The sequence below is a fragment of the Vulpes lagopus genome, chromosome 11, assembly GCF_018345385.1.
Source record: "Vulpes lagopus strain Blue_001 chromosome 11, ASM1834538v1, whole genome shotgun sequence".
Classification (NCBI taxonomy): domain Eukaryota; kingdom Metazoa; phylum Chordata; class Mammalia; order Carnivora; family Canidae; genus Vulpes; species Vulpes lagopus.
In genome coordinates, this window is record NC_054834.1 from 33484350 (window position 1) to 33628528 (window position 144179).

Below are 144179 nucleotides of genomic sequence, written 5' to 3' on the forward strand. Positions count from 1 at the left end.
CCACCACCCCTAGTTCGTTTCCCCGAGTTAGGAGTCTTTATGTTCTGTCTCCCTTCCTGATATTTCCCAACATTTCTTCTCCCTTCCTTTATATTCCCTTTCACTATTATTTATATTCCCCAAATGAATGAGAACATACACTGTTTGTCCTTCTCCGATTGACTTATTTCACTCAGCATCATACCCTCCAGTTCCATCCACGTTGAAGCAAATGGTGGGTATTTGTCGTTTCTAATTGCTGAGTAATATTCCATTGTATACATAAACCACATTTTCTTTATCCATTCATCTTTCGATGGACACCGAGGCTCCTTCCACAGTTTGGCTATTGTGGCCATTGCTGATAGAAACATCCGGGTGCAGGTGTCCCAACATTTCATTGCATCTGAATCTTTGGGGTAAATCCCCAACAGTGCAATTGCTGGGTCGTAGGGCAGGTCTATTTTTAACTCTTTGAGGAACCTCCACACAGTTTTCCAGAGTGGCTGCACCAGTTCACATTCCCACCAACAGTGTAAGAGGGTTCCCTTTTCTCCGCATCCTCTCCAACATTTGTTGTTTCCTGCCTTGTTAATTTTCCCCATTCTCACTGGTGTGAGGTGGTATCTCATTGTGGTTTTGATTTGTATTTCCCTGATGGCAAGTGATGCAGAGCATTTTCTCATGTGCATGTTGGCCATGTCCATGTCTTCCTCTGTGAGATTTCTCTTCATGTCTTTTGCCCATTTCATGATTGGATTGTTTGTTTCTTTGGTGTTGAGTTTAGTAAGTTCTTTATAGATTTTGGAAACTAGCCCTTTATCTGATATGTCGTTTGCAAATATCTTCTCCCATTCTGTAGGTTGTCTTTTAATTTTTTTGACTGTATCCTTTGCTGTGCAAAAGCTTCTCTGTGAACATCTTAATGAACATTAAGATCATAGTGACTCATAGTTTTAATAACCCGTCAGTTACATATCAATTCATATTAAAATAATTCATCCTGGGATTTTTTTTGTGTGTGGTTGAAAGAATAATCTCCCCTATCGATGATGTCCATGTCTTAATTCCTAAAATCTGTGACAAAACCTCACGAGGCAAAAAGGACATTGTACATGTAATTAAGAACCTTGAGATGGGGAGATTATTCTGGGTTATCTAGGTGGGCCTAATGTAACCACAGGGGTCCTACCTAGTAAGAGAGAAGCAGGAGAGTCAGAGTCAGGTATAGATATGTGTCAGTGGAAACAGAGGTCACACAGAAATGGAACACATAGACTGCTGGCTTTGAACATGGAGGAAGAGACGAAGAACCAAGGAGGGCAGGTAGCCTCTAAAAGTTCAAAAAGATGAAGAAACTGCTTCTCCCCTAGAGCCTCCACAATGAACCAGCCCTGCTAACACCTTGACTTTAGCACTGTGACACTGACTTTTGACTCCTGAGCTTCAAAACCAAAAAATAATAGATTTTTGTGGTCTTAAACTACTAAATTTGTGATAGTTTATTATAGCAGCAGTGGGAAGCAAATACATTGAGAACCTGTAACAAATAAGAAAGCAAACTTAGTGTTGCTACACAAAAATCAACAAAATGTAGTCCCTGCTTTCAGTGTTCTTTTTTTTTAAAGATTTTATTTATTTATTCATGAGAGAGACAGAGAGATTGAGAGGCAGAGACACAGGCAGAGGGAGAAAGAGGCTCCATGCAGGGAGCCCAATGTGGGACTCAATCCCCGGTCTCCAGGACCACGCCCTGGGCTGAAGGGAGCGCTAAACCACTGAGGCACCCAGGCTGCCCCTGCTTTCAGTGTTCTTGATAATAGTATTTCATTCGGTGATTGGTATGGGCCTATCCTCAAGCCTCAAGAAATACACTACAGAACTCGAAATCAAAAGACAGAAGCAAATAAAATGCTCAAGAAGAGCAATTCTGACTTGAGTATAGAATTTAAATTCTTAGATACAAAGTCTGGATAGGAGTGGGTTAACAAAAGATTATTATCAACTTATATGAATGCTATGTTAAGAAACAGAAATGGAACATGAATTCAAAACATACTTAGCCAAAATAATGCTACAGCTACAAGAATCCCTCCATATTGACATATCTGGCTGTTAAGGACCAAGAAACTCATTTTGGTCCAAAGGCCTTAAAATATTTTGATCACCCAGAGTGAAAATACAGATCACACCATTTAGCTTCTGTGTTCAAACTCTAAAACTTAAACTCAAAATAACTCTAAAGTACAAACCCTTTACCCACTATTTTTTCATAGTCTTTTGTCTATACTTCAGTTTTGCTAGCTCTGATATTAGAATGCTTATTCATCATTGTCTCTCCCTTAGCTAACACAGTAGCTGGTATATGGTAGATACAGTGTATTAATAATGGCATTTTTGCTTATTAAGTAACAGAAACTAAAGTCAAATTTGATTAAGCAGTAAATGGAATTGGGATAATGGACCTGGGAAGACTTTGGACATGTCTTCTGGGAACTAAACCATGTAGTCAAGACTTTATCTCACTCTACTACCTGCTGCTTCTTCCTTTTATATGTTGGGTTTTTTTCCATAGACAGGCACTATGTTGCAGAAGAAATGGCTATACATAACCTTAGATTCATATCCTCCCAGTAGAAAGTGGACTTCTCTTTGTTAATTCAGGGTAGGAATCTGGCCCTGCTTGAGTCCTAGTCTTATCCTTGATTGGCCACCATGATTGGCCCAGTCTGGATTATTGCCCATAGTGTGGCTGGGTCTGGGGTGGGGCAGAGATATAACCCTGCTACATACCGCTAAACCCAGGTACCTCTGATGAGAGGAGTTTCCCAAAAAAAGGTAATAGAGGTACTCAACAGACAAAAATAGTAAATATTGGTTAAGCTCAGTAAATTTTTAAATCTCAAATCAATGCTTGAAGAGAGTAAGCCCACATATGTACAGAAACTATATATGGTGACCATGGTAGAGACCAAATATCATTGTATGTTTGCACTTGACAGTTAATCTCAAAAAGGCTTTACTCGGGATAGTACCCTTGAAAGGAGCTTTCCTTGTGGAAAAATGTCTATTGAGACAAAGGGTTGCAGAAGGGGAGGTGTGGGGGGGGGGGATAGGGTAACTGGGTGATGGGAGCTAAGGAGGACACTTGATGGGATGAGCACTGGGTGTTATACTATATGTTGGCAAATTGAATTCAATAAAAAAATTTAAAAATAAAATAAAAAAAATTAAAAAATGCCTGTTGAGAACACTCCAACAACACCCTTTGTTAGCTAACACCACCGAAGCTCATGCTTTCCTCCAGACAGCTAACAGAACATAGCTCTGACTTGGAACATCATGACTAAAGTCTCTCAGGTTGATTTCCTGGTCTCCAACAAGCATCCCTTTCTGGGTTAGAAATTCTGTGGGTGGAGAGGTCACTAAGGTCTGACCAAGCAATTTCAGTCTAAGCCAAATGCCTCTGAATATTTAATTCCAGCTCTCAGGGAAGAAGAGCATCTATAATGCAGAAATGCTAGGGTTCAGATGCTGAATTTGGTTCAGATGCTCAGCCACCTCTGAATAGATCTTCCAGATGAGGGTGTATGGTCACAGAGTTCACAGAGGTGTTAAATACAAAAGCACTCCTAAAAAATTATTTGGAATGCAGGTTTCAAAATTATACTTATTTGAAAATTGAGGGAAGCCAAAAAAGAGAGACACTAGAGACACCTTCTTGTGGAAGATACACGAACGTTGTTTGTTTCTGCAGGGATAAAATCCTAGAAGCAATGCCCTTGCCTAGAGGCAGCCTGCCTACAGGTTCAGTAGGGTCCCCCTGTGGCCTCCCATGATCACCACAAGAATAAAAGACACTCAAAGAAGAGACATCTTTCCTGACTCCCTGTCCTTCCCAGCAGCAATCAAAAGTTTCTATGGTCAGAGAATTTAGAGGTAACGCATATTTTCACAAAAGGTTCTCAGAAGTCAGACATTTTCTTTTTTTTTAATTAATTAATTTATTTTTATTTATTTATTTATTTATTTATTTATTTTTAGTCAGACATTTTCTAAAACTCATTTGCTCATGATGATAGATTTGATCATCTTGAAAGGAATTTTTCAGACCATCATAAAAAAGATAGCTTAGGGAGCTATCTTTAAATACCTTTATTCTATCCATGAAGACTGACAGAGAGGACAAGGAATAAAGATTGTCACTGAAAAATCCACTAGACTTCATTTTGTCTATTTGTTTTCCACCAAGTAAAACATGGATCGCCGCCTTCATTCAAGGACATCATAGGCCATTATGGTCAAGAACTCAGCTTTGGTGTGCGTGCAATACATGAGATTCCAAATCCCAATTCTGACACCCACTCACTCTGACACCTTGGACCAGTTATACCAACTTTATGAGCCTCTGTTGCTTCATTTGTAAAGTGGGATTAATAAACCCCCTTCACAATTTTGGGGATGTTATACTAAATAATACACACGAAGTACTTAGCACAATGTGTAGTATAGAATGGAACAACCAACGTAGGTTATCATTAATTATTGATTTAATCAAACACTGCTAAGAGTTCCCCACAAAAAGGATGCAGAGAATTTTAGTTAGTTCAACAGCTTGCTCATTTGGTAGAAATTTGTGCTCAGGATTGTGATTTTATCCAACATGCATATCATAGTCACAGTGCTGATAAGACTACTCTTCAATCACACCACAGAAATAAATGTATGTTATCGGACACTATTACATAGAAGGTGTGGAGTCTAACCAAGGTTTGCATGACTTCCAAAGGCTCTGCCTCTGTAACAAATTGGAGAACAACCAAGGTAGGAAACTAATGGATAGACACTCTGCTTCTAAAGCAGGTAGAGACTTGAGTAGAAAAAGCCTAGTGTGAGACATTTGAAGTACTTTTAGGAGGCCACACTACAAAATCTTTGTCCTGTGAAAGATCCCAGCAAGGAGAGGAGGCTAGAACTCTTCCCCACTGATGGTTATTTTAATTACTGAGTAACTCTTGTCAGTAGCCACCAGTATCAGGGAATGAAAGTGTGTTTTCCTTCAATAACTAACTCAGATCTCCCATGGAATAAGACTGGCAGGTAGGCAGGAAGGAAGAAAACTGGAAGAAGAGGTGGAGGATGGGAGGAGAAGGCCATGGATCTTTAGCAGTAGGACAAAGACTTGTTTTTTGACTGTTGGCAATAGGGTTATAGGACCCCATTCATACCTTCTCAGCTAATCTCCACTGTGATCAACAACATAGCACAGACTGTGTCTGTCAAAAATTTTTTTTAAACCATAGTGGAGATAAAATTGAGTCTCATAGGTATGGTGCTATATCTTCTTGATTAAATATGATGGTAAATACTAGCTGTACCACAACTGGTGATGTCCAACACTCTCCTAGCATGTTTCCAGGGAGACGTGGTCTTCTGATCTTTTCTAACATGGGAAAGCCACCCGCTCCCATGCCAGGTGCCCCAACTTTGTGCCTCTCCTTGACTTACTGTCACCAAAGATTCTCTTTTCCTTACTCTAAGACCCATGCCAGTTTATCAGCAGTCAACCCAAGTCTTTGTCTCTTGTGAGTAGACTAATGGAGTTCAGGGAGAGAAAGAGAGGGCAACCCTCTAGCCATTCCTTCCATCCTCTTACTTATAATGTCCCCACCCAGCACTCCTATCTTGAGGTATAGTAATCATATTTTGAAAGACAATAAAGCTACAGTAGTCTAGACAGTATGGTATGCCATAAAGATAGATATATATTTCAATGACACAAAAATAAACCTTTAATTTATAGTCAATTGATATTTTTATAAAGGGACCAAGGCAATTTAATGAGGTAAGAATAGGCTATTCAATCCAATGCTGGAATAATTGAATATCCACATGTAAGAAAAAGAACTTAATTCTTTACTTCAAACCATACAAAAATTAAACTCAAATGTATCATAGTCCTAGATAAAAGAGCTCAAATTATAAAACTTCTAGAAGAAAACATAGGAGAGACTCTCTGTGATCTTATACTAGGCAAAAAAAAATTCTTAGATATGACACCAACACTGTGGGCCGTTAGAGAAAAAAAATGATAATTTGGTGAAGTCAAAATAATAAATAAGTTAATAAATAAATAATTTTGACTTCATCGAAATTTTAAAGTTTCATTCTTCAAAATAACCATTAAGACAATGAGAAAAAAATCATGGAATGAAAGAGAATATTTGCAAACCATATTCTCACAGAGGACTTGTGTCCAGACTTTATAAATAAAATTTGCCATTTTGGGGATCCCTGGGTTGCTTAGTGGTTTGGCGCCTTTCTTCGGCCCAGGGCCTGATCCTGGAGACCTGGGATCGAGTCCCACGTCAGGCTTCCTGCATGGAGCCTGCTTTTCCCTCTGCCTGTGTCTCTGCCTCTCTCTGTGTGTGTCTCTCATGAATAAATGAATAAAATCTTTAAAAAAGAAACTTTAAAAAATTTGCCATTTAATAAAATACTAATTTTTAAATGCTAAAATAATTGGATAGATATTTTATCAAAGAATATATATATGAATAGTGTAAAGCTGTTCAAAATCATTAGTCATCAGGGCACCACAAATAAAATAAGATACCACTTTATACTTACTATACTTGACTGTATCAAAAAAAAAAAAAGAATGATAGTACCAAATGTGACAATTATGTGTAGAAATAGAATATTTGAAAATTTTTAAAAATTAAATATATACTTATATACGAGTCAACAATTCCTCTCCTAGATATCTACTCAGGAGAAATGAAACCACATGTCCACACAAAGTTTTCTATGAGAGAATATTTGTAATAAACAAAGCTGGAAACAACCCAAACATTTGGCAAATGTAGCATATGCCTATTTACTGGGCTCAGTAGTTCCCCCCTAAATTCATGTCCATCCGGAACCAGTAAATATGAGCTTATTTGGAAGTAGGGTCTTCGCAGATGATCAGGTAAAAAGAAGTCACCCTTTTTATATAGCGTGGGCCCTAATCCAATGATGGATATAAAAAGAGAGAAATTTTGAGGCCAATACAGAGAGAAGAGGGCCATGGAAAGAGATTGGCATTATGCTGCCACAAACCAAGGAATGCCTAGTATTGCCGGCACCATCTGCAGCCAGGAAGGAAAGGAAGGATCCTTCCTTTAAGCCTTCAGAGATCGCATGGTCCTAATCAACATCTTGATTTCAGACTTCTACCCTGCAGAACATGAAATAATAAATTTCTTTTTTTAATTTTTTATTTTTTTTGAAATAATAAATTTCTATTGTTTAAACCACATGTGATTTGTTATATCAGCCCTAGGGAAGGAATATAACCTATAGTGAGACTATTCAGCAGTAAAAAGGAGTGAATGAGTGATACAAGGAACAATAGAAATGAACCTCAAGAACATTATGGTAAGTGAAAAAACCTGGATAAAAAGAAGGCTACATATTGTACATATATTACATGAAGTTTCTGCAAAAGATAACACCCGAGAGACAGAAAGATCAGAAGTTGCCTGGGACTGGGAGTGGGATTGATGGCAGGCATGGAATTTTCTCAGTGATATAGTTGGTTCTGAATTGCAATTGTAGCAGCAGTTACAAAACTGTAAAAAAATGTATTCAGAATTATCAAATTGTACATTGTCAGCGGGTCAATTTTATGTGATATAAATTACACCTCAATAAAACTGTAAAAAGCGACCTAGGGAATATTTGATCCTTCTATACTTTCTTTAATAACTACTATAATACAGAATATACTATTCCTTGATATTTGGGTAAAACTTTTTTTTTTTTCAGATTTCATCTTTTAATGTCGGCTGGTTTTTTTTTAATAAATTTATTTTTTATTGGTGTTCAATTTGCCAACATACAGAATAACACCCAGTGCTCATCCCATCAAGTGCCCCCCTCAGTGCCCGCCACCCAGTCACCCCACCCCATTTCCCATTAGTTCATTTCCCAGAGTTAGGAGTCTTCATGTTCTGTCTCCCTTTCTGATATTTCCTACCCATTTCTTCTCCCTTCCCCTCTATTCCATTTCACTATTATTTATATTCGATATTTGGGTAAAACTTACTCTTCACTGAAACCTGAGGTTTTTTTGGTTTTTTGTTTATTACTGTCAGTCTTGGATAACTGTTTGAGATCCATATCAATTTATTATTTATTTGGTCTATGCAAGTATTCTCCTGTGGCAATTTTAGCATTTTATATGTTTCTAGGAATCTATTTGACTCATCTAGGATCATAAATGTCTCTGTTTCAAATCTCAGTTTTATCTATGGTTATATCACTTTTTCTGTATATATCTTGTTTATCTGCTTCTTTTCATTAATCTGATCAGAGGTCTATCTTGTTAATCTTTTCAAAGAATCAGTGTTTGGTTTTGTTAATCTTCACTATTGTTCTGTTCTTGATTTTCTTGATTTCTGCTTTTATCCTTATCGTTTCCATCCTTCTTGTTTTTTGGGGTTTGCCCCCAGCTATTTCTTCAAATTCATGAGCTGAAAATTTAGCACATTTACTTTTAATCTTTGTCTTTTCACATTATTTTTAAAGCTATAAATTTTTCTGCTTAGTTGCATTCACAAATTTTGATATATAATGTTTTCATTTTTAACACATGTATTGTTTTTGAAATATTTAGCTTTCAGATACATGAAATGTGTTTTTGCTATTGTTTTGGTAATTATGTTTCATTTTATTATATATAAAATTCAAAGAACTTATGGTCAGGGAACTCAGGCTATGAAACTGATTTATAGTTTATTTTTATAAATGTCCCATGTGTGCTTATAAGTAATATGTATTCTCTAATGATTGTAGAAATTCATACATATGTATTTCTATATTTTATGATGAGCTTATTTATTGTATTATGTTGTTCAGGTCTTTGATCTTGCTGCTACTCTGTGTGTGTGTGTATATATATATGTGTGCACGTGTATATGTGTGTGTTCACACATACACAGATGCTTAATCTATGAGCTTTTGAGAGGTGTGTAAAAATCTTTAGCCACACCTGATGATTTATCCATTTATTCCTAAAATTCTGCTTGTTGGTGTTTGATATTATTTACAGCTGTGTTATTAGGTCCATAATAGATCAAAATACCTATACCTTTTTGTCCTATTGCTCCATTTACAATCTCTGACATCCTTTTTGGTCCTTTTTGTTTTATTTTGTCAGTTATTAAGATATCTATTCCAGATTTCTTTCAATTCCTACTTTCCAGATGTATTTTTTGATTTTTTTCGCTTTTTGTGACTTTTACCTTACTGTTGTATCTTTTAAAAATCCAACCAAAGAGTGTCAATAGGGGATGCCTATTGACTGCCTGCCTTCAGCCCAGGGCCTGATCCTGGAGACCCAGGATCAAGTCCCACGTTGGGCTCCCTGCATGGAACCTGCTTTTCCCTCTGCCTGTGTCTCTGCCTCTCTTTGTCTCTTATGAATAAATAAAATCTTAAAAAAAAAAAAAGAGTTTTTTTACCCTTTCACATTTAATATAATTATTGGGGGTTTTTTGTTTACTTATATTTTCCATGTCCTGCATTTTTAGCCTTTCATTCTTCTTCCCCCTTTCTACTGCATAGATCGTTTATTTTTCCTCTGGTTTAAAAACTGTACATTCTATTTTTGTTCTTATGTGATAGTTCTTCACCTATTTTGGCCAGATACAAATGTTTAATTTATTTTTGCTTTTCTCTTGTACAAATGGCAACTCTGCAGAATGGAATAATTACCCAACAGCACAGGGACTGTTTGATCAGAAGATGTTTGTGACGAGGATACAGCTGTGAAGCACAGACTGGCTGGAAGTTGGGCTGCAAATTATTCACCTTCATTTATTTCTTAAACTCACAATATCTAGAAGTGATACTGAAAATATATAGCACCTGGTAATTGCCCTGATACCAACCAATCAGAATAATCATTGGCTAGTGTCATTAGGGGTGGTGTGCTAGAAAAACAGTATTTAATTGTGTGCCCCCAAAATCCTATGCTGTTGTCCCAATCCCTAGTACCTCAGAATGTGACTGTATTTGGAGATAGGGCCTTTGAAGAGATAAGTTAAGGTACAATGAGGTCGTTGAAGTGGTCTCTCATCCAATCTGTATGCCATCCCCTATAAAAGGACATTAGGACACAGACACAATTGCACAGAGGGAAAACCACATGAGGACACAGGGAGAGGATGGCGATCTACAAGCCTAGGACAAAGGTCTCAAAAGAAACCAAACCTGTGGAGACTTTGCTCTAGGACTTTCAGCCTCCAGAACTACAAAGAAATGAATTTCTTATTTATTTTTTTTCATTCATTCATTCATCCATGAGAGACACAGAGAGACAGAGAGGCAGAGACACAGGCAGAGGGAGAAGCATGCTCCATGCAGGGAGCCCGACGTGGGACTCCATCCTGGGTCTCCAGGATCATGCCCTGGGCTGAAGGCGGCGCTAAACCGCTGAGCCACCCGGGCTGCCCCAAAGAAATGAATTTCTATTGCATCAGCTACCTGGTCTGCTTTGTTACAGCAGCCCTAGGAAATGAATAAAATTAGCCTATCAAGATTTTTATCTTTTCCCTAAGTAGAAAAGGGGTCCGGCAAGTTCACATGGCCCCTCAGTGTCCTGCTATCCACACCTCACATCACGTTAATGCTGTCTAGGATCCCATAATATTTTATCATTCTTACTTTCAACATATCTCTTGCACAATCTCCTGAATGTATATCTCTTCTGAAATGAATGCTTTTCCAAGAAAATACTCTCAATGTGTACTTTTCTCTGTACTTATTGTTCTCAGATATTATCATAATATGTGTTGGTGTGGGTTTTCTTCTTATGCTATGTTTGGCAATCTATTAGCCCTTTCAAACTGAGTTCTTCCTTCTTCTTTATGTATAAGTAATTTATCACCATTATTTCTTCAGAGTATTTCCTTCCATATATCTTCTCTCTTCTTCTGGGTGTCTTGCTAGATTGTGACACTTGTATTCAATCTGTCATACCTCTTAGCTTTTTTTTATTTATGTGTTTGTTTTCTATTTTTTATGCATTCATGCTGACTTTTAGAAGAATTTCTCAATTTACTTTTCCATTTCAGTAATTCATTTTGCAGCTGCATTATCTCCTCTCTATGCCATATATTTTTCTTCATTTAAATTCATACTTGAGGGCAACCCAGGTGGCTCAGTGGTTTAGCTCCGCCTTCAGCCCAGAGCGTGATCCTAGGGACCTGGGATTGAGTCCCATGTCAGGCTCCCTGCATGGAGCCTGCTTCTCCCTCTGCCTGTGTCTCTGCCTGTGTGTGTTTGTGTGTGTGTGTGTGTGTGTGTGTGTGTGTGTGTCTCATGAATAAATAAATAAAAATAAAATCTTGTAAATAAATAAATAAATAAATTCATACTTGATATTTATTTCCACTTTGTTTTATTGTTATTTTGTCTTATGTAGCTAATATGTTTATTGTCCTGCACGCTTAAGTATTTTCATCACATTTACTTTAAATTCTTAGTGTATCTGTCACAACATATCTATATTAGAAGATCTATGTAATCTTCAGAAGTCTAGTTATTTTGGCCTGGGAGCTCCTTCTATCATGAGGATACCAGCTACTCTGTCAAGTGTAGATGAGCGAAAGACAAATGTGCCTCATTGTAGAAAGCCCGGGTACTACGGCCACTGTGAATAACTGATTTGTAGCCAACTCAGCAGACAACTCTACTGGTCTGGGCTCTACATTAAGTCTCAGGGGTAAGACTGAGGTTTTTAGGAAAGAGGTAGGCTCCCTAAATTGTAATCCATGAACCCTGGTGGACCTGCACTGGGGGAGTAAGGGCAGCCGGTCAGTCAGCATCCGTCTTCATGATCTATTCCCCCAGCAATGCTTTCTACTCTCAGGCCACTCTCCAGAGTCATCTCTGCAATGAAGGTGAAAGACAGAGGAAAAAGAGCAGATTTGAGGACCTTCCCTAATCACCTCAGGACACCTCTGTCTACAACTGACCTGCACCAGTGCAAATGGTCTTCTGTTCCCTCGGGATTCTCAAAATATGTTTGTTGGTTGCTTTTATTCTTTTGTGTTATTATTTTCTGGCATTCGTGTTTCTCTTTTGTTTAATAATATTATTTTCTCCAGGATTAATTGGGAAGAGAGAACGATCTTGGCAGGAACCAGAAACTTTCCTATAGAGGTTAGACAGAGAATGACCATCATTTATAAATGCAATAGAAATTATTTGTTCAGCTATAATAAGATTGATAAATTATTAAGTTGAGTGATGATTATTCTCCAAACTCCTCCCCCCACCACACACAGATCCCAAATGTCATTACTAGTATCTCTTTCTTTCTATTTAAAAAATCAATCCCTAAAACGTTCATGTCGGCCGTGTCATTCATTCACTGCCTCCTTGTCAGGAGCTCCACTGGCCACATGCCTGAAAGGATTTTGACAGGTTCTAAAATGTTAGGTATGTTTATGAGCATTAGTTCCAATCAGTTACTGGCATAAATTTGTCCATATTGTTTCTGATATGGCAATAATTTTCCTCTCGGATCCCTTTCAAATGGTCATTTCCTCTGGGTTCAGTCTCAAGCTCCCACAGTATTGGCCATATTCACTTAAACAAAAATGGTTCCCTCGATTTATACCCCATTAACTGAATTCCTTCACAGACACATTTTTTTCTAAGTTAGTTTAAGGATGTTGTATAGAGGAAATGGCACTACACCGCAGGGTCAGGTTCTAATTTGTGCTGTTCTAGAAACTAGATGTGTGACTATAACAAAATCACTTCATCATTCTCAGGTTTTGCACCTACAAAATGGGGTTAAAATTGGAAAATGTGGGTATAAATCATTACAAATGTTCCAAATTCTAAAATCCTGTGATTCGGTTTCAGGTTATCCAGACTCAACGTAAGCTCACAGATATTTCTCTAGACCTAGCTAAGTTGCTTTCTGGACTTCTTCATGCGTCCTTTGTCCCCTCATATATGAATCTCACACATTAAAAAGCAATGGAGATGAAACATCCCCATTCATAATTTACTTTCAGCAGAATAAAATTGTATGCTTAAAAAACTAGTCAAAGACTTATCCACCCCAAAAATACATATTAAATTCAAATTTAGAGGTTTTATTATCATAATTAAGCAGTCCACTGACTCTAACTTATAAGCAGAATCCACCTTGAAAACTTCATTATGGCTAAGCATTACCTCAGCATTACCCGTTTTCTCTGGCCAGTTAAAAAATATTAGGAAATATATATATATATATCTTAATGTCTTCAGTTAGCCTTGACCACGGAATCAGAAATCAGAGGAACCTGCTTGCCTGGCACTGCTCTTGGAAATGCACTGAATTATTCTGAAGTTTCTTAAAGGAGGTTTGGGTTCTGTGTAAATGCAGGCAAAAGATGACATTGGTTCTTATTTTAGTAACGATGGTTCCTGGTTCCAGTAAGTATCCCTGAGCCAAACTACTACACAGAGTTCAGTATGCCAGGCTCTTAGCACAAAGCAACTATTATTGCAAGTAATATATTTTTTCAGGGACATAATGCTTGTAGCTTCTGGAAGCTGTATAAAGAATTTCCCAAGCTCTCATGAATGACTAGATCTGTGAGAGCACTGGTCCAGTACTTCCATCAAAGTTAAACAGGAAAATCTCAGCCAAGCAATCCCAAAGCACACTCAGTTTCTCTCTGGAGTCCCCCTCTCCCGAGTGGTTCTTCCGACCAACTCTTTGAATTCCAACACCAATGATGTTTTGATGCTTTGGAGTCACAATTTTTGTGTTATCCTCTCTGACTACCAGCTTAACAAAAAATGAATAACTTTCTTGTGACTTTAACAGATTAAATGTGCATCATGTCTATATTACTTGGACTCCCATTCTGATTACCTTTAACTTACAAACTCCAGGATTTCCTTATCTTTGCTTAAGCATATCTTCCCCAAATATGGCTATATATGACTATATCATATTACATACACACTTTTCAGTGTAAGCCAGAAGTTGACAAACATTTTCTACAAAATGCCAGATAGTAAATATTTCTGGTTTTCTGAGTTGTAACATCTCTGTTACGACTATTCGACTCTGCCATTGCAGCTCTGAAGAGCCATAGACAATACATAAATGAATGAGTTGTGCTATGATAAAACTTGATTTAGAAAAGAGTCACACACACACACAAAAAAAAGCAAAAAAGATTCAGCCCATGGTCTATAGTTTGCTGATCCTCCGTCTAGGCAGCCTTTCCGTAAAACAACCAGGTCAAGTGATTTTGTGCTTCATCTAAAAATGGGTTGAGGGCAGCCTGGGTGGCTCAGCGGTTTAGCATCGCCTTCAGCCCAGGGAGTGATCCTGGAGACCCGGGATCGAGTCCCATGTCAGGCTCCCTGCATGGAGCCTGCTTCTCCCCCTCTGCCTATCTCTGCCTCTGCCTCTCTCTCTCTCTCTGTGTCTATCATGAATAAATAAATGTTTTAAAAAAATAAAAATAAAAATAAATAAAAATGGGTTGAGTGTTTATTTAGCAAAGTATTAAACTCTCTCTAAAGAGAGAGAATATTTTGTATTTTTATTCCAACACAAACAAGCAAGCAGAGATGTGTTCTGGGTTTATAATAATAAATTTAGAATTTAAAATAACAAAAGTATTATTTTCTCGTTATGATTGAAACTGAAATATTGGTTTTGCTAAAATGCATTAATTTCCATCATTTATGTAAGGCTTTATAATTTATAAAGTCTTCTGACTTACTTTATTGAATCTAATCATCAAAAGAACACTATGAGGGGCACCTGGGTGACTCAGTCTGTTGAGCTTCCTACTCTGATTGTGGTTCAGGTCACCATCTCAGGGTCGTGAGATGGAGCCCCACATTGGGCTCTGCGCTCGCCAGGAAGTCTGCTTGAGATTCTCTCTTCCTCTCTCTCTGTCCCTCTCCACACTCACATGAGCTCTCTCTCTCTAAAATAAATAAATAAATAAAATCTTTTTTTTTTTTTAAAGAACACTACGAAATAAGTGTTACATTTTTTTTCACCTTCCTTTGTAGCTGAGAAAACTCAATTTTGTGATTTCCTTAGAAAGCGTTGGAACCAGTATTTGAACCCAGGCCTGACACTGAAACCATACAAATCTCACTGTTCTAAAACTATGTAATGGCAAAAATAGCAATCTTGCTTTAAATAATAAGCCTAAGGACATGTTCCATGAGCTCTGAATCCACCAGGCGAGAATGCTATTTAGTTAACACGTCTCCATCTTACTTACAAGCCAACAAACAAAATGAAAGATCAACATAAAGATGCAAATCAACATATGCTTTTGTGTATGACAATATTCACTACACAAAACACGCCCCCTGGTTTTCATCTGATAACACGATCACTAATTCAAAATAAGGTTAATCAAAATAATCTGTTTTAGCAAAACTTTCCTGGTTCCTGGTGATGACCAGTTCTTCTTTCTGAATATTAAAATATCAGAATAAAAATATCCTGGTAATTTTTGAATTTTTAGCTAGAACAAAATCCAGACACATGTTGTCCATAGTTTCTGTGGTATAGGTTTATATGTCAAAACTTCAGGCACTCCTCCATGTCTTCAGAGGAAGTTGATAACTACAGAAATGATTCTGTTACCACACCTTTCAGTTTCTTGAAGGTGAGTGGTGTCTAGGCCTGAGACAGGAATGCATTGTGAGCTGCCTAAATGATCTCTTAAAGGCTTCTCCCCAAATGTGTGTCAGTTTAATCATAAGCAAGCCCTTGCCCAATTCTCTTGAAGAAAAAAACAAAAAATGAAAGAGAAAATTTCAAATGGTTCTGGTTTCTCTGCTTTGTGAACTTTTGGGCCATCATCCCAGGCAGAAATGCCATCCTTTTATGATTCTTCTTACTGTAAAGATAATCGTTTTCATTTTTTTCTGTGGTTTCAGAATTTTTTAAAAATCTCAACTCATTTTCCACCCTTGCCTCCCAGATGTCATTTTTTTACTGGCTGTGCAATTTCTATTTATTAGCCCAAAGATTTGTACTTCTGTCCCTTTCTTTCCAAAATATGCTTTATCAATCTAAGAATAAATGAGAAAAGGTGGTGAGGGTTTTTTTTTCCCTCACTAATCACTATGCTTTCCATTAAAAAAATATATCAAGTAAAGTTGTTTTTTAGGTCCCTGCTTGTGTAATTCCATAACACAATGGTAGCACATTTCAGCAGAAAAGGCGTATAAGACCCTCTGCCCCTCAAGTGCTGCACACCGTACAGAAGCCTCTTAACCTCTGGGAGTCTCACCATCTTATTTGGGTCATCCCAAAATCAGATCTGAGACAAGGATTTTGGTGCAAGCCGCTTATTTGAGGTGGTGGCCATGTAGTGATCTCAGGGAGCACTAGGAGCCAGTGGAGATGGGAGACAGAAACAGGAGGAGTGTTAGTGAGTGGTTTACTGCTCTGGGCAGCTGGGGCCCAGTCCACCCTCCCATCTACCCCGATTTCTCTGTAAGCTGTTAGAACTCAGCTCAGAACTCTTCCACAGAAATACAAGTCAAAACCACAATGAGATACCACCTCACACCAGTGAGAATGGCAAAAATTAACAAGACAGGAAACAACAGGGACGCCTGGGTGGCTCTGCGGTTGAGCATCTGCCTTCGGCCCAGGGCATGATCCTGGAGTCCTGGGATCGAGTTTCACATCGGGCTCCCTGCATGGAGCCTGCTTCTCCCTCTGCCTGTGTCTCTGCCTCTCTCTCTCTCTCTCTCTCACACACACACACACCCTCTCGAATAAATAAATATAAAATCTTAAAAAAAAAAAAAGACAAGAAACAATACATGTTGGCGAGGATGTGGAGAAAGGGGAACCCTCTTACACTGTTGGTTGGAATGCAAACTGGTGCAGCCACTCTGGAAAACAGTGTGGAGGTTCCCCAAAGAGTTAAAAATAGATCTGCCCTATGACCCAGCAATTGCACTGCTGGGGATTTACCTAAGTTACAGATGCAGTGAAGTGCCAGGACACCTGCACCCTGATGTTTCTAGCAGCAATGTCCACAATAGACAAACTGTGGAAGGAGCCTCGGTGTCCATCGAAAGATGAATGGATAAAGAAGATGTGGTCTATATAGACAATGGAATATTACTCAGCCATTAGAAACGACAAATACCCACCATTTGCTTCAACGTGGATAGAACTGGAGGGTATTATGCTGAGTGAAGTAAGTCAGTCGGAGAAGGACAATCATCATATGGTTTCACTCATACAGGGAATATAAAAAATAGTGAAAGGGATTATATGGGAAAGGAGAGAAAATGAATGGGAAATATCAGAAAGGGTGACAAAACATGAGAGACTCCAAACTCTGGGAAACACACAAAGGGCTGCCAAAGGGGAGGGGGTGGGGGATGGGATAACTTGGTGACAGGCACTCAGGAGGGTACTTGATGGGATGAGCACTGGATGTTATACTCTATGTTGCCAAATTGAACTTCAATAAAAGCGAATTTAAAAAAAAGGACTTTCCCACAAAGGGGGGAAAACTAGGCTATTTACCTACCTACCCCGGTCCCTTATAAATTGGCTGTTGCCCCTGAAATATTTGCCCCAAAGGTCAAAGACACCCTCACACACAGAGGTCCAGGAAGCTGATCAAGAAGAGAACTGGCTGCACCTGACTTCCCACATAAGAAAAGCTCATATGGGGATGCCTGGGTAACTCAGTCAGTTTAGCATCTGCCTTCAGCTCAGGTCACGATCCTAGGGTCCTGGGATTGAGTCCCGTATGATGCCTGCTTTCTGCTCCATGAGGAGCCTGCTTCTCCCTCTCCTCTCTGCTCATGCTCTCTCTTGCTATCTGTCTCTTTCTCTCAAATAAATAAAATATTTTAAAAATAAAAGAACACATTAAAAAAAAAGAATGTAAGGCACAGTTACTCACAGTAATGTAAGGGGTCACATCAACAAAACAAACAAATGCATAAGTAAAAATTCTTCCTATTTATCAACTAGATAGATGATAGCAGAATTTTTTAAAAAATCAATTAGTAATATTAATAAAAATAAATAGAGGATAGGAATTAAAGGGTGCATTTATCATGATGAAAAAAATAAAATGATGCAGTTTGGTGAAAAAAAAATGAAATAAAGGGCGAAGAATTCTTCACCATCATTTTCCCTCCTAATATATACAAAAAGCAGAGACAAGTCTCTTCATCTTGAACTTACTTTCTCAGAGGCCTACAGTTATGAGTCCTCAGTAATTTCTGGAAGGGGTCTGTGCAGGGATGATCTTGTGCCAAGCTGTGCAAAGGATTGTCCTGAAAGGCAGTAGTGCAGTTTGCGTGGGTCCAGAAAACCAGGAGACCTTTTTGGATGGGGCTGTGGTAGAGACCGACAGGTAGGCAGTTATATCCACTATGGGAACTGCTACCATGATGGAGGGGCATGAAGGGCTGTAGGAGTGCACAGGAGGGGCACATGTGCCAACTTTCCTGTGGCGTATCAGGGAAGGCTTCCCAGAGGAGAAGATGTCTATGTAAGGTCCTGAGCGAGGAACAGGAATGACTGATGCTGAGACTTAATAGTGAAGGAGGAGAAGGGATTTTCAGGTCTAGAAACAGCAACAAGTAAAAGGCCCAGAACTAGGAGAGAGCATGGCTCCTTAGGGGAATTGCAAATAAAGAGTGGACTGTAATTTGGGTAGAGGGGAGGGAAGGCACGAGAGAGCTCTGCTTATCTCATATGGTGCCTTGTACATGGCAAGCACTCAGTTGTCCTGGTTTCAGGAAAAGAGTATACTTCTTAACAAGAAAAAAAAATCAGATGGTAAAATAAGTGAAGGACACAGGTATGAGTGCTTCCTGACCCTGGTGCGGCCTAGTGGGGAAGAGGGTATCCATGTGATTGGTTTCTCGGGGAGCCACTTAATTACATCAAGGAGGGAGCAGCACAGAAATTAAGGCCACCAAGGCACATCCAGGGACAAAGTCAACAATGAAAGAAGGTTTTACAAGCCGATTGGGAGCTTCCCCATTTGTGTACACTCTGTGTGTGCATTGCCTTACTCAGAGGAGCTGGTAAAGGAAAATTAAATTAGTCCACCACCTCCTTGGTCACCTGAGAGCTGAATGTAGGAAAAGCCTGACCTACCTTGGCTTCTGGTCAAGGTACTTTATTCACCAGAAGAGGGTCATAATGATGCCTCTTATAAAGCAAAGACCCAGGAGAAAGGTAGAAAGCACAAACCCAGTGTATTTACTAAGCAAAATGTTTTCATTAACTTTGTTTATATTACTGACTTGTTCTAAAATTATTCCCGTTCTAGCAGAAAGCAGTCACTTTGGGGTTTTTCTCCGAATAGTGTTGGCCCATTTACTTTTCACTCTGTACATTTATTTCCTTTCATTTATTGGATTTCTTAAACATGCCCATTGCCCACAGACCTCTGGGCACAGGTTCAAAACTAAATGCTACAATTACATGAAATGCTATGGCCAAAGAATATAATTTCATACAAGAGAAGGGTGAGTGGGTAGGGAGTAGAAGGAGTTTATCAGGGAGGCCAGTGCCAAACCAGAAAGGTCCGTCTTGTATCACACCCTGGAGGCACCAGGCACAGGGAGTTGTTTGCTGGACTCAGTAAATTAGCGAGACTCTTAAAAGTCTGAGGTTGGACTTAATTTTAGATGCCAGCAGTTTAAAAGGAATATAAAGCTGGTCAAAAGATCATCCTCTCCACTAGCCTGTGGTTATCTATCTATGCTCAGGAAAGCTAAAATGAGTCCTGGAGAGAAAGTCACTGAACCCATCACATACAGATAGGGCTGATAGAAGCAAAATGGACCAGGAGTGGTTACAATAACATCATTTATCCAGTGCTTACTACACACAAACACCATGTTCTAACAGATACAGATGTGTAAGCATCAATATCTTCATCTAATTCATACATGAACATTTTGAGGGGTATTTTACCAATGAGAGAATTGAGGCATAGAGAGTTCAAGTAACGTGCCCAAAATCACACAGCAGGTAGGAGAGGGAGCCAGGAATAAAGTCAGTCTGACATCAGGGATGGCTGTGCTGACTGAGTTATAGGGACCAAGGATGATATCTACATCCAAGTGAAGGACTTCATCACTCAGATGGCACATTTATGGGGCAAGGGCACCCCAAAACATCATCAAAATGGATTCAAGGGAAGCCCAGGTGGCTCAGCGGTTTAGTGCCGCCTGCAGCCCAGGGCGTGATCCTGGAGACCCTGGATCGAGTCCCACATCAGGCTCTCTGCATGGAGCCTGCTTCTCCCTCTGCCTGTCTCTGCCTCTCTCTCTCTCTCTTCTCTCTCTCTCTCTCTCTCTGTGTGTGTGTGTGTGTGTGTCATGAATAAATAAATAAAATATTTTTAAAAAATGGATTCAAGAGTGGAGGAAGCTGTTTCTCCAATCTACTCTTTCTTTCTTCTTTGTGAGTAGAAAACAAAAACAAGTCTTACAGGCCTGTCTTCCTTTTATTTTCCCTTTTTTGCTTCTCCCGTTTGGTCCACATGTCTCTTTATATCTCAAGGGCCAACAAAATGGCCAAGAAAGTAGGAGAAATCCTAAAATAGGAATGGGAGAAGGAAAAAAAAATGTTAAGGTTGCTCTATTCCTACCTACGACCCTAATCCTTGGTCTTGACTCCTTTGGCCCAAATGTTTGTATATAATGTAGATATTGATGTTTTAAATGGGCTGTGGTTAACTTAGTTCAAGCAGACACATAATTGTTATAAGTGAAGTAGTCCCAGGCTAGGGTTTTCTGCCTCCAAGGTAGCAGCCAACTGGCCATGAGATGCTTGAGCAACCCACTTTATGTTTCCAAACCAAGTTTTATATGGAATATAGTTAAGATAAGGTAAGGAGGTATAACTTCATTCTGTCCCTTAGAGATGTGGAGTATTATTTCACCAAGGGTTTAAATAAATAACATGGAAACTTTCAGTGTTAGCCCTAACATTTAAAGAGCTTAGAAGTCATCCCTCCCCCCCCCCCCCAAAAAAAAGAAGTCATCACTCCCATCTTTACAAGAAAAAAAGATCAAGAACTTGAAAACCAAGAACTCTTCTTGGAGCCATCAAAGAACTAAGGTTGCAAGAAAAACCACCATCCAACATCAAACGCTACCCAAACTTGGCAGTGACAGGTGAATACAGAGAATAACAACCAAGATCTGCTTACTAAGAGTAATTTTACTAGAGCCAAAAACTGGTAGGAACCATGGTAATTTTGAAAAATTGCTGGAGGCTAGTGTAGACGTTCATGTCAGTGAGAAAATCCTAGGAACTGAAGTCTAAGAGAACAACCTTCATTTTTGAGCTTTACCTATACAAAACCTATCAGAGTCTCCTGGTGAAGAGCTAAGGAATATGTGCCCTGGCTCTGGCTTGGGGAGGTAAAAGGGACAATTTTGAAATACACCTAGAACATTCTACATAACAAAGTCTTCCTCTTCAGGGAAAAAGAATATATCAGAGCATTATCCCCCTTAAGCAGAAGAAGTAGAAGGCTTTTACCTGACTTCAACTCTTCTAATCTTTCTGCTTACCTAAACAGACATGGAGGGAGGAGCTAAGAAACCCTGGCGGAGGAAACAGCTCAAGGTCACAGGCTCAGAAAGAAATTTTAGATTTAATCATAATATTATAGAATGCTTCCCTTTCCCTTCATCTTATCAGCACATCTGTCTGTAGATATTAATAGACTCTAACATTTATATGGAAAGGCAAAGAAATAGGAAAATACTGAAAAAAAAATTATAAACCCACAGTAATGAGGACAGCATAATATGAACAAAACAATAGATACAGAGATCAGTGGAACTGGACAGAGACCCCAGAAATACATTTACGCAAATACAGCCAATTGAAATTCAATGGAAAAGGAATCATCTTTTCAACGAATGGACATTCATATGCAAAAAAAAATAATCTAGATACAGATCTTACACTTTTCATAGAAATTAACTCAAAATGGATCAAAAAACCTAAGTGTAAAATTTAAATTGCAAAAATTCCTAGCAGGTAATGAAAAGACAAGCCACAGACTTGGATAAAATATATATGATACAAACACCTGATAATGAACTTGTATCTAAAATACACACATACACAAAATCTCGTAAAACTAAAAAAAAAAAATAATAAGTACACAAAAAGTCCAATTTAAAAAATGGCAAATGGGGGCACCTGGGTGGCTCAGGGGTTAAGCATCTCCCTTTGGCTCAGGTGGTGATCCCGGGGCCCTGGGATTGAGTCCCACATAGGGCTCCCCACGCGGAGCCTGCTCCTCCCTCTGTCTGTGTCTCTGCCTCTCTTTCTGTGTCTCTCATGAATAAATGAATAAAATCTTTTTTAAAAAAATAGCAAATGATCTAATATATTACTAAAGGAGATGTACAGATGGCAAAAAAAATGCTCAATATCATTTGTCAATAGAGACTTGCAAATTAAAACAATGGGCTCTCACTATGCATATTAAAATGGCTAAAACCTTTTTTTTAATTTTCTAGTAAGACTAAATTTATTCAATACTAAGTAAAAGTTTTGATTATAAGTATCCAACAGTATAAAAGGTACAAAACAGATTTGTAGATTTCTAATATATTAATACAAAGTGCATGATTACATACAGTACATCCTACAGGAAAATGGCTAAAACCTAAAACACTTTACCAATCGCTGGCAGGATGGGGAGCAACAGGCATTCTCATTCATTGCTAGGAGGATCCAGCCACGTTGAAAGACAGTCTGGTAGTTTCTTATAAAACTAAACATAAAAAAAAACCCAGAAATTAAACAGTCATCCCATGATCCAGCAGTCAAGTTTTGAGGTGTTCAATAGTTGATTTGCAAAATTATATAATGTTTATAGCAGCTTTATTCATAATCACCCTAGATCAGAAGGAACCAAGATGTCCTTCAAGAGATAAGTGGATGAACAAACTGCAGTAAATCCATAACATGGAATGTTATTCTATAATAAAAAGAAATGTACTATCAAGCTCTGAAAAGACATGTACAAATCTTACTTTTTTATTGCTAAGGGGATGAAGCCAATCTGAAAAGGCTACATGGTATATGATTCTAAGTATATAACATTTTGGAAAAGGCAAGATTACATACAGTAAAAATTGCAGTGATCGCCAGGGTGTTGGGGGCTGGGGGAGACTTGAATAAGCGAAACTCAGGGCTTTTTCATGGCAGTGGAACAATTCTATGCAATGCTGTGCTGGTGGATTCACAACATCATTTGCCAAAACCCACAGAACTTACAGCACTAAGAGAAAACCTTAATGTAGGTGAATGTTTTAAAAATCATTTAGGAGGATGGGATGACTGGTGACTGGCATTGAGGGGGGCACTTGAAGGGATGAGCATTGGGTGTTATGCTATATGTTGGCAAATCCATCTCCAATAAAAACATATACAAAAAAATCATTTAGGAGATCAGAGATCCCAGAAAAGAAAGCAGACTGCGATAAGAAAATTAAATTATATTACAAATGTATGACATAACCTCACTGTAGGGAAGACGGGCAATGCTGCTGACCTAAGCAATTTTGGAAATGATTTGCGTCCTCAAGACTAGAGACAAAAGGAACGGCACATAAATCACCAAACTCTACTAAATTAAGTTGTCTTCCATAGGGGTATGAATCAACAAATCTGATACTCCTATTCATATAGCCTGGAACTGAACAATTAGGAAAATAGATGGGAGATGGGGAGGACCAAGTGTCTCACTGCTTTGCAGATAAGTAAGGGGAGATGCTAGAATGATCCATATGGTAATGATTAGCATTAGAAACATCAGTATGATCTCATGGGTAGCTTAATATAGATTCAGAGAGTTATATAGAGAAATATTTATGGATATGTGTCTATACATGGGTTAGTATTCACACACATGAATTTCCTGACTCTGTTAGCTGAGAGAGCCAAGAAACAAAGATGCTCTGATCGCAAGGAATACACCCAGCACTCGATCTTGCTTTCTAATACTATTCTGCAATAAAGGGAGCCCTTTTATCCCTTAAAGAAATGGTTGGTTCTGGGACTGGAGCAGGAAATGTACAACATGATCCTGAAGCATGTTATAGTGCCCAAAGGTAAAGAAGTGCTCAAAAAATATATATATATATGTGATAGGGGCTACACCAGAGGAATGTAGGAACCAAATGAGAGACTTCTAATAGCCAAAGCTGCAATAATTTAGCAACAAAATAAACAATCATGGGCTATACAGCCTAAAGTAGAAAATAGATCTCTATGAGTCCATGCTGATATAAATAAATGATCGAGTAGATAAGTGAATGAAGAAGAGACAAATCTCCCATGAAGAATTCCAAACAATTTACGTACATACTCCATCCTCAAGGAGGGAGAGCATAAATTCTCAGTCCCTAGCTATGGGTTAGGCATGGTGACTTCCTTCCAAAGGATACAGTATGGAAACACGGGGGGATAAAGAATAACTTTACAATGGAGAAACCCAACAAACACCACCTCAGCCAGATAATCAAAGTCAGTATCAACACTGCTAAACCCCTCTAATCATGAGGGAAAATATTAGACAATTTCTAATAAAGGGACATTTTGGAAAAAAAAAAAAAAAAAACACCTGACAACTCCTCAAAACTGTTGAGGTCATCAAAAACAAGAAAAGTCTGTGAAACTGTCCCTGCCAGGAGAAGCCTAAGGAGACATGACAACGAAGCATGATGTGGTATTCCAAAGGATATTCGAGAACAGAAAAAGGATATTGGTTAGAAACAAGGAAAATCTGAATAAACTATGGGTTTTAGTTAATAGTAATCTATCAGTATTCAATCATTCATTGTAACAAATAAACCATACTGATGTAAGATTCCATAATAAAGGAAATTGGGTGTAGGGTATAACAGTAGGTCTCTGTACTATTTCTATAACTTTTCTGTAAATCTTAAACTATTCTTAAAAAAAAGTATATTTTTAAAAAGACAGCAACATGGGGACACCTAGGTGGCTCAATCAAATGAACAACTGACTCTTGATTTCAGTCATGACCTCAGGGTTGTGAAGTGAGCCCCATGTAAGGCTCCACACTCAGCAAAAGAATCTGCTGAGATTCTCTCTCTCTCTCTCTGCCCCTCTCCCTGCACACACACTCTCTGTCTATAAATTACTAAATAAATTAATTTTTAAAAATAAAGATTTCTCTTCACTCTTTAAAAAATAAATGAAAAACAAAAACAAAAATTAAAAAAAATGAAAATAAGAAGACAGCAACATGATTAAATGAATAATATAATGGGTGGGTTTGTCCTGGGATGTACTGAAATTACTTGTCTGTGGGAATCAAATTCTGCAGATTAATTAATCCCCTGACTCTGGTTGACTTTAGACCTTTAGACTCAGTCTAAAACTGTACTTAAAAAAGAAAAAAAAGTAAGTCAAGGGAGGTCATTATGTGAGTATGTGATCATACTCATTATGTGTATGATCCGAATAATGAGGAAAAAGGTCTGAACTTGGATTATCCTGAATATCCACAGCCACTGAATTCTTCCCCCAAAGCCTTGGCTTGCTTTGCTTTCGATCCTCTTCTGAATATGTGGTGATACGGCCTAACCACCCCGAGCCACTCCCAGCGAGCTAACAGGACAGTAGTACCTCTGGCTTGAGCTGGTCTCCATTCACACACTCCTCCGCACCCACACGGTGGCCACCTCGGACTCTGAGAGCAATGCTTCCCTGTGAAGAGGAAAAGGAATTTAACAGGACCAGTGCCACTGACTTCATTAGCCTTAGGCCCTAATGAGCTCCCGGAGCCAGACTTTCCATTAGCAACCACTTTGACAGACCGTCCAGGACAACTTGGGGTTTACAATGGCAAAAGTCAGGTTCACCTCTTAATCCTCTGCTCCTTTCAAATGGGTGTTCCATCCCAGGGATGTTCCTCCTAAATGACAGACACACTACCGTTTCCAAGCCACACTCGCCCATGGAGAAAATGATGACACAGACTTGCTGCCACATGCAGAGTCTGAGACACCATTGTTTGGTAACAGGGTGTGAGGTGCCCCGAGGCAAAGTGATCTGAGATTTCCTGTGCTAACCATGCGGGCTCATTTTTTCCAGTTACTTTCTACTAAGGCCAAAAAACATTACCAGAGTTCCCCCAGGGTCTCTAATTGCCCTGGCGGCTTTGATAATTGCCCTGGGCTCTTTCCCCTGAAGAGTAAACAATGATGTGTCCTTTTAGTTTTCCCACATCCCTTGGTCCCAACCCTCCTCCCTATCGGTGTGTGCCCAAGGAGACCAAGACCTTGATCGTTGGCATAATAGTTCCTTTTCCACAGTGTCAAGTGTTTTGGGGTGTTTGCTTTCATCATCTAATTTTCCTCCAATTATATCCCCTCTACTCAAGAGAGCAAAGAATTCACATTGGTTTAGATTCACAGAGGAATATAAAAGACCTAATTAATGCATCTCAGGCAACTGATTATACCATCCGTAGATCTCTAAAAGCCTTAAAACCTCTCCCCCTGCCTTATAACCCTAGTCGCCCCTTGTCAACTACCATCTACTCTCGGAAATGTGGCTTTCTCCCACTGCATCGTCCCTCTCAATGCCTTCCATATTTGATGGACAACTCCTAGATGTGGGGAGGGGGTTCTTCAGCATTGCCTCATTGTCATCTTGTTGGATTAGTTGACAAGGGTTGTTAACTGTACCCCTGATAAAAAGTACAGTTAACTTCCTACCTGGCCAAAGATACTTTGCCCTGTTAAACTCTTTTACGACTTGAACAGGCTCCAGGTGTGGAGGCAAAAGTATAATGAATTTGGGCATCTAAAGAAGCTGGAACAGAAAAGAGAAAGAAGGAGTTCTGGTGAGCAAAACAGGAAGCACTCAAGTAGAAATGCCACTTCCCAGGGGCGCCTGGGTGGCTCTGTTGGTGAAACACCCGACTTCTTCAATTTAGTTCACATCTTGATCTCAGAGTCTTGAGTTCCAGCCCCATATTGGGCTCCACACTGAGTAGAGCCAAAAAAAAAAAAGTCATATCCTGTAGAGTCTCCACTGCCTCCTCCCTGGAGGGTATTTTTTGTTTTGTTTTGTATTTTTATTCATGAGAATAAAGAATGGAGAAAGGCAGAGGCATAGGCAGAGGGAGAAGCAGGCTCCCTATGGGGAGCCTGATGCGGGACTCGATCCCAGGACCCCATGTTCACAACCTGAGCCAAAGGCAGACGCTCAACCACCGAGCCACCCAGGTGCCCCTCCCTGGAGGGTGTTGGAAGCAGCTCTGGGGAGTGACAATGTGCACAATGAGTGATGACTATTCAATGGCCCTGGAGACAGACCACAATTTGCATGCCCACTCTGCCATTTGTGGGCGGTGCTATTCAAGACAAATAATGAACTTTTCTCGACCTAAGCTTTCTCACCTGCAAAACTGTAAGAATAACAACCCTCTTGGGTTTTTGGAGATGATTAAAGATTGTAATATGAGTAAAGTGCCAGACAAATGGTTAAATGCTTAATATATGTTAACCGTGACTTTTTCCCAAGCTTCACTGAGATATAATCAACATATAATATTGTGTAAGTTTACGGTAACTGTGACTTTCTTAGAACAGGGTACAGATGGTTTCAGTGTCCTTGATTGGTTAGTAGATTGATTAATTGACCAACTTTATCACCACAAAAAAAGTTTAATGTTCCCAAATTCATATCCCGTTAAAAATCTAACTTTTGGGGGACACCTGGGGGGCCCAGTCAGTTAAGCAGCTGCCTTCGGCTCAGGTCATGAGCCCCAGGTCCTGGGATCGAGCCCTATGTCAGGATCCCTGCTCAGCAGGGAGTCTGCTTCTCCTTCTGCATCTTCCACTGCTCCCCCTGCTTGTGGCTCTCTCTATGTCAAATAAATAAATAAAATCTTTACAAATAAATCAATAAAAATAAAAATCTGTTTTCTTATCAAGCTTTTTCTTTTGTAGCTTTGTACCAGTCTGCTGAAGCTGCCATAACAAAATACCATAGGCTGGGTGGTTTGAACGTTTATTTGTCCAGTTCTGGAGACTAGAAATCCATGATCAAAGTGCCAGCAAGAGCTCTCTTCCTGGCCTCAGACGACTGCCTTTACACTATGTCCTCACATGGCCTTTTCCTCAGTGTATGTGCAGGGTGGGTGGGGGAGAGGGGGGAGAGAGGGAGAGCTCTCTGGTGTCTCTTCTTTTTTTTTTTTTTTAAGATTTATTTATTTATTTGAAAGAGAGAGAGCATGAACAGGGGGAGAGGCAGAAGGAGAGGGAGAAACAGGCTCCCCACCAAGCAAGGATCCCAACATGGGCCTCGATCCCAGGAGCCCAAGATCATGACCTGAGCTGAAGGCAGATGCTTCACACACTGACCCACCCAGGCATCCCTCTGGTGTCTCTTCTTATAAGGACACTAATTCTGGCAAAATACAGCCCTACCTTTAGTTCATCTTAATTACTTCTTTAGAGGACTCATCTTTAAATATAGCCTCACTGGGAGTTAAGTCTTCAAATATGTATTTTCGGGACAAATATTTAATCCATAACTGGTTTTCTGTAATTTCTTGCTCTCAAAAGAAAAGGAAATGTTATTTAAATGATGGCATATATGTCCCTTGGCAATGCAAGAGTTTCTACATTTGCACACGATTTTATGGAAGTAGGAAAAATTAGATGCCTTTGACTCTCCTTATCGAACAAACTTTTGAAATACCTACTCTTGTGGACTGACTGCAGCAACAGCTCCAATTTGTTCACCCTTCCTACATCCTCATCCTTTGGCAGTGGCTTCTCACTGACTCTGGGCTCCGCCATGTGATTTCCTTTGGCCCTTGTACCGGTGCATTAGCAGAGTTGTAAAAAAGCTTTGAAGCTTACATTGAAGCTTACCTGCTTGCCTCTCTTAAAACCCAGCTGCTACAGGAACAAGTCCAGGTCACCCTGCCAGGTAAGGGACAGCCCAAGGGAGAGCTGAGGTTCCCAGGCCAACAACCAGTCTGTGTCCAGCTATTCTAACAATTGACTGCAGAAGCTTGAATGAACCCCAGTTGAGAACAGCCAAGTCTGGCACAGATAAATAGTGCTACCAAAATAGCCCAGTGTAAATTGCTGACCCACAGATCATGAGCTGAATAATTTTTTATTGTTTTAAGATGCTAAGTTTTGAGTTGGTTTGTTACTCAGCAATGGCAAACTGATACATCTACAAAGTACTCAGGACCAGGCTATACTTTTTAGGAAATACAGAAGAAGCATAAAATACAATTTTAGGTGAGAAGAGGCATTCTTTTTTTTATTGGAGTTCAATTTGCCAACATATAGCATAACACTCAGTGCTCATCCCATCAAGTGCCCCCCTCAATGAAGAAGAGGCATTCTATATATAGTATATATCCTGCAGCTTTCATAAGAAGGAAAATTTCACTTTTAGTTGGATGCAACTTGATAGTATTAATAGCAAAGTGTGAGTAAGTAAGATAAACACTGAAAATTATTATCTTCATGTGATTCCCGCATTTTGCATCTCATTTAGAATGAAAAGCAATGAGCTTTATGAGAGTGGATAGCGCAGGAAAAAGATAACAGGAATATTTATTTTGCAGCCAAGAAAATTCTCTCGCACTGGTTCACTTCATGTTTTGGGAAACAAGTCAGATCACTTTTTCTTTCATCCAAATTAGTTTGCCCATTCCTTGAAATTACATATGATGACATAATCCAAGTCCAACTTGGCAAAATAAAGAATCTTCAGCTCAAGTCTGGTTTCTCTTCAATTTTCATTTCCCCGGGGTCCCATTCATATTTCTTACAGACACTTTCCCTTGTGACCCAATCTAATTTGATTCCCTACCACATCTCCTCTACCAAGAGCATCTAAATCTGTTTTGCAGAGATCCTATAAATAATGGTTGGACAATTTTAAAAGATAATATTCAGAAAAGAAGCCTGGAAAACGGGATGGAAAAAGAAAAGGCTCTTTTCAGGACAGCGTCTACAGTTGTACCTGGATCTTACCCGCCAATCTGAGTGATCTCTTTTCCCAAGTGAATTAACAGAACTGACCTACTATTTTGGCTTTATACAGAAACAGCCACAATCAGGTAAAAGAGGAAGGAAAAACTGACCAGTCAGAATGAAGTTCTGGGGAAGAAAGAGGCCTCTGGAGAGGGCTGGTATTTGATGAAAAAGCAAAATGACAAGACTAAGGATAGTCATCTGCCATTTTATAAAGTTAGAGAAGGAGCCGGTGTTTGTCTCCATGGTGAGATCTGACATCTGAAAATGGCCACTCTTTCACATTATATAGAGAATTCCTAAACCTCTCCCTCTGTCTTCTGGCCCCATGGCTCCCTCCCCTCCCTCCCCATGGGCCTTGCTGCCTACCAAGCTCTCTTCACTCTAGCCTTTAACTAATAACACATTAGAGTTGCTTGTGAGGGCTGCCACAGCAAAGTGCCACAGACTGGGGGACTTGAGCAACAGAAATTCATTTCCTCACAGTTCTGGAGGCTACAAGTCCAAGATCAAGGTGTCAACAGTGTCGGTTTCCTCTGAGGGCCACACTTCTTGCTTATAGATGGTCTTCTCCTCCTTGCGTCTTTACATGGTCTTCCATCTGTGTGTATCTTTGTCCTAATAGTCTCTTCTTATAAGGATACCAGTCATACTAAACAAGTGTCCACCCTAATGATCTCATTTTACCTTTTTAGAGATCCTATCTCCAAAGACAGTTGCATTCTGAGATATTTGAGGTTGGGACCTCAATTTATGAATTGGGTGAGGGAGGGGACATAATTTAGTCCATAATACACCTTTACCTCAGAAGCCCTTTACCTCGAGACCCACTTATCTTTTCTCTTACTTCCTTAAATCAATTTCATCAGTTCCATAATTGTACAGGGGGATGAAAACACTTCCAGGTTTTATATATATATATATATATATATATATATATATATATATATATATATAATCAATTGGTTTCAAGGTGCATCTCAATTTTAGAAATGTGAAATGCAAAAATATAAAATAAAATAAAAAAATAGAAGTGTGAAATGCGAGAGAAAACTCAAAAGAAATATGGTTACAGATGACTTGGAAAACTAAAATATTCCTGCAATACTCAAAGAATTGAATCTCAAATGGTCAGAATTAAATGGCAATCGTTGTAGCCCATTTAAAAAGGGAGAGGGAGATGGTATCTATTACCTTCTACAGTTAGTTACATCTTCTAAATATTCTTAACATCACTGAAGAGATTCTCAGGGTCGGTTGGACCTAGAGAGTGAGGAAGGGAGCAAAGGAGCTGCTCCTGCTCACCCAGAGTTCCTTCATTAAGAAACAGAACACTGTACATTGACCACTATTAGACACGGGGTTATTTTTTTTCCAGAACATTCTTTTTGGATTCCAACAGTGTTCTAGTTCTAGTTTAATTACATAAAGTAGGCAGCCAATAAATGCTGACTGACTGATTTGATATAATCACCTCAGGGGTAGCAACACAGGAGCAATATTAATGCCAAGTAGCCTCCATCTTTATTTATGAGTATGAGGATGTGTAGATGTGTTCCCCCTTGATCCTACAGGGACTTCTAAATGAGAGGAAGAGTTCCCTGTAAGGACAGCCACTTCCCAAGGGTAAATGTGAAGCCAAAATTCCAGTCTCTCTCAAGTATTTCTCTTGCTACTACAACACTTCACCCTCAAGTGAATAACATCAGTGTTCAAATTGAACATGAAACATGGAACAAATAGACACTGAACACTAACTGCTTCTCTTGACTGATTTCCCCAAGATGGACAGCCTCCACCTTGCACTGCCATCTCTCTCGAGGCTTTCACTTGCCTCCCAAATTCTGCCACCAGGTCCACCCACCCAGCGTGCTTCCTTCAAGAACATTGCTAATGACCAAAGACAGGTAAAGATCAAAATCAATGTCTTTTCTCCACTCAGGGTATTTCTTTGTTTCTGCAGTTTCTCAAATAACCCTTTTTGGAGATCATCTGAAAAGGGTGTCATTCTTATTTTGATGTTTCTAACCACATAACCCATGCTGGGACTGCCCTGTAATTGTTTTGCTTTGGTGAACTGATCAAAAGTCCCCTGGCTAATTATATCATCTGGGAAGCAGGGAGAGGCCGTGGAAGAAAAGTGAGTGCCATTCATACTAATTTGGCTCCAGCTACGAGGTCGCCACTGTGCAAACAGCCTAATTCTTTGGATGTTGACCAAAAAGAAACAAGAGGGAGAACCAGCACAAGCAAGACAAACAGGCTGCTATTCCTGGACCCATAAAAATATACCTTTGGAAGTGGCCTAGGGAGGGAAAAATATTTTTTAATTCCCACCACGGCATTTATCAGTCTCGTGTCTTCCTGAATAAACAGTGCTCAGTTGGAGCTGAATGATACACGAAGTTTTCCAGCTAAATGGCTTTTTTGTCTGTTATCAAGATTGGATAGATCCAATCTATCCATATGGATTGTTGTCCAGGCGCTTGCTCCTTTGGGTTTATGGCAAAGGTATAAATTGTGCCCATATCATCCCTTCATTTTTAGGAGAAGGGGGCACAAGGACTATCATGAGGCATCTAAGTAAGTGCTGGGAAACTTCTTGGCCTGAGTAGTCTTTCTCAGGAGTCAGCTTTGTCCACCAGTGCCTCTATTCATGTGGGATATAATGTTATTTCATTTTCCTCTGGTCGTCTTACATCCCTGGAGAGAGCTTGACTCATGATATAATTATATGCTTGGCCGGTTCCCACTGAGAGTCGCTCCAGACTGCCACCAGCCTGCCCCCCGCTGATCTTGCACACCAGTGCCAAAGAGCACAGAACTCGGCCAGAACCAGAGTGACACTTTCTGCAGAACGGTTAACGATTAGGTTCTCGGAGAGCAGTTCGCAAGGACTATCCTGTTTCCTCCAGGGGAACGGTGAGCCCTGGAGGTTAGTGACTCACTACAGAACCAGCCTGATTTGTGGTCTCTGGGGCTGGTCAGCACAGCCTGTTCGGTCCTCTTTGGTGGTTCAGAAAATGGCTCCTGGAGGACAGATTTTCAAATGTTTGGGAATTTAGACTTTATTTCAAAGAAAATATGAATACTGCCATTCAAGTCACAGCATGGACTGGAGGAAGGCTGCTTTGGGAATGATCGTGACAGCCCCCTCAAACCCAATGGTTTGTTAGTGCCTTTACTTCCACCACCTGTCCTGGATAGAGGTTAATCCGGGCCATGGAATCCCAGCTCTAAGGGGACACAGGGAAATCATTTCTAGCTGCTTGACTTCACATGAGTCAATGGTCTTCGTACTTTTCGCAATTACTTCCAGAGCTGGAAGCTTCTTAACCAACGCATTTGAGAGTCACAGCAGAATTTTCTCTCCTAGCCCTGGATGTCTTCCTCTACTCTTATACCCCAGACAAAATCAGACTGTTTCAATCCGATCTAGTTTTTCTGGGTCCCAAGGCTTTAGTCAAATCTTGTGCCTTTCTTGACCTATAACCCAACATATATGTTCCTTGTTTTTTTAATCATAGCACCCAGTTCTTCCTTCATAGCTTTTACCATTATTTGCAATTATATATGTATTTGTGCACTTACTTGTTTAAAGTCGGTCTCCTTCCACTAGGTTGCAATTCCATGAGCAAACACGTATCTATTTGTCTGTTTCTTAATTTCACTATTACTATACCCAGAGTTTCACATAGAACCTGACACAAAGTTAGCCTTTAATATGCATTAGTTATGATTAACATTATTAGCATCACAATTATTAACTGAATGGATAAGCTTTTTAGCATCTACTTAGCTAAATTTTTCATGCTTTTGAAGACAGTCCCCATTCTCTTGACACTGATTTTTTCTAATTTTTCTCTTAGACTTATTTCCACATGTATCATAAAGGATCCTAGATCCTTTCTAAAGGGAAAACTGTTAGGAAAAGTAGTCCACATATTTTTCTGACATTTTAATGTTGTGTTTTCCTCTTGTCTGTGGGATCATGGGGTTAACCCAAATTGCAGAAGATCTCAGAAGCTTCACACTCATAGTTCAGTTGCATTAAGAGCATCCAAAAACTGTGTCAAATAGAAGTGTTTTCTACCCGGTTATCCTCTTTACCCCAATGATCCTGCTGAATTGGTTGGAAAGCATTCCACTGGATAATCTTGTATTGCTACTTCTTGAAACTAGGTCCTGAGGCTCAATAAGAAAAGGAGGCAAATGGTCAGAAATAAGGGTAACATCAGACCAATGCTACTCCTCCTGGAGAGTCACTGGGGAGAGCCTGTTAGTCAAATGCAGTGTGATCACACACCCTCCACACCTCAGTAGCCCTATGCTAATTCACATTTCCTATAATATGCTTTGCACCAAGACCCCTGAGGGAAAAGGTCCTATTATGGTTTCATTCTAACTGGTTTCCCGAAGCACAGCTCTTAAGACAACATAGCAATCACCTTACCTGCCTGTTTCTGTGTAGCAATTGTAAAAAACTCTGTCCTTGGGATCAGGATACCTGGGCTCTCATCTCAGTTCTGCCACTTATCAACCGTGTATGTTTAAAAAAAGATTTCCCTTTTCTGAGACTCAGATACTATAACTGTAAAGTGAGGATACTACTCATAGGGTTGTTGTGGTCATTTTAAAAAATAATAACTATGCTAATAATAACAACAATAATCATGCAATTGCAATGCAATTAAAAAAAAGACCTTGACCTTTTAAAAAGCTTTTGATTTAGTCAAGGGCACACAACAGAAAGATTATGTGATGCATGGTAATAGAAAGAGATGTGCACTGAGCATCAAATTAATAACCTGAAAACAAATGCCTCCAATATCCCAGATGGCAATTCTTCCTAAGGGTGGGGCTAAGGTAGACATTTTCTGGGAAGAGATAACATCACTTTTATTTTAATTAAACTTTCCTGTGTAACGATCCATTCCAAAATTTAGCAGCTTAAGAAAAATGATTTGTTATTTTTCATGACCTTGTGGGTTGATCATGATGTCCTTCTGGGAATCTCTAGGCTCAGTCCCAATGTTGCATCAGCTGGAGGGTCTGCTGCACTAGCAGTTGCTAAGGGCTGCTGACCCAGAGTCTCAGTTCTGTCCTACATGGCCTCAATCTTCCACTAGGCCACTCGGCTGTCCTTGCATGGAGATCTCAGATAGCATCCCAAGAGAGCAAAAGTGTAAGCTCCAAGTCTCTTATAGGCTCAAGCTGCAAAATTCACACAATACCATTTCCCCTGCAGAGGTCTAGTCCAGATTTAAGGATTAGGAGCAGAAGACACATTGCAAAGAAGCATAAATACTGAGATAAGAATTGGTGACCATCAAAAGTTCTCCCAGAGCTTAGTTTTATAATTATCTGTATTTATGTAAATTTGTCTTGTCTCTATACTGACAATCTCTTCAGAGCAGGTAATATGTCTTATTAAGTGTTAACTGCTTGTCCTGGACAGAGCAAGGTCTCAGTAAGGATTAACTAATAAATAAAGGAAGACACAAATTATGAGCAGGTATGATATTATGTGTATGCATACTAATAGTGTGATAAGAAAAGTAGTTTTGCTGCTTTCCACTTCTGGCATGAGAGAATAACAGACTAGATTAATCTTTCCAACTTAAATAATCAAATAAGAGGAAAGATACAGGAAACAATCATTTTCAGGCAATAGGCAGAACAGGAGAGTGATCCCTGGAAATGGGAAAACAAATGAGGCGAGAGCTACAGGTGCTCCACATTAGGGTCTGTAAAGAGTTTCCAGCGTGTCCTTCAGGAAGGAAAAAGCCAAATAGAGCCTGGGGCATGGGGGTGCCCTCAGTTGAGAAGACAGAAGTCACAGTTAGAAGAGTCCAAAGTGGCTAGAATTCAAGGAGAACATCAAAGGAAAAGAGAAAACTGCCTAGAGAATGGGAGCTCTGTCTATCTTAGATTGTCCTTGAATATTTGACTGAAAATTAATTGGCAAAACTTTATGAAAACTATCAAGGCCAGAGAAAAAAGGTAGAAAAAGCAGGCAGGACTCAAACAAGACTAGAGCTCACAAAAGACCAGATAGTGGTCTGCTTGATGCAGAGTGGAAAGACTTCACTGTGGAATATACTGCGCTCTCCTAAAATTCATATGCTGAAGCCCTAACCCTAGTATCTCAGACTGCATTTGACCTAGGGTTTTTAAAGATGAGACCAAGTTAAAATGAGGCCTGTAGGATGGGCCCTAAGTCTAATATGATATCTGTCCTTGTAAGAAGAGAACATGTGGACACAAATTAAAACACCAGGGATGTGCATACATGGAGGAAAGACCATGTGAGGACACAAGAAGGTGGCCATCTACAAGACAAAGAAAGAACTCAGAGAAAACCAACCCTGCTGACACTGTGATCTTGGACTTCTAGCCTCTGGAGCTATACGACAATAAATATTTATTGTTTAACCCACTCAGTGTATGGTATTTTATTATGGCAGCCTTAGCAATCAAATGCAGACCTCATAACATATGAGGCATTGAACTTAGATCCTCAAAAGAGTATTGACTCAGAAGTTGATCCAACTTAGCTATCGACTGAAGTCTGCTTTGGATCCATCTGACAAAGCTTCAAAGCAAGCCACAAACTATTTTTCCAAGTAACTTGAGTACATCCCAGTTCAAAACTAAAAAAATATTTAGAGGGATACAAAAGAAAAAGAGAAGGAAAGAGAAGAAATCTCGCACCTAACAATGTAAAAGCCCACAAGTCTGACATGCCATCAAAAAATTACCAAGCATGCGAAGAATCAGGAAATGAATTTATAACAAGGAATAAAATCAATCAATAAAAAAACACATCTAGAAATGAAGAATGCAGATAATGGAATCACTAGATAAAAATAGTTATTATAAATATAGCCCATGTGTTTCAGATGATAGAGAAAATCAGGAGCATAATAAAGATAGTTATGGGAGATAATTATGAAAATTGTGGGATATAAGAGTGCCTGGGTGTCTCAGTCAGTTAAGCATCTGCTTTCAGCTCAGGTCATGAACTTAGGGTCCTGGGATCGAGCCCCACATCAGGCTCCCTGCTCAGTGGAGAGCCTGCTAGCCTGCTTTTCCCTCCCCCTCTGCCCCTCCTCCCCATGTGTGTGCTCTCTCTCTCTCTCAAATAAATAAAGGTTTTTTTTTTTAAAAAAAAAAACTATATTGTGAGCTATAGTTATGAAAGGATAGTTACAAAAGATATTAAAAAGATCCAAATTAAAGTTCTCAAATGAAAAATGCAATGTACAAAATGAAAAATGTACCACATGAGGTTGCCCGCAGTTGGTACACTGCAGACAAAAGTGCACAAACTATCAGGGGGCCATAGGACAACATGAAGCAACCTAATACACGTATAATCAGAGTCCCAGGAAAAGGAGAAAAACAAAGGAATAAAGAAGGCGCCTGGGTGGTTCAGTTAGTGAAGCTTATGCCTTTGGCTCAGGTCATGATCTCAAGGTCCTGGAATCGAGTCCCACATCAGTCTACATGCTCAACAGAAGCATCTGCTTCTTCCCCTCTCTCTGCCCCTCTGCCCTGCTTGTTTTCTCACTCTCTCTCTTTTACTCTCTACCAAATAAACATAAGTAAAATTTTTTTTTCAAAAATAAAGGAAGAAAAAATATTTGAAGAAATAATGACTAAACCTTTTCAAACTATGATGAAATTATAAACACACAGACCCAAGAAATTCAGAAAATCCTAAGAAAAATGAAGACAATTATACCAGTACATGCCATAATCATATTATTTAACACTTAGTAATAAAGAGAAAAATCTTTGTAAAAACCATAGAAAAAAAGGACATATTACCTACAAAGGAAAAGATATCTCATTGTGGTTTTGGTTTGTATTTCCCTGATGGCAAGTGATGCGGAACATTTTCTCATGTGCTTGTTGGCCATGTCTATGTCTTCCTCTGTGAAATTTCTGTTCACATCTTTTGTCCATTTAATGATTGGATTGTTTGTTTCTTTGCTGTTGAGTTTAATAAGTTCTTTATAGATCTTGGATACTAGCCCTTTATCTGATATGTCATTTGCAAATATCTTCTCTCATTCTGGAGGTTGTCTTGTAGTTTTGTGGACTGTTTCTTTTGCTGTGCAGAAGCTTTTTATCTTGATTAAGTCCCAATAATTCATTTTTGCTGTTGTTTCTCTTGCCTTCATAGATGTATCTTGCAAGAAGTTGCTGTGGCCAAGTTCAAAAAGGGTGTTGCCTATGTTCTCCTCTAGGATTTTGATGAATTCTTGTCTCACATTTAGATCTTTCATCCATTATAAGTTTATCTTTGTGTCTGGTGTAAGAGAATGGTCTAGTTTCATTCTTCTGGATGTGGATGTCCAATTTTCCCAGCACCATTTATTGAAGACACTGTCCTTTTTCCAGTGGATAGTCTTTCCTGCCTTGTCGAAGATTAGTTGACCATAGAGTTGAGGGCCCATTTCTGGATTCTCTATTCTGGTCTCATTCATTTGGGGAATATAAAAAATAGCAAAAGGGAATAAAGGGGAAAGGAGAGAAAATGAGTGGGAAATATCAGTGAGGGTAACAGAACAGGAGAGACTCCTAACTCTGGGAAATGAACAAGGGGTAGTGGAAAGGGAGGTAGGGGGAGGGTTGGGGTGACTGGGTGATGGGCACTGAGCAGGGGGACCTGATAGGATGAGCACTAGGTGTTATGCTATATGTTGGCAAATCAAACTCCAATAAAAAAATATATACAAAAAAAAAAAGAAAAAGAAAAAGATAATACTTACAGACTTCTTGTCAGAAACAGTGTAATCCAAAAGTGAAACAATAGCTTTAAAGTCCTGGGAAGTGGAGTTGGGAGGGGCTCTAACAATCTAAAATTCTATACTCAGACAAAATGCCTTTCAAAAATGGGCACAAAATAAAGATTTTCTTAGGCATACAAAATCTATAAGGATGCATCACCTGAATACTGTATTATAGGAAATGTGAAGCAAAGTCCCTCAGGCAGAAATAGGATGGCAGCTAGAAATTTGAATCAATTTAAAGGAATAAAAAGTGACAAATGCAAAATATATGGTTCAGTATAATTATTTATCATTATTTTAAATCTCTTTTTTAATTGGTAATTTAAAGCAAAAATCATTTTCAAATGTCATGTTGAGCTTACAGCATATGTAGAAGTAAAATATATGATAATAATTCTAAGATAGAAAAGGAAAAAATGGAAATATAGTCTTGTAAAATTCCTATACTTGATGTAAAAATGGCATAATACTACTTGTCATAAGCTAAAGATAGACATTATAAACCATAAAGCAATCACTAGCAATACTTAAAAGAGGCGTAACTAATAGTCCAATAAAAAAGATAAAATGAGGGCACTTGGGTGGCTCAGGGGTTGAGCATATGCCTTGGGCTCAGGTCATGATCCCAGGGTCCTGGGATAGAGCCCTGCATCAGGCTCCCTGCTCAGCAGGGAGTCAGCTTCTCCCCCTGCCTCTCTCTGTGTGTCTCTCATGAATAAATAAATAAAATCTTAAAAAAACAAAAAGACAAAATGGAGGGGCACCTGGTTGGCTCAGTTGGTTAAGCATCTGACTTCAGCTCAGTTCCTGATCTCAGGGTCCTGGGATCAAGTCCTGCATAAAAAGGGGGGGCAGGGTTCCCGACTCAGCAGGGAGTCTGCTAGTCTCTCCTCCTCTGCCTTTCTCCCCACACATGCTTTTTCTCACACATAAATAAGTAAAATCTTTGTAAAAAAATTTTTAAAGATAAAATGGAATCATAAAAAAACATGCAACTAACCCAAAATAAAACAGAAAAGAGGAGAAGCATATGGGACAGACAGAAAATAGACAGCAATCATATCAATAATCACATTAAATGTAAATGAACTAAACATAACAAGGAAAGGTAGAGGTTACCAGATTGGAAAACAAACACAAAACTAAAAAGAAAGAAAATCAGTTGCTAACTACATGAAATAAAATTTAAATATAAAAATATAAATAGTTTGAAAGTAAAAGGATAGAGAAAGACATATCATTCTAGTATTAAAGAAAACAGAAGTGACTATCTCAATATCAGACAAAGTAGATTGCTGATAAGTAATATGACAGGAGAAAAAGAGAGCTGTTTCATAATAAGAAAGCAGTTATTTTATCAGGAGTACATATCTGAAATGTTTATGCAGCTAGTAATAGAGATTGATAATATATGAAGCAAAAACTCAGAGAACTGAAAGGAGAAATAGGTAAATCCACAAATATAGTCAGATATTTCAACACCTCTTTCAATAAATGATGGAACAAGTACATGCACAAAAAGAAAAATTAGTAAGGATTTAGAAGACAACATTATCAGACAACTTTACTGAATTGGCACTTATAGAACACTCTACTTAGCAACAGCAAAATATGCTTTCCAAGAGCACCCAGAATATTTACCAAGGCCAACCATATTCTAAGCCATAAGTCAAGTCTCAACATATTTAAAAATATGTTAATCACACAAGGAATGTTCTCTGACTATAACAAAATTAGATTAAATAAGGGTAACAAAAAGACCTTTGCAAGTTTCCCCATATTCAGAAACTAAACAATGCACTTTTAAATAACCCACGGGTCAAAGAAGGAATCAATAGAAAATTAGGAAATCTTTTCAGTGGAACAAAAATGAAAACAAGACATATCAAAATTTGTAGGGGTAAGGCTAGAATAACAAAATGTGTAGTGCTAAGTGCTTGTATTAGAAAAGAAGAAAAGTCTTAAATCAACTCTCCTAATGTCCACTTTCAGAAACAAGGAAAAGAACAGCTAATGCAAATTAATAACAATAATAATAAAAGAGCAGATATCAATGAAACAGAAAATAGAAAAATAGCATAAAAATTTATTAAATCAAAAGTAACTTCTTTGAAGTGATAAGCAAATTTGATAAACATCCAGAGGAAAAAAGTGAGGAAATATAAACCAATATTAGAAATTAGACAGGGGACATCACTATAGGTCCTGCAAAATAATAAGAGAATATTCACTGGCAAATACTAGCAAACAAGAAAATAATTTTAGGCAGTAAATTCTTCCGAAATTCATGACTAGATACAACATAATCACAATCAAATTCCCAGTAGGTCATTATATACAAATTGATACAAATTGATTCTGGAATTCATATGGAATTTCCAAGGATGTAGAATAATACCCTGGTTATTCTTCAGACCACATAAATCTTTCACCTCTTAACTAAAGTTTTGAAACAAAAAGAACAAAATTGGAATATTTTTTAACTACTTGATTTTAAGACTAAGTATAAATCTATAGTAATCAAGCTAGTACGGTATTTTATCGACAAACAGATCAAAAAGAGAGTTCAACATAGGTATAGATGGTCTACTATAACATAATTATAAAAATTAACTCAAAGAAGTTATAGAACTAGATATAAAAGTCCAAACTATAAAACTTCCAGAAAACAAAGGAGAAAATCACAGTGACCTTGGATTTGGCAAAGACTTTTTAAATAAGCATAAAAGACATCATCTATAATAATAGATACCTAAAATATGTAATATATATTTATAATTTATAACCTATATGTTGGGCTCCTTACAAATAAAAAACTATTGTTTTTCAAAAGACACTATAAGAAAATATAAAGCAAACCACAGACTAGGAGACAAGTTCTGTAAACCTTATATCCAAAAGGACTGGGATCTATATAAAGAACTCTTTCAACTCAATATTAAAAATACAAACAACCCTGTTCTTTAAATGGGAAAAAGATTTGAGAGATACAACATTAAGGAAGATACATGAATGGCCAATAAAAAGCTGAAAATGCAAATTAAAATCAAAGTGAGAAACAACTACACAACCACTAAAATGACTCTAAGAATTTTTAAACTCACAATACCAAGTGTTAGCAAGTAGAAGAACTGAAACTTTCATATCCTGCTGATGGGAATTCAGGAAAGTAAAATCGTATAATCACCTTGGAAAACATTTTGGCAGTTCCTTAAATAGTTAAACATTCATTACCCAGGCATTCTACTCCTAGACATTTTTCTAAGAGAAACAGAAACATACCCACACAAAAACTTGTACATGAACGTTCACAGTACTTTTATTTGTAATAGCCCAAACCAGAAACAACTGAAATGTCTATCAACAGTTGAATGGATAAATACATTGTGGTATAGCCATACAATAGAATTCTACTCAGCAATAAAAAGGGACTAACTCTTGATATACACAACAATCTGAATGGATAAAGCTCAAAATAATGTCGAGCTGAATAAAGCCAATCACAGGAGTGCATGCTCTACGATTCCATTTATATAAAACTCTAGAATGCCAACTACTCTATATTGACAGCACTCTGAGAGTGATGGAGATGTTCATTATCTCAGTTATGGTGACAGTTTCAGGGACAGTGAGTATTCTTATGTCAAACTTGTCAAATTATACATTCACATATGTGTAATTTATTATACACCAGTCATACTTAAACATTTAAAAATTAATAATAATATTAATGCCTAATATGGGCACCTGGCTGGCTTAGTTGGTAGACCATGTGACTCTTGATCTCAGGGTCATGGTTTCAAGCTCCACATTGGGCATAGAGCTTACTTTAAAAAAATTTAATTTCATTTAAAAAATGTATTAATGCCTAATAATTAAAGGGAGCCTACTATGAGCTAGTCAGCAATTGTCAATCTTTTTCATCTCAGGACCCTTTTATGTTCTTTTTTTTTCCCCCTTTTATGTTCTTAGAAGTTATTCAGAAAAGAAAAAAAAAAAGTTATTCAGAATCCCCAGAGCTTTTGCTTATGTTAGTTTTACTTAGCAATGTTTACTTTATTAGAAATTAAAACAGAAATTTTTAAAAGCATTTAAACAACAATATAAAAATGATAATAAACTCATTTCTATGGAAGTGGATAACAGTATCCACCACACAGAGTTGTGATAAGGATTAAAATTTAGCAGAGTGCCTAGGACACAGGAAAGCTCAATAGATGGTAGATATCTATATGCAATTCTGTGGAATAAATTATTAAGAAATGAAATATTTTAGGGGGGCACTTGATGGGATGAGCACTGGGTGTTATGCTATATGTTGGCAAATCAAACTCCAATAAAAAAAATACAAAAAAATAAAAGAAATGAAATATTTTACTTTCAGTATAATTAAAAGTGCTGCTAGTGACAATGATAGCTGTCTGTCTCTGTGTGACTGAAGACTTAATAAAGAACAAAAATCCTATTATACACAGAAATTTAGAAATAGCCTTACAGAGTGGTCATAAACCTCCTCCCAAAAAACTTACCATATGTTCTTAGGTTTCTATGAACATAGTACATAATTTTTTTCAAAGGCATTATAAATCAATTGGAAATTAACTGTTTAACCAACAGATAATACAGAAATACAGAAAAAGAAATACCAATAAGGCAGGGAAATAAACATGAAAACTGAACTCAAATCAACACACTAAAATAAGTCCTGAATGTTTATAAGTGAAAACACAAAAATTATATGAAGAAGAGAATCCTAAACTTAAAAACAGTGGGAAAACTTGCAAAGAAAAATAATTAAAATTCACAAAAAAATTAATTTTTTTAAAAAAAAAATAAAATTTTACCCAAAAAAGGGGAAATTTTTCTAGGTAAAAGCTCATAAGATAAACAAATGTGGAGAAAGTATTTCCACAAACACATATCCTATATATCTTAAGTATGAAATAAACTTAAGTATATTTTTTAATTTGATTTTTAAAAATAAATAAATAAATAAATTTGATTTTTAAGTAATCTCTGTACCCAGTGTGGGGCTCGAACTCATAACCCCAACATCAGGAGTCACACACCCTACTGACTAAGCCAGCCAGGCGCCCTTTAAGTAAATATTTTTAAAACTAAGAACTTCATAGATAAATGAACCAAAATATGAATACACATTTACAAATGAGGGAAAAAAGAAAAGCTCAGCCTCAATCCCAAGCACAAATGGGTGTACAAATGTCAAACAAAGAGATACAATTTTTCTTGTTGAAACAGAATTTTTTATGTTCTGAGCATTTTCTAAGGTGATAACATTGACTATAAAGGTACAGTAAGGATTCTCAATTCAAACCAATTTAACAAAAAAGAAAACACGAAGTGGAAAAGATAGGGAGGTGGGAGGGAAGGAATTGATGTGTTGGCTCATCTAAGTTAAAAACAGAGGAGTAGCATCTGCTGGGTCATAGTCACAGATGGACCCCACCTAGTAGTCAGAATTTAGCTCTCCCTTCCTTCATCATCCCTCAGTCCATTTCCACTGTGGACATGTTCCCAGAAAGATAGTCTTTACATGTTAGAAAATAGGAATAACAATGCTTCCAGCATATCTGGTTCTCTTCATATAGCTCTACATATAGCTCTCAAATCTGAATGAAAAAAGAGAACTCCCCTAATTATTAAAAAAAAAAAAACTGATAGCTCAGCCTGGATACCATTCTGACCCACTATGACCTGCTATCTTATTGTTTCTATTTGGAGAAGCCAGGGAGGAAGTACTCTGACTGTCCCTAATGATGGAGATGGCAATGTATGATGGCAACCCCAGGTGCATCACAGGGTATAAGGGAGAGCAAGTTCTCAAAAAGAAGGGATACTAGAAAAATAACTTAGAACACACTCTTCCCAAAAGTAGAAGAGTGAATTGATCCAAAATCCTGGAAAGTAACCTGAAAATCTGTATCAAGAAATTTAAAATGTTCCTGTCCTTTTATCTAGAACAAGGCTGATTCTCCTTGAAAACATGGATTATATATATAAGTATGTATTTTTTAATGTTTTTGAATTACAGAACTGAGAACATTAATATAAAAGAGGAAAGCAAAAAATAAAATAAAATAAAATAAATAAATAAAATAAAAGAGGAAAGCAATAAATGATGAATAAAAGAACAAGTAAATAATTTTTCTTCTTGGATTCTATCTTAAGGAAATCAGTCAAAACTGATACATGGATTTTAAGACAAAAGCATCTATTGTACCCAAAATGACAAACGATAACGGACCCATTACGTAAACTAATATAGTAATACTAGTAGCCATTAAAAATACTGTTTACAATTTTACTAACATGGGGAGTGCTTATTACACATATTAAATATAAAATACAGAATAAATGTATATATTACATGTATACATATGAATATATAAATACTTACATATTTAAGTATTTATATATATGAGTATATAAGTATATACATTTTATAAATATATAAATATTTGTATGAATATATAAACATAATATATATTCATACATTAGAGGAAAATACACAAAAATATTTATACTGGTCATTTCTCCATGTATGGATTTCTTTAATATTTATGTCTCTTATTTTATTTTCAATTTTTTAAAGCTAGTATGTGCTGTTTTTAAAACCAGAAGCACAACAAAAAAACTCATTGAGAAATAGTTGACAAAACAGCAGCTCTTCATAACATCATGATTTGAGGTTCACCATACAGAGAGGCGGGTGTCCAGACCTCGCTGGAGATGAACCAGGTGGGGCATTATTTTCAGAATAGCCTCCAGGGACAAAGGGGTTCTAGGCAATGGAACAAAGTAGAAGCGATGTTACTGAAGGCTGCACGAGGTGTGCTCTACAGTGGAGAGTCCAAACTTTAGAAGAATTGAAGCTATAATGCAATAAACAATAAAACAAGTCAAATCTAAAAGTCCAAGAATGAAAACAAAGACAACGAAATCTGGTAGCCTCTGTGGTGGAGGAAGTTATCACTTCTTAAAGAAGCCAATCTCTGTTACAGTGGCAATGCCCCCAAAAACTCAACAGAATGTTCCACATTTCCAAAGTTTGGGGAATATACAGGAAGGCTAGTAGTGGTGGTGATGGTGTGCGTTGCTTGTCCAAAGGAAAGAAGAGATTTATTCTCTCGTGACTTAAAAGAAAGACAAAGGTGTGCTTGCTGGGTTTTTGTGTGTCTCTAACCTACACTTGTACTGATTTTCTTTTAAAATGAAGCACACCGAGGGCTTAGATCCAGAAGATAAAGGACACTAAAAGATCATATGAGACTTGAAGCACAAATGACAGAACTGCTTCCAAGATCCAAGTGACAAATTTCAACTCAGAGCTGATCAAAGGGAACCTCTCCACCCTCACTGCACCTGCACACACAGACCACAGTATGGTCTGGGCTGAGAGAGCACAGACTCTTGCACAAGCTGGTCTCTAACCAGAACCTCCTATGCTCTCCTCTACCCCTAGTGAATTTCTCCTCAAACTCCACACTCAGCTCTATCGTCCCATCCCAGATCTTCCTGAACAGGTTAGATGTACAGTGATGTGCTGTGCCACGGATTTTACCTAACCCTAACCCTGACCCTGACCCTGACCCTAACCCTGACCCTAACCCTGACCCTGACATTGACCCTGACCCTGATCCAGATCTTCCTGAACAGGTTAGATGTACAGCGATGTGCTGTGCCACAGATTTTACCTTCACAGAATTTGCCTCGTTTACAATTTACATGTCTTTAGGATGACTTGATTAATGTGACTATCCTCCGCAGATCAAAATTCCATGGATTCCTGGTGCCTCATACAGTGCCTAAAATACAGAAAACTTGCAGGAACAACAACAAAAGAATTTTCAATGAGTGAGTGAAGGTAAAGGAGAACCACTGAGCTTTCCCTGCTGCACAGGAATGTGGTTGCTTCCTGGCAGGTCCCCAGAGCAGGGATGGTGCCAGACTGCCAACCTCAAGTAGCTGGCAGGCCACAATTGACAAAGCACTCCAACGGAAAGGAGGGGATCGAACGGTATAGGCATCCTAGACTCCAAAACAAAATGACCAAGTCACAAAAAGTGCATCCATATAGCAAGTCACCCCCTCTGCAGTATCGGAGTACACAGGACCCCAGATCTCTGCAGCCAAGCCTCTCATTCCTGTAATCACATGAATCTTGCCCTAGTGGGAGATGGAAATGGACTTAACCATTGAGTGAACTCGGCTGGCTTCTCATCATTCTCAGTCCTCTTCCCCTTTCTACCCAGTGTCCTCATGTTTTTTCTGTTCTTTCACAAAACCCTCAGTTCTAGGGCATCTCATTCTGTCAGATTAAAGAAGGAAATGTCTCAGGATGCTTGTACTGTAGGGCAGGAGGCTCCAAGGACAAACCCCAAAAGTCTCCTGTGTAGCAGATCCAGGAGTACTTGCCAATTAGCTCTGCATCTGCTTATCCCACCACAGCTGACCCCCTGGCACATAGGTGTTCGTGTGGGTTTCTATAGGGACTGTCCCTGGACTCTTACCTTCTTGGTTTGGGTTCTTGAAAGAGAAGGAAGAGAGACAGAAAAAGAAAGAGAAGGAAGATAAGAAGAAACTAGTAAAATTGGCCAAACTGTGTTTTGCCTTTGGTAACCTCTAAGTGAGTTCCTAAGGGCAGGAAATGGTAGTGATGATGGTGATTGTGGTGATGGTGATGGTGATGGTGATGGTGATGGTGATGGTGATGGTGGTGATGGTGATGGTGATGATGATGATGATACAAAGAGGAACAGGAGGACAAGGGGCAGGAGGCATAAAATAACAGGTGTCCATCTACAGGTAGCACCCCACCACTGCGCTATCTCAGTCTGCTTACCAGGTACTGCAGGCAAAGCCTCAGTCAAACCCTGAGTGAGTGGAATTATCGTGACAAATCCCCGATGAAAGTCTTGAAACTGTCCTGCTTGGAAAAACTACTGCAGAGACTGCTGCTCTGTCACTCCTGGACTGGATCCAGATCGTTCTGACTTTGGGGTCACTCATGCTCTCCTGCAGCCCAGAATACACCCTCACCTAGAGGAGACCCTGCTTAAGGATGACTTCTAGATTGTTCCTCTATAACTGGCAGCTGAGCTTTTGGAGAATCGCCTATAAGGATCAATCCATTGTGACAAGCATCTGAGTTTCTACTACTCAGAAATAGGTTAAAAGTGAAGCCACCATTGTTGGTAACTGCAGTGCTTTTACTCTAAGTTAAGCCCACATCTAGCCTTTATAGCCCTACTCTTTGGAGACAAAAAATTCACCTGGTTGACACAGCCTAACTAGCTTAACTAGTACTTTCTTTTTGCATTGTCTCTGATGTCTAAAATCCTACAGACAATCGACAGGCATTGAAAGAAATATGGGAAAAGCCCACAGAGGCAATGGGACCAATGCCTTAACTCAAGTCCATTCCTGACCTCCAAACTTACTCCCTTGGAAGGAAACAGCTTTTCAGAATACAGAAAATTGGCTATTTACCCTCCAAATTTATTTTGTTTTTATTGACTTGACTATGGAAGCCAAAAAAAAAAAAAAAAAAGGAGGAGGTGGCAGCAGGCAACCACCAAAAAAGCTTCACTCTGTGGATCTATATTGCACCAATTTTAGGTCCCCAGCCTAATGTGCCAGTATCAATGGAGAAAAACGGCCATAAAAGGAAAAACGAAAACATATTAAAACAAAAAAAATCTCTTTGCAAGCAATCTCTTTACTTAGTAGAAAGCCACAACTTTATGACTGTTTCAGCAGAGACAGGAGTGTATTTTTTAATTCTCTCATTCCTTTGGGGCATTAAAGACACACTATAAATCAGTGGGCTGTCAATCAGTCATGAAAAGCTTAAGAAATGATGACATAAATGACAAGAATATGATCTATGGCCGTGTTTTTAAACCATAGACTAATTTTTAATTCTCCCAACTTCACATAACAAAAAGCGCTTTCTGAAAAACAAGGGAAGAGTTAACATCTTAGCGAGGAGGAGAGGGAACACTTGGTGTTGGTTTCCAACTCCCAATCTCGTCCAAGCTGAATATTGCATACAAATCTGTATTTGTGAGACACCCTCATCTACCAGTTAATCAAAGCCCTGGAAATTCAAGGAAACCTGTGTTTATGGAAATCTGGCATTTCTGTAAAGTTTTGAATGAGGGCTAAATAGAGCAGTTCATCTCATTTTGAAACTAATGATCCCTGCCAAGTGGTTTTCCAAAGCTGGGTCTTCTGGCTCAGTCAGCATTTAGGAATTCATTTATGAGTTGGGTTAGTCGGAGACTCTGGAATTCAAATTTATGTCTGCGACTCACTAGTTTGCTCCTGATAGGTCTCCGAAAAGAGATTGTAATCAATTTACCAAACCCAGACTTCAGGAAATTTTCATATCCCAAAAAGAAGTTCTGGTTTGGAGCTTTGTCCACTTTCTGAATCAGCCCCTCCCCTACACCCCATGCTAAGAGCTGAGTCCTGCCGGGAGCAGGAGCGTGCTTAATTGTCTATGGCGCTTTCCCCATAGCTCATCCCTCCTTTCAGGCAGTCTCACTGGGTGCTGGAATCACCTCCCTTAATAGACTTGCCAGTGGTTTATAAAACAGTAGAATATATATGTGGTTTGTCACCTTGGACAGTTTCTGTGTTATCCGTCTGCTTCTTGATGGAAGTAGCAAAAGCTCTGATAATTATTCATCTAATTTCTTTCAAAGATTTATCTGTCCAGAAATGTTCCAGGAAATTAGAATATGGATACGAATCCGGTGTGCATGTGTGTGTGTGTGTGTGTGTGTGTGTGTGTGTGTGCATGTGTTTCCCTCAGTCTTACAAGCCCACACTTTACTCTCCTCTCACAAGGCAAGGAGCGAGCATTGAGCGGCCTTTCAATGTAACCATAAATTTACTACTTAAAAAAAATTTCTTTTGAAGAAGTCATCAAATAAATTAGCAAAGCTGGAAATGTGCCTCTAGTTTGTGTTGGCTTTGGGTTTTAGGGAGTTACTTAATAAACAAAAGTCAATGAATTCAAACAGTAACAAAGTAATTTCAATGATTAATCAAGTGTTAAAACTAGTTTAACCTCTCCTGTTTTACAAACTCTATATCACCCTGACTAAACTAATAGAGGAATAAGACACCCATCTGGAAATCTCATCTGAAATATTAGATTGGGAATCTAAAATTCAGCCAAATAGTGTGGCTTGTAGGGATATCCTGTCGGATAATAAATTGCATTAATCTTACTTAAATTTTCCATCTAAATCATGTCCTGAGGCCATATTACTCTGAGGAAACTATGCCTTACTTTGAATGCATTGTGCTACTGAAAACGATATTAAAAGAAGGGGGGAAAAGAACTTAGGGTTTTTTTTTTTTTCTTCTTTTTCTGACTGGTTTTTCCAACATTAAAAAATTCATGTGAAACCCTCTGACTCTTCTGGAAGAACCAAGGCCGGCTCGAGCTGGCACTAGCCCTTTACAGGCACCAGTAAGAAACAGTGTTAGTCACAGGGCACTTTCAGGAACTTTTCTCTGATTTATCTGTTTTTTCCCATCTGTGAGCTCTGAGCCTTGGTGGCTTATAGCAAACGGGGGATGGGGGGGGGGACACATCCTTTTCTTAGCTTCTTTTTGACTTTCACATATAGAGAACCGCAACCAGGGTCTTTGTCAGAGATTCTACTGTGGCCTCTTATTCCTTTTATTTTTTAAATAGAAAACATCTAAATCTGATTAAATTTTTAAACTATTAAAAAAATAAAAGTTGCCAGGAGGAGGAGGAAAATCTCATTGTGGCTTTCCTAGTCCCACTGGCACTAAAGGCCCCTCTCAGCTCTGTACCCCCATCTGCTATCTACCATGGACTGTACATGTTAAGTGAACTAAAAGGTGTTAGAATAATGTTTACTCAAAGTTAAACCCACAAACAAGCCCTCAGAAATGCTGAGTCATCTCTGCTGGTTCAGAGAGTCCGCTCTATCAGCGTTTGGAGCCAGAGCCCCACCATTCCTCCACATTCTAGAAAACAGCTGAGCAGAGAAAGGGACAGGGAGCCGCTGCAGGAACGATGCCACCCATCTCACCCAGCCCTCCAGGACCCTTGGCCTCCATCTCCAGAGTGGTCCTAACAGCTGGCTTCAGGCCTGGCCTCCCTTTCATCACCTGCAGGTGAGGAAGCAGAGCCTGAGAGACTCACTCACCTGGCTGCCATGCCTCCCTGGCCTCCCAGGGATGGATGGAGCCAGAACCAGAGCGGAGCTGACAATCCAACTGCTGGTGGGGAGAAGGAAGTACATTCACCCCGAGTCCTCTCGAGAAGAGATGCCGCAAGGCCCCTCACCTCAGCCTGCACACCTGAGGGGAGTCGGAAGCAGCACCACGGACTCAGCTATCAAAGCCAGAAGTCTCACCATCCCCCTGACTCCTTCCTCTCCCTATTTCTCCACATCCTAACAGTCCCAGCACCCTTAGAATTAAAAAAAAAAAAAAAGAAAAATGCTTCCAGGAGCCATTAGTCCTTTCCCTTCTCACTGCTGTGCCCCGGCCAAGTCCACAGGCCCCCTCACCTAAGAGTCTCTGAACCTCAGAGCATCGCCCTGCCGCCCTCCTTCCTCCCACTGCTGCCAGAATGGTTGTTCTAAAGCCCCTCGTGCAAGTGGCCCCCTCAGACCCCCTCCATGGGCTTTCCTTACCCTCAGGATAAGCTCCCATGATGGAAATGCAGCTCCTACCCTGGTCCCAGTTGTGTCCCTCACCACCCACCCATCTCCACTCAGACCTGAGGAACCAGTGGCTCAAACTTAGGAAGCAGCCTCAGCAAAAATCATGTGGCTTCATGTCTCCTCATGGCCTGTCTTCCAACTATTCCCTCTACCTGTCAGAACCCTTCCTGCTCCCTCTGCACTCCCCATTACACACAGACTTCCTGATTAGAATGAATCTTATGCCTCTAACAGGCACCTGTGCTCCCCCCCATTGTTTCCCTCCTTCCCCGTCTCAAGGTCAAACGGGCTCCCATACCTCTGTGCTTCCAAACTTCCAAACTGGGCGCACCTCTGGCCTGGTGCTAAGCACAGCATCTTGAAATAATCCATTTACAGCTTGTCTCTGACTGAACTAAGATCCTTCAGAGCAGGACCACTTCTCAGTCCCCTGTGTCCCCCAACAACCCTGGGCTCTGCAAACGCACAACAAATGTTGGTTGAAGTGAGTCCTGAGTCTGCTTCTGTTTTAGTGTCTTAACCTAAAAGGCTTTGGTGATTCAGACAAAGTGTAATTACATTTTCTTCCTGAGGGAATTTTAGCTGGCCTGCTTATCTAATGGTTTCATTTCCCTTCCATCTCCCACAACTCATTGCTCCTTCCTCCTTTACTTCCCATATGACCCTACCCAAGCAAACTAGAATGTTCTCTCTACTCCTTTTTGTTGACCATAACTTCTAGTCCTTCTGTTTGTGAGCTCAGGGCACATCTGCCTCGAATCGCTCTCTGCTAACCTTCCCTATCTCCTCGTCCCACCCCCATTCAGCCCAACTATTCGACCATCCTTGAGCTTCAGCTCTGTCTGGTTATATGCTTGCTTCTGGGCTCCGGCCATGTGAAGTCTCGAGTACCTTCTTCAGTGGCTTGCTCTGTCATCTCAGATGTGTGCTTTGTGAAGGCAGAGATGCAGGTCAGCTGGGTGTCCTCAAGAAGCACACCCTGGAGGCATCGACTTGCCGCACAAGCGACTAGAGCTGACTCCAGAAAACACTGCACTGTTTTTAATCCCTGAAAATTCCTGGGTCTAGCGTGGCAAAGCTGTGTTAGATGTGAACGGCTTAAAGTAGAAATATTACAGACCACCAACATAGAAGAAACCATCTGCTCAGCTATCACACAGTCCTGCCAGTAGAGGATTACTCAGAGCCTACTGTCCATTACTCTGTTTCAACAAGCTACTCTCATAACATTCTTTGAGGTTAGATGCTCCCACTGAAATGAATAATGGCATAGTTTATGGTAAAGGGTGAACTGAAAAAGAGTGGTGTCATTATTGCTGTAAGTACCCACAAAAGATGTTTATTATCATACACGGACACGGCCACAAACACACAACTCATTGCTAATAAACTCATTTATTTCCACATAAAGTTGCACAATGTTGTGCAATCCAGCAGAGGGCTGAGAAATGTCAGCAATTCAGACTGAGACTATTTGTCAACAAAACCAATCCATTTCACCAGCTTCAGCAAACCATTGCTGCAAGAATCACCTTTTTTTTTTCCATAGAAGCAAATGGTTACACACAACCTTAAATAGAATGGACAGATGCTCACAACCACACAGACAAAGCAAACATTACAAGTTGAGGTGAGACTCAAGGGAAACTCAGAGGTTGTGAGGTAGAGAAAGAAGACACCATTTTGTTGCCTGACATGGCCGGGCCATCATTTTGTCTGTTACCCAAAAAAAAACAAACCAAAGAAAAATCAAGAAGAAAAAAGAAGAGGAGAGTCTTCATTTATTACAAAACTTTTTTTTTTTTTTTAGCAAATCCTAAGATTTTTTTTTAAATGTCCTACACATGTTTATTGTGAGGACTTACTATATACCAGACACCGTGCTAGGTACTTGGCACATAAAAATAAATAAAGCTGAGCTCAAAGACTAATGAGAGAAAGAAACACAGACACAGATGATGATAATACAAAATGACTGGTTATGATAGAGATAGGTCATTGGGAATTGCAAGCTTACAGGAGAGGCATTTCTAGTTTGCCTCTGGTAGACTTTTTACTCAAGCCACAGCCTGTCTGCCTAATTTGTTTTTCCTACAATAGTCCTTGTAGGTCTTGAAAGTAAATACCTGAAACTATTTGAGGGCAAAAAAATACATATGAAAAGCAAATAATTGTTGCCATGACTCAAAGAGAAACAAGGTCATTCAGAGGAAAGAGACCATGAAATAAAGCCAGAGAAATTTGGGAAATGAGAACACCCCAGGGGCTGTCATTTCACTTGTGGTAATGAGAATTCAAGAATCAATATAAAGTGAGCTGTGTCAAACTTGACTGGAATGAGTTCTGTGACAAGAAATAGAAGCAGCCTCTCAACTCGATTCTCTCCCCTCCCCACCACTGTATTTCTCCTTTCCAAATCATTCGTGCCCCTTATGATCACCTACTGGTCTTAGAGCTACTCATGAGGAAAATTTTGCATTCTCTAGCCTTCCAGGGTTCAAACGTAGCCAGGGAGATTACATCAAAAGGTATAAGAATCAATGTGACATGGAGGTGAGGGCCCCGGAAGCTGAGAACCTGGAAAGACCATGGCTAACTAAAGCTGTCTGGTAAAAGGAGGAGTTGGATATTTAGGGGGAAGGAATAGCAGGAACAAAAAGACTCAGAGCCCAAAATTAGCAAAGTTGAAACAAATTTTAAAAGTTGCAATTAAACTCACTAAAAGCAGAGTTCTTCTTGGGGACAAAGTGAAAATTGCAGCTGCTGAGTCAGAAGGGGGCAGACGAAGAAGAGTCCAGAAAGCCAGGCATGGGCTTTGGGAGGAGAGATCCTCTCTTTCCCCACTTCGAGCAATAACCAGTCTACAGAACTGGCCAGACCAGCTGAGGAGGTGATCAAATCCCACACTCATATGTTTGAAATCTGGGTTTTGATCAGATCCAGCATTTCCCCCAATAAGCCTAAGTAAAAACATGTATTCCTATGAAATATTTTCCTATAAACGGGAAAGATCTCCAAGACCCAAGAACAGACTCTTCAAGGTGCAAATCTGATTTTCACAATGTTTCTACTCCTTTCAGACATTTAAAAAACTGTGTCTGAAGACCTTGTGAGCCACGTAGTTTTAGATACTCTGTCACTGGGCATAACTTCTCTCTTCCCAGACTATGCAGCACACTCTTGAACACTCTGCATTGTGTGGCACTGGTGCCTTATTCAGAATGGTGCAGTACTGGAACCATGTGGAGAGAATGGAGAAAGCTAGTTTCTTTTCTGTTCCCAGCTCTGCCACTAACTGGCCTCAGGGCGTAGAAAAATCTCCATCTCTCTGAATCAGGCTCCTTCTCTGCAAGTTGAAAGGGTTAAGCTGTGATCATCCTGTCTCTTCCAGAACTAAAATTCCATCATAAAACGGTGCCATGGAAGATTGAACTAAATCTTCCTGGCCCGGAATTCTATTGCAGAGGTTACATTTTCATAAATCCTGCTATCAACATGTTTACTTGTCAAGTGTTTCATGGACATAAAATGAGAGCTCAGACTGTGCCCTCAACAAATTTAGTCATTTAAGCTTCCCAGATGTTTAGATTCCAAATAAACAGTAGTAGGTAGTTTGAAAATGACAGCAGAAAGTCATCACTCGAGGGGAAGAAGCTAAGCTTCCTAAACCACAAGCTGGGGAGAGGGAGCACTCTTGAGAGGCCTTGGGCAAGGCGGCTCCAGCCCAGACAGCACAGTGCGAGTCTGGGGAGCTCTGTGTGCATAGCCCACGGTGATCAGGGCTAGACGCCCCCTAAAGGAGGTAGATAAGCTCAAGATATACGATCTGCTTTCCTGCCAAGAGCAATTTGCTTGCAGGTCTCCTACTTAACAAAATTCGAAGGCATTCTTTTCAGTATTAAAAAGTTTGGGTCTTTGTAAATGAGCTATCTCTGCAGTGGGGGAAAAAAATTGAACAATTTGATCTTTAAAAGGACTAGGTAAATAGGGAGTGTGTTTTATAGGTTTCCCAATTGAAGTAGATGAAATCAGTATTTGGATTCTGGTCTGGGCACATCCCTATGAGAGGAATTTTTGTCTTTATAGGGATCACAACAATCTAAACATTTTAAATATATACACATTTTAATATTCTAGAAGGCATTGAGAACCCTACTCTTCCTTGGTTCTCACAACAACCGTACGATGTAAGCCAGGAAAGTATCACTCCCATGTTAGAGATGAGGGAAGCAGATGAAAAATCTCAAGATTTTGTTAAGATTTGGTTGCTCTAGACTTCACAGCCAGTAAACATAAATGAGTGAGCCTTGACCTAAGTTGAATTTGTTGACACCCTTCCACACTATTCTGTGCTTCTACACCTCCACTTCTGGTTCTCCTTTTGTATTGACTTTATAAGGTAAATAGTTTTACTGTTATTTATATTAAAGTGATGTTGCTAGGACAATTCCTTCTAAATGAATACATAAGCTTAACATACCCATAACCAAAATGCTAACATAAAGTTCTTTTCAAATGTAGGTTTTTTTTTTTCATTTTTTTATTTGAATTCAGTTTAATTAACATAGAGTGTATTATTAGTTTCAGAGGTAGAGTTTAGTGATTCATCAGTTGCATATAACACCTGGCATTCATCGGGTGCCTCCTGAATGCCCATCACCCAGTTGCCCCATCCCCCCACCCACCTCCCTTCCTGTGACCCTCAGTTTGTTTCCTAGAGTTAAGAGTCTCTTATGGTTTGTCTCCCTCTATAATTTTATCTTACTTTACTTTTCCATTATTTCCCATATGTTCATCTCTTTTGTTTCTTAAATTCCACATATGAGTGAACTCATCTGATAGTTGTCTTTCTGACTTATTTTGCTTAGCATAATACCCTCTAGTTCCATCCATGTCCTTGCAAATGGCAAAATTTCACTCTTGCCATTTTTTGATGGCTGAGTAGTATTCATACACACACACACACACACACACACACACACACACACACACCATATCTTCTTTATCCATTCATCTGTCAACAGTCATCTGGGCTCTTTCCATAGTTTGGCTATTGTGGACATTGCTGCTATAAACATTGGGGTACATGGGCCCTTTGAATCATTATGTTTCTATCCTTTGGATAAATACCTAGTAGTGGGTATTTAGTAGTATTTATGGTATTATGGTATTTATGACCCAGTAGTGGCTGGGTCATAGAGTAGCTCTATTTTTAACTTTTTGAGGAATCACCATACTGTTTTCTAGGCCAGCTATACCAGTTTGCAAATACAGTTTTTAAAAATCTATTTTAAAGTAATTTGACAAAATAAACAGGTTAAGCCACTTAGTTTTAAAATGGAAGTAATAATAAGGGAAAAGTAGTAGAAGTTATTAAAATATTATGTCTATAAGAATTAAATAAGAATGGTACTGACACAAGACTAGACAAAAAGATGGAAGAAAACCAATGTTTCACAAACAGACTTTGCTATAAATTAATGTTAAATCTATAAAAAACAAATTAGTGAAGAATGAAAGTGGTTCTACAATTGATGTTAGGATGATTGGTCAAATATTAATTCCTAAATTATAGGGATGCTTGTATGTGTCAGTGGTTGAGCATCTGCTTTCAGTTCTGAGTGTGGTCCTGGGGTCCAGGGATCGAGTCCTGCTATTGGGCTCCTTGCTGAAGGCTGCTTCTCCTCCCTCTGCCTATGTTTCAGCCTCTCTCTGTGTCTCTCATGAATAAATCAATAAAATATTTTTTAAAATCCCTAAATTATATTTATACACTGAAATCAATATGAAACAATTAAAACTTAAATATTAAGAAAACTAAAAATCACAAAATCGAAAGAAAACCTTGATAAATATTTATCCAATGTGAATGGAGAAAAACTTGCTAAGTTTAAATTCAGTGGGAGAAATTAGAAAAGGGAAGTATAAATAAAATATTAACACTTTAGGGGCACTGGTGTGGCTCAGTTGGTTAAGAGTCTGCCTTTCACTCAGGTCATGATCCCAGGATCTTGGGATCAAGTCCCATATTGGACTCCCTGTTCAGCAAGGAGTCTGCTTCTGCCTCTCCCTTTGCTCCTGCTCTCTCTCTCTCTTTCTCTCTTTCTCTAATAAGGAAATAAAATCTTTTATATATACATATAATATATATGGATTATGTATATAAAATATAAATATGGATTATATATAAATATATATATACATATGGAGTCATAATCCATATAAATATGGATTATATATAAATATATAAATATATATATGGAGTCATATATATATATATATATATATATATATATATATATATATGGGACTCCTGGTCAGCAGTTTAGCACCGCGTTCAGCCCAGGGTGTGATACTGGAGACCCGGGATCAAGTCCTGCATCAGGCTCCCTGCAGGGAGTCTGCTTCTCCCTCTGCCTATGACTCTGCCTCTCTCTGTGTGTGTCTCTCATGAATAAATAAATAAAATCTTTTTAAAATAATAAAAATTAATATTAATTAATACTAATTAATTATTAACATTAATAATAAATTAAATTAAATATATATAAACACTGAATTTCCAAACATCAGAAGAACATGCTAAGCAACATAAAAAAAGCAAACTGGGGAAAATATTTGCATCAAATATGAGACACAACATCATATACTCTCACTAGATACAGAGCCCAATCAAAGCAATAGCAAGTGCAACAGATAAGCAAAGGATATGAGCAGATAACTCATAGAAAAGGAAATACAAATGAGCAATAAACACACCCAAAATGTTCAACCTCACTAGGACTCTCAAAGCAAATTAAGACAATAAGACATTTTGTCTATCAAATGAGTAAAGTTTTAGAAATTATAGTTACTGATGCTGAGAGGTAGCACCTAAGATACCACACAAGGTAAGCCAGGACCATCTCACTGCATAGCAATCTGACTTTATGTCTCCAAAGTCCTTCAACTGTTCCTATCATTGACCAGGAATCTCACTTAATAAGATAATCAGACACATAACCAAAGATTTCTAGATAAGGACGTCTCCTTGATAATTAAAAAAAACAATTGAAAAACAACTCGAATGTCCAAAATTGTAGAATGTTTAGGAATATAATCGTTTATACAGAATATGAACTATTATGTACCTATTGAAAGAGTAACAAAGAGTTTTTTATTATCCAAGGAAATATTTTTAACATGTTATTTACTAAAAAAATTCAAGAAACAAAATCTATATATAATAGGAGTTCAACAACTTGCTTAAATGTCTAAAAATATACAGAAAGGAACTATATACACATACACAGATACATGTTATAGAAATGCTGTTGACCTGTCATCCATAGGGCTTTTTACTCTTGATTTTTTTTCCAGGAGTGCACATGGCTTATACTAATCCATCAATTCCCTGTTACTCATTTCCCTTATGACATTACAAGATGGCTGGCCTGCCCGTAAAGGTAAGCTGTAGCCACGAAACAGAACAGAGTATTGAACCCCAAACCTGTAACTTTAGTAGACTACTCTGACCGATTGATGTGAAGAAGGTACATACAGTGATGGAATCACACCCATTTCTTTTTTTTCTTACTCATGTCTTTTTTTTAATAGTTTTTGTTTTTTGTTAAAGATGTTATTTATTTATGAGAGAGAGAGAGAGAGAGAGAGAATGAGAGAGAGGCAGAGACACAGGCAGAGGGAGAAGCAGGCTCCATGCAGGGAGCCTGAGGTGGGATTCGATCCTGGGTCTCCAGGATCACGCCCTGGGCCGAAGGCAGGCGCTTAACCGCTGAGCCACCCAGGGATCCCCTTCTTACTCATTTCAATACCATAACAGTTCAATGAACTACCACAAAAGCATACTCTACTCAATGGTTTGTGTCTAATGGATGAAAATTCATAATTTCATTTCCATCTTATTTCCAAATAGCCAATCATATGGTTGAAAATTATGAGCGAATTACCTTTCTGTGCTGCCTCTAATTATGATCTGTGCTGATCATGGAAATGGAGACAGTGCACAGAACTAAATAAAAATATCCAGTTTTTTTATTACTCTAGTTGGTTAGAGTTTATCACCTGAATAAAAAAATAAGTCAAATAATTTCGCTTTTTCTGGAAAGTTAGCTGAATTGTTCCATTTTCATCTGGTATTGATATTATATATATGTATTTCTAAGTTATGTGACACATAAAGTCAGATAGGGTCAGAGGCGGGCTTGAGCTGGCTCAGACTAGCTTGGCAGAGCCAATTCTGCTCCCCTCTCTCCAACTCTGTGTTCAGTAACATTACATTGAAAGCAGGAAATCAGCCACGGGGGAAGGCACACACCCAGATATCACTAAACGCCAAAAATCAAGGCTTTTTGTTCCAAAGAGGAGACTTACCAACACACCATTGCATAGTAGGCACTTAAAAATATGTATTATTTGAGCAAATGAGCTAATTAATAAACCAAACATGTTTCTTTCTTGTCATTAATAATAGATCCCTTGGGGAAAGGTAAACATCAGAGAAAGGCTATTCCACTTACTAGAACTTTCAAGACAAGCTGCTCTAAATAAAAAATTGAGTTCTCTGAGGCAATATTCAGGAACTATTAGAATCTAACTTCTTAATTTTTCATCTAACTTAGTGGACAAAACCATGTCCCTTTTGAATTTAAGCATCCAGGAAAGGAAGCCTAAAAGGTTTATGGATCCAAACCAATGACTTATATAATGGAAAAAATACACCACCTCTCTCCTTATATATCTGTGATTGTATAATACTTTCTCTCCATGGAGACTAAGCAAGAACCACAAATATTTATCACCTTTTCAAGGTTCTTAAGAGTCCTAAAATTTGATCTCAGAGAATGTTAGACTAACATAAACTTTTTTTTGCAAAAAAAAATAAATCTCTGCCACATGATAGTTACTCAGTTTCCAAATGATTTGATGGCTAATCCCAGGGCAGTATCTAACTAGTTTCCACCCCTGCAGTGTGATGATGCTTTGGCAGTCATAAGTGCACAGCAGGCTATAGTTTAGTACAATTAATTATAAACCAAGCATTACCAATCATTATCTAATAATCTGTTACTAAAATTTTCTGTTACCTCCGAAATAATATGAAAATTTGAAGTGATCGTATCAAGTGATTCCATAATATTTCTAGGCAGCAAAATAAAAGTTGAATAAGAAGTTCAAGCATTTTTAAAGGTTGATTATCACAATGAGACAGTAGACATAAAATAAATGAACCATACCATGGTCTCGATACCAGTGCAGCTGGCTGGACCCAGCTTCCTCAGGGTTCTGCAGGTGCCTCCTAGAATGCAGGGTGTGGTGGTGTGCACTTCAAAAACAGTAGAAGTGTAAGTCATTTAGTTCTTTGGGTCTCAGATTCTACAAACTCAGAATCACTGACCTCTCCCCAACATACAACAATAATTTTTCTCAATAAATTGAACACTTCCAATGTGCCCAATAAGATCCTAAGCATTTATCGTATACTAATTTCCATGGTGGTCATACAAGGTAAATACTATTGGCTTAATTTTTATATGAAAATAACTAAAGTTCAGGAAAGTTAAATAATCTGCACCAGGTCATATAACCGAAAATTGTTGAAGCTATGGTTCCTTTCAAGTACTGCTTGATTCTAAAGTTGAGACAACACAGCCTCTAATTTAAAAGGTCATTTTAAAGAATGAATAAAACCAAAACTAGGCATGCACTTTTAAAATTATGAATTGCTCCATATTGGTTCTCAACAATAAAGCAACCCTTGTTAATCATATAGAAAAAGATACTTGTTATATAACTAAAATAGACATCCAGTTGTTTTCTCTACTTGACTCAATCAGCTTGTTACTAGTTAATTTATTACTTGAATAAAAAATAAGTCACAGAATCTTAGCTTTCTCTGATCTCAAACACAAAAATGTGATCAACTTTATTGACAATTGCAGTGGCAGATAAGGTCTGTTTGTTTTTAATAAGCATTTATGAAATGTTCACTGAATCTGAGTGATTTCTGAATTATTCTAACTTCCCACTAGAACATTCAGCTCCAGTCAAATGGATTTGCAAGCAGAAGGATTAATAATTTGGGTCCATGTGGCTCACATTTCTTTTTCTTTTTTAAGATCCTATTTATTTAGGGATGCCTGGGTGGCTTAGTGGTTGAGCACCTGCCTTCAGCCCAGGGCATGATCCTGGAGCCCCAAGATTGAGTCCCACATCGGGCTCCCTGCACGGACCCTGCTTCTCTCTCTGCCTATGTCTCTGCTTCTGTGTGTGTGTGTGTCTCATGAATAAATAAAGTCTAAAAAGATTTTATTTATTTTTTCATGAGACACACAGAGAGGCAGAGACATAGGCAGAGGGAGAAACAGGCTCGCTGAAGGGAGTCTTATCCGGGACTCCATCCCACAACTCTGGGATCACGCCCTGAGCTGGAGCAGACACTCAACCCGCTGAGCCACCCAGGCATCTCCATGTGGTTCACATTTCCCAGTACACTCATGAGTTTAATTTTTTGTTTAATTATGACATCTTAGTATTGAAACTCCTTCTTCTCCTAAAAGCCTATATGTTAGAGATTTTACTTTTAGATATCTTAAAAAGAGCAAGACAAAAGCTATAATTAACTGAGCACCTTCTTGTTAAGAATACATGATGGGGAAAGGACAGTCTCTTCAATAACTTTATGTGAATCTCCACATTCAGAAGAATAAAATTGGGCCCTTACCTCACACCATATGCAAAAATCTAATCAAAATGTACTAATGACTTAAATGTAAGGCTTGAAACTGTAAAACTACTGAAGAAAACGTGAGGAAAAAAGTGGCTTGACATTGTGCTGGGCAAGGATTTTTTGGATATGACCCCCAAAACACAAGCAATAAAAGTCAAAATAGACAAATAGGTTGCATCCAACTAAAAAGTTCCTGCACAGCACAGAATACAATCAACAGAGGGAAGAGATAACCTACAAAATGGAGAAAATCTTTTTAAGTCACGTATCTAAGAGGTTAATATCCAAAATACATAAGGAACTCAGACAACTCAATAGCAAAAACAATAACCCAAATGCAAAATGGACAAGGGACCCGAATAAACATGCCTCAAAAGAGGATACACAAATGACCAACAAGTACATGAAAAGGTGGTCAACATCAGTAATTATCAAGGGAATGCAAATTGAAACCACAATGAAATATTACCTCATACCTGTTAAAATGGCTATTATCAAAAAGACAAGAGATAAGTATTAGGGAGGATGTGGAGAAAAGAGAGATTTTATACATGGCTGGTGGGAATGTAAATTGGTATAGTCATTATGGAAAACAGTGTGGCGTTTCCTCAAAAAAAATTTTTTTTAATTTTTATTTATTTATGATAATCACAGAGAGAGAGAGAGAGAGAGAGAAGCAGAGACACAGGCAGAGGGAGAAGCAGTCTCAAAGCACCGGAAGCCCGACGTGGGATTCGATCCCGGATCTCCAGGATCACGCCCTGGGCCAAAGGCAGGCGCTAAACCGCTGTGCCACCCAGGGATCCCCTCCCCAAAAAATTTTTAAAAAATAAGGACTACCATATGATCTAGCAATCTCACTTCTGGGTATGTATCCAAAGAATATAAAACCAAGATCTCAAAGACATATCTGCACCTCCATTTCATTGCAGCATTATTCATGACTATCAAGATATGGAAACAAGCTAAGAGTCTATTGACTGATGAATAAAGAAAATGTCACACACACACACACACACACACACACACACACACACACTAGAATACTATTCAATCTTAAAAAAAGAAGGAAATCCTACCCATTTCTGACATGGGTGAATCTGAAGGACATTATGCTAAGTGAAAAAAACCAGACACAGAAAAGCAAATATTGCATGATTTCATTCGTATGAAGAATATAAAAAAGTTGAACTCACAGAAGCAGAGAGAAGAATGGTGGTTGCCAGGGGGTAAGAGTCAAGGGAAGTGGAGAAATGTTGATCAAAGAGCCCAATGTTTTGGTTATGCAACTGAATAAATTCCGAAGATCTAATATATACCATGGTGACCACAGTTAATAATACTGTATGGCGTACCCAAAATTTACTGAGAATAAATCTTGATTATTCTCACACAAAAAAGTAACTACATGAGTTGATGGCTATGTTAATTAGCTGGATTGTGGTGATCACTTCACGATGTGCACGTGTATCATAGCATCACACTGTACACCTCAAATATGTACATTTTTACTTGTCAATTGTACCTTAATAAGTCTGGAAAAAAATAATTGAGCATCTGCTATATGCCATTCACTATGGTATGAATTTAACATATATTTTGATTAATCCTATAACAACCCTGCAAGATCAAAATTATTAAATGGTAATTATTGAGAAGTGCTGAAAATTGAAGCATTCTAGTATGTCAAAACAACAGAGCTGGGAACTACAGGTGTACTAAAAACTGTGACTAATTAGCTGAAATGAAAGAAACAGCTGAAAAAGTATTATGACCATAGAACAAATTTCTTATTTCACTGCCACCATGTTCCAACTCCCAGCTGACTACAAACACGCAAGTTTTCTCCATCCCTTACCCCCTGCCCCTAATGTGCTGAATTTGGGTGCATTTTATCTGACTGCTTGTCATGTATACCACAAAAAAAAAAACAACAAACCCTCCATGAGGCTTACATTTATTTGAAGAATTGGGTAAATTGTGAATACATGTGCTCTTAAGGAGGTTATAATTCCCCCCTTGAAATAACTGTAAAGAAATCCTTATATACTGGGGATCTCTGGGTGGCTCAGCGGTTTGGCGCCTGCCTTTGGCCCAGGGTGTGATCCTGGAGTCCCGGGATCGAGTCCCACATCGAGCTCCCGGCATGGAGCCTGCTTCTCTGCCTAAGCTTCTGCCTCTCTCTCCCTCTCTCTCTCTCTCCCTCTCTCTCTCTATGTCTATCATGAATAAATAAAATCTTTAAAAAAATAAATAAATCCTTATATACCAAAATCAAGGCTTTAAAACCCAAGGCTGAAGACTGAAGTCCAATGATTTGGAAAACAAAGCATATTTCTCAAACAGTTCCTAAAATTGTCTCTTTGGTTGGCTCTCCCTTGCTCAGTGGTTCCTGGGGTTGCTTATTTAGTAGAGTGACCAAACACAAGTGTATCTCCTCAGCCCATCATGTCTTTCTTTGCCGAGAGGGGGGGGTAGTTTTATTTTATTTTTTTTAATTTTTTTTGGGGGGGGTAGTTTTACATCACTTCGGGCAACATCAAGCTGCCCAGCCCTAAGTGAACTGTAGAACCTTCATTGTGTTGATGGCAACAAAAACAGAAAGATTGCAACTGAGTTTGAAGTTGCATATAGAGTTTAATGTGTCTGCAGTGGAAAAAAGTTGTGCTTTAACTTGCAAAACAAGAAAATGTCATATAGCAATATTAGAGGAAATAATAAAGATGGGCTGTGCCTAGGCATCAAATTTGTATACAAAATTATAGCTCACTAAAACCAACAGAGGGTAACATCTACTCACTCTCTCTCCTTTAACTGCAATAGTTTCATAGCTTCAATCACTTTTAATGCAATTGCAGCCCTAATAAATGTCACATCCCAAAGTTTGGAAGCCTAAAAGCTATGCTAAGTCCCAGCAGTTAAAATAACAGCATATATCCACAACTCAATCACTCAAAATCCAAGTGACCTTATAAATCAGTCCAATTCTACTCTCTCAAGTCAATGATATCACATGTTACACTTGTCTAATAAATCACTTGGTCAAATTTCATCTCCACGTGCACCGTATTATTTAGTGCTCATACATTCTGATTTCTGTGTTTAAGGCAATTCATTAATTAGACATTGTCATATCTACACAATCAGGGTTATACCTGCCATCCTCATTTTTCAAATAAAGAAAAGAAAGAGCTAAGACTTATTCTCAGTAATGCATTAGACAGAAGATGATTTGCATCCTGTGTGTTGTGCCCTGTGCTTGGATTTGCTATTATGCTGAAGATCTTCGATTCCTATGCAGATTTTCTGAGGTTTTTCTTTTTTAAATATTTTTCATGCTGAAGAAGAAATCATAATAACCAGTAGGACAGGGAGTTTCATGAAGGGAATGGTAAATGGTGCAAATACAGTGAAGAGATCAATGCCTAAAAACTGAAACATTCTCATTAGATTTGGGAGGCTGGAAGTCATTGGTGGTTTGGATAAAAGTCAGGGAGGTAGATAGAACAAATGCCAGCAGCTAGAACAGTGATGGAGATGAAAAGAATGACAGTGAATATAGATGACTGTCTCTAGAAGTGCAGCTGGAAGAGAAAAAACTGAAGGATTTGTGTTCATCAGCACCTTGATTATACTAGTCTTCCAACTCAAAAATGAGTCTTTTTTGATATTTCATCTCCCTCCCCCACTACATTGCAATTGTCAACTTGCTGAGATTTTTTCCAAATTACTTCCTATAAAATTAACAAACTTCTCTCCATTTCCACTACTACATCATCATCCAGACCTGAATGCGAGGAGAGCTTCCTAACTTTTTGAGCCAGCGTTCCAAATGCTCTGCAATCCGTAACCTTGTTACTTCATCAGATTTATCTTGAGGGGCCCATCTGAGTCTTCTGCTCCAGCCAAGCTCTCCACCAAAATTGCCCTACATTTATTTACCCACATCCTTGCCTTTGTTTTTTTTTTTTCCCCAATCACCACCTGTCAAATGTTTCATCATCCTTCAAGATCCATTTCAAGCATCATCTTCCCTGTGAAGCTGCCCTGCCCTCCACAGCCAGAGATTAACTTTCCAGTCTCTGGCTCCTTAGACCAACATGTCACTCATCATTCATCTTAAGGCTTCTTAAGTTCCTTCATAACAGGGGCTATATCTTGTACTTAGCTCTTATAAACACCTGAACGTGAGCAGTACTCTTTGTAGTATATAAAAAGTTACTACCTCAGGTTTTTAAAATGGTGTTTCTTGTTTGCACCTACATGACAGAAATAGGTAAAAATGTGGCTTGTATTTTTTTGGCCAACAGTTGTCCATCTTACACACGGCTCCTGATTACGATGATACGATGTCTCAGAGAAAAAACAACCACCTTCCCAAGACTCCGAAGAGAACAGACTCCTGTAAACAAACTGTTTTCATCACTTGAAAGCACACTAATAACAAATGGAGTTTAAAAAAAAAACAGTCGGGGGTGAAGGGCAGTTGTCATTTGAAGCAATATTATCAGGTCTCAGTTAATGTTTTGGTTAATAAAACATTATGCAGGAAATTGTGTGTATAGTTCTTAACAGACGTAATATATTTGTGTTGCTTAAATTAATTTTCTCAAGTTCACTCAATTCCATCAGATTCTATTGTTTGCATACCATGTGTCCCGCACTATATTTGATGCCACCTTTCTTCTACTTTTAAAAAAATTTCCAAGGAATGCTAATGCACCCTTAAAATGTGGGCTGCAAAACCTAGTATTATGAGGCTTAGCTTCAGGTTAGGGGTCCCTGCACTGAGACTTGACTCCCCTAACAGATGATCATTTCAGTTCTACTGTGCTTCCCTCTCCCCTTCTGCTTGCTGGGATGTGGAGAAAAGAGACAAAATAATTCAAATGGTAAACATAAATCAAGTAGCCACTACAAATAAGAATCAGTATACAAATACTGTATTTGGAAGCAATCTGCAATAATCGCAGTAAGTATGTGTCCAAGAGATCAACAAAAACAAGAACATTTCTTCTCCCTTCCCTTCTATTCCCTTTCACTATTATTTATATTCCCCAAATGAATGAGAACATATAATGTGGATAGGAAATATCAGAAAAGGAGACAGAACATGAGAGATTCCTAACTCTGGGAAACGAACTAGGGGTGGTGGAAGGGGAGGAGGGCGGGGGTGGGGGTGAATGGGTGATGGGCACTGAGGGGGGCACTTGACGGGATAAGCACTGGGTGTTATTCTGTATGTTGGCAAATTGAACACCAATAAAAAATAAATTTATTATTAAAAAAAAAACAAGAACATTTTGCAATGGTATATTGAAAGAGAGAGAAATGGAATGAACATAAAATTAACAAAGGAGTTCTTGATCTTTGAAGCCTACTATTTAGTTAGGCAAAAATATACACATATGTATATGTTTGTCTATAATATTCTTTAATATATAAATTAAAGAACCTGAAAATAACTTCAAGACCATAAGCTGTTCTTTGTTATCTCTCATAAAACAATGACTGGCCTCCAAAACCAAGCTAATAACCTGAGAAGCTTTAAAAATATATATAGATTCCTTTTAGAAGTCAAGCCAGTGGCTACCTTTTTCGCTGTTAACTTTCTATTTCTTGATCTGGGTGTTGGCTGCAAAGGAATATTCATGATGCAAAATACTCAGGTTGTCACGATGTGGGCACATTTCTATGTGTACATTATACTTCCATAAAATGTGTTTTAAATGTGGCTTCCTTAGTCCCATCAATAGAAGGCAGCTATGAATCTGCTTTTAAATATCTCCCCAGATGATTCTAATGATCAGACACTCTTGGATCGCCTTCCCCACCAAGGCCCTGGCAAAATGATGCATGGACAACAACTTTGTTTGGGTGAATAAGTGATGAAGGTGTTTAGCAGAGGTGGAGGAAAGTGCGGCCTGATAAGAGCAACGTCTTGGAGTCTTAGTGCATTAGTCAAAGATGCAAGTTGAAACTGGGGAAGATTGGAGCCAGAGAGACAAGAAACTAAGCTGTTTTTATAATGCAGGTGTGAGATGACAAGGGCTGAAATTAAGCTAGTGACTGTGGAAAAGAGGAAAGAAGGGCTGGTCAGAGAGACACTGCGGGCACATAATAAATTCCAGAGGATATATTGGCAGATGCCAAAAGACAAGGTTTCCCAGAATTAAATCCCAATGCTCATAAACTCTGGTATGTTCCGTGTGTGTGTGTGTATATGTGTGTGTGTTCTGTGTTCCTGAAGCTTCACCCCAAAGGATCAAAGCCTAATTACCACATAAATAAACATACACCCACATAAACACAAAACTGTCTCTGTTAATTGAGAAGTGTTGAAGATGATCCTGTAACTTAGTGACTTTCATACTTCTTAGGTAGAGTCCAAAATACAAGCCATCTAATTCTGGAATTTTTATTCCAAAATGAGATAAGATACCCTATTTCAATCAGGAGTTCTTTATTTTTTTAAGATTTTATTTATTTATTCATGAGAGACACAGACAGAGAGAGGCAGAGACATAGGCAGAGGGAGAAGCAATCTCCATGCAGGGAGCCCGATGTGGTACTTGATCCTGGGATTCTGGGATCATGCCCTGAGTGGAAGGCAGACGCTCAACCCCTGAGCCACCCAGGCATCCCTCAATCAGGAGTTCTTAAAATCAAAGGAAGTGAGACTTCATATGTTCTTTTATGGAAAACTGATGTAGAGAGACACTATGAAATCTTCCCCACGCACCTCATTCCTGACACACAGATTATATCGCCTAGCATTCTGGAGGCCTCTTCTGAGAAGTTGGAACACTGTGTCTAGGCATCCAGTGGTTAGGGAAGTGAACAGACATCTCAGAAGAGGATGAGACCACTAGACATATTTCCACCAGGAAGCCAAGCCAAGCTTTCCAATAAGACCTCCAGAGGCAGGCCTCTGGCTGGATATTCACCCACTATGCCACCTACAATAGCCCTAAAAGGCTTCTTCCCATAAAGGAGTGTATTCATTGGCTCTCAGTCATGTTTGTTGAAGGAATATAGTGCTGCTCAAGTAATGGAAATGATTCCATAGTCAATTCAATAAACACAAAGATATAAGAATAGATCAGAATCCACCTTAGGAGAAATTGTTTTAGAAAGCAAATGGAATCGGGGAAGGCTTGATGAACAATGAGAAGGGGAATCCAACTGCATCTTTTTCTGAACTTTGATGAGAAATAACCTTTACTGTTACCATCATGAAAATTTAAAGGTAGAAATTGTTACTCTCTCTCTCATCCTTTTACAAACCATACTAGCAATATTTATGAGCCAAATCTTCCAAACAAAACATTTTGTTCTTAAAGCTGACGCTTATAGGTATGGATGCTTTATAGAAAAAAACAATTATGGTAAACTACTTGACCCAGCAATGACCAATATTATAGAAACATTATTATGTTGAATAAAATTATGTTAACTAAAAATCAAATGCTACTATGAGGAAGGGGGCAGTAAATATTTAATATTTCTATTTAATAACATAAATAATGCACATCTGAAAGCGAATCAGTTTGGCTTATCCATCAAGCATAGGACCTACCTATAAGTAAGCCATTTCCATCTCTTACTCACTTGAAGCTCTAAACATGGAAAGTGTTTGAAACCACAACACGCAAGGATAAGGGGAGATGTACAAGACAGATCAGAAAAAGCCTACCACAGTCTCTGCTTGCTACTGCAGAATGACTGAACAACCATGGCATTTGGCAGGGTACACTAGCTCCAGGACAGGCTTGGCCAGGTAGCAAGGTAGCATAGACAGTCCAGGTGTTGCTTGTTTGCATCCTCTGGAGTTGTGCTCCGTTGGTCTGTTGGCAGTGGGAGTGCCCCAAACAGTGAGAACAGAGAAAAGAAAGGACACAAGGGGCATGTTTTGCCAAGGATCCCCTGCACCCTGCCTCCACTGATGGCCATGGGACAGAACCAAACTAACCATACCATAGGGAATGGAATCCAGTGCTGCCATGTCATTAGCCTTTGGGATCTTTCTTATGATCTCTGGAACACATGGACAGATACAGCCCTACCCAAACTCCCCTGAGAAAGGGAAGCTACCCAACTTTTCTACTAGACTTTAGAGGAGGAGAAGAAGGAGGGAAAGTGTACCACAGCCTCCATCACTAGTATAGAGGAGGCTGCAGAAATGAAGTGATGAAACCTCCCCTGGCTCCCAAAATACCACCCCGCACCATCTAGACACTGAAGATCAGGAAAGTGGTACTTGCATATTAAAAATCTGTGCAAAAAGAACTGCACCTTCAGGAAGGGATAACTGACCTATCCTTGAGTGGCATGATGGTTCATTTCATGTACCAACCTGGCTAGACTATAGTGCCCAGGTGCTTAGCCAAATTATCAGTCTAGGTGTTGACATACGGGTACATTTTAGATCTGATTAACATTAAATCAGTAAACTTTGAGTAAAGCAGATTACCCTCCATAATGTGGGTGAGCCTCATCCAACAATTCAAGGCAATTAAGGGTACATCTGAAGAGATATTTCCTCCAGATTGCCTTCAGACTCAAGACTGAGACATCAGCTCTTCTCTGGGCCTCCACCTGCCAGCCTGCTCTGCACATTTTGGATTTGCCAGCCCCAACAATCACATGAGCCAATTCTTCCAAAGAAATTTCTCTGTCCCTCTCTGTCTCTGTCTCTGTCTCTGTCTCTCTCTGTCTCTGTCTCTCTCTACATATATGTATATACACAATATTTTATTTTATACAAATATATATTTTGTTTATTACTATTTATATACACATACATTTTGTAAATATATAATTAACATTATTTAGGTATGTATTTATGTAAATGAAGAATTTAAATATAAACATACATCCCATAGGATGTACATATACATGCATGTCCCATTGGTTCTATTTCTTTGAAGAACCCTGGCTAATATACCTGGCATTGTATTAACATCAGCCTCTGAAGGTGACATGTGACCTCCTGACATCGGTATAATCCTATATACCAAATCCTGGGAAGAAAATTTATTGTAAAAAAAAAAAAGAAAAGAAAAGAAAAAAGAAAATTTATTATACAAATTCCAAAGGCCCTGATGTTTATCATCAAAACCCAAGAACACTGAATTTAGAAAGGAGAAAAAAAGCAGAGCCCAAGGCAACCTGAATATTATTACGTCTGTGATTCCTCAGAGGTCAGCATTGCTACCAGAGCAGGTCCAGTTTCACAAGATTTACCTCAGTGTGACCGAGAATTCATTTCAGAAATCTCTCCTTCCAGGAAAGTGAGTTTTTTTGTATACTTTTTCACCCACAAGAATGTTAACTGAGCTTGTTTTTCCTCTAGCCTCAAATTTTTCTTTCTTTCTTCCATTGCTCACCTTTTAAAAAGATACTTTCTTTAGTACAACCATAAAAAATGAGAGAAAATAAAAGCTGTAGGCCACTCATGGGCATTTGAGAGGAACACTGAGATCTCAGTCCTATCCATGTCCATCAATTTTCCCTCTACAAATCTCCTTTTACCACCAATAATTCTCATCTGTTCTTCCTTTGAGAACCAATCCCAGACTATCATGGGGAATTTACCCAGTGTCATCAGCCCATGGCATTCTATTCCTTCTCAATGAATTAGAAACAGCTCCTTTTTGCACTAGTACTGCATGTATAACTACTTATTTTTAAATTGGGTTGGTTTTAAAGTTGGTTGATTATTAAAACTTTAAAATAATTAATAATTTTTCACTGGAAAATACATAAAAATGCAAAGAAGTAAATAAAACTTATCATAAGAATGCCACTTTTTACAATGATACCAAACATAGGAGTACCTGGCTGGCTCAGTTGGTTAAGCATCCGGCTCAGGTCATGATCTCAGGGTTGTGAGATGGAACCCTGCATCGGGCTCTGTGCTGGGCAAGGAACATGCTTAAGATTCTTACTCTCTGCCTCTCCCTCTGCCCTTCCTCCCATGTCTCTCTCTAAAAAAATAAATAAATAAAATTAAATAAAAATGATACCAGACATAAAAAGGCTCCTTCAGGAAACATCTTTGTTAGTTATTTAGAGTATATGCTTCATTTTCTACACTACTCATAACTTTATGTTAGGGGTTTATCATAATCCTACCTCTCAACTCAACTGTATGGCCTTTGAGGGAGGAGATGATGTCGTGTACACCACTATGCCCCACATCATTTTACAGTGACCTAAATAGTTAGTAGCTGCTCAAATAACAACAAAACAAGATACCTCAAGTTGAATGAAAGCAATCAGTGTTTTTTGTTTACTTATTTCTCTCTCATTTTAGATCTAATCTTTCACTATTTAGACTTAAGTTCATGGGCAGATTATTGCAGATAAACAAGCTGTGTTGTAAATCAAACAATCCTTTCTCACAAACAACAGGCTTCCATTATTGGCCCAGCTATCAGCCAAGTCTCCAACTCAGAAGAGATTTCCCCGTTGCCATGGGGATCACTACTGATATGTTATTCTTCATGGAGCTCTCAAGTGAAATGAAGCCAAAGTATATGTCAAAATAATGTCCACATTCTCTTCCTGCCCCATGTCTGAGCAGCCTCCTCCTAGCCCTTTGGAGCTGCTGGCTGTCTTCCCCTTGACAGAGCAGAGATCCCATCCTCCCCAGGGAGCTTCTCGCCAAGCCCTGAATGTGTGGGATAGCTCCAGAAGGCATAATGAGAAGCTAGAGGGCCCAGGGCAAATGTCAAGGCAAACACAATTTGAAAGATATTAAGTGAGACCAATGGAGAGTTTCCCAAGAAGCTTAATATGGCCAAATCATAAAGCAGTCACCAGATGGTTATAATTACTATCCAGCCTTGTTCTCCTCATACCCCCTTCCTGAAGGGAAAAGAAGAGGGACAGTTATCAATCTGCAAGGTCTGCTGTGGGGTTATGCAGGGAAAGATGAGGCCTGCCTGGGCCCAGCCGTGACAAGTTAGTCCAAACATGACCAAATGGTATTAAGAGCCTAAACAGAAACTGTACAGCATGAGTTTCTCCCAGACTCAAATCAAAGTCCAACTAATTTGGGGGAAAGTAGGTAGCCACTTCCATACTGTGCATTTGAGGGGAGCACTAAGCAAGAACTTGCCACCAAATACCTCTTTTAGTCTCCCGTAATGGTTCTCGACATCATGCTGGTAGAAAATTTTTCCCTGTACTCCTGGGGCTTCCAGGTCCTAAAAAGTCCCCTGCTGTCATGTTCCCATCACACTAAGGCCCTCTTTTTCATAGCACCCTCTGCACCATCAAAAGCCTTGGAAATAGCAAGTTGTGAAGAGAAGGTAAGGGAAGAGGGGGATATATGGCTAATGAGGGTGGGCAGGGGTGCTACAGAGAGGAGGGAGGGATGGAGGAGGAATCAAACAGCCTTACAATGCAGTCAAGGGCTGACTCGGGAAGTAGACTTTGCTGGCTTAACTCTCGAGGCATTACTACAACAAAAACATACGAGGTAGCTATTATTGAGGCCAGGAACTATGTCTCATTTCTTATTCACATTTTTCTCCAATCAGGATGTGTAGATGAATGAGTACTGTTAAGTACAATATGATTCCAAACAGTACAGAAATAGATCTTATGGAAATTCAGTTCTTGTGTTCCCATTCCAAATCTAGCCTTGCTCAATGAAGCGAAGAAGAATTATCCTTCCTTTTGACCAGCTCCTTTGGTGTTGCATTATCTGGTAACCCTGTATCTGAGCTCTATCTCCCTCTGTCCATCTAGATGTCGGCTCTTTGACACAAGGCTGCCTCAGATTGGCCTTTAGGCACCAGCCCCCAGTGCACCACTGACTTTCAGTATGTGTTTGTAGAATGAATGTGGCCTACAACCACCTTCCAGAGTTCTTGAGTCTGGACCAACAACTCCACAGTCAACCCCATGGTGGGGAGAGCCACCAGATCTTTGGGCAAGTTCCTGTTTGCACCAACAGTTCTGTGATGGAGTCACGGTTGACACGGGGCTCTCATGATCTGAAAGGCTTCTGCCCTTTGGAAGTCCATGAACTCCAAAGGCTTAGTGACTTCACAGTGGCTTCAGCTATGGAATAAAGAGATGGAGAAGCCAGGAGCCGCTTCTGCTCATGCCTTCCACTGCCATGCAGCTTCCACCTCCTCTGGTTCCCAGCAGCACAAGCTCCCTGGCTCCTTCGAGAAAATCCTGTGGCTTCTCCATAGACAGCTGAGGGTGAGGACGTTTGAGGAAATACTCGATCCACAAATGAGTTCTTAGATTCTTATCCAAAATATTCTGTCCAATTTTCCAAGCATATCACAGATACTGGTCTCAGATATCAGTTTTTGGTTTCAGATGTGGTCAGAGGTTAACATGGGGCCAGAAACTCCATAAGTCAGCACTTCTGGCTACTTTACCAAGTGTATGTTCCCTCTGAAGAAAAAAGCAATATGGCCTAATGAAAAGGGCACAGGCTCTGTAGCCCATGAGGATCTAGTTTTGTTTCTAGCTCTTGTATGTACAAGTTGCGTGGCCTTGGGCAAGTTTTATGATTTCTCAATCTCAGTTTCTTCATCTGTAAAATGTGAACAGTGATAAGATTATCTACTTAATCTGCGTAGATTAGAGATCATATATGTAAAGCATCTCACACTTATTAGACATTTATACATCATTTAATCTAAGACACTGTCTATCATAAGATGCACTTTTATATATGTATCCAAAAGAAAGAAAAAAATACTGCCAGTTAAACTATGTCACATTACTTTATCACCACTTAGAATTTCCATTTCATATGCATTGAAAGAGCTCCTCAGACTTATTTGACATGGATTTTTTAATCATATAAAACCTGTGTGCACACATGAAAAGAAAAATATATGCAAAAGAGAATGTTAAGGTATTCTCCTTTTTTAAAGATTTTATTTAGTTATTGAAGAGGGAGACGGAGAGAGAGTGGGAGTGAGTGGGACAGGAGCAGAGGGAGAGAGACAAGCAGACCCCACATTGAGCATGGAGCCTGATGCAAGACTTGATCCTGTTAGGTCGAGACCCTGAGATCATGACCTAAGAGTCAGATATTTAACAGAGCCACCCAGGCATCCTGAAAATATTAAGGTATTCTTAAATTTTATTCACATCAATTCTTAAACCCCAGTTTTCAGAGATTTTAAAACACGAAAATAATGTATTTTATAATTGGTGCCATAAAGAGCTACTTAATGGGTATACAATAAAGCCTAGCCATTGCTTTGCAGTCCCCAGCTCCACAACTCACCATGGAGCCTTTGGTAAAGTACTGATGGTCTCTAGGCACTGGGTTGTTGGAGGACTGCATAAAATAATAGCCAGACTTCGCACAGGGTATGGACAGAGTAGAACTTAACAAATATTCCCTTTTTTTTTTTTTACCAAAACCAACAATATAGTCAGAAACAGCAGTAAAAACAAAAAATAAAGCCATAATAATTGCTGTCTGTATGAGCAACTTCACCCACATTATCTCATTTAATATCCCCTACAGCCCCACCAGAATGGGGAAAGCAACCAACTCTCCCCTTCTACAGATGAAAAAATGGAGGCACAGAGAGATCAGGCCATTTGTCAAAGGTCACAAAGCTAACTAGTACCTGAGCCAGGACTCAGGCCCTGTTCTCTTTTACTCTATTTCCATCACGCTTAGATGCTATACTATTTGCACAAAATATTCTCACATGTTTAAGAACAAAAACATCTCTCTGACTTTTGAACACTTGCAGTATGTGTAGGATACAGTCTGGCCAACTTGGATCCATATTTCTATTTAGCCCCCCTATTTAAAGGAGGAATGAGAGGACCAAGTAATTTTCCCCAGGTCACAAGGCCAACAAATATGAAAGTAGACTGTAGAGTACCAGAGGGTGTGCTTTCAGCCACTCAGCTGCGCTGTCTCTTCCACATACAAGAAAATTTGTACCTACTTTTCAGAGTGGTCAGAATTTGGAGTAATTTAGGTAAAGCACCTCGCCTAATGCCAGCATATAAGAGGCACACAATAAATAGCACCCATAGTCACTGTAGTCAACAATAGTAATATTTGAATAGCCCTGAAGACGTTCACATAGTCCTGACCCAGACGAGACCTGCTGGGGGACAGGAAGGCCAACCAATCCTCCCTGAGAGGACAACACCTTCTTCCATGTTCCCTAGTTGCATCATCTCCTTCCTAACTGTAGAAACAGACTGGAAGCTACACACAGAATAAAAATAGCCAAAAGATGCCATTAGCATTGAGGGACTAATTAATTTTGTATTTCCACCCAGAATTAATTTTTATTTTCAGCAAAAGTCTTCTGCTGAGAGCAGAGTATTAGTGTTACTCACAGTGAGTACACTGGCAAATTCAGCTTTCCTACAGGAAATGCAAGCCTTATGACAAAGTTCTTGTGAAATCCAAACAAGGTTTCTCACTCATGACTGCTGTTGGCTCATAACCAAGGGAAGACCATCAGCTCAACAATCTTCAGAACTGAAATGTAAACAGAAGGGCAATCTGCAAATTTGCTACTGCTTCCTCTTTACGATGGCCTAAACCTAGATTCCAAGAAAACAAAAACAAAAGCAAAAAGAACTTGGTACCTGAGGTCCCAAAGTAGTAAACGTCTCATTGTCCCCTTGGCCTAAAAATCCTTACCAGTAGAATTCTTACTCAAAATGTCCCAAATGTAAATACTAATTAAAACCAGTTGTATTTGATGGGATGAGCACTGGGTGTTAAACTATATGTTGGTAAATCAAACTCCAATTAAAAAATATACAAAAAGATTAATTAATTAATTAATTAATTAAAATATGTTTTGATGTTTTAGAACAGAGCCTCTTTACCTGTAGGATCTACAGATCCATTCTAAGAATCTGAAATTTTATCCCAAGTTTTCTGGGTACTTGTATAAGTTTTCCCGGAAGAAGGCCTCAAAGCTTTCACCACTTTTTTGAATGAGATCTATACCCCCAAAACCATAGAGAATGATTGATGGGCAAGTCAAGCTGACACAGAAAAACTGTTCACAATCCATCATTAAATAATAACAAAAAAAATATTTACAGTGTTTTTATGTGGCATGCTACTCTCATCCAAACAATATGTGTCTTGAAAAATTTATAGAAAAATATTTGAGGGATCCCTGGGTGGTGCAGTGGTTTGGCGCCTGCCTTTGGCCCAGGGCGCGATCCTGGAGACCCGGGATCAAGTCCCACATCGGGATCCCAGTGCATGGAGCCTTCTTCTCCCTCTGCCTGTGTCTCTGCCTCTCTCTCTCTCTCTCTGTGTGTGTGTGTGTGTGTGTGTGTGACTATCATAAATAAATAAATTTTAAAAAAATAAAAAAAATATTTGAAATATACACCAAAAATACCAAAAATACACCAAAATATTAACACTGGTCATCTGTGTCAGGTTTATGAATAATTTTTTTTATTTTGTTCTTTATGCTTTCGTATGTTTGCTTTTTTTTCTACAGTGAACATGTTAGTTTTAGAATCTGCAAAAGTCTGATGAATGTTATTTTCAAACTGATTTCAGAATCTTTATATCGTAGTCCATATCTTCCTCTGCACCTTGATTTCCCAAGTGACTCATGATTCTCTGTTCATGCTGTGTGACCTGGATAACAAGAATCTATACTCCAGTCTAGGAATGCCATCCACGGTCAGACAGCCATTTCTGAGTTGTAAAATCTGGAGGCACAAATGTTAGGCCAGTTCAGACATGCACACCAGAGGCCACTACTTTTATAAGAAAAGAGGACTGGGCAGCTTTGAAAAGAAGAGGAAGGAAACAGAAGAAAAGCTGTGTAATTGAGAGAGAGTTCAAGCTGTTTGTTAAGTTTGCGAGCAAGCCCTGCATTTCAGAAAGGTGGCTGTGGCTTGTAGGATTTTTCAAACTCTTCAGGTCTGCAGTCAAAACCAGAAAATAAGGTTTATATCAAATGCCCTATTAGTGGGGTTTTTTTTTTGGTTTTTTTGTTAATTAAAGTATAGTTGACATACAACTATACATTAGTTTCAGGTGTACAACGTGGAATGACAACTATGTCATTTGTGTGTTCCTACAACACATGCACAACATAGTTTGAGAATAAAACAAATCCTAGTTCTCCATGGTTTGGGGGTTTCAGATCTCATTTCTATACATTAGGGAATGTTCGCCACAGTAAGTGTAGTTACGGTGTATCCCTGTACAAAATTGCTGCGATGCTTTTGACTATATTCCCTATGCTGAATTAATATTTTGTGTTTGTGGCAAAACTGAGGAGCTCATCCAAATGCTAGAAAGCAAATGCATTACTCAAGGAGAATCTGGTAAACTATCCAGAGCTTGGCTTCCTATTGGCAGTCCTGTCTGTGTGCCGGATTTGGAAAGTGTGAGCCTTAGGGAATTGGGGATGCAGAAAGCATCCACGCTAAGTTTGCCAGATTTAGCAAATAAAATTCAGGATGCCGAGTTAAATGTAAATTTCAGCTATACAACAAAATTTTTCTTACTACAAATATGTCCCAAGTGCTACTTACACTAACAATTATTTATTGTGTAGATGAAATCCAAACTTAACTGGAGCATCCTGCATTTTACCTGGCAATCCTATTCCACGGACAAGGAAGGGCCAATCCATAGGCATATTTTCTCGCCCTAAACAGACAGTGTGCGTATTGCAGGGAGACAGGGTAGAGATGCAGGAAGTCTGGGGTAAAGGAGCCAGAGAAGGCTCCTGGAAATACAATGAAGCAAGGAGTTATATAAAGCCTCTCTTGCTCCCATGTAAGAAAATTAGATCTTTCTAATGTTGTTCTTCTGGTGGTTAAACCAATATTACCCAAAAAGCAGAAGGTAGAGAAACCCAGGAAAGTCCCAGGGTGCACAGTATGCAAGCAGACAGCAAAAGGAACGTGCTAATGGCAAAGGGTAAACCTCAGAAGTGCTGCAGTTGGGGTTGAAGTAAGTGTTGGTTGATTATGCTTAGCTTTTCCTACAGCCAAGATTTCAACACTTCATCTGAATAACTTGCACCTTGCAAAATTGTTTTCCAGAAAAAGCCCACTGAAAAATAAAATAATACATTTTGAAAAAAAAAACACAATGGAAAAGAGACACGTGTTGATGCCTAGGTCTATATGACACCAAATGAATGAAAAATGGAAAAATACCATCCTTCCAGATGTTTCATCTAGGTAATAATAGGGAACATGTTTGCTTTCCACACACGAACGTTTGGCGTGTAAATGCAGACCGTGACGAAGATACTGAAAAGCATTGATTAGAAAATCAGAAAATTGTCCTTTTCACATCATTCACAGATGGCCATGGAAATGTTTTTTGTCAATTTATTTTCAGCCTGTCTTAAAAACAGAATTAGCTATGAAATAACTAGAGCTGAAATCTGCCGAAGCAAATGAAAACATTGAAATGACTTCTCAGTCTTCTGTTTTGCATGGAGTACAGCCCCCGCCTTTGTTCTCTGAGCATCTGATTGAGGAAGTCCTTGTCTCCCAGAAGCAAAGGGTTCAAATCCCACTGAAGCCAGCCTGTCTTCTTTCTCCATACTGTAGCCTACCAGAGAGTTAGAGTCTAAGAGAAGGTAGTGACTACAGTTTGATGGGGCGGGGGAAAGCTGAACCACCATACATGACATGAAATAAAGAGTTTATTAAAGGCACTAGACCAGACATAATTTGTGGGAGCTAGTGAAGAAGTATATTGGAGGCTTCTGCATCTGCAAGTGGCCTGAAGTCACTATAGGTCAGCAGAGCCAGCAATGGGACTATGAGCTGAATACAAAGCAGGGAGATGAGGGACAACCTAGAACCCATGTCTCACTCCCATGATCTCCAACCTTGACACTATAGATGACCTGTAGATGAAGCCAGTGCCCTTTGCCACAAAACTGCATAAGGCTCCCAGCCCAGGATTCCAAGAACCTATGGGAGAGCCTTTTCTGGGACCTGGAGAAGCTCTGGAACCAGATATTGCCCCATACCCACAAGGTAAAACAGTAGATCGGGGATGGCACAGGTGAGATGCAGAGGTGCCCAGCACCCTCATGCCCTAATCATAAGGCCTGCCACTTCTCCTCCACCTTCCAAGTCTCCTGAAAATTTCTCTTGTGGCAGCCCCTGCCTGGAACCACACAGGGAAGGGGATTCTGGGGCACACGGCCCCCCATACAACATAAAACCTTCACATGGTACCAAGTGTGATTCCCTGTCCTACCAGTATCTGGTTGGGTGAATTTGACAGAATGTGTAATCTTATTAAACCTCTGTTTCTTATTCTATATGGATGATATTGTTTAAGTCATTCAAAAAGAAAATGTACCAAGTGCTCAGTATATACAAATGAACCCAGGTTTCTGCCTTCATCCTGTTTATACTCTTTGGATAACAATATCTTCACTGAAATGTTGTTTGGATTTTTTTATATAAGTTTATTTTTTATTGTGTTCAATTTGCCAACATACGGAATAACACCCAGTGCTCACCCCGTCAAGTGCCCCCCTCAGTGCCCGTCACCCATTCACCCCCACCTCCCGCCCTCCTCCCCTTCCACCACCCCTAGTTCGTTTCCCAGAGTTAGGAGTCTTCATGTTCTGTCTCCCTTTCTGATATTTCCTACCCATTTCTTCTCCCTTCCCTTCTATTCCCTTTCACTATTATTTATATTCCCCAAATGAATGAGACCATATAATGTTTGTCCTTCTCCGATTGACTTCTTTCACTCAGCATAATACCCTCCAGTTCCATCCATGTTGAAGCAAATGGTGGGTATTTGTCATTTCTAATGGCTGAGTAATATTCCATTGTATACATAGACCACAGCTTCTTTATCCATTCATCTTGTTTGGATTTATTTATTTATTTTTTATTTTTAAAGATTTTATTTATTTATTTATTCTTTTTTTTTTAATTAATTTTTATTGGTGTTCAATTTACCAACATACAGAACAACACCCAGTGCTCATCCCATCAAGTGTCCACCTCAGTGCCCGTCACCCATTCCCCTCCAACACCCGCCCTCCTCCCCTTCCACCACCCCTAGTTCGTTTCCCCGAGTTAGGAGTCTTTATGTTCTGTCTCCCTTCCTGATATTTCCCAACATTTCTTTTCCCTTCCTTTATATTCCAGTGAGAATGGAGAAAATTAACAAGGCAGGAAACAACAAATGTTGGAGAGGATGCGGAGAAAAGGGAACCCTCTTACACTGTTGGTGGGAATGTGAACTGGTGCAGCCACTCTGGAAAACTGTGTGGAGGTTCCTCAAAGAGTTAAAAATAGACCTGCCCTACGACCCAGCAATTGCACTGTTGGGGATTTACCCCAAAGATTCAGATGCAATGAAACGTCGGGACACCTGCACCCCGATGTTTCTATCAGCAATGGCCACAATAGCCAAACTGTGGAAGGAGCCTCGGTGTCCATCGAAAGATGAATGGATAAAGAAGATGTGGTTTATGTATACAATGGAATATTCCTCAGCCATTAGAAACGACAAATACCCACCATTTGCTTCGACGTGGATGGAACTGGAGGGTATTATGCTGAGTGAAATAAGTCAATCGGAGAAGGACAAACAGTGTATGTTCTCATTCATTTGGGGAATATGAATCTTGTTTGGATTTAATAAGAAAGTGATAAGGGAGCTAGCATAGAGAAAGGGCTCAATCTATGTTACTGACCCAAGTTCATTGTTAGAGCGAGCTCATCTTCAGTGCATCTGATGAGTTGGCCCTCCTTTGGACTTCCCCACATGTAGACTAGGAGACAACCAACCTGTGAGTGGATTCCTAATGCCATTTATGGTCATTCCCAGCTTTTTAAAGGAGTGCCCCAGGCTGCCTGAGAGCACCCTAGAAAGCCTTGGCTTCTCTTTCTTTAGAGTCACACACTGAGAAGAATCTGCTAAGGAAAAGGAAAAGAGGGTGAAATCTGCCAGCCAGAAAGGTTCAGGTAGGGAAGGAAGGTGTTCCTTTCCCAAATGGCTGCTCTGGTGCCATAGTCATTGTCACACTGGATGGTTAGCACAAAAAGAAAAATGGTCTCCAGCCAAGTCTGGGAGGTCAGAACAGAACTTCAAGGAGAACATAGCAAACACCCCCACACCCCTCCCGCTTACCTCACTTAAAGTCTTGTTAGTGCCATGATTTCCAACTGGGCAACAACCACATCTGCCTCCCTTCTGTATTCTCTACTATCTTCGTGGCAAGCTGATGGTTGGTGTTGTAGGTGGCTTCTATGCTGTGGTTTTCAACATTTTGTAGCCCAAAGCCTAGCTCTCCTCTCTGCATGGAACAGCTGTGATTTATAATCTGCAGTCAAGCATTTCCTCAACTAGGGAGTATTGGGAACATAGAGAGTCTTTCTGAGTAATAACTATGATTCTATCCTGGTGCACAGATGTGCCCCAACATGAACATCTATACACAATTCTGGACTACAGGGCTTGGTAAGAAACATCAGGTTTGAAAATATCTCTGGGTCACTTACCTGCTAGGCCAAACCCCTTCTAATATCAGTTAACTGACCAGAAAAGGAGAGATCTTGTCTTACTCTTAATAGTCTCTGATCTTGTCATTTGATTAATCACATACGCAGATATATACTATCTCTCCTCCCTTGTCCACTCCTACTCCTCCCCCTCTCTCATCTCTCATATATTGTCATGTTGAGCCCCCACACTGGCCTACTCTAGTCAATCCATGTTACTGACCCAAGGTCTTGATCTATAGTTATATTTATGAGTTCAGATCATTATGAGAGGTAATTATGCTCTGGAAATGATACAATATTTGGTTGTCGAAAAGAAGTCATTGTTCTTCGAAATAGATGGCTGCTAGCTTTCTCAAGAACTCATTTTATGAACTCAAGTTAAAACAAATGAATACATGTTCCTCTTTTTGCTTCCTCTTTTGAGCAATTTTATGATTGAAAAAAAGACATTTTACCACAATGGAAAATACCTCATTTTTCCATTAAAATGTACTCTTTTTTTTCTTAACAGTTTTTAATCCACTTCCTTGTCCATTGGGTTAAAAGGAGCTGTTCCTAGGAGACCAAGTCAACGTCTCAACAAGGAAGGTGGAAAAGGAGGTGCTGGGCAAGTGAGTCTGTTAACCACCCAGCACTACGACAACAATGGCAGTGTCAACAATAGCACCACAACAGCCAGGTGGAAAGCTGAGAACAAATCACACAACAAACTGATTGACAGTTGAGTCTCCTCTGTGCCAGACTGATTTCCCCCAGAGCTGGAGGCATTGGCTCCATCAGCCCTTTTTATGGCCAGTGGGCCCAGACTGGGACTATTCATAACACAAATATCACTTTGTGTCATCAAAAGGAAAAGTCCATATGGCCCAACATCTAGTTGAAACTTGGTTGAAAAGATAAAACTGAGCTTACCAGTAAAGTGAACAACAATGTTCAATTGGTTGAATTTTAAGCTTTTTGTATAAGCCCAATGGCTCCTAGTTAAATATCAACTTCTCCTCCAATTTAGTCTTCCAAAGACAAATAAGAAATCAATCAAATATACTCATGTTTATTATAATGTAAATAAATGGTTTGAAGAGTTGATTGAATGCTTTGCTCTTCAACTTGATTTTTTGTTGTTATTAGTTAGGAAGTCACAATGTCATCAAAGAGAAAATGAGGAAGCAATGGAGAGTTCAGAATTTGGCTCCACACACTAATTTTACTCTCACAAGTTAAGATTTCCTTATTGACAATAAAATTGTTCCTTTTTTTTTAATTCATCTTCCCAGAAAGCTCATACATCTTCCCAAAGACTGAGATATATCTATAGACAACTTTACCCCTATCTCAGGGTTTGGGCATGCGCTCAACACGTGCTGTGTTATTCATAGCATACAGATAGATTTTTCTGTCTTTAATAGTTAAGCTTTTAAAAGTCTGATGAATAAAATACAGCAATCTCTTGGTGATCTGTTCTAAACAGACAAAAAGGAGAGGTGCTTATGAGGTCCAAGTATTTTAAATTTATAGGTATCAGAAAATATCATAGGGACCTCTCCATTCTCTCTGTTTCTCACACACACACACACACACACACACCTATAAAATATAGGTGGTGTTTCTCACAAGAAACCAATTAATTAAATCTCATCAATTGCTCCAGGGGAATGTGCTACTAAGCAGTAACATCTACCCTAAGATGAGAAACCAAACAGTTGGGATAATCTCCATGCTAGACTATAACTTAAACCATAAGTAACCTGGATTTGGCTGAAATTCATTCTTTTTTATTGTTTTTTCCCTAAATACACTCCACGAGATTGTGGTGCTAAAATAGAAATACAGTAGAATCGTGTTATTGCAAAAATTTGGCAAAGCTACCAGTGAAATCATGTCCCTTGAAACATAACAACCACACATAGTAAAAGTACAATTCCTCTCAACGCGTCCATAAACAGAGTGTTAGCCCTGTTCCTCAGAGTCAACACTATAAAAGGGTTCCCGCATATTTAATGAACCCACATTCAACTCAGTAATTCTTATCTTGCCATTAGGCTAGCGTGTTAAAATCCATGTCCCAGTAAATAGCTGTGTGGTACGTGAAATGTATTAAAAGTACACGAGGTAAAGTTGTGTTGATTAAATCCCACTCGAATGTCTGATCGTTAGAGTATCATTTTCCCATCCCTTTTGCTATGATTATTGCATTCTCCCATGGTGTTTGCCCTTGATTGTGGAGGGGTCGGGTGGGCGAAGGAGTCCAGGACTTTTTTGAGATCCATCAAAGGAGTGATAGAAAAAAAAATAGAGTTTTTTTTAAGCCCCCACACATTGTACCTAGTGGGGCCAAGACTTGTCAATGCCACCCGGTTGCTGGCTTTGTGCCTCATTCACAGCAATACACACAATCTAATTACCAGGCTTCAACCATGATTGTTAGGAGGGTCCCATGTGGAACATTAGGTTAACAGGCGAGGACACTGCTGAGCCAGCCTTCACTGAGGCTCAGGGCGATCGGAGCTTCCCCGTGGAGAGGGTGTTCACTGCTTGCCTCCCATTATATGGGTTCCATGGCCCCACAATGTCTGCTGGCACAGCCCACATCCCTTCCACTGAGCACCATATCTTTTCACCTTCATCAGGAGCAAAGAAATATATCTGAGAACGTGTGAGGAGCCCGCAGATTTTCCGAGACTGTGTTTAAAGCATTCATGATGGTAAAGAGAAGTGGGATGGTTTACATTTTCCATTTCAATGGTGTGAGTTGTCTGAGGTGTTGGTGGGGCTGCTCCAGGAGGAAAGTGGAGTGAAGCGCAGACACTGACCACTCCTCGACCTGTCTGAAATAGCGACACCCTCATTCTTTCATATGAGGTACCCCGATGAGCTGACTTCAATGACCTGTTACAATTACAAGTTCAAGGGCAGCACAGTTAGGATAAGAAAAGAAGAGAGAAGTCATTTGCACTTCATATACCTGTGGTTTAAAGAAGATTTAATTAGATGATTCCAAGACTAGACATTAGACGGACAGTAGGCCCTTTTGGAGGCTGATGGAATCCAAATGGGGAGGAGCTCCTTCAGGGGGAAAGCTGTGTCTGTCACAGAGCCTAAATGAGACCTGGAGAGGTGAACAATTCAGTGGAAAAACAATACTGATTTTTCTAGAATCACTGTTAAGAAGAAACAAAAACAAAACAAAAAAACCCCAGCAGCTATCGCTATTTGAACATTTTGTATTTTAAGAACTTAGGATGATGCCACTGGACACAGTCTGGCATTCAGAGCAGCTCAGGAAACAAGAGGATGCTACCAGAAGGTATATACGCAGTCCAGAAATCACAAGACCTGCAGGACATTTGGAGGCAACAATATATAAAACCCACAAGGCACATGCTGATGTCTTTCTTAGAATTTGACTAGAAAGCCTCATTTCCCTTCCTTCTTGAAAATAGCCATTTTGAGTTTTATTTCTCCAAAATGAAATCTTTCTTCCTTCTAAATCTGCTTCTCTCTTCAGAGCAGTACAACTTTCCCTGGCATCAAAGAATACCAAAACAGTTTCCCCGGGAGAATGGATTTATATAAAAGATAGTTCTTTCAAATTCAACATGGATAATCTCATTTTTCTTTCTTTCTTTCTTTCTTTCTTTCTTTCTTTCTTTCTTTCTTTCTTTCTTTCTTCTTTCTTTCTTTCTTTCTTTCTTCTTTCTTTCTTTCTTTCTTTCTTTCTTTCTTTCTTTCTTTCTTTCTTTCTCTTTTCCTTTCTTTCAGCAATTAACTACTATATGCCAACCAGTGTGCTCAGTGTGGGACTGAGGTGCTACAAATGGTCCCATCTTCTAATATTTGGGGGGCTTTGTATTAAATCAGGTCTGTGTGCTTTCTGTATATAGAGAGAGTATCTTATGTTTGCGATATATATATATATACATATATATATGACAACTATAACAAGAAATGTGTAGTATATAGTGTAGGTGTGTGTGTGTGTGTGTGTGTGTGTGTATTTCAGATTTTTTCATTATACTTAGCAGGAGGAATTGAGAAAAGTATATCTTTTCCATCTTCCTCAAAACAGAAATTCCTACTAGGTGAGGTTTTTTAAAGTAATTGATATCAAGCAAAGAAGATTTACCCATAGCAGGAAAGCCACTTAATTCCAAAAGTCTTAAGCTATGTCTAAATGGTAACAAAATACACAGTCAATTTTTCTAAAAGTCTAGCTAATCATATTTGATAACATAGGGGAAGATTTACCAGATACGCTTATGTGAAAAAGCAGGCCATAGAATAAAATGTGGAACATGATTCCAAGCACATAAAAATTATACATACACACACATAAAGATAAACAGATATAGATAAATGGATAGATAGGTAGGTAGATACAGATACAGATGATATATAAACAGACAGACATATAAAAGAAATGTACCTAAAAAGTTGAATAAGTGAGAGGTGTTAGAGAATTATGGGTATTTTTTATGTGTATCTTTCCATACTTTTAAAATCATGTAAGTGATTACAATGTCCACAATACCCAAAGTTATCTATAGATTCAATGCAGTCCCTATCAAAATTCCAGTGGCATCTTTCAAAGATACAGAAAATATACCCTTCAAAAACTTGTCTGGATCTGTAAAAGCAATTCTCAGAAATAACAAATCTGGAGGTGTCAGACTTCTTGATACCAAATTTTACTATAAAATCATAGTGATCAAAACAGTATGGTACTGGCATAAAAACAGACACGGAAACCAATAGGGCAGAATCAAAAGCCCAGAAATAAACTCAAACACAGGCATCAAAGGATATTTGACAAGGGAGTCAGGTATACTCAATGGGGAAAGGATAGTCTCTTCAACAGCTTGTACTGGGAAAAGTGGATATCCACATGCAAAAGAATAAAATCGGACATTGATCTTACACCATTTGCAAAAACTAACTCAAAATGGATTAAGGACCTAAATGTAAGACCTGAATCTATAAAATTACCAAAAGAAAATTTAAGAGAAAATTTCTTTGACATTGGTCTTGGCAATGATTTTTTGGATAAAAGAATGAAAGCACAAGGAACAAAAGCAAAAATAAATAAATGGGACTCCATTAAACCAAAAGCATCTGCACAGCAAAGGAAAGAACACAATGAGAAAGGAATCAGTGAAACGATAGAAAATATCTGCAAACTATCTATCTGATAAGAGGTTAATGTCCCAAGTATATAAGGACCCCATGTAAGTTAGTATCCAAACCAACAAGCAAACAAATAATCTTTTTTTAATAATAAATTTATTCTTTATTGGTGTTCAATTTGCCAACATACAGAATAACACCCAGTGCTAACCTCGTCAAGTGCTCCTTTCAGTGCCCGTCACCCAGTCACCCCCACCCCCGCCCTCCTCACCTTCCACCACCCCTAGTTTGTTTCCCAGAGTTAGGAGCCTTCCATGTTCTGTCTCTCTTTCTGATATTTCCTACCCATTTCTTCTCCCTTTCCCTCTATTCCCTTTCACTATTTTTAATATTCCCCAAATGAATGAGACCATGTAATGTTTATCCTTCTCCAATTGACTTATTTCACTCTGCATAATACCCTCCAGTTCCATCCATGTTGAAGCAAATGGTGGGTATTTGTCATTTCTAATGGCTGAGGAATATTCCATTGTATACATAGACCACATCTTCTTTATCCATTCATCTTTCGATGGACACCGAGGCTCCTTCCACAGTTTGACTATTGTGGACATTGCTGCTAGAAACATTGGGGTGCAGGTGTCCTGGTGTTTCATTGCATCTGTATCTTTGGGGTAAATCCCCAGCAGTGCAATTGCTGGGTCGTAGGGCAGATCTATTCTGATTTAAAAATGAACAGAGGAGGGGTGCCTGGGTGGCTCAGTTGGTTAAGCATCTGCCTTTGGCTCAGGTCATGATCCCAGGTTCCTGGGATGAGTCCTGCATTCGGACTCCTTGCTGGCAGGAAGTCTGCTTCTCCATCTCCTTCACCCCTTCTCTACTCATGCTCTCTCTCTCTCGCTCTCTAACAAATAAATTAAATATTTTTTTCAAAAATGAGCAGAGAAACTAAACAGACATTTTCCCCAAGAAGACAAACAAGTGGCTAACAAGTACATCAAAAAAATGGACATCACTAATCTTTAGGCACGTGCAAATCAAAACCATAATGAGCTATCAACCTCACACTCTTTAGAATGGCTATTTTCAGAGAAAAGAGATTACAAGTGTTGACAGGGATGTGGAGAAAAGGGAACGCTTGTGCACTGTTGGTACAAATGTAAATTAGTACAGTCACCATGGGAAACAGTGTAGAGTTTCCTCAAAATTTAAAAATAGAGCTCCCTGATGATCCAGCAATCCTACTTCTGGGTACATATCTGAAGGAAATAGAAGCTATTTCAAAGAGATATCTGTACCTTCATGTTCATTGTGACATTATTCACAATTGCCAAGACATAGAAACAACTTAAGTGTCTATCAATAGGTGAATGCATAAAGAAGATGTGGTGTGTGTATATATAGAGAGACACACAATGGAATGATACTGTGTTTGTATATGTATATATACACAACTGTATATTACATTCCATTACACAATGGAATGTGAGTCAGCTGTTAAAAATAATGAAACCTTGTCACTTACAACATGGATGGACCTAGAGGTATTATTAAGTGAAATTAGTCAAACAGAAAAGAAAAATACTGTATAATATCACTTACATGTGGAATCTTAAAAAAAAAAAAAGTCCAATTGATAGAAACAGAGTAGAATAGTAGATACCAGAGCTGGAGAGTGAGGGGAACAGAATGATATTGGTCAAAGACTACAAAAGTCCAGTCATAAGGTGAATAAGCTCTGAAGATCTAGCATACAGCACAGTGATTATAATTAATAATACAGTATTATACACTTGAAAGTTGACAAAAGAATAGATCTTAGAGGTGACTGAGCGGCTCAGTCAGTTAAGTGTCTACCTTCAACTCAGGTCATGATCTTGGGGATTGGGCATAGGTGGCGGGGCGGTCTCCTGCTCACTGTGGAGTCTGCTTCTCCCTCCCCCTACTCGTACATGCACTCTCTCTCAATCTCTCTCTCTCTCAAATAAATAAAATCTTTTTAAAAAACTAATAGATTTTAAATGTTCTCACCACAAATAAAAAAAGTAAGCATGTCAGGTGATGGATGCCCTAACTTATCTTATTGTGGTCATCATTTCACAGTGGATACGTATCAAATCATCACCTCATACACTTTAAACTCATACAATGTTATTTGTCAGTTACAATTCAATGAAACTGGGGGAAAAAGTAGTGATTACCTCTGAGGACTGGGATCAGATGAAAAAGAGATTTTCGGATGCCTGGGTGACTCAGTGATTGAGCATCTGCCTTTGGCTCAGGGTGTGATCCCAGGATCCCAGAATGGAGTCTCACATTGGGCTCCCTGTGAGGATCCTGCTTTTCCCTCTGTCTATGTCTCTGCCTCTCTCTCTCTCTCTCTCTCTCTCTCTCTCTGTGTCTCTCATGAATAAATAAAATCTTTAAAGCAGAGAGATTTTCACTTTTTATTTTACATTCACTTACATTATTTGTTGCATTAATCATACTTGATTTTTTTTAAGTTTTTATTTAAATTCTAATTAACATACAGTGTAATAGTAGTTTCAGGTTATAATTTACTGATTCAACACTTACATACAAGACCTGGTGCCCATCTAAACAAATTAAATTAACTTAAATTTAAATGTAAATTAAATACTTTAAAAATTACTTCTAAATTCAAAATTCAAATATGTAAGGATATGATTATTTTGACCATATCTATGTAGTATAATCTCACGAAATATAAAAAACTAAGTGGATAAAATCTGACTATTCATACCAAGTAGCCAGTTATTTTTCTTTTTAATTTAATTTTTTTTTCATTTTGCTCAACAAATTTAGCAGTACTACTTATACAGTGTAAATTTGGCCTTAAAAATTAGGTTTTAATATCATCTTTGAAAGTAGCCCAACTCCAAATTCCCAATTTTAACAAATTCTCAACTTTTGGAACAGAGAATAGTCCTTCACTCTTGCAATTAAATTCCAAATGTTATTTTGGGTGCTATCCAGAGGCCTCAGATCATAGAAAATCATACAAGGCCTTGTGTGCCTCACTCAGAAAGTAGAGACTGGAATAAAATTCTCCAGATTGACTTCTTCCTGGCCCCTGATGCTTCAGCCACTCCACAGAAGCCTGGCTGACACCACGTGCTCCAGAAGAAGGGTCTGCCAACCTCAACAAGATGTAGAAGATTTCAGAAGTTCTCAAATTCTTGGCTGGGCCAGCTGATTTAACAGCCTCTTTATAGAGGATGTTTTTATTTTTGATCCTATATCCCAGAAATTTGAGTTTCTTGGAATAGAAAATATGAATGTGGGTGGGCCTACTCATTTCATATTCCCTCTCCCTCCCTCTTCTGCAACCCATTGTTTCACACATTCCAGTCTTTTCCTCCAAGCACTTTCTTCTCTCTGTGGGCTTCTCTTGCACCCCATTCCCCTCAGAGACTTTCTCTCTGACTCTTCCTTCATTCTCATGAATGGTTTTCTTTATCCCAGACCCAGCGATCAGATCACTTCATGGCTACTCTAATCCAGACATCGAGATGACCAAAATAAACAAGCAGCCGAAAAGTCTTCCTAATTTCCCAAACATCTTAAGTATCAAAGGAGGTCAACCGCGGCAAAATTCATCTGTTATTTTTAAGTGACTGCTTTCCAAAACCCCCAGCTCTCCCCGACAAAGGACAAGAAATCCACAGCATTTTTGACAACTAAGTTGAGTCTCTGAATATTATTTCGACATTCTTCTACACTTTCATCTCTTTCTCCCTTCCTCTATCACTTGGCCAAAGAGATATGATAAAATGATTTTTTTCAAAGATTCTATCCTGGTCACTGCAAGCTAGAAATGGAGCAAGGAGTTACAAAGTAAAGCTCGTCCCCAATTACAGTCTTCTGACTAACCATCCTCTCTTAGTTCCTTTAGTTTGCTTGCGAGGCAAAACACAGGTTCTGCAGAGGACAGAGTAGGCTATGGAACCATACTAGCTGTGAGGGCTTTTGCAAGTCACATCCCCTCTTTGTGCCTTTGGCTCCTTGTAGTTATGTATTAGAGCCATTCACATATATCCTTCTTCTCCTCTGTTCCCAGCTACATTTTAGAATTTCCCTTTCCTACCCCCTGAAGGAGGCATAGCCATATAATTTGTGTTGTCCAATGAATTGTTAACAGAAATGCATGGATCACTTCCAAGCAAAACCTAAGAGTCAGTTCACCAGATTCCTATTTTCTTTTCCAAAGATCATAGAAACGCATTTCAAGATGGAATCTCCATCAGCCTGGGTCCCCGTATGACCTTGATGAGTAGAGCCGCCTCTGCCATCCCATGTCGATAGAATGTACCCCATGGTAGCACATATACTTTAAGCCACTGAGATTTGAAGGTTGTTGGTGATGTATCATAATCTAACTCATCCTGACTGATACACTCCTTATCTAGAGAGTGAGGGTGGTGATGATAACATCTAGCAACACACAGTGTTGCTCTGAAGATCAAATGGGATGACTCACACGGTAAGTGCCCAATGACTGTTGGTGACGTATATTTCTTTGAGACACGTCAGACAAGCTAAATGGATTATTAGAGGAGGATCACTGGCCTTATCTTACAGCTAGCTTTGAACAGTAGAAACAAAAGTAGAAGGAAACACCCTTAGAATCACTCTCACTGGAAAATATTCTTGCCTTGTCTTCCCTGTCTCCTCATCGATAACCAATTATCACTTTATGCACTCTGACCTGCCTAAACAACCCACTCTCATCATGGAAATGTGAAACGAGATAAAGACACTTTCACCTTCTTGGGATGTCTTCCCAAACCAATCCTAACTCATGCAGGTTATCCCATATTATACACTAGACCACTCTTTCAAATGAGTATGTCCATAACAAACATTATATGCCTTTCTACTTTCAGTTTCCTTAAAAATGTCTTCAATTACGAAATGTAATTGTCCAATTTTCCTAAAAGGAGAGGAACCATGTCCGCTGTTTCTCTGATGCAGTTTCTCTGTTCCTCTTGCAGTTTTCATATTTCCCCACATGTACCCTTCCTTGTTTCTCTTGCAGTTTCCATTGCAAGATCATCCCATATGTATCCTTAACCCCCACACCTCAGAACCTATGGCAGAGACCTGCGTTTAGCTGATTAATGTCCTTTGCTGACTGGTTTAACTTGTGCCAAGACCTACAGAAAATGTAAAACAAATAAGGGTTTGTTCAGGATGGATCATCAAGGTGATTGCAACTCTCCTTGACCCAAATCGGGATTTCTTATACTTTGAAAGTTTTATCATCCAAAGGGGGTAGCTGTACAGGTTTGCAAAGCATCACCCCAAGAGCCCCAAATGGTTTGTCATTTTGCTCACCTGATTACAGAAATTAAGAAAGTACATGAGAACCTTGACTACCCAAAGTATCCATGGGTCCATCTAGGTTCACCAGAGTAGCATAAGAACGATAATAACACACTTCCACAGCATGGCCATCTCTCCCTGCAGGAACCTGCTGTGTAGACAGATCTCTTTGGGTGCTTCCTGCTAAAAAAAAATAAATGTGAGCTTCCTCAGAGCAGAGCAAAGGCACTATGAGACAAGACATGACTCAGTGGACTTCCAGAAATCATTTGTTTGCCTATTTGTTTGGGTCAACAAACCAGCTCTCAAAAATGCACAGAAGGGTGGATCAGGAGCAGAACAGACAACAGGAATCCAGAGCTAACTGCCCAACCTGACTTCGGTCTTATACTTCTCTTTTCTCCTTTAAATAGGCAATGTGCTTTGTTTGTGTATGACAGCTCGGTGGTGGCTAAGTATGTGGGGCCCAGAATCTCTTTCAGTTCCACATTGACTAGTTTCCCAGAAACCAGGCTTAGATCTCAAAGCCACAACAAAGAGATGCCCATTTAGCAAACTGACCCCCTTTATCACCACAGCAGCTTCTGTGTTTTCAAACTGGTAGGCAATACCTGAAGGAAAAGAATGCATTTTATACTGCCTGCATTCAGCCTTGAGACAGTTCCCTCTTAAATGTATATGTTCATGGGGGCCTAGAAATAAATGGGAAAAATAAGAGCCATCGACAGCTCCCCCCTCACAGCAGCCAAGCCTTCAACATGAGCCCCTATCATTAAAGTACTCACTTAAGGGAGATCCACTTCCTCCCTTCTTTGGTGAAGCCCCTTCGCCAAACAACCTCCACACTTCCTTTTGGTTAATACAAAAAATGGATCCTGAGTATAATCTGCTTCCAAGTGATCAAGTGAATGGACTGTGTACTGTGTGCTATGATTGCAAGAGACACAGAAAAATAAGCCTGCTTTCACACTGTCCATATAGAATTGAAGTTAACTGTCTTATGTGAATGAAACTTAAAAATTTTCCATACAAGCAAACCTATATATGCTGATAAGTAAATGTGTCCTATTTTATTACTAAATGATAATGGTACATAGTATTTTTTTAAGTACTATACATTATTTGCATCTATTATATTGTCAATCAAATTTCATCTCATTAGAGACTCCCTCTTCAACCACTCCATCTAAAATAATGGCCTCCTCCCTACTACTTTCTGTGCTCTAACCCTATTTTCTTTACAGAATTTACCATTATCTGATATTATTTTATTTATTTCTCGGATTATTACTTTTTTGTACCACGGAATGTAAGCTCCACAGGCAGGAATTTTGCCTAGAACAGAGTCTGCTTAAAGTTCTCTCTCTCTCTTTCTTCCTCTGCTTCTTTTCCCCTAAAAAATAAAAATAAATTTATATATATATATATATATATATATATATATATATATATATAGTTGGTTGGTTAGAAAAATGTCAGTTAAGATGAAATACCCATGGATGGTTACAGCAATATCAGTTAGAATGAAATACCATTTTTCCGTGCATCAGATTAACAAAAATTAACAATCAGCACGAATGAGAACGCAAGGAAATAAGCTCCCCCATATACTTCTGGGTGCAGGGGTGGAGGAGAGGAGTCTAAATTGCTACAATATTTTGGAAAGGAATTGTGCAATATCTATCAAAATTTTAAATATAAGGATGCCTGGGTGGCTCAGCGGTTGAGCATCTGCCTTTGGCTGAGGACGTGATCCCAGATCTAGGGATCAAGTCCCACATCGGGCTCCCCACAGGGAGCCTGCTTCTCCCTCTGCTTATGTCTCTGCCTCTCTCTCTTTGTGTCTCTCATGAATAAATAAATAAAATCTTTTAAAAATTTAAAATATACATATCCTTTGGTCATGAATAAATAAATAAAATATTTAAAAATTTTAAAATATACATGTCCTTTGGTGACCAATCTTATGGTCTGAACTCTTTTCTATAGAAATAAACATACTATGTTTTAATGTTGATGCAGCATAGTTTTTAATGACCAAAAATACCCTTAAAATCTCATCAATAGAAGGCTAATTAAACAAACTTTATGTACCCACATAGCAGAAATTCTAAAGATGTTAAAAATGGGTATAGTCTTAATTGACTAGAGAACTACTTATAATGTGAGAAAGGAAGTTATAGAGTAATATAACCAATGTAATTAATAATCCCATTTTTAAAAAAAAGCACATTATTCCTGCTTCAAAACTTTAAACACAGGGCTCTGTAAACACACACGCACACACACACATACACACATATATGTATATATGTACACATAAAGGCATATGTTTTTATGTTTGCATGAGTGTGGAGAAAAACAGGAGATCCTATACCAGGCACTGTTAATCTTGGGACCTTGAGATTCTGGCAGAAAGTATAGAAAAATAATTTAACTCTTTCAGTGATTTAACCTATTAACATGAGTAAAAATAGCAAAATCAGTTGCAAAGAAAGTAAATGGCTTTCCCATTCACTGTAAAGTCCTTAAGTCTAGTTCCATGCCTTAATTTCTCTCTACAAAGAAAAGCCAGCCTTATTATGGGCCTGTTTGTTCCATAGGAAGAAAAATATCTATTGACCAAGACTTACCTAGTCTTGCTCAGCCTGAGTGATTAGAAAGTGGGACTCCTGCTGTCACACTGCAAGTGGCCGGGCCCTGATCAGTACACCCACTGGACACTTCCCTGGAGGCAGCAGCAAGGCCCATGACAAGCCCAGAGAAGGAGAGAAGTGTAATTACTAACCTTCTTGGGTGACCTCTATTTCCTGGCTCATGTTGGGTACATACCCTCCATTAGACTCCAACCTTGGGGAAAACCTCTCTCCTGGGAACCCTAGGACTTCTGTCTATGAAGTTCCAACTCCAAATATTCCACATGAGCCAGGACTCTGAACCAGAACTGCATTTAGCTAGCCCTGAACTATTTCTCAATCTCACAAACCCTCCACCTCTTGCTTCTCTTTATCTTTCCAGAATCACTCCAGTTAGAAAGTTTAAGCCTTGGGTTCTTTTTTTCTCAGGAAAGATCTCCAGACTGTAGCTCCCTAACCACTGCCCCCAACAAGAGTCAGAGAAATCCAGAAAGAAAGATAAAGTACCCCTTTGAGAAGAAATGATGATTTATGAAGAACAGCTAAGGAAGCTAGGCAAGGGTTTTGCTTAAATAGATTTGAATACCCTAGAGAATTGCGAAGTATTGTATCTCTACTAGGCTTTTTATCAGATTTATCACACAGAAGGAGAGTTACCAGAGAAAATAAAGGACATCCACTATATTTAAATTTCAGACAGGCAATGAATGATTGTTTCAGTATAAGTGCTTCCCACATATTGCATGAGTCCCATATTTTTATTTGCTAAATCTGACAACTTTACCCAGAAGGGAACTGTTTGTCTTTTTACCCTTATTCTCTGAAATATCCTCATTCTCTGTATCAATATTCTTCGTTTACAAATGCCTTAGTTCCACTCAAGCTTCACAACAGCTCTACTCCCTTTTATCTCTCAGAAACTTAGAAATCTTCACTCAGTAATAGGAAGATCCAATCTAGTTTTCTTACTGAACAACGTTCCATCAAAAGTACAAGTTTGTCTTGCTCCAATTACCTGATGACAATACAACCAGCTAGCTTACAGACCATTTCTCAGCAAAATGAACAGGTATTTATTTAGATATAGTGTTATAAAAACAAACAAAAGCCTCTTCCCAATCCTGAGGAATGATGACAGAAAGTGGTAATTGGCAATTATGGGGTTTATTTAATAATCACTATGAAGAGTTTTATTTATATCATTCAGATTACAGAGAAGTCTGTAAGACCTACACTGGCCAGCACATGCTATGTGACCTGATACTAAAGCCAGAAAAGAACACTACGAAGAAAGAAAATTACATACCAATATCCCTGATAAACATAAACACAAAAATCCTGAACAAAAATTAACAAATCAAATTTAACAATATATTAAAAGTATCATACACCTTGATCAAGTGGTATTTATATTCCAGAGATACAAGGATGGTTCAGCATCTGCAAATCAGTCAATGTGATGCACCACATTAACAAAACAAAAGATAAAAATCATGTGATTATCTCATCAGATCCAGAAAAAGCATTTGACAAGATCCAATGCCTATTTTTGATTAAAACTCTCAGCAAAGTGGATATAAAAGGAACATACCTCAATATAAGACAGGCTACATATGACAAACCCACAGCTGACATCATACTCAACAGTAAAAAGGCAAAAGCTTTTCTTCTAAGATCAGGAACAAGACAAAGATACCCACTCTCACCACTTTTGCTCAACATAATTTTGGAAGTTCTAGAAGAAATTAGACAAGAAAAAGAAACAAAAGTCATCCAGTTTGGAAAGGAAGAAGTGAAGTAAAACTTATTATTTGCAGATAAAATGACACTATATAAAGAAAATACTATAGACTCCACCAAAAAAAATATTAGAAGTAACAAATTCAGTAAAGTTGTAGGATACAAAATTAATACACAGAAATTGGCAGCATTTCCAAACACTAATAATAAGATATCAGAAAGAGAAATTAAGAGAAGAATTTATAATTGATATAAAAAGAATAAAATACCTACGAATGAATTTAACCAAGGAGGTAAAAGACCTATACTCTGCAAACTAAGACATTGATGAAAGCAATTGAAGACTATACAAAGAAATGGAAAGATACTCCATGCTCATGAATTGAAAGAATTAATGTTGTTAAAATGTCCATACTACCTAATGCAATCTACAGATTGAGTGTGATCCCCATCAAAATATCAGTGGCGTTTTTCACAAAGCTAGAACAAAGACTTCTAAAATTTGTATGGAGGGGCAGCCCCGGAGGCTGAGCCACCTTCAGCTTGGGGTGTGATCCTGGAGACCTGGGATCGAGTCCCACGTCGGGCTCCCTGCATGGAGCCTGCTTCTCCCTCTGCCTGTGTCTCTGCCTCTCTCTCTCTCTGTGTGTCTGTCATGAATAAATAAATAAAATCTTTTAAAAAAATAAAAATTTGTATGGAACCACAAATGATCCTGAATAATAGACAAAACAATCTCGCAAAGAAGAATGGAGCTGGAGGTATCACACTTCTGATTTTGAACTATGCTATAAAGCTTAGTAATCAAAACAGTGTGTTACCAACAGAAAAAAACAGAGACATAGATCAATGGAACAGAATGAAAAGCTCAGAAATAAACCCGTACATATATGGTCAATTAATCTATGACAAAGGAGCAAAGAATATACAGTGCAGGAAAGACCGGCTCTTCAACAAATGGTGCTGGGAAAACTGGCCATCTACATGCAAAATAATGAAACTGAACCACTTTCTTACACCATATACAAAAATAAATCCAAAATGGGGGCGCCTGGGTGGCTCAGCAGTTAAGAATCTGCCTTTGGCTCAGGGCATGATCCTGGAGTCCCAGGATCGAGTCCCACATTGGGCTCCTTGCATGGAGCCTGCCTCTCCCTCTGCCTGTGTCTCTGCCACTCTCTCTGTCTCTCATGAATAAATAAATAAAATATTTTTAAAAAAGAAACAAACAACCTGATTTAAAAAGGGCAAGAAACCTTAACCAGACATTTTTCCAAAGAAGACATAGAGATGACCAACAAGCACATGAAGAGATGCTAAATGTATTACTCATCATCAGGGAAATGCAATTCAAAACCACAATGAGATATCACCTCACCCCTGTTAGGTTGGTGATGATCAAATAGACGAAAAGATAACAAGTGTTGGTGAAGATGTGGAGAAAAGGGACCCTCAGATGTTATTGGTGGGAATATAAATTATTGTAGCCACTATGGTAAACAGCATGGAGGTTTCTCAAAAAATGAAAAATAGAATACCATGTAACCCAGCAATTCCACTTCTAGGCATCTATTCAAAAGGAATGAGAACCCCAATTTGAAGAGATATATGCACCCCTATGTTCATTGCAGTGGTATTTACCATAGCCAAGGTATGGAAGCAATCTAAGTGTCCATCAACAGGTGAATGGATACAGAAGATGTGGTATATTTATAATGGAATGTGACTCAGCAATAAGAAAAGAGTGAAGCCGTGCTATTTGTGACCACACAGGTAGACCTAGAGGGTATTATGCTAAGTGAAATAAGTAAGACAGAGAAAGACAAATACCATATGAGTTCACTCATATGTGAAATCTAAAAGACAAAACAAATAAACAAAACAAATTAGAAATAGACTTACAGATACAGGAAACAAACTATCAGTTACCAGAGCAGGGAGAGATTGGGGGGGGTGGACAAAATAGGTGGATTAAAAGGTATGAACTTCCAGTTATAAAAGAAATAAGTCACGTGGATATAATGTATAGCATAGGAAATACAGTCAAGTTGTAATGACTTTGTATGGTAACTAAGAAGATCATTTCACAATGTATAAAAATATCAAATCACTATGATATACACCCGAAATTAATAGGATATTGTATGTCAATTATACTTCAATTTTTAAAAAACGAATTATTTTCCAGTAGTGGTAGTGCATTGTAATGAGTCATCCCCACTCTCTTTTTGGGTCTTGCTGTGACCACAACACCAGGGTTAGAAGCTGGAGGTAAAACAATTACCTTTGTGCAAACTTTACAGATACTCGAGAAAAACCTGGTTCTAAGATTTAACAAACTAAGTGAACTGGCTGCCACTTGAACCATGTGAATTATCTAATTAGTTAATGTCTATTTTTCTTTGTCCAGTGGGTCTTGTCAATTTGTTGTTACCTATTTATACACTATATTCCTTTGATTTAAAAAGAAAATTAATTGAAGGAAGGAGAAGAACAGATATGAAGTGGGAAAGATGGCAGGTAGAAGATAACAAATAATAAATTAAATATTGAACCTCAGTAGAAAATAAAGCCTGCCCCTCCCCATTCTCTATTGTGTTCCATGCCTGCCCCAAATGTGAATAATGTGAATAATTATGTCAGTTCAAATAATATGCATGCTCAGATTTTGTTAAAGAAATGTTGATATTTAGGGGCGCCTGGGTGGCTAAGTCGGTTAAGCATCTGCCTTCAGCTCAGGTCATGATCCCAGGGTCCTGGGGTCGAGCCCCACATCAGGCTCCCTGCTCAGCGAGGCATCTGCTTCTCCCTCACCCTCTGCCCCTCTTCAAATTCCAGTTCCACTGCTTCCTTCCTCAAGGCAAGATATACCATCTCTGCAAATCTCAGTTTCCCCATCTACATAATGGATAACAACCACCAAAGGGATTGAGGAGAACCAGTCCATATAAAGCAGCGCCCAGCACACAGTACGCATTCTGTGGATGCCAGTGTGGAATCATCAGCAGGTAGCATCATCCTCATTTTACTGATGACATCATTAGACCTGAAGAATTTAAGTGGCACTTGCTCAAAGTCACACAGATATAAGTAGAAAATCTGAAACTGGAGTCCAGTCTTCTATGAGAGTATGCAATACTCTTCCTGCTATGATTCCCTAATTCACTGTTGAAAAGCAAAACTTTTAGGATGCCATTACTGTAGTTTGTTTGAGTTCAACATAACCCCAAATGAAGCAGTAGCTCTTGTGCCAGAAACCCAAATGATACTTACACAGATCCTTCATTTCACTGCATCTGGACTAGACTCAGAAGGAAGGAGGACAATCATCTTAGGAAAGACAGAGAAAAACTACACAGGATTTCAGTCCTCTGGGCCCCTCCCTCCCCTTGAGTCTTGTTTGGAACTAAGGCTCAAATAGTGTCACTTCCTGCTTCTGAGTCATCATCATACATTAGTATCACTAGCCCAAGCTGTGTTCCAGGAGCTCAGGAAAGAAAGTTCTCTGAGATTCACTTTGGAATTGGCTCCTTCTCATAATAAATACTTTCTGAACTCATCAAGAGAGGCTATAGAAGAATTAGTGTCCCCAGAGAACTTCATTTATTTTACAGATTTATGAAATGTATCCTCTTGCCAAGACCTCATGTGCACTTCTTTTTTCAGTAAAGGTGACACAGAGTTTCTCCCAAAATAAAATGGACTCTTCCAGTTGCTTAAATTGAGGGTCATGAGTCATCCTGGCTGCCCAGTATCACTGAGGACACAGTGTAACTTCTTAACATAAAAGCCTTAATAGCGTTTAGGCACTCTCCCTTAATATACTTGCCAAAAGAGTCTGCGGTGATGGTCTTTACCACTCCCAAAACAGCTTCAGGTCAATAAAGTTTAGTGAGCACCATCTTTTCTGACCAGTCGTTTTTACAACTAACCTTTGAGTTAGCTCAGGATTTGTCATTAAACAATTTGTCATTGTGGAAAAGAACTAAGCTAAGCACCGAGAAAGTCCAAAGCAACAATTGCCTCTGTGTCCTTAAAACTCACAGTTCAGGAGAAGGGAGAGATGTTGTTTTAAAGCTGCATTGTTTCATTTAATAAAGATATAGGCCAAGCACTGGAGAACCTACTCTGTCAGAAGGCCTTTACTAAAGAAGAGACATTCAGTCTTTAGGAAGGTTGCTGGGAAAGGGGGAGTAGAACATTCACGATAGATGGAACCACGTATGAAGAACATAGAGGAATGAATGAGCATGGGAGTGGATATGTGGAGGAGATAGGGACAATATTCCAATATGGGGACACATGGTTGGACAGCAGCAAGTGCTGAGGCTACTGAGAGCCAATCAGTGATAAGCTTTGAATGTTCTGCTAAGGAGTTTAGATGTTATCCTCAAACTTTCCAAAAATGCAGTCCTGTTGGTAAAAACCACACAGTGACTGGTAAGAATCAGCTTATTGATAACCTATGTTTTTAGCTACTGGCCATCCATCTTCCACAGCTGTTTACCAGAAGGACACTTCCCCCTGGGTCTCTCTCTCACTGGAATAGTGCTCTTCACACCACCACCACCACAACACACACACATACACACACCCAACATATACCACCTCAAACCCCTCTACACTCAGGGCTGCAATTCTTCACTGTTCCAAGCCAATGGTCACTGTTCTCCTGACAGAGGCCCGCAGCCCCACTTTCACCGTGTGGCACTGCAGGAAACCTTCTTTGCTCTATGACAGAGCCTCCAGCACAAGAGAAATTTGTTCCTGGTCCCCCAAACTGGAATTTGGAGGACCAATAGCCTCCTATTTGCTAACTCCAATGTTTATTTCTTAATCTTGATCTCTATACTACTGATTCTCTTTTTTCTTCTTCCCTGAAATTTTCTACAGTCTTGACTTCTGGGCACTGCTCTCGTCTAGCTGTGGTCCAACATCTCTGGTTGCCCCCTTGAAATCCTCCTCATATACTTTTGTGGCCTTGCTTCTCACCTGTTGTATCTCCTGCCTCTACTGCTCCTGAGCACTTCCCTCATCTCCAACCTTCTGATCAGGGTAATGACCCAAGCACACATCTGTAACTGAGCCCCTGCACCCAGGTCTGTGCCTCCTCCTTCCTTCCTTCCACCTTCCCTCCCTCCCTCCTCTCCTTCCTTCTCTTTCTCTTCCCTTCCTTCCCTCCTCCCTTCTCTCCTCCCTTCTCCCCTTTCTTTCCTCCTTTCTTTCTTTCTTTCTTTCTTTCTTTCTTTCTTTCTTCTTTCTTTTTCTTCTTTCATATGTGTGTGTATCACTACCCTATCTATTCATTTCTGATATTATCTTGTTACTAAATCCAATCTGTCTTCAGGCCCTAACAAATGTATCACTTTAATATTCTTAATCCATCCCCTCTTCTTCCTCATGTGCCTTTCCCTCATGCCTCATTAATCTTCCCTGACAAAACTCCGACAGCCCTTCAACTCTCCCTATCCTGTCCTCATGGCCTCTCCCATCCAGTATAACAGAGTGACCAAGTAAAGTTTTAAAGTGTGAATATGAACATGTCAGTCTCCTACTTGACATCTCACCTCCAAGGGGGGCAAACAAACCCATATTTACCAAGCCCCATTGGCCCAACCCTTGCTTGCAAGATAATCAACCTTCCCACCTATTCTTCACAGGCCAAGATCTTTTGAGTCTTCATGCTGATTCCCCTTCCCATACTCAGAGAAAATCCCCACTTTCACTCCCTTTGCAACTCCATCCTTCCCTTCTAGAAAGAAAGAAAGAAAGAAAGAAAGAAAGAAAGAAAGAAAGAAAGAGAAAGAAAGAAAGAAAGAAAGAAAGAAAGAAAGAAAGAAAGAAAGAAAGAAAAAGAGTTCAAATATCCTCTAAGAGTCTTGTCATGACCCTCTGTACCTTCAGCTTACTGTCCTATATATTCACATAACACACTATTCTATTTTCTGTGATGGCCCTTAGACTAAGAAATAGGCATTTAACTGCCCAATTCAACCATGATATCATTATCATCAGGGACACAATTTATTTCTGTATTCCCACCACATAAGTACTCAATACATTTGTGAATGAATAAATAAATGCCTATATCCCCAGAAACTTGATCATCAAGTTTTTTTCATACTAGTTTTCAACTGCCTATGGGTTAAACATATTCTGTGGGCTGGCTGGGAAACTTACCTACCATTTATAAATTTGTTTCTATGGAGAAATGCATTGACAGTTCCAAAAGAAAGACACTTACAAAGAATTTGGAACAGACCCCATTAGCAAACTGAAGATTGATTGTATTTATCTCTTTGCATTTCCATAGCTATGAAATTGGTCTATCACTGTCTGCTCTTGGCTAATAAAGTATTAAAATAGAGAGAATATAAGTAAACCTCTAACACTAAGCATTCTTTGATTACCATTCTAGATATTTAGTAAATAAAAACTCATAGGCTAGATGTATGTGGACCACAGGCACCCTTCCCAAGTAGTTGCTTAGGCATTTCTTTTGTTTTCTGGCCCTGTATTCATGTGATCCTATTTAGGAAAACCTGACATTTGGAAATCTAAACATAGAAACCAGATACATTCAGGGGTTATGACTCAGGTTACAAAATAATTTTTCACTTTAGAAATTTAATAGTGACTTACTCTGTTCATTAAAGAGTAATAAAAAATTATCATGGACCTCTGAAAAGAAATACAGAATTTAAGAACAGAATTAAGCCTGGTTATATTTGCAGTCATGAGCATTTCTTTTTGAAACGCCATAATTTACCCCTCCCCACTTGGGATTTATTCTTGTGGCATTACAACTCTCCCTCTACTGAGAAGCACAACAAAAGACCATTTGAGTAGGAAGCAGATGTGTATCTTCTGGAGCTTAACACCCCTGGCTCAAATCTGACGGTGAAAATTTACAGCCCTTAAAATATACTATACTGTGGTGGCTGTGACTGGGAGGCCTCCTCCCCAGCCGAGGGAGTAGAATTGCTAAAATGTTAGAGGCCAAAGGGGGCTGGTAGGGGGGAGGAAGGAGCCTGAGTCTTCACTGGGAGGAAATGAACCCAGAGATTATCAGTGGATGATATAATCAAAAACTCATATACCAGTATCCAAGTTTTATTACACTACTGAGGAAAACAGTTCATTTATATTGGATTTCCTGTACTTTTTTTTCTTAATAAGGGGAATCACATATCTATGAGTCATCATGATTATTACAGATTTGATGGGACATTTTACCATGATAATACACATACTTTTTTGAAAAGGGATGATAAGCCACAATAACTGAATGCTTCTTATTTTATTGACAGAATAGTAAAAAGATGAGTTGATATATTTTTCTCATTTTTCATGTTTCTTGAAATAGCTTTGACTATTTCCAGTAGGCACACATTTCTGTTTAATAGTAACATACAAAAATTAATAAATAGGGAAAAGGCACTTTGGGAATAGACCATAATAAAGACAAATGGAATCCATATTTCAAAAGTTGGCAAGAGCTAACAGATACACTCTCATTTTTTTTATTTGTGTAATAAAATGTTCTGTGTTCAGAGTCATTTCTTTCCTTGTTATTTCTCTTGTCTTGAGTAGGAGCCATAAACGCTTCAACAAACAGAAAGTAGTTGGAATGTTCAGTTAGTGTTGCTAAAGTCTTTTTATGATCTACTACTTCATGCTGAAATGGCATAATAATGTTTCAATCGGAAAGTTCAATTTGTTTTCTAAAAAGACCACTTACACAAATATTCTTTGGAAGAATACAACCAGCAATTAGTCCTTATTGAGTATCCAGTACTCAATAGCCACACTAAAAACAATAAAGGGGTAGAATGAGCGGACAAGGATGGAGCTATTTTTCAAAGGGCAGAAGCATACTGAAGAGACATAGTAAAGAACTGAGCATTTTCAAAGCTGTTTCACAAAGGCAAAATTAAAACCTGACTTGGACTTTAGGGTAGTATGCAAATAGCCCTCCAACAATTGGCCTAACATCCCTTGCAAACAAATCTAGAATTGTTCTGTAGCCTCACAGCATTGTAGAGTGTTGATAACTAAGTCCAACTTCTGAGAAAGAACAGACCTTGGAAAGTATCTAGTGAACAGAAGATCTGGACAGCAGACTTGGAAACACAGACATTAACAATGCCCTCCCCTCTACACCCAAAGAAGGCTCTATTATCAATAGAGTTTCTGCTTGAATTGGTGTTTCCGGAAGTGGGATGGGTTACCAAGGTCAAGCACACTCTCCACCTGATTTGCCCTGAGATGATCTCCCATGCTTTGTCTAGGGAGCTGGCCAGTGCTGACCACTGAAGAAACTCACTATAGTAAGTAGTGTGAGGACCAAAGAACTTACACCTGGAAGCAGAATCATTGTCCTCATCAACTCTGTGGTCTAGCTTACTGCAAATCAGCCATGGGAGAACATATGGACAAAACTTTGAGAAAAGGGGAAACATGATACCAAATGAAATAAAAAGAAGTCACTACCCGAGAGAACATGTAGAAACAGCCAGTCAATCGATGTGACACATGTAGAAAGATTACTCTACAAACTCACTGAAAATGATGAAATCCAGATTAGGCCAAATAAATTTTTCCTGGTTAAGTCCCAAGTCTTACATCAGAAGGTCCATCTTCAAACTGAAGGATGTTATCAGCAAATCAGTAGAGAAAAATAACCAGCAGAGCAGATTACTTCATTGAGGTTTTGTGTACACATTATTGTCAAAGCTAATCAATTGCTTGAGTAAGATGCACTGGCTTCCTTAAAGTTGCTAATACTCACCATGAAACAATAACTTAAATTTCACAAAGTTGAACCCATTTCACATAATAAACTTCTTTGAGAAAATGAATGAATGCCACCATGGATCAGTACCCACAATAATGACTTCTTTCATATCCAAGTGATTCTCATCACTTCATACAGAAAGTGGTCCAATACCTGGATCCAAGTTCATCATGGGTTCTTCCAAACCCCGTTCCCATGGGATGATAGCATTTACACCACATGTGCATTTTGTGATTCCTCTGGAGTGAGCCTAAACTGTTCTGAATGCCGTGGCTAAGGATGCAATGGATGCAGGCATGTCCTATTCAAAAACGCTTCAGGCTCTGCCTTATCCTAATGAGCACAATTAACCACAACCATAACATTTGAATTATTAATACTCCCTAATAGGGTGGATAAAGTGTCTCTGGAGCAAAGTTGTTTGTAGTTCTGGTAAAGCTCATGCCAAATTTAACTTAAAAGTTCATCTCGAAGAGAGACAATGCTGGCATTGTGTTACGTTGATTTAAAACAAGTCTGTCCTAAGGATTTTCTTCATCCTTATCTTCAGTAATAGAATATGAAAGAGGAGGGGGGGAAATATCAAGTGCTGGAAAATATCTTTCTCAGAAACTATAGCAGACGGGTCACAACATTTTTAAACAATGATAGTAACATTTATTATATCAAAGCCATTTTATGTTTTATTTGGAACTCTGGCGCCTTTTTTTTTCAAGTTCCCATAACATGACAGTAATTATAGCCATCAAGATGTTCCCTAGAAGATAGCAGTCCAAACTCCAGATGCTGTTGCCCCGTTGTCCCATCGCTGGAGCTCAGAGTGTGCACATTACATCATGGTGTAGTTTATTTTAAAAGTGCTTTAAGAATGTAATGATAGTAATTGTAGACAGGGAAAATTAATGGGGAGCATTGCTGGTCTGCAAATTCCATTTATAAAACACTCCCGCTGCTCAAAAAGAGAGTGCTTTCTTGTTAACAGAGGCTTCAAAATACAATTTGGAGGATGTATTAAATAAACTCTGTGCTAAAGTCATTTTCAGCTGGGCCCTGTGTGTACATCTTTCCCTCTCATTTCACCACTGGCCCACCACACGACTTTCCCTGAGAGGATACAAGATTCTACAGAGAAGCAAGAGGGCGTGGGCTCCCATGCAAAAATATCATGGCTGTGGGGCAAGGACAGGTTAAGTGGTAGAGCTGGTCTCAGGCCAAAGAACACACGCACAGTGTGTAAAACAAAGAGAGAGCTGATGAGGTGCGAGCATGCCTGCACCCATCCACCCCCCTGCAGTCCTTTCAATACTATGACTAGGTTTAGGGGATCTGGAGGGCTCCATATGTCATTGATGGTATGTGATGGAGAACCAAGAACATGCCCTTCTTTCTAGCTTTGTGGCACAGAATAGGTGTCCCTACTCAATATTGCTTCTTTTGTGTTCCCTACATCCTTCCTCTCCTTTCCCTTTTCTAATGTTAGCAAAAGATAAAATCACCTCCTCAAGATTGTTTTCCAGATCCTGTTCATGGTGGAATTAGCGGTTCAAAATGGGACAAGTTTTGTCCTGTGAAGTTGTCAATGAAATTCCAGTTGTTTCTGAAGTCTCCAGAGAGAGACAAAGAACCGACCAAATCTTGTAAGCCTTTCCTTCATTCAAATTTTAACCAAAAAAGAAAATAAAAAAGAAAAAGCAAGCTTCTGCACACATCCAGAAATTAGTTTTAAGAATGTTTTATGCCAGGACGCCTGGGTGATCCAGTGGTTGAGCGTCTGCCTTTGGTTCAGGGTGTGATTCTGGGATCCGGGATCGAGTCCCACATTGGGCTCTCTGCGAGGAGCCTGCTTCTCCCTCTGCCTGTGTCTCTGCCTCTCTCTCTCGTTCTGTGTGTGTCTCTCATACATAAATAAATAAATCTTAAAAAAAAAAAAAAGAATGTTTTATGCCAAGCTGATGAGCCAATATTTGTAATCAGAGGATGACTATCTGGCTCATTATGTCACCGCATCACACTGCGTACCCCAACTACACTGGACAGTTGAGTAACTTGAAGTGATTCATGTTGGGGAAGGGGAGCCTGAGGTAAGTGCATACGTTGAAGAAGTTCAAAGGCATAGACGTTTGTGCACTCACTTGCAATAATCATTGGTAACAACGATAATTTTGGAAAAGGAGAAATCAAGGAGGATATGTGACTGTGAATGTAGATGGGGAAAGATAGTTGTGAGAGAAAATTTATGGTATTCTCAGGGAAAAGAAAGGAATAAGCACACTACTCATCACTGGGCCATTGGCTACATATTCCCAACTTACTGTACATCCTGGTACCACTTATGCTTCCTAGCTGTCTAAGTTTAGTTCGAACACATGCATTTCTGAGACTTCATTTATTGGCAGTCCTAGGAGGTATGTGCCACTGGCATCGTTGCCCCCACTCCCCAGATGAAACTACTGAGCCACAGAGAGGCTGATCAAGAAACTGGAGCCAGAAAGCTAACATGGCTAGCACAGCGGCTCCTACCTCTGCACAACTCAAATGTGCTCCGGGTGCTGCTCTAATCCTACTGCGTCTCCTTGATACACTCTTCATCATTACCCTGGGCAAGCAGAGCCTGTGGTTATCATTTTCCCCACTTTGTAGGTGAGGAAGAGGAGGCACAAAGATGTTAGGTACCTTGTCCCAGATCACGCAGCTCATTAATGACAGAGCCAGATTCTAACCCAAGCAGACTCAACAGCACAGGGCTTGCTCTCAACACCCCTTCTCTCCCAGCCCCAGGTGATGAGGCCAGGAGTTGTCTGGGAACAGAGCTCTTTCCACCACAGCATAAAGTGCCAGGGATGTATCCCCAAGCAGGCAAAATGGGGCTTCAACAACTCTCTCCTCAAAAACACTCTAGCGCCCCAAGCTTTTCTCCCTCAACTTTTCTCTCAATGCAGAAAGCCCACACGGACCCAGCCCATCATCCTCCCATCAGCTCCCAAATGCTACCCCTATCTATGTCAGGCCTGCCTTACCCATGGGAAATTCGAGCTCTCTCTCTGACCTCAATGAAGCAGCCTGGCAAGACTGAGTCCGTGAACTAATCTGTATTACTTGGTGCTGGTGGAGAAGGATATGAAAACTAACAGTGGTTCATTTGCCTATTGATATTCACAGCTGGGTGAACAGTAATAAGCCAATCTCTCGTGTCCCACACACTGATGCATTTGAGCATCAGAAATTTACATGAACCACCTCATCGCATCTTTACAGCAACTCTGAGAACTAGGACTTCTTATGTTCACTTAACATATGAGAAAGCTGGGGTCCATGTTGGTTTGGGTAACTTACCAATTAGTCAAAGCTAAAGTGGAGCTTAGGTTAGGTCAAACACTGGATTACCTAAGGTGCTAACAAACAGATAAATAAACTCGAAGCCTCTTCCTGCCCCACTACACTCTTCATTCACCCATTCAACAAATAAATTTCGAGTATGTCCTCTTTGCCAGGCACTCTTCGGTGCTAATGACACAATGGTCTCTATGCTACATTTTGGTGGACAGAGGCAGAGGATAAATAAACAGGCCATCGGAGCAATAAGGAAAAATATCAGGTGGTGATAATGACCATGTGGATAAGTAAAACAAGGTGTCAAAGACTGGTGGCTATTTCACACTAGAGTGGGGGTGTCAAGGAGGGAACTGACAGTTAAGCAGGATGAATGCTCCTGGAAGGGAGCAGTCATGTGCGGTTCACAGGAAAGCACACAAAGCCATAGGAAGGGCTGCACAAAGTCTCTAAGAAGGAAATGAGCTTTAACTGAAAGAAAGTCAGTGAGCAAGGGAACTAGAGAGGGTACAAGTCCTGTAGGGGGTGGTAAGTCAGAGTCGGAAGTCTGGACTTTGTTCTAAGTGCAGTAGAGAACCCTTGGAAACGTTTAATCAGGGGAGTGTCGTGACTGATTTCTTTTTTAAAGTCTTCTCTCTGCCATACCAATTGCTCTTTGGGCCCGTATCTTTCCTGTTCCACTTAACTTCTCCCAAAACTGAACGCCCTGGATTCTATATTTCATTTTCAGGACATTTACTAACTCTGATGGCATTAAAAATTGGAAAGTAGTTGGTAAACACTTCCTGTGTAGGAGTAGTTGATAGTTACATAACATGTTACCCCGCCTGGGGGTACTCACGTTATACTCAGAGATAACTGTCCAACACGGTGACATACCAGTCAGAGTCATGTCAAATCACATAGGAATATTCCTTTTTTTTAATAAATTTATTTTTTATTGGTGTTCAATTTGCCAACGTACAGAATAACACCCAGTGCTCATCCCGTCAAGTGCCCACCTCAGTGCCCGCCACCCAGTCACCCCCACCCCCCGCCCTCCTCCCCTTCCACCACCCCTAGTTTGTTTCCCAGAGTTCGGAGTCTTCCATGTTCTGTCTCCATAGGAATATTACTATTGTGCTTGCCACTAAGCCAGCCTTGACCACTCCAACCCTGAAGCTGATTGCATGATTACTCCATAGGCCCCACTCCGATAAGGACCACCCCATAATGACTAGAGATTCATTAGAATGAGATGCTTGAAGAGCCCCATGCTATGAGGAAACCCCAGACCAAGAGAATTTCTCTTGAATAAGATCGTTCCTTTATGTTCCATAAAAAAGAAAATAAGTCGGGGATAATGAAAAGAGGACTGACCTCTTATGAGCATAGACCTTGAAGCCAAAAACCTGAATTTGAATTCCAACCCAGACATCAACCGTATAACCTTGGATAAATCATTTACAAGCCCTAATTTCCTCATTGTTAAGATATGCTCATACTGCTTCATAGCTTAGTTCGCGGAGGTAACAAGCAATGACTGCAGAGGATCTATTACAAGGCCACATGGGTCCCATCTATTAGTAGACACTCAGTAGATGGTGCTGGAAGTTGTAACAATGCTTGTTGTTGTTGCTGTTGTAGTGGCTGCTGCCTCTGTAGTCATGAATATCACATGAGCAAGTCATAAATGGGTTTCTATTCCTTCATTTGAAAAGTGAGAGGCTCAGATGGTCTCAAAGACAATTCTATCTCTAAAATTACTCAACATCCATTGAAATAAAAAAAAAAAAAACTTCTTCAATCAGGAGAGACTAGTAAGAGTATGAGAAAGAACACCCTGAAAATAAAGAAGTCAGTATATTTTTGTCCAGGGTTTCTGGGTGTTCTTTTAAGTACTTCTATAGCCCTGAAGGCCAAGTTCCTACAGATGAACTTCCTACACCCATAAGTCCCCACCAAGAGCAGCCATTCGAGACACAGTGTCTCCATTCTCCAATGTTTCCTGCTTCAGAGTCAGAGTCTAGAGAGGTCAGAATGTAATGTCTCTACAGCTGGGCTTACTACAGCTATTCATTTCATGTGAGTTTATCTCTATGATTTTTCCCCATTGGCATCCCCAAATTTCCCCAGTTAGCCATTGTTTAGAGCAAAGTAAATTTATTTTTTCTCCAAGAAGTCAAAGGAAGTACCTAGTCCCTAAGTTCTCTACTCAACACACAATCAGGCTCTGTAGATTCTGAGGACACTTGGTCTTTGGCCCAGCAGTCCCTTGAAACCAAAGATCAGGACATCAAGAGACAGAAAGGGAGAGCTTTCCCTTGACCTAGTCCTGAACAGTGACTCACAACTCAGTGAGCTGCCCTGCGACTCCTCTTCTCCATCAGCAAAGACTCCACTGATGCTATTGCAACCACCTTGCCCCTGAGACTGTTCACAGTAACCCAAGTATTCAGCTAAAAGGTGCCTTGAGTCAGCACCTCCTAGCCAGTCCCAAAGGAACTAATTTTAATATCATATACAGATTTATTACTTTAAGAAATAAGTATTTCCTGCTTCAAAAGGAAGCGTAGGCATGCCCATGAGACTCATCTACATAGTACCAAGAAGCAATATATAGAAAAAGTCATCCTGCAAGATCCCCCAGAGAAACTCCCCTTATTCTCAGGGAAGTATGTGTAGTGCTCAAGGAAATGAAAAGTCTGTAAGAACATTCTTGGGAATTTCATCATGGGGAAATTTACTAATAATTTCAAGAAACACTTTCAATTAGAAATAAATGGAACCGAAGATGGCGGAAGAGCAGGGTCTCCAGGTCACCCGTCCTCAGCAAATTACCTAGAAAACCATCCAATCATCCTGAAAACCTACGAATTCGGCCTGAGATTTAAAGAGAGACCAGCTGGAACGCTCCAGTGAGAAGAGTTCGCGCTTCTATCAAGGTAGGAAGACGGGGAAAAAGAAATAAAGACACAAAAGGCCTCCAAGGGGGAGGGGCCCCGCGAGGAGCCGGGCTGAGGCCGGGGCGAGTGTCCCCAGGACAGGAGAGCCCCGTCCCGGAGGAGCAGGAGCTGCACCGACCTTCCCGCGGAAAGGGGCTCCCGGGGAATTGGAGCAGGATCCCCAGAAAGGCGGGGATGCCCTCGGGTTCCCGGGGACAGTAACAGAGGAACTGCGCCCCGGAGAGTGCGCCGAGCTCCCTAAGGGCTGCAGCGCTCGGCGGGGCCCGGAGCAGCTCGGAGGGGCTCGGGCGGCGGCTCCGCGGAGGGGGCTGCGCGGCTCCGGGAACAGCTCAGCGGCGGCGGCTCGGGCGGAGGAAGAAGCTCCGCGCGGAGGGGGCTGCGCGGCTCCGGGAACAGCTCGGAGGGGCTCGGGCGGCGGCTCCGCGGAGGGGGCTGCGCGGCTCCGGGAACAGCTCAGCGGCGGCGGCTCGCGCAGAGGAAGAAGCTCCGCGCGGAGGGGGCTGCGCGGCTCCGGGAACAGCTCGGAGAGGCTCGGGCGGCGGCTCCGCGGAGGGGGCTGCACCGCCGGGAGCGCGAATCCAACAGCGCAGGCCCCGGAGCACAGGGCGCCGGGACACAGCCCAGGATCCGGCCTCCCCCGGGACAGGCAGAGGCCGGGAGGGCCCAGGACAGCAAGGACGCTCCTGCCTGGAACTGAGCAGATCAGCGGCCCCGCCCCGGAGCCCCCAGGCCCTGCAGAAGGAGAGCCCCGGAGCTACTGCGGGGGCTGGATCCAGGGTCCCAGAGCTGCCCCCGCCACTGGGGCTTCCTCCCGGGGCCTCACGGGGTCAACAACCCCCACCGAGCCCTGCACCAGGCAGGGGCAGAGCAGCTCCCCCAAGTGCCAACACCTGAGAATCAGCACAGCAGGCCCCTCCCCCAGAAGACCAGCGAGACGGACCAGTTCCAAGGGAAGTCAAGGGACTTAAACTACACAGAATCGGAAGATACTCCCCCGTGGTTTTTTTTTGTTTTTTGTTTTTTTGTTTTTGTTTTTGTTCTTTTTGTTTGTTTGTTTTTGTTTTGTTTTGCGCTTTTTTTTTCTCTCTTTCTTCTTGATTTCTGATTGCTTCCCCCACCCCCCCTTTTTTCTTTTTTCTCCTTTCTTTCTTTTTCTTTCTTTTTCTTCTCTTTTTCCCCTATTTTTTTCTTCTTTCTCTTTTTTCTTTTTCTCTTTTCTTTCCTTCTCTCTCTTTTTCTCCTTTTCCCAATACAACTTGTTTTTGGCCACTCTGCACTGAGCAAAATGACTAGAAGGAAAACCCCTCAAAAAAAAGAATCAGAAACAGCCCACTCTCCCACAGAGTTACAAAATATGGATTACAATTCAATGTCAGAAAGCCAATTCAGAAGCACTATTTTACAGCTACTGGTGGCTCTAGAAAAAACCATAAAGGACTCAAGAGACTTCATGACTGCAGAATTTAGATCCAATCAGGCAGAAATTAAAAATCAATTAAATGAGATGCAATCCAAGCTAGAAGTCCTAACGACGAGGCTTGACGAGGTGGAAGAACGAGTGAGTGACATAGAAGACAAGTTGATGGCAAAGAGGGAAACTGAGGAAAAAAGAGACAGGCAATTAAAAGACCATGAGGATAGATTAAGGGAAATAAATGATAGCCTGAGGAAGAAAAACCTACGTTTAATTGGGGTTCCCGAGGGCGCGGAAAGGGACAGAGGGCCAGAATATGTATTTGAACAAATCCTAGCTGAAAACTTTCCGAATCTGGGAAGGGAAACAGGCATTCAGATCCAGGAAATAGAGAGATCCCCCCCTAAAATCAACAAAAACCGTTCAACACCTCGACATTTAATAGTGAAGCTTGCAAATTCCAAAGATAAGGAGAAGATCCTTAAAGCAGCAAGAGAAAAAAAGTCCCTGACTTTTATGGGGAGGAATATTAGGGTAACAGCAGACCTCTCCACAGAGACCTGGCAGGCCAGAAAGGGCTGGCAGGATATATTCAGGGTCCTAAATGAAAAGAACATGCAACCAAGAATACTTTACCCCGCAAGGCTTTCATTCAAAATGGAAGGAGAGATAAAGAGCTTCCAAGACAGGCAGGAACTGAAAGAATATGTAACCTCCAAACCAGCTCTGCAAGAAATTTTAAGGGGGACTATTAAAATTCCCCTTTAAGAAGAAGTTCAGTGGAACAATCCACAAAAACAAGGACTGAATAGATATGATGACACTAAACTCATATCTATCAATAGTAACTCTGAATGTGAACGGGCTTAATGACCCCATCAAAAGGCGCAGGGTTTCAGACTGGATAAAAAAGCAGGACCCATCTATTTGCTGTCTACAAGAGACTCATTTTAGACAGAAGGACACCTACAACCTGAAAATAAAAGGTTGGAGAACCATTTACCATTCAAATGGTCCTCAAAAGAAAGCAGGGGTTGCCATCCTTATATCAGATAAATTAAAATTTACCCCGAAGACTATAGTGAGAGATGAAGAGGGACACTATCTCATACTCAAAGGATCTATCCAACAAGAGGACTTAACACTCCTCAATATATATGCCCCGAATGTGGGAGCTGCCAAATATTTAAACCAATTAATAACCAAACTCAAGAAATACCTTGATAATAATACACTTATACTTGGTGACTTCAATCTAGCTCTTTCTACCCTGGATAGGTCTTCTAAGCACAATATCTCCAAAGAAACGAGAGCTTTAAATGATACACTGGACCAGATGGATTTCACAGATATCTACAGAACTTTACATCCAAACTCAACTGAATACACATTCTTCTCAAGTGCACATGGAACTTTCTCCAGAATAGACCACATACTGGGTCACAAATCGGGTCTGAACCGATACCAAAAGATCGGGATAGTCCCCTGTATATTCTCAGACCATAATGCCTTGAAATTAGAACTTAATCACAACAAGAAATATGGAAGGACCACAAACACGTGGAGGTTAAGGACCATCCTGCTAAAAGATGAAAAGGTCAACCAGGAAATTAAGGAAGAATTAAAAAGATTCATGGAAACTAATGAAAATGAAGATACAACCGTTCAAAATCTTTGGGATGCAGCAAAAGCAGTCCTGAGGGGGAAATACATCGCAATACAAGCATACATTCAAAAACTGGAAAGATCTCAAATTCAAAAGCTCACCTTACACATAAAGGAACTAGAGAAAAAGCAACAAATAGACCCCACCCCCAGCAGAAGAAGAGAGTTAATTAAAATTCGAGCAGAACTCAATGATATCGAGACCAAAAGAACTGTGGAACAGATCAACAGAACCAGGAGTTGGTTCTTTGAAAGAATTAATAAGATAGATAAACCATTAGCCAACCTTATTAAAAAGAAGAGAGAGAAGACTCAAATTAATAAAATCATGAATGAGAAAGGGGACATCACTACCAACACCAAGGAAATACAAACGATTTTAAAAACATATTATGAACAGCTGTACGCCAATAAATTAGGAAATCTAGAAGAAATGGACGCATTCCTGGAAAGCCACAAACTACCAAAACTGGAGCAGGAAGAAATAGAAAACCTGAACAGGCCAATAACCAGGGAGGAAATTGAAGCAGTCATCAAAAACCTCCCAAGACACAAGAGTCCAGGGCCAGATGGCTTCCCAGGGGAATTCTATCAAACGTTTAAAGAAGAAATCATACCTATTCTACTAAAGCTGTTTGGAAAGATAGAAAGAGATGGAGTACTTCCAAATTCGTTCTATGAGGCCAGCATCACCTTAATTCCGAAACCAGACAAAGACCCCACCAAAAAGGAGAATTACAGACCAATATCCCTGATGAACATGGATGCAAAAATTCTCAACAAGATACTAGCCAATAGGATCCAACAACACATTAAGAAAATTATTCACCATGACCAAGTAGGATTTATCCCTGGGACACAAGGCTGGTTCAACATTCGTAAAACCATCAATGTGATTCATCATATCAGCAAGAGAAAAACCAAGAACCATATGATACTCTCATTAGATGCAGAGAAAGCATTTGACAAAATACAGCATCCATTCCTGATCAAAACCCTTCAGAGTGTTGGGATAGAGGGAACTTTCCTCGACATCTTAAAAGCCATCTACGAAAAGCCCACAGCAAATATCATTCTCAATGGGGAAGCACTGGGAGCCTTTCCCCTAAGATCAGGAACAAGACAGGGATGTCCACTCTCACCACTGCTGTTCAACATAGTTCTGGAAGTCCTCGCCTCAGCAATCAGACAACAAAAAGACATTAAAGGCATTCAAATTGGCAAAGAAGAAGTCAAACTCTCCCTCTTCGCCGATGACATGATACTCTACATAGAAAACCCAAAAGCCTCCACCCCAAGATTGCTAGAACTCATACAGCAATTTGGTAGCGTGGCAGGATACAAAATCAATGCCCAGAAATCAATGGCATTTCTATACACTAACAATGAGACTGAAGAAAGAGAAATTAAGGAGTCAATCCCATTTACAATTGCACCCAAAAGCATAAGATACCTAGGAATAAACCTAACCAAAGAGGTAAAAGATCTATACCCTAAAAACTATAGAACACTTCTGAAAGAAATTGAGGAAGACACAAAGAGATGGAAAAATATTCCATGCTCATGGATTGGCAGAATTAATATTGTAAAAATGTCAATGTTACCCAGGGCAATTTATACGTTTAATGCAATCCCTATCAAAATACCATGGACTTTCTTCAGAGAGTTAGAACAAATTATTTTAAGATTTGTGTGGAATCAGAAAAGACCCCGAATAGCCAGGGGAATTTTAAAAAAGAAAACCTTAGCTGGGGGCATCACAATGCCAGATTTCAGGTTGTATTACAAAGCTGTGGTCATCAAGACAGTGTGGTACTGGCACAAAAACAGACACATAGATCAATGGAACAGAATAGAGAACCCAGAAGTGGACCCTGAAATGTACGGCCATCTAATATTCGATAAAGGAGGAAAGACTATCCATTGGAAGAAAGACAGTCTCTTCAATAAATGGTGCTGGGAAAATTGGACATCCACATGCAGAAGAATGAAACTGGACCACTCTCTTTCACCATACACAAAGATAAACTCAAAATGGATGAGAGATCTAAATGTGAGACAAGATTCCATCAAAATCCTAGAGGAGAACACAGGCAACACCCTTTTTGAACTTGGCCACAGTAACTTCTTGCAAGATACATCCACGAAGGCAAAAGAAACAAAAGCAAAAATGAACTATTGGGACTTCATCAAGATAAGAAGCTTTTGCACAGCAAAGGATACAGTCAACAAAACTAAAAGACAACCTACAGAATGGGAGAAGATATTTGCAAATGACATATCAGATAAAGGGCTAGTTTCCAAAATCTATAAAGAACTTATTAAACTCAACACCAAAGAAACAAACAATCCAATCATGAAATGGGCAAAAGACATGAAGAGAAATCTCACAGAGGAAGACATGGACATGGCCAACATGCACATGAGAAAATGCTCTGCATCACTTGCCATCAGGGAAATACAAATCAAAACCACAATGAGATACCACCTCACACCAGTGAGAATGGGGAAAATTAACAAGGCAGGAAACAACAAATGTTGGAGAGGATGCGGAGAAAAGGGAACCCTCTTACACTGTTGGTGGGAATGTGAACTGGTGCAGCCACTCTGGAAAACTGTGTGGAGGTTCCTCAAAGAGTTAAAAATAGACCTGCCCTACGACCCAGCAATTGCACTGTTGGGGATTTACCCCAAAGATTCAGATGCAATGAAACGTCGGGACACCTGCACCCCGATGTTTCTATCAGCAATGGCCACAATAGCCAAACTGTGGAAGGAGCCTCGGTGTCCATCGAAAGATGAATGGATAAAGAAGATGTGGTTTATGTATACAATGGAATATTACTCAGCAATTAGAAACGACAAATACCCACCATTTGCTTCAACGTGGATGGAACTGGAGGGTATTATGCTGAGTGAAATAAGTCAATCGGAGAAGGACAAACAGTGTATGTTCTCATTCATTTGGGGAATATGAATAATAGTGAAAGGGAATATAAAGGAAGGGAAAAGAAATGTTGGGAAATATCAGGAAGGGAGACAGAACATAAAGACTCCTAACTCGGGGAAACGAACTAGGGGTGGTGGAAGGGGAGGAGGGCGGGTGTTGGAGGGGAATGGGTGACGGGCACTGAGGTGGACACTTGACGGGATGAGCACTGGGTGTTTTTCTGTATGTTGGTAAAGTAAACACCAATTAAAGTTAATTAAAAAAAAAAAAAAAAAAAAAAGAAATAAATGGAACCATGGTCATCTCCCAGTTGCATGTTTGACCATCCAGGCTAACCCTTAATGAGGCTCCAAACCCCAAAGCCTGTCACCAAAACAGAAATTTTCAAGGGTAAAAATCAGGGTATCCTCAGATATTCATAAGGTCACAAGAAAGCAGGTATATTTATTTCAAAAAAAAGGTCATCCATAGTACATCTGCTAACCAGTTGGGTAGATTTAAAAAAAAAAAAAAACCAATTCCAATGGTTCCTGGATGGCTCAGTCAGTTGAGCATCTGCCTTTGGCTCAAGTTATGATCCCAGGGTCCTGTGATCAAGCCCTGTATCAGGCTCCCTGCTCAGCAGAAAGTCAGCCTCTCCCTCTCGCTCTGCCCCTCCCCTCTACTTGTGCACACTCTGCACACTCTCTCTCTAATAAATAAATAAATAGAATCTTTTGAAAAAGCCAATTCCACACACCAGTTCATCAGCCAGCCACTGGCTGCTTGATCTTCAACTTGTGTAAGCTCTCTAATAATAATAATAATAATAATAATAATAATACACTAACCACAGTGCTATTGCATGATTAAAGGAGATAACATGTAGTCATAGTTCATAAAATATTATTCTACTGTGTTTTCATTCATCCATTCAACTAATATTTATGAAGAACTTGCCTAGCAACTAACATGGATGTTTGGAATATGCTAGTGAACAAAATACTAAAAAGAAAAAAAAAAAAACCTTGCCCTTTTAGAACTTATATTCTTGAAAGGAGTTGGAGTATACTTACAGTTATTTAAACTAAACACCACAGACAAGAAATTCATAAGTTCTAAGATGGTAAGTGCCATAGGGAAAACACACACAGTGAAATAAGGTTTGAAGAGTGCCATGAGGGTGAAATAAGATGGTCCCCATGAGGGTGAAATAAGGCGAACCTCATCAAAAGGTGACATTTGAGCAAAGACTGAGAAAACTGAAGAAGTTAGTCAGGTGGATAGCTTAACTAATCAGGATCCCAGCATCTAGGCCCAAAGCAGGGAGCATGTCTAACACCCTGAGATCCAAAGAGGGGGCCAGTGAGGCTGGAGCAAAGTGAAAATGGTCAGAGGTGTAACAGGAGAAGAAAATCATGGAGATCACTAGAGAGGAAGAGTACAGATCATGAGGACCCTTTAGTATGGTAAGGACTTTGGCTCTCATTCTGAGTAAGGTGGAAAACACTTTGGAGAGTTTTGCACAGAGCGTCAACATAAGCTAACTTTGTATTTTGTAGTAATGACTCTGCCCACTTTGTTGAGAAAAGACTATGAAGGAGACAGGGAGGAAGCAGAGACCAGTTAGGAATATATTGGAACAGACACGATAAGAGGTGACAGTGCTTGGACCAAAGAGCAGCAGTGGAGATGGTGAAAGGTGATTGGATCTTGAATATTATTTTGAAGATAGAGCCTTTGGGATTTCCTGATGGATATTGGATATGAGAAGTGAGAAAAAGAAGTATAGATTTGTTGCCAATGTTTTTGGCTTGAGAAGCTTAAAAATAAAAAGGAAGAGGCCATCAACTGAGATGGGGAAGACTGTGTGAGGATTTGAGAGGAAAATTAGGAATTCAACTTTGGGCATATAAGTTTAAAATATACTACCGACATCCAAGTAGAGGTATACAGTAGGCAGTTTACATAAAGGAGTCTGGATGCAGGAAGAGGACTGAGATGGACATACAAATAAGGTAGTTACAAGCATAGGTGGTATTTAAAGTCATGAGACTGGATGAGCTCACCAAGTAATGGTTGTAGATAGAGAAGAGAAGGGATCCAAGAACTGAGCTTTGGATGTGCCAATGTTCAAAGGTAAGGAGAGTGGAAACACTCAAAGGAGGTTGGAAAGGGGGTGGTCAATGAGTCTGGAACAAAATGAAGAGAGAAGATCTTCCAGTGTCCAATAGGCCACTGGATTTAGCAAAATGGAAGTCATTAGAGACCTCGACAAAGCAGTCTTAGTGGAATGAAGGGGAAAAAGTCTGATGGAATGGATTTCAGAGAGCATGAGAATAGAGTCAATGGTTTTTAGAATAGCAGTTTTTGGGGACAGATGGTGCTACACTCATGGTAAGCATAGCATAATATATAAACCTGGTCCAATTATTATGTTGTACACCTGAAACTAAAGTAATATTGTATGTGAACTACACTTAAATTTAGAGAGATAAGAACAGGAGGCAGCAAGGGAATATAGGACTTTCTAGGAAACTCTGCTAAAAATAGCAAAGAAGTGGGATGCTATTTGGAGGAGGAAATGGAGTAGAGGGTCAAAAGATGAATTTTTTTAAATAAGAGTAATAACATATTAATAAGCTGATGAAAATGACCCAGTAGAGAGAAAAAGGGATACAGTAAAGAGAGAATTGAGGGAGCAGCACCTTGATTTCTCATGAGGGCACCAGTACCTAAGTAGACATGCTGGCTCTAGAGATGAGCACAGATCATTCACCTACCATAAGAGAGGGACAGATAGAAAATGTGGGTAATTGGACACTCTGGTGGGAACCTATGAGGGTTCTCTTCTAATTATTTCCCTTACTCACCTGCCATTACCCCTGGAGAGCCTCTTGTTACTATGTACTTGTTTGAATTAGAACCTCAAAGCTATATTTTGTTAGAGAATCCTTTATAGGATTTCTTTCCACTGTAGGCCTGTTTTCATAGAGAAGGCAGGTGAAGAGTTAGGATAAGTATGAAGAACATGATGCGAACTAGGGGTGGTAGAAAGGGAGGTGGGCGGGGGGTAGGGGTGACTGGGTGACGGGCACTGAGGGGGGCACTTGATGGGATGAGCACTGTGTTATTCTATATGTTGGCAAATTGAACACCAATAAAAAATAAATTTATTTAAAAAAAACAAAAATGAAGACATGATGGTAAATTACTGCAGAGATGGAAAAGATACGGGTACAGTCTCTAAGAAATGTATGGTTGGAAAACAAAAAAAAAAGAAATGTCAGGCAGAAGCTGGATCATGTTTAACCTTCTCTGTCAAAGAGTTTGGGTATGTGTGTGGGAAGGGGAGAGGCAGTCTAGCTGAGAGGACAGGAGAGGTGAGCAGGAATTGACCTGAGAAGCCTCCTCTTGAGGCAGTGGCCAGGAAGGTGGGGGTGAAGCAGGTGGAGAGGACAGGAAAAGGAGGGATAGGAGGGATTTGGTTGGGCTTGATGGGTTCCAGATTCTGTGGTGAAGACAGACATAAAACTGTTTTGCCTCCAGGACTGTCAGGGTGTCTCCTGGAACTGTGCTGGCACAAGCAGTCTGAAGCCTGGTCAGCAAGCCCTGTGGCTGTCATTGGCATGGCCTTTAAATGCACTTTCTGGGCAAAATTGTAGGACTTTTTAGAGCAGCAAAAGGTCTTAGACATTATCTAATTTAGCCCCCTTGTCAGATGGGGCAAGCTGAGAGCTATAAATGTTAAACGATTTGTTCAGAGTCACCAGGAACATGCCAGGTGAAGACTTGGCATATGTTCTAGATAGTATTGAGAGTCTGGCATCATGAGTCTATTTTAAGATACAAATAATTTCTCTAAATGATTTATGCTCATACAAATACCTATTTTATATAATGCCCTCAATAGTCTTAACATGTTATATTAATTGTGAAATTATTCTCTTAAGTTGCTGAATTATTGAAATTGAAATATTAAAAAATTAGAATATTAAAACATGAAGAATTATATTAAAAAAAGAACATGATGAATCCTGGAAAATCATCACACAGCACAGCCACCCTGAATATCCAGAGTAGGTCTTCCAAAAGGAAGTTGAAGAGAAACAATTTCAATCAATGCCTAGTTCTCTCGGGCTCTACAATAAAAGATTCCCAAATATCTACAAGAAATACTTCCTCTACTCATGGCCACCATTTCCCCAAGCTACATGTGGGTTGGTTTTTTTTTTCCCTGTCAGTTTTCCTGACCACAATACCAGCCAGAAGTGTTAACTACATCTTTAGTTGTCTTAGGAAACCTCTGAATACATTTTTTAATGCATAGAAAAGACATGATATTCCTTCTCAACAACCTGGCTTCCTATGGTAAAGTGGAGGCCAGATTATTTTTCACTTTCTTCTGAAACATAAAACTGTCACTGAGACTGGCAAAAAAGCACACCACAAAGGTCTGAGTCCTCAGGGTGTGTGCGTGGAGAGGGGAGGAGGCGGCGGCTATAGCCAGACGCCAATCTCTACGTGGTGGCAAAGTATGTGTTACATCCTAGGAATGGTGTGTAGGGAGTTTGTCGAGGGATTTATACCTGCCCTGGTGCCAAACGTCCTACCAGCAGGTCTGCACTGTAATATTGAGAACCAATCTAATTAGGGGAAAATGCACTGCGTTTAGGGAGCAACCACCACCCATAACTCATCAGCTCTAAGAGCTGGAAATAACAGGGCAACTACTCAAAGTAAAGGGGAAGAGTAGAGAACAGGGGAGCAGAGGGGATTGCAAAGTTTAAAATTGCCCAGAGCTGGTTCTTTCAGATCTCTTTGCCTCTTTTTTGTGCCATCCACACATCTGCGCACGGAAGCATTGACTCATTGCCTCAGCACTGACTGCCACCCCCTTTCCAGCACACCCTCTTTCCCAGTCCTGAGGAGTCTCCATACCCACAAGAACCTTGTGACCCCAACAAGACTCTTTTCTAGATCTTTCTTATTCTGGTAAAAAAAAAAATACCTAATGTCAAATTTACACCATCTTAACCATTCTTAAATAGGAAGTTGAGTCGTGTCAAGTAAATTCACATTGTTGTGCCACTGATCTCTAGAACTCATTCATCTTGCAACACAGAAACTCTCTTCCCATTGAACACTAATTACGTCTCCTTCCTCCCCAGCTCTTGGCAATTGCTTTTCTACTTTCCGTTTCTGCAATACTTCATATGCATGAAATCATACAGCATTTGTTCTCTTGTGCTGGCTTATGTCAGCGCTGTGTCTTTGAGATTTACCCATGTTGTCGCATGTGAAAGGATTTCCTTCTTTGTTTAAGGCTACATAATATTCCACCATGTGCATAAGCCACATTATATTTATCCATTCACCCATCAGTGGAAATTTGTGTGGTTTGTGTTCTCGGCTACTGTAAATAATCCTGCAGTGAACAAATGCATGCAAATATCTCCCCAAGACACACTTTGGATTCTTTGGGGCATATATCCAGAAGTGGGATTGCTGGATTTTGTCTCAGTTTTATTTTTAATTTCTAAAAGAGTTTTTTATGCTGTTTTCCATAGTGGCTCACTTTACACACCCCCCAACAGTGCCCAGGGGTTCCAATTTCTCTGTATCCATGCCAACACTTACTATTTTCTGTTCTTTTCATAGTGTTCATCCTACTAACTCAAGGTAAATCTCATTTGCAGTGAATATCTTTTCTTATGCCTCTTGGCCATCTGTAGATCTTCTTTAGAGAATTGTCCATTCAAATCTTTTGCCCATTTTTTAATTGAGTTATTTGGAGTTTTTTGTTGTCACGTGTTATTGTGTCTTGGGGCTCCTTATATATTCTGGATATGAAGCCCTTGTCAGATATATGATTTGAAAATCTTCTCTCCCATCCCATAGTTGCCTTTTCACTCTGTTGATTGTTTTCCTTGAGGTGCCAAAGTTTTTAAGTTTGATGGAGACTCATTTGTCTGTTTTTGCTTTTGACTCAACAAGAGGTAGAATTTATGGATATAACCCTAGTCTGTCAGAAGCTGAGTCTCCAATGCCTTCCCCTCTTCCCTGGAAAAGGATTGGCATCAGTTGTTGGGTTGTCACCAGCAGCTAGTTCTCCAAATATGATCTTCAAAGGGTTCTTTATCCTTTTCAGTGAGTGCTTACAAGAGAATAGTGCCTAATCTCATGTTTCTGGCATGACTAACAGATTTCTAATTAAACCAGATGAGCTCTTGGTAGTAGCTCATGGAACAGATGGTCCCATCATCTTGTTTGTACTGGAGTAAGCTTTTCGTGGGTGATGCACTAATGTAGGCAGTCCAGATTATTAAAGTCATCTTTCATGAGCTGATATCTGGCTCATCTCTTCCACTGTCACTGACCCCCTCCCTCCCAGGCTGACATTCTCTAATGCTATCTTTGTATACGTGGCTTCATCCGTCTGGAACATTCTGTCACTGTCTTCCCATACACATGCAACTTTTTACCTCCATTCACCTGTAATGCCCAGTTATCTCTCCAGACTCAGATCAGAGCTCTCTCCTCCTTCATTCGCACAAATACACTCACCTCTTCCCTCTGTCTGAGATGGCCATTCTTTTTCCATTCCCCTAGCATCCTTTTCCTAATTTAGTATCTTCCACACTGTCTCTGATTATGAACTTACTCCCTACTCTCTCTCCCCATGTGGGAAACACTGTAAAGATCCAGACTATCTTCCTGAACCTCACACCCTGACACTTAGGTCAGTTCTTGAAACAGAGCAGACCACCATTCATTGTTGAATGAATAGAATGAGAAAGACCAAGGCCTCTAGTTTGTTTTAAAGCTTTTAAATATCATTTAACTGACAGAATTAAAAAACATGGGGCACCTGAGTGGCTCAGTGAGTTGAGCATCTGACTCTTGATTTCGGCTCAGGTCATGATCTCAGGGTCATGAGATTGAGCTCCAGGTCAGGCTCCATGCTCAGTATAGAGTCTGCTTGGGACTCTCTCTCTCTATCCCTCTCCCTCTGTCCCTACCTCACCTCAAATAAATAAATAAACTAAAATCTTTTAGAAACACACACACATTTTCCATTATAACTAACAGCGTGGCATGAAGAAGAAATATGGCATTGCTACCACATAGTCACAGGTATGGGCAGGTTATGCAGGAGAGTATGTCCTTTTTTCTTGCCCAGGTACAGCCTCATTGATGATCCACAATCCCTTAGGTGAAATTCCAAATACAAAAAGCCACCAACACTACAAGTTTTTTGTAACTATTTGGCCACAAAATCTGACTGATTTCATTTTATGTAACAATAAAACTTGATCAGAACAAGTGTGACACTACTTATAGTTTACTTATTTCACTTAGTAAAAGTATCCATGCATGTTGCTTAAGAAACACTGTATTTGTTAAAAAGTGCTGCCCTTGGCTACATGAATGATGTTATAACATGAAGGATGTTATAACATGATAATATGTACCATATTATCTTTATAACAAGTGAAAAACCCCAAAAGCATCTCATGCCGTGGCATTTTAGGATTAGGGCTGCAGATGTGAATTAAATCTTATGCACAAGCCCAAAGGAGCTTTTGGATTCTCTAGTGATGGGATCAGTTAGAAAATAACACTCATTAAGCAATGATTAAAAAAAAAAAAAAAAGCAGGGGGAGAGGCTATTCTTCATTTCACTGCCCTGTACATTTTTCTTCACTAGACAGATTTTGGGCTCTGTTTTTTATTTACTCTTCACTGTTTTTATTTAGTCTTTGTTTATTCTACTGCTTACATCACATGAACAGCTCTACCAGCACACAGTTCTCTAGGCAACATGGAGAACAATAGTACTTACCTCAATTTCCCAAATATGGCCAATTTGATTGTCATTTCTTCGTGGTCCTAACATCGTTACCTACCTAGTGCAAACCTTACTTATAAAAGGATAATTTACTGAATATAAATGTTTATTGCTCTCCCTATATTTTTGACAGGTGAACACACCCTTTGAGCTTCCTTGCTTCTGTGAGCTTAGCAGAATTAACAGCCGAAGTAAGAAGAGAAGCATCCTAAGACTGAGGTAGCACTACATACCCCAGAGTAGGTCAGGAGATGGTAAGCCTTTTGAGTACTAGATCCATCCTGCTGGGTGTTGGGAAAGAAGAGGCCTGCAGGAACTGGGAGATGTGTGGACCCTTTTGTTCTCTGGGGTGACCCTTGAAGAAGTGGCACGTGGTCTTGCCAGGGCAAGGCTGAGCAGGACCTCAAGGGGAGGGACCCCAGCAGAAATGCGTATGCCCCCCACATGCAGCATAGAGGCAAAGAGCAACCAGATACCAAGGACTTGGTGGCTTGATCATAAAGAATCTGTGTGAGTATGGGAGTCCAGAGAAGAGAAGGCTTTTACCCATTCTCTCGGCCTCACATTGCCTCCCAGATTCTGGGACATCCCTGGAAAAAATAGAGAGAGTTCAACAGGTGACCAAGGTGGAATTTCCACCAGTCAGGCAAATTGGGAGCCTTGATGTAAAGAAATGAAAAAGTAAATATCCTTTCCCATTTGAGTTGGGACGCCAAGATTTGTGCCCATTATATGTAATTAGATGGGAGAGTTTTGTTCTATAGACTTACTTCCGCTACTTGCCTTATTCTCCCCTTATTACAAACTGTAAGGAGGGAATTCTAAGTAGGTCCCGCTGCCTGGCTCTTGATTCGGTCCCTGAAATGCCCCCAAATGAAATTTTTTTAGAGTACCAACAGAGCATAAAACATGCAAGTACAATATAACCTATGAGTGCGAAGTAGAATTTACACTTAAACAATGTATATTTATGATGTTCCTCTCCTTCCTCCATTGGGGAACAGGATCACTTCTGTATACTTAATCAGAACACATTTTAAATCACACCATGCAATGGGCCTTGTGGCAATCTATGATGGCCAAAGTATATAAAATATGATGAAGTTAAGAAGTTGCAGCTGAAGCAACAATATATCCTCCTGGAAGGGAGACATTAAATAAATCTTCACTGTTTTTTGATAGCCTATTAAAGTTCCTTAAGAGCTCCAGTACATTTGACTACGTTTTTTTTTTAGCCACAATGCCTTAAACAAGCTTGTGTAATCATAAATATAACACTAAAAAAAGCAAAAACAAAGAATTAGCAATTAAATGTGTCTCTTGTCGGGACTAGCCAATGAACAGGACCTTCCTCCAAAGGAAGTAAAGGATTACATAAAAAGCCAGGCTCTATAGGAATCGGTTTTTTTTTTTTTATTTCTTTATCCATTTGTGGAGACTTAAAGCTTAGTTTTATTTTTGCTTGGAGGGTGGGAAGGAAACACCTTCTGATAAAGACAGGATCATTTTCTCCATCAGATACCATCTTTAGCAGAAACACTGAAGGAGAAATTTCATCTCACCTTGGAGGTACATTTAGTTTTACTTGTTAAGCAAGTGGTTTAATTAAAATAAATCAGAGTCTCATTTATGCAATAATTTTTTTTACCCTAAATGTATTAAAATGAGGCATTAGAGAAAATAGAATCTCACTAACTACTGAGGAAAGAAAAGGTCAGCAAACAAATACGAATGAATAAAAATTCATTCAATGTATATTTCCTCCTATAAAATGTCACAGAAACAATCCATCAGCTAAGGAAATAACAAGAGTAAAGCAAAACCACTAAAAAATACTGTTTGTCTACTGTTTGGTGTCTCAGACAAGCACCGGGCAATATTTTTAATTAAGTGAATAGACACTGGATAAAATAAGTGATCCAAAGCTTCTTCTGGCATCAAAATTTTTTGTCACCAACTTCCCTTGCTTATATTTATTTATGGTCACAGACGGTATTTATTACAATTGGGCACCACATAAGTCAACATATTGTGACAGCAGAAACTTCCAAATACAGAAATAGGTCCTAATGGAACTGGGACAGAAGGTATGGGTAACATAAGAGGCTCCTCCTTGGCAGCCAGATAATCTCAGCTAAGGAAAATAGAGTTTGGGATAAACATAAATATAGCCCAGAAGTACAAACGAATTATATAAGAGTGACTTCACGTTAGTATAGCTTTGCTGATGGGACTAAGTGAGAAGACAGGAGATGGCTGAAGAGATAACAAGGGATTTGTACTCACGAGAAAGCTCAAGGCCTAATGTAAGACAGGTCAAAGATGTAGGAGTGGAGGTGCTACCTCGAGCTAGCTGAGATGCTGAACTTGGGGAAGTTGGGGGGGGGAAAGCTACAGTCAGGACCCCAGGAACTGAGAGGGCCAACTCTTACTCTTCCAAAAGGATCTAAAAGGTCATGGAAAGAATATAGGGCTGCTGGTAGGCTGAAGCCATGGAGGTGGGGAAGGGGAACTAAAAAAGAAAAGGAATAAAAATATATTTTTTAGGGGCACCTGGGTGGCTCAGTGGTTGAGCATCTGCCTTAGGCTCAGGTCATGATCCCAGAGTCCTGGGATCCAGTCCCACATCAGGCTCCCGACAGGGAGCCTGCTTCTCCCTCTGCCTGTGTCTTATGAATAAATAAATAAAATCTTCTAAAAAAAAATTTTTTTTAATTTGCACCATAGTGGAAAGAACATCAGCCTGGCTGAGAAACACTCAGGTTCTGGTCCAGCAGCCATCAGCTGTCTCAGCGTCCTTCTGGGAGTCACTGAATACTTGGCCTGAGCTTCCCAGTCTGTGCAACAGGAGCATGAACCCATTGCACAAATCTCCAATGTGGATTTCACAAAAACCTAGGCCCAGAGAAAATACTTTAAGAATCTTTTTCAATAGACAGATATATATTTCAAACAATTCCTCATGTCTAACACAATCAAAAATGCACAATGCATTTCAGTACTTAATTAAGATTGGGAAATCTCACACTAAAGAAAACTGGCAAGACAGTTTCACGAAGGGTCTCCCAAACCTCCTTGATCCCAAAATGCCTTTTTTTCTATGAAACATTTTTTTTTTAAGATAAACTGCACCCTTTGCAAAACACACATGGCTAGATACTATTTCCAAATTTAAGTTTCTGTGAGGCTCTGAGCAGAAAAGCCTAGAAAAGCCTTGAAGCCCAAACTCCCCAGGACTGTAAGGTGAGTATAGACCGATCTGAATCTAAAACTCCCATTGGGAAGTATAGCATGAGTAGTTATCAGGCAACTGTATTGAAACCGATGAACAGAAACTCAGCTCTTGCAGACCTATGCAAGTTCTGGTGGGCCACCCAATCAATTATACATGTTAGGAACGCCTCTTATGTACCCACTCTGTGCTGAGTCCTGATATGTAAGAATTTATTTTGCATCCCAAATAAGCATAATAAACATACTCATTTATAATCCCAAAATTACAATTTTAAGCTCCAAGAGGACAAGAGATTCCCTAATGTACCCCCAGAGCCTATCTCAAGGCCGGACATAAAGTAGATTTATTCATTTGTGAATGAGGGTTCCAATGGACAAATATTTATAGATATGTGCTAGGTATAATGTCATCCTCCAAGGAATTTAAAGCCTATTTAAAGTAATCTCAAAATAATTTTATTTATTGCCAAAGGCAAATGCTGAACGATCATGAAGACGCACCAGTTTTCAGCAGGAATATAATGAAGTTATTGATTATCTCCAGGTACTATGGAGATGTACTATGGAGATGTACTTACTATGTCCATAATACACTGGTACATCTAGAGCTTTAGATAAAAGATAATATAGTAATAAGGAGCAAGGTGGGCTTTTACTCTAACAACATAATAGAGGATTCAGAACAGACTGACATGTTACTGATATAACTCTGGCTACAAAAACAAAATAATTATAAAAGGAGAAAAATAAAGGACCCAAAATATTCATGAGATTCATTGACAAAAGTTTTTCTATAGGAAAACTTGAAGTTGCTTTTCAGGAAAAAAAAAAAAAGTGGGGAGAGGTTGCTTTCCAGGAAAAAGAAAAAAGAAGAAGAAGAAGAAGAAGAAGAAGAAGAGGAGGAGGAGGAGGAGGAGGAGGAGGAGGAGGAGGAGGAAGTGGAGGAGGAGGAATAATAATAAGAAGAAGAAGAACAAGAAGAAGAAGAAGAAGAAGAAGAAGAAGAAGAAGACTAGTTTAAAAGCTAAGGTATCCCAGGGGCATTTGGATGGCTCCGTGGTTGAGGACCTGCCTTTGGCTCAGGTCACGATCCTGGCCCAGGATCGAATCTCACATCAGGCTCCCCGTGGGGAGTCTGCTTCTCCCTCTGCCTGTGTCTCTGCCTCCCTCTCTGTGTCTCTCATGAATAAATAAAATCAATATTAAAAAACAAACTACAAAATAAAATAAAATATATAAAATAAAATAATAAAATAAAATAAAATAATAAATAAAAAAGTATCCCAAGATTCTTTCTGTTACTGTCTTTCAAAGGAAGAAAAATACAAATTTTTGTTTGTTTTGCAACTAGAGCCCAAAGAGGTCCCCGACCTGTCTGCAGACTCACTGGGACTAGCCTGAGTAAGGAACTCACCCCCATGCCCAATGACTGGGACCCCCAGCCACCAACACAACCCCAGCCCCTTCACAACTTGCCCCACACGTCAATGGCCTTTGGTCACTGGCTCCTATTCAAAAATGGGCATCTTTAGATGTTTACAATAAAGGTTATTCAAAATAATTATCATTTCTCTCATTTCTTGGCCCCTTTGGCTTTTTCCCCGGCATAGACGTGTGCAGAAAACTTCTGTTCCTCCCTGTGTCCCCAACCTGCTCTTTAGCCCCCCCATGTCCATGAGCCATGCTGATACACACCATCACCACGTTCTCAGCTTTATCACCAAGGCCATTTCACTTGCTCTCTGCTGCTGTTAAGCGCTCCCCTCTAGCTCCTCCACCCACTTCAATAGGAAAAGCAGAGCAGATATCCCTATAGGACACTGTCATCACCTCATAAGGCCGGCAGCCTGGAACATAAAATACTTCCGATTCTGCAGTTCTCGCTCAGCCTGAGCAGATTACACGTAGGGCACTTAAAATCAAAAGCCAAGAGGGACGAAACCATGACTTTTGAATGAGAAGTAGAAGCAGGAGCCATGAACCACTTCCAAAAATTCAGCAGTTACACAGTCGGACATCTAAGTGCCCTGGAGAGAACGTGGGTCTGATCAGCAGAACGTTCCCAAGTACAAAAAAGCAGGAAGTTGGCCTATGTTTAAAACATGACTTTGTAGCATAAGGGTTTTGATTGAGCACGACATGAAACAAAACAATAAGACAGAGAAGCTTGGAAGGACTGCACAATTGTTATCTTATCTGCCACCAAGAGAGATGCATGGTATTTTCCCCTTCCAACTCTTGTAACTCACGAATAGACCACATAGAGCTCAGACCATAGGCGATCCAAAGTTTTTCACTTCTCAAGATACTAGAATCCCAGGAAGGAAGCTTCCAAAGCCAAGCCCTCAGCGCCTCCCTACTGATGTACATTTAGAGGGCCCCCAGTGCTTTTTTCTTCAATAGAATTACAATCTAAGAAGAAGCCAACATTTTGAAAAAGTTACTTGTAAGCTCCAGGATGACTTAAGCTCTTATCTCTCGTTCTCGAAGTCATACTCTATCACTGAACCATCTTGTCACCCGCAGAATACAGATGAAGGCCCAACTTTCTCTACCACTCACTATTTGTGAAGGCAACAAACTAAACTCTTTTTATCAAACATCTCTTTCTTCTTAATCATTACGAAGAACAAGATTAATGATCCTTTACTTTTATAAAGCACTCTGAGTTAAGAAAGCCATTTAACGTCCTTAATTTTCTCTTCTAGGGTAATTGATCACTTTTATCTATTTTCTCTCTCCCTGTGATTGGCGTTCTGCATGGATCAGAGAAGAGTCATTCATATCCAGCTCCAGATGAGGCCTATACCACTTCCTGTTCTATCAGGTTGATTACTCATCAGTTGCATTCCCCCCAAATTACATTTAGAGTCTGTCCCTACTTCCTGCGACCTGCTTGAATTCCTGCTAGAGAACTGCAGAATCCTGAGATTGAAGACTAAGTCCATTTGCTGTCTCCGCACATGAAAAAAAATAATAATAATTAACACTGTGAGACTTCCATCTTTCCTCCCTACCCTACTGAACAGCCAAAAGACTTCCAAACTTGGTGAAACTCACAAATCTTCCTTGGGTCCATTCTTTCCTACAAGAAGAATAATTGGAGGAAAGGGACAACAAATCAAGAAATATAATACTCCTATGCAGACTTTCTGTCTTCCACTAGGCCAGACCTCACAAACTCAAATGCCACAGAGGCCGGACAGGTCAGTGAGTGAGTGAGTGAGTGGAGCAGGTATGAAATATTAACAGTGGTGGGGATTGTAGAAAACTAGTTAAGTGCATGGCCCACTTCCTACAGACTCCCCATCCGTTCAACTCCAGCCAATTGTGGAACAGAAGTGCAGCTCCAGGGTACGCAGATCTTTAGATTTTTCATGAGGCTCCCAAAGTCAGGGTATTTTAATATGAAATCTCTCAATTTGTAAATGTTGGCAACTAATTAAAAACATTTCAAAACAGTGTGAAGGCCAAGGAAAACATGTCCACTGGCCAGATGTGGCCTGTGATCCATGGTTTGCAACCTCTGTGATAGGCTGAAGAGCTATTTAAACTCAGTAAGACAGTTGGGGTGCATAAAGGAGGAAAGAGAAATGGCACAGCCTCCTGGCTTCGGATGGAAGTTTAACAACCCGCATGGAGGAAAGGTGCGCCACTGGGGAAGCACTGGGCGGGCAGCCAGCCCTGGTTGGCCCAAGCCTTTGGGTTGACAATTGTTTCACTTTGTCCAAGAAATAATCTCCTCAGAACAAGCTAAGAGATGGATTTGGAAGTCTAATTTAAAGAGCATACCAGTATGAATAGATAAATAATAGGTACATGTGTTTCCATTCTAGAGTAAGAAGGTACAAAAGCAAATGGGAGTGAGATTCAGGTCCCAGTTTTTCCAGGATGGAGAAGAGAACTATGGGAAACCAAAGAGTGATGTGCAGGTGTTTGGTGGTAGAGAAGTGGGGTGAGAGAAAAGGCACAGTGCCCAGTGTAGACCCTTGGGGGAAACGGAGTGGACCCCATGGGGACATTATCACAACCCACCTCCCCCAATGCCCTTCTCTAGTCACTACACAGAGTCAACCAGCCTAAAGTGTTTAAATGAATGAAAATAATGAAGAGCCTCTGTCTCTCTCTGGGTCTGTCAGCATGCAACAGCTGTCCATATTGGTATCCTGGGAGCTACACCTTTAGGGAGCACTGTGATGGATTCCTAGTACACCAAAGGGAAAAGCCATGTGTGCAGAACTGAAAAACAATATTTGCTAATTTACAACTATTAATTAAAAGCCCTGTCACCAAGCCAAGCACTCCTGTGTGATTTTAAAATGTCCAACTTCTCCAGGGAGGGAGTTGCAGAGAATGTGAGGTAAGTGCACAGTGCTTCGGCCAGCAGGCTGGGGAGCAGACAGTGTCTTTAGGCTTTGGATTTGCACAAAAATATCCTGCCTCCTCAGAGCCCAGACAATGCCCTGCATTCACTGCGATCTCAGGAACTCCAATGCTGTGCTGAGGAGCAGGAAAAAAAACTAGACCCGAATTGAGAATAAATTGGTATTCACTAAATGGCACTTCTGAATTTACTGCAGCCTTCACCTTTGGAGGGAATTGCCAAGGTGCTCATAAAAGAAGAAATGATGAATATTCAGGATGTCTTTTGAATCCATTAGGCAACCGGGGATGAAGTCTCCATATGTAGACTTCTGGTTCTTTCCTTAGGCTGTTAAGGAGACTGCCAAAATGGCCGTCTGCAGGAAAAAATGGACCCTGGGTTTCCAGTGGGGAGAAAGTCTAAATGCCAAAGGTCAAGTCCATGGAAATAAACCTGGTTTAGGAGTTTTTGCAAAGGAAGAGATCTATAAATTTTGGGTTTCTGGACACAGTGAATAAGGGAATATGTCTGGTTGTAGGAACGCTGATCAAAATCTAGTAGCAAGCTATGCAGCATATGAAGAGCCTTTGTTTCATAGAATCAGACGGTCTGCAGCTCTAAATGTGTCCACACCACACAGGAACATCCCAGGCAATCTATCCAGGAATCTCCCTGTAGTTTTGTCGACTGGGTTTACCAGGGGTGGAACTGTATGTGCATCTCTGAAGATTGCACTATTTGACCACCAGTCTGCTTCCTTATGTCCTGAACGCTTGCTCTTGTAGACTTACACAAAGAGGAAGGGCTCTTTGGGCTCTTTGGGGTCTTTGTGCTAAAAAAGAATTTCAAGAAATAATGTAGTGAAGATCATCTACTCCCAGGGGGACTGAACAAAGATCATCAACCTTTAGGAAAAGAGGATTGCTGGAAAAGGGATGATGCAAGACACTTATCCTCAATTTCTTTGCCTTTAAAATAAAGGAGGGGAGTCAGATTCAGACCAACAAGCATTCATGAAAGCCATGTGTGCACTTGGCTCTGGGATGGGGGTAAGCACCTCTTTTGTCCTCCAAGCACTGATGCTTTAGTAAGAGATATTTACATAGAAGTATATCTTTAGGCACGCCTGGGTGGCTCAGTGGTTGAGCATCTGCTTTTGGCTCAGGTCATGATCTCAGAGTCCTGGAATTGAGTCTCTCATCAGGCTCCCCACAGGGAGCCTGCTTCTCCCTCTGCCTGTGTCTCTGCCTTTCCCTCTGTTTCTCTCATGTATAAATAAATAAAATCTTTGAAAAAAAAGTATCTCCTTAACAAAAAATCTACATAGGTACATGAAGGTGTTATGTCAACTCAAAGGAAAGAGTGAGAAGGAGTGATACGGAGGGGTGGAAGAAGAATCAGGGGCTGAAAATCACTCAGGCAAAGAGACACATAGCTGATTCTTGAGAGAGGTTCAACAGAAGAAGAAAAAAAAATGAAGAGGGCACCCCAGGTAGAGGGCTCTGCCCGAGTCAAAGAAGACATAAGGTAGGAAAGCACAAGAAGGAATGAATATCTGGTAGAAAAATGCCTCGGATCATCTTGTAGGAAACACAAGACTAGGTAGTGTCAGGGAGATCATGAGTCTGCTCCTATGTTCTAAATCAGGAATCAAAAAAATATAGTCATGTATCTCCAAAGTCTCTTCCACAAATAACATTCCATGATTTTTATAATTCTAAGTAACAGGGGAAAAGTTGAAGAACCCAAGAAAAGCCCTGGATGATCTCTTTTCTTTGCTGTTTCATGACCAAAAGTGAAATTGGTGGTGGTAAAGCAGGATTACCACCTACACTGTTTGTTGTGGTCAATCTTACATGATTTTGACATCAGATAAATGCAAATTTAGGGACAACCTTAAAAAATACTTGACCAAAGTGTTAAGGTCATTATAGACAAGGAAAGACCAAGAAATTATCACAGATTGGGAGAGACAAAGGAGACACGACAACAAAAGGCAACATGGTAGCCTACACTGGATCCTGGAGAGAAAAAACATTAACAGAGAAACCGAAGAAATTGAATAAAGTCTATAGTTTAGCTAATAGCTCTGTACCAAATCAATGTTAATATCTTAGTTTTGATAAATACACCACGGTTATGGAAGATGTTAACATTAAGGGAAGATACGTGAGGGATATACACACTCTCGATACTATCTTTTCACTCTTCTTGGGTTCTTTCAAAAATAAAAAGAGTTTTCTTATGTCCAATATGATATCCTGTATACCATAACATCAACTACCAATGTAGTTGTTAATCTTCTTTCCTCAGACCAAGGTTATAAAAGAGTTCCCACCGTTCTATTATGGAAATGCTGTGGACAAAAAAGAGAACAGTGGGGAAGCACCTTGGAGCAAAAGGAGACTAGAAAGACAAATGCTAGCAATGTTCACAATAGCCAAACTGTGGAAGGAGCCAAGATGCCCTCCAACAGATGAATGGATAAAGAAGATGGAATACAATGGAATACTCCTCAGCCATCAGAAAGGATGAATACCTAATATTTACATTGACATGGATGGAACCAAAGGGTATTATGCTGAGTGAAATAAGTCAATTGAAGAAAAACAATCATCATACGGTCTCACTCATATGTGGAACATAAGATATAGTGCAAGGGACCATAAAGAAGGAGAAACTGAGTGGGGAAAAATCAGGAAGACAAACCATGAGAGACTCCTGACTCTTGGAAGCAAACAAAGGGGGGGGGAATGGGGTCACTGGGTGACAGGCATTAAGGAGGGCATGTGATATGATAAGCGCTGGGTGTTATACTATATGTTGGCAAATTGAATTTAAATAATAAGAATAGATAATCCAAAAAAAGGGAAGAAAAGGAGATGCTAAATAAGTTTGGAAGAGAAAAGAAAAACTAGGTCGTGGTCCCTCCCACTAGAACCCACCAGACCCTAGCCTGGCATCACTCCTGATACTCCCCCATCATCCCAGTCCTCCCTGCCAACACTAGCTCAGTTAGGGCACAGGCTAAGTTGCTCTAACAAAAGCACTCACACATATAAAGATTAGATGAGATTGGAATAGATTTTTCTCTCATTCTGCAGTTCACAAGTGAGTCCAGAGCTTATGGTGTGACTGTGCCATCCTGTCTGTGGTTTCTGACTCTGGGTTCAAATTAGCTGCAACACTGCTGGGGATTGACCTCAAAGATACAGATGCAATGAAACGCCGGGACACCTGCACCCCGATGTTTCTAGCAGCAATGTCCACAATAGCCAAACTGTGGAAGGATCCTCGGTGTCCATCGAAAGATGAATGGATAAAGAAGATGTGGTTTATGTATACAATGGAATATTCCTCAGCCATTAGAAACGACAAATACCCACCATTTGCTTTGACGTGGATGGAACTGGAGGGTATTATGCTGAGTGAAGTAAGTCAATCAGAGAAGGATGAACATTATATGGTCTCATTCACTTGGGGAATATAAAAAATAGTGAAAGGGAATAAAGGGGAAGGGAGAAAAATGAGTGAAAATATCAGTGAGTGTGACAAAACATGAGAGACTCCTAACTCTGGGAAACGAACAAGGGGTAGTGGAAAGGGAGGTGAGAAGGGGGTTGGGTGACTGGTGATGGGCACTGAGGGGGGCACTTGGCGGGATGGGCACTGGGTGTTATGCTATATGTTGGCAAATTGAACTCGAATAAAAAAAATTTTTTTAATTAAAAAAAATTAGCTGCAACAGCTCCCACCTTCGTCCAACCACTGGGAAAGGGGGAAAAGGCAGGGTCCCTCGGGCACTTTCCTTGGTGCCCTTTACTTCTGCTCACATCCCACTGGCCAGAAATAGGGTACACGACCTGACTAAGGCTGCAGGAGAGGCTGGAAATAGTCTCTAACTATATAGCCATGCACTCAACTACAGCTCCGCAGACCTACAGAGGGAAAGAATTCATCTGGGTGGACAAGGAGCAATCTCTGTCACTAATCCAGCCACACACAGTGGGGATATGCAGTCTACTCAAGGTGATGTCAAAAGCAGAGTCTTCAGTCTGATGGGATAAAATTATGTTGTATAGAAGATAACATACGACGCCACGGCATGTGGGAAAGGGGAACACAGTGACACAGATTGAGTTTATCTGGGGAGAACATCTGAGCAGCCAAAGGCAGGATCCTAGTGTGGCAGGGTATTTGGTGAAATGACCTCAACCCTCCACTCCTTTCCATACCTTCAGCCCTTGGCAATGTGATTTGACATTTACCCCCACCCACCAAGAGAGTCTATTTCCCTACCTTTAGACTCAGACTACCCTCACTTTGTTCAGTAAAATACAGCAGAGATGACACTGTGTGAGGTCAAAGCCCAGGCCCCAGGGAGCCTTGCACACTCATGCTCTGACTCTTGGAACACTTCCACCATGGGAACAAGCCCAGGAGAGTCAGTTGAAGGGCAGAGGCTATGTGGAACCAACACAGCCAGCTGAGGCCACCCCATCACAGCCAGCCCCCTGCCCATGTGGCAGCTGAGTGCGGGGAGATGAGGAATAAGGGACCCAGCCACCATCCGTTGAGCCTGACCTGGATTGGCTGACCCAAGACTTGAGAGCAAATAAATGGTCACTGTTTAAAGCCACTAAATTTGGAATGAATGAATGAATAAATAAATACAAATAAATAAAGCCACTAAATTTGGGGTGGGGTGTTATGCAGCAGTAGCCCCGATAAAATCAGTGGAGCTCCGTTCTCAGTGAATAGACTGATGAAAACCAGTCAGAGCAATTGCAAAACTGGAGAAACTCGTGAGAGGGGTGTGAGGAGATCCAGGAGCATGAATCACGGAGACCAAAGGAAACATTTCAAGATGAAGGAAGTGGTCCCCCAGCAAGGAGAGACTTAAGAGAAGGAACTTTTTAGGACGAACAGAAATAAACATTGAAACGCCATTTGGGTAATGAGAACACAAATAGAAACATGACCTTCCTATCCACAGCAGAAAACTCAGTTCCTCCTTCCGCTTAAACACACACCCACCCCTACACCTCCCCATCCCTTTCAGGGGAACTTAATTCACAACCCGTTCTGTACAAAAGGCACACGGAACTCACATGATCCTAGGACTTGCTGGGGGATACAAGTCCAAGGAGCTGCTGCTCCCACCTGTCAGCCACAGACTAACTTCTAGTAGCCCGTAAATCCATGATTTCACACCAACTCCTGCCTCCTGCTTGCAACCCTCGTGGCCCTGTCATCCTGCCATACTCTTCTTCTCTCTTCCTTCCCCAGCCCACCATTGATTCGTCAATGTCAGTGTACAAGGGATTTGGGAAGCCAGCTGTTTCCTGCTCCACATCACTATGGGGTGGCCTGAGTTCCAGTAGTTCCAGAGCCTCAGCATTACCCTCCAGGCCCCCAGAGGTCCAGTTACAAAGTCAGGGAAGCTGATCTGCTGTTTGGAGGAGTAAACATTTTCTCTCCGGCCACAGCCCATCCGAGTATCATGTGTAGGGTGCACATGCACTAAAGTGTGCGCATACGCTAGAGGCTGCAGTGGGAGTCCAGCCGATCATGGACTGCAGGCAAGGTGAGCCCCAGGTATGGACGGTTTGTCACACAGCGATAGCTACCTGGTAATACTGGTGGAGCTTCACTGATTTGAATGGGGCCAGAAGCTTCCCCCGGGGGTGACAGTCACATGCAGTGAAGAAGAACATAAGCCTTCAGAGTCAGCCTTGGATTTAAGTTGTTGGCCATGTGGCCTGGGACTGACCTAACCTCTCAAAGCACGAGGTCTTTCCTCTATAAAGTCACTTTAATAATAATTTCTACCTTGAAAGGTTGATGTAAGCCTTGCAAGATGTGAAGTTAGCTAGAGCATCAGCTTTATGTCAGAGTCAGAGATAATGTCAGGAAATCACTTGGAAGTGCCCTACACATGGAGGGGGGGGGGTGGTTCTCAACAAAGGCTACCATTGGTGCCCTTCCTACTTGATCCCCACAGCCCTGCTCCACTGGCCTGGTTAGACTCTGCTGCCTTGTGTCAGGCCTTCCCCTGCCTAGTCTCTGACAGATTACCAATTGTTCCACCTACTGGGACTCAAATTCCTCCAACCATCTCCTTCCCAGCCCAGGGGGCCAAGGTCAGCTTTTGCCCCGGCCTCCCCTGGTCAGCCCCCAACCTGCTGGAGTTTACCAGGCCAGACCTGCATGTGTTTTAATGAGGCAGTTGGTTCCTCAAAATGGTTCTCTCAATAAGTGGAATAAAACTGCAATGACAAACGGGGATGGGGAGGGGAAGTGCGTAAGAGGACGTGGCATCTTGACAAGCACATTCAAGGCCATAATGTGTGGCAATTGCCTTTCTCATCCAATTCTCTTATTTTGAAACTTTCCTGGAAGGGGCCTGGCGTTATTAAGCATTTATTACAAGACAGTCTTCCATTCACCCAATCACATGGGGAATCCACGTAGGACTGACAACCAGCAAGGAAGATTATGTCATTCTCTGGAACAGCAGGAGATGAGGGAGAAAGAGGCTCTGGCATAGCTGGAAGTCAGGAAAGGGATACCTCCAGCACCTATCAGGGAGTCGCTGTGCCTGCAACAGCCTAAACATACAACGGTTAAGGCCTACCGGCACCACTTATTTCCTGAGCTGCGCAGTAACATTTAAAGTCTACCTTCCGAATCCTTAATCGGCTAGATGGTCGGAAAACCAGATGACCTAGCCATGAGGAAAGAATACACACATATAAGCAATGTCATAACAGACCGCTGCTCTTGCCCAATGTCCCCCACAAGATTTGGAAACGGAAACCTCTTATGAATTTGCTACTCTACAAGTTACTGGGGTTTTGATAGGATGCAAAGCCAACAGGATGCATTGTTCTTGGGTACTGAGCATCCCCAGCACGTGGGAAGTGCCACCCCAGCCCCTGCACCGGGGCCCACGGATCACACCCCTGCCAACCCTGCCGTGGGAGCAGCTGCCCCTACCCTGCACCCCCAGCTGGGGAAGGCCACCCCTGGCAGCCACCTGGAAACTGTAACCCATGGTGTGACTCTCTTTTCATTTGCCTTCTTGGGGATGCAGTGAGCCCAAGAACACACTAAGAGCCAAGACTTTAGAGCTGGAGCCACCTGCACTTTCTCTAGGGATCTGGCTTCTCTCTGCCCAACTCAAGGGGATGATCCTCTGCCCCCAGCCCCTGCAAGATTTCTCCAAACAACCCCTCGATTACTGTCCTTGCCAGACCCTTGGGGGAGCCTGCAGAACTGGCTGCTCCCATTCTCTCCCTTGCTCTCTTCCTCCCTGTCTTTCTCTCTTTCTCTCTCTTAGAGAGAGAGAGAGAGAGAGAGATCCCCATTCACAGCACACTGCTTTTTTTTCCTGGCTGGAAAAAAAAAAAATGTTTGCTTGCCTCGGGGGTAGAGCCCAGCATCCCAAGCCCTGGACAGCCTGTCTCTGCTTGCTGGCCCCTGCCCCAAATCCCCATGCTGAGCCCATAGGACCTCCATTCTTCCCCGAGGAGCATCCTCCATGTCAAAATGCTACCACTCTTCCCAGCCAGAACCACAGTGATAAAGGCCCCCTTCCCACTGCTAAGGGCCCTTCCACAGATTCTACTTCCCATCCAGAAACATATTTCTTCCCTGGGCTATTTCTTCACTCACTCAATACGCACTGAGTACTGCCTTGTGCTGGAGCAGGTGACTCCCATGTGCTCAAAATCGAATGCCTTTTGCTCTTTTACAAAAAACCACAACCGCACAACCATATCTCAGTATGACAATGCAATAGTCATTGCCTCCAACAGGTAGGAATGATGGTGACACAGTGGCCCAGGCTCCTCAGACGCATCCCAGCCCCCACAGGTGAGATCACTGGGCATGGGGTGTTGGTGTCACCTCTTGGAATTCACTCTCAAAATGCATGGCATCTCCTTCTTGGTCCTGTGCCAGATGTCTTCTCACCCACCAGCCTCACTAACCAAGTGCTGATCGAAGAGAGAAGATGGCTGGGAGACCCCATTCCTCAGAGCTACGGGTCCCAGGGTCAGGCCCTGACAGGTGAGATCAGGGCTGTGGAGGTTACTGTTGGAGGTAGGAGAGGTTACCTGCCTGCCAGAGCCATCAGCACCCAGGTGGTTCGAGAACACACACCCTCCACAAATGGGGGGTGGGAGTGGGGGGTGTCACAGCAACCTCTGCAAGAGAACTCTCTAGAGGCAAGCCATGAGGATGATGGGCCCTTACGGCCTGTGGTTAGTAGGTTAGACATTTTTGAGCATGTCATTTCATTTTGCTTCTGTTTTAGGATACGCTGCAGTGCCTATCAGGAAATTAGATAACGCTAAACTGTATTTTGCTTTTTTTCTGGCCAGCACTCAGGTCCTGAGAAGGTAAAGCATGTTGACTCTGAATTCTAGGAAAACAGATTACTCATCGCCCCGCATTTTCAGGGCCCATGTCTAGTACTTGGGTGTCGGGACAGGGAGACGGCCAGGGGTGGACAAGGTCGGAAACCCTGCGTGAAGGTTTTGCCCAACTCCCAACCCATACAAACAGCCAGGTCAGGGCCCAGCTGACCCCACTGTCAACCCCGCATCTTCCCCACTTTTGCCTAAGGGGGGCCTTTGGCTTGAATGTTCACTTGATTTCACATATCAAAATGTCGGGGAGGTGATCCCCAATAACAAGCACCCTAGGCAGCTGCTAGTGCTTTAAAGTTTGCAAACTCATTCAGATGCTTTAGCCCATCAACTCTTCCCCAGACTCCTATGACCTAGTGTTGTCTCCCCGTCCCCACCATTTTCCAGGTGAAAAAAGGAGACCCCGAGATCTGCTGACTTGCTGGTAGCGGTGCTAGTGGGTAGCCCCGAGAAGGGTTTTTCAGACTAAGGGCTCGCCACCCAGAAGTCTGCTTGAGCACTCACTGCCGTCTCCGCTAAGTGTGGTGATGCTTCTGAGGCTCCCACTTTAATGGGTCCCCTCCCCCAGCCAATTCCAATGTCTTTTAGAGAAATAAAACCTGCCTTCTCCCACCACATCCAGTGTCCAGCTGGCCTTTTGCAATGGGAAGCACATCAGACTTGAGTCTGTTGGGGTGATTTGGGTTTTTATTTTATTTATTTATTTGAGAGAGAGAGAGAGAGATAAAGAGAGAACACGAGCACAGGAGAAGGGACAGAGGGAGAGGGAGAAGCAGATTGCCTGCTGAGCAGGTAGCCCGAGGCAGGACTGGATCCCAGGACCCCGGGATCATGACCTGAGCTGAAGGCAGATGCTCAACCTCTGAGCCCCCCAGGCACCCCTCCGTTGGGGTGTTAAATGCTGAAGTTGTAAGGGGGAGGAACAAACTCAAATATCTCTCCCAGTTCGGTCCCCTAAAGTGAGTTCTCATCTTTCCTCTATGTTTTGTTTGACCGTAGATGGAAATTGCCTCCTGTACCACATGCCAGTTTCCAACAAATGGGAAACAAACAGCCAAAAAAAAAAAAAAAAAAACCCTTCTGAGGTATTTCACAGCTGAATAAAATCAGAAGTGGATAAGAAGCACCAGAGAGGGTTAGCCTGCCTGACCTTTCTGAGGTTCTATCAAAATTATTCATCAGGGTTTCCTCTCAACCTCTGGCCTATATTTCACCAAATTCCCTGAAGTCCCTCACTCAGGTCCCTTCTTTCATATGTTGGTTGCAGCCCTACCTCGTACCGCCTTGGTCATCCTTCGCTTGCCTGATGTAGTTGGGCATAGTGTTTTATGGTCTAATCTAAAATACGAGAGTGACAAGACTGTTTAACGCTCGTGCGCTAACGGATCATATCAACCAGGCCTCTAATTGTATTATCAACGTGGCTTGCTTGCTTTCTTTCTTTCTTTCTTTCCGTCTTTCTTTTTTTTTTTGGCACATTTACAATTGCTGTGTG